Source organism: Rhizophagus irregularis, chromosome 22 (assembly GCF_026210795.1).
Source record: "Rhizophagus irregularis chromosome 22, complete sequence".
NCBI classification, from domain to species: domain Eukaryota; kingdom Fungi; phylum Glomeromycota; class Glomeromycetes; order Glomerales; family Glomeraceae; genus Rhizophagus; species Rhizophagus irregularis.
Window position 1 is genome coordinate 3,592,230 of NC_089450.1, and position 142,817 is coordinate 3,735,046.

At 29.0% G+C, this 142,817-nt stretch overlaps 32 protein-coding genes across 32 annotated transcripts; 15 read left to right on the forward strand and 17 right to left on the reverse strand.

The window, feature by feature from the left end:
• Positions 1 to 28,370: 28,370 nt before the first annotated feature.
• Positions 28,371 to 29,019, forward strand: OCT59_014941 (uncharacterized protein; the record flags this gene model as incomplete). Its single annotated transcript, XM_066150334.1, has 2 exons — positions 28,371 to 28,455; positions 28,733 to 29,019. The coding sequence occupies 2 exons, from the start codon at positions 28,371 to 28,373 to the stop codon at positions 29,017 to 29,019; spliced, it is 372 nt and encodes a 123-aa protein (XP_066002510.1).
• A 3,758-nt stretch (positions 29,020 to 32,777) lies between these two features.
• OCT59_014942 (uncharacterized protein) lies at positions 32,778 to 33,787 on the reverse strand (the record flags this gene model as incomplete). The annotated part of the gene is made up of 2 exons (XM_066150335.1): positions 32,778 to 33,383; positions 33,587 to 33,787. 2 exons carry the CDS (start codon positions 33,785 to 33,787, stop codon positions 32,778 to 32,780), a joined length of 807 nt encoding a protein of 268 aa, XP_066002511.1.
• Positions 33,788 to 40,508: 6,721 nt separating this feature from the next.
• OCT59_014943 (uncharacterized protein) lies at positions 40,509 to 40,911 on the reverse strand (the record flags this gene model as incomplete). Its single annotated transcript, XM_066150336.1, has 2 exons — positions 40,509 to 40,805; positions 40,909 to 40,911. The coding sequence occupies 2 exons, from the start codon at positions 40,909 to 40,911 to the stop codon at positions 40,509 to 40,511; spliced, it is 300 nt and encodes a 99-aa protein (XP_066002512.1).
• Positions 40,912 to 41,296: 385 nt separating this feature from the next.
• Positions 41,297 to 42,732, reverse strand: OCT59_014944 (uncharacterized protein; the record flags this gene model as incomplete). Its single annotated transcript, XM_025311460.2, has 3 exons — positions 41,297 to 41,877; positions 41,947 to 42,334; positions 42,412 to 42,732. 3 exons carry the CDS (start codon positions 42,730 to 42,732, stop codon positions 41,297 to 41,299), a joined length of 1,290 nt encoding a protein of 429 aa, XP_025171495.2.
• A 47-nt stretch (positions 42,733 to 42,779) lies between these two features.
• On the reverse strand, positions 42,780 to 43,130 carry OCT59_014945 (uncharacterized protein; the record flags this gene model as incomplete). Its single annotated transcript, XM_066150337.1, has 1 exon — positions 42,780 to 43,130. One exon carries the CDS (start codon positions 43,128 to 43,130, stop codon positions 42,780 to 42,782), a length of 351 nt encoding a protein of 116 aa, XP_066002513.1.
• A 435-nt stretch (positions 43,131 to 43,565) lies between these two features.
• Positions 43,566 to 44,660, reverse strand: OCT59_014946 (uncharacterized protein; the record flags this gene model as incomplete). The annotated part of the gene is made up of 3 exons (XM_066150338.1): positions 43,566 to 43,767; positions 44,154 to 44,283; positions 44,363 to 44,660. The coding sequence occupies 3 exons, from the start codon at positions 44,658 to 44,660 to the stop codon at positions 43,566 to 43,568; spliced, it is 630 nt and encodes a 209-aa protein (XP_066002514.1).
• A 1,040-nt stretch (positions 44,661 to 45,700) lies between these two features.
• On the forward strand, positions 45,701 to 47,318 carry OCT59_014947 (uncharacterized protein; the record flags this gene model as incomplete). The annotated part of the gene is made up of 4 exons (XM_025332472.2): positions 45,701 to 45,818; positions 45,891 to 46,501; positions 46,586 to 46,824; positions 46,895 to 47,318. 4 exons carry the CDS (start codon positions 45,701 to 45,703, stop codon positions 47,316 to 47,318), a joined length of 1,392 nt encoding a protein of 463 aa, XP_025171494.1.
• Positions 47,319 to 48,802: 1,484 nt separating this feature from the next.
• On the forward strand, positions 48,803 to 49,802 carry OCT59_014948 (uncharacterized protein; the record flags this gene model as incomplete). The annotated part of the gene is made up of 2 exons (XM_025329368.2): positions 48,803 to 49,427; positions 49,507 to 49,802. The coding sequence occupies 2 exons, from the start codon at positions 48,803 to 48,805 to the stop codon at positions 49,800 to 49,802; spliced, it is 921 nt and encodes a 306-aa protein (XP_025171493.2).
• An 821-nt stretch (positions 49,803 to 50,623) lies between these two features.
• Positions 50,624 to 51,766, reverse strand: OCT59_014949 (uncharacterized protein; the record flags this gene model as incomplete). The annotated part of the gene is made up of 5 exons (XM_066150339.1): positions 50,624 to 50,793; positions 50,859 to 51,068; positions 51,144 to 51,327; positions 51,403 to 51,644; positions 51,760 to 51,766. The coding sequence occupies 5 exons, from the start codon at positions 51,764 to 51,766 to the stop codon at positions 50,624 to 50,626; spliced, it is 813 nt and encodes a 270-aa protein (XP_066002515.1).
• Positions 51,767 to 53,955: 2,189 nt separating this feature from the next.
• Positions 53,956 to 55,715, reverse strand: OCT59_014950 (uncharacterized protein). Its single transcript, XM_025333535.2, has one exon. It carries the CDS (start codon positions 55,678 to 55,680, stop codon positions 54,655 to 54,657), a length of 1,026 nt encoding a protein of 341 aa, XP_025171491.1. The 5' UTR covers positions 55,681 to 55,715; the 3' UTR covers positions 53,956 to 54,654.
• Positions 55,716 to 56,844: 1,129 nt separating this feature from the next.
• Positions 56,845 to 57,069, forward strand: OCT59_014951 (uncharacterized protein; the record flags this gene model as incomplete). The annotated part of the gene is made up of 1 exon (XM_066150341.1): positions 56,845 to 57,069. One exon carries the CDS (start codon positions 56,845 to 56,847, stop codon positions 57,067 to 57,069), a length of 225 nt encoding a protein of 74 aa, XP_066002516.1.
• Positions 57,070 to 57,598: 529 nt separating this feature from the next.
• Positions 57,599 to 58,258, forward strand: OCT59_014952 (uncharacterized protein; the record flags this gene model as incomplete). The annotated part of the gene is made up of 2 exons (XM_066150342.1): positions 57,599 to 57,686; positions 57,765 to 58,258. The coding sequence occupies 2 exons, from the start codon at positions 57,599 to 57,601 to the stop codon at positions 58,256 to 58,258; spliced, it is 582 nt and encodes a 193-aa protein (XP_066002517.1).
• A 3,535-nt stretch (positions 58,259 to 61,793) lies between these two features.
• Positions 61,794 to 63,418, forward strand: OCT59_014953 (uncharacterized protein; the record flags this gene model as incomplete). Its single annotated transcript, XM_025320356.2, has 2 exons — positions 61,794 to 61,911; positions 61,998 to 63,418. The coding sequence occupies 2 exons, from the start codon at positions 61,794 to 61,796 to the stop codon at positions 63,119 to 63,121; spliced, it is 1,242 nt and encodes a 413-aa protein (XP_025171489.2). The 3' UTR covers positions 63,122 to 63,418.
• Positions 63,419 to 66,086: 2,668 nt separating this feature from the next.
• On the reverse strand, positions 66,087 to 66,890 carry OCT59_014954 (uncharacterized protein; the record flags this gene model as incomplete). Its single annotated transcript, XM_066150343.1, has 2 exons — positions 66,087 to 66,631; positions 66,839 to 66,890. 2 exons carry the CDS (start codon positions 66,888 to 66,890, stop codon positions 66,087 to 66,089), a joined length of 597 nt encoding a protein of 198 aa, XP_066002518.1.
• Positions 66,891 to 67,171: 281 nt separating this feature from the next.
• OCT59_014955 (uncharacterized protein) lies at positions 67,172 to 67,531 on the forward strand (the record flags this gene model as incomplete). Its single annotated transcript, XM_066150344.1, has 1 exon — positions 67,172 to 67,531. One exon carries the CDS (start codon positions 67,172 to 67,174, stop codon positions 67,529 to 67,531), a length of 360 nt encoding a protein of 119 aa, XP_066002519.1.
• A 300-nt stretch (positions 67,532 to 67,831) lies between these two features.
• OCT59_014956 (uncharacterized protein) lies at positions 67,832 to 68,600 on the reverse strand (the record flags this gene model as incomplete). The annotated part of the gene is made up of 2 exons (XM_066150345.1): positions 67,832 to 68,298; positions 68,374 to 68,600. The coding sequence occupies 2 exons, from the start codon at positions 68,598 to 68,600 to the stop codon at positions 68,067 to 68,069; spliced, it is 459 nt and encodes a 152-aa protein (XP_066002520.1). The 3' UTR covers positions 67,832 to 68,066.
• A 382-nt stretch (positions 68,601 to 68,982) lies between these two features.
• OCT59_014957 (uncharacterized protein) lies at positions 68,983 to 70,150 on the reverse strand (the record flags this gene model as incomplete). Its single annotated transcript, XM_066150346.1, has 4 exons — positions 68,983 to 69,530; positions 69,604 to 69,631; positions 69,769 to 69,809; positions 69,919 to 70,150. 4 exons carry the CDS (start codon positions 70,148 to 70,150, stop codon positions 68,983 to 68,985), a joined length of 849 nt encoding a protein of 282 aa, XP_066002521.1.
• Positions 70,151 to 70,568: 418 nt separating this feature from the next.
• On the forward strand, positions 70,569 to 71,168 carry OCT59_014958 (uncharacterized protein; the record flags this gene model as incomplete). Its single annotated transcript, XM_066150347.1, has 3 exons — positions 70,569 to 70,585; positions 70,668 to 70,742; positions 70,943 to 71,168. 3 exons carry the CDS (start codon positions 70,569 to 70,571, stop codon positions 71,166 to 71,168), a joined length of 318 nt encoding a protein of 105 aa, XP_066002522.1.
• A 4,097-nt stretch (positions 71,169 to 75,265) lies between these two features.
• OCT59_014959 (uncharacterized protein) lies at positions 75,266 to 78,597 on the forward strand (the record flags this gene model as incomplete). Its single annotated transcript, XM_066150348.1, has 13 exons — positions 75,266 to 75,869; positions 76,557 to 76,676; positions 76,967 to 76,983; positions 77,483 to 77,532; positions 77,619 to 77,657; positions 77,765 to 77,774; positions 77,852 to 77,899; positions 77,974 to 78,018; positions 78,098 to 78,141; positions 78,229 to 78,235; positions 78,372 to 78,406; positions 78,486 to 78,515; positions 78,587 to 78,597. Exons 1-13 carry the CDS (start codon positions 75,840 to 75,842, stop codon positions 78,595 to 78,597), a joined length of 486 nt encoding a protein of 161 aa, XP_066002523.1. The 5' UTR covers positions 75,266 to 75,839.
• Positions 78,598 to 85,974: 7,377 nt separating this feature from the next.
• On the forward strand, positions 85,975 to 87,762 carry OCT59_014960 (uncharacterized protein; the record flags this gene model as incomplete). The annotated part of the gene is made up of 7 exons (XM_066150349.1): positions 85,975 to 85,977; positions 86,073 to 86,256; positions 86,464 to 86,602; positions 86,855 to 86,931; positions 87,006 to 87,315; positions 87,377 to 87,618; positions 87,689 to 87,762. 7 exons carry the CDS (start codon positions 85,975 to 85,977, stop codon positions 87,760 to 87,762), a joined length of 1,029 nt encoding a protein of 342 aa, XP_066002524.1.
• A 189-nt stretch (positions 87,763 to 87,951) lies between these two features.
• On the forward strand, positions 87,952 to 88,446 carry OCT59_014961 (uncharacterized protein; the record flags this gene model as incomplete). Its single annotated transcript, XM_066150350.1, has 1 exon — positions 87,952 to 88,446. The coding sequence occupies one exon, from the start codon at positions 87,952 to 87,954 to the stop codon at positions 88,444 to 88,446; it is 495 nt and encodes a 164-aa protein (XP_066002525.1).
• A 13,072-nt stretch (positions 88,447 to 101,518) lies between these two features.
• OCT59_014962 (uncharacterized protein) lies at positions 101,519 to 101,842 on the forward strand (the record flags this gene model as incomplete). Its single annotated transcript, XM_066150351.1, has 1 exon — positions 101,519 to 101,842. The coding sequence occupies one exon, from the start codon at positions 101,519 to 101,521 to the stop codon at positions 101,840 to 101,842; it is 324 nt and encodes a 107-aa protein (XP_066002526.1).
• A 164-nt stretch (positions 101,843 to 102,006) lies between these two features.
• Positions 102,007 to 102,447, forward strand: OCT59_014963 (uncharacterized protein; the record flags this gene model as incomplete). Its single annotated transcript, XM_025312139.2, has 1 exon — positions 102,007 to 102,447. The coding sequence occupies one exon, from the start codon at positions 102,007 to 102,009 to the stop codon at positions 102,445 to 102,447; it is 441 nt and encodes a 146-aa protein (XP_025164956.2).
• Positions 102,448 to 105,519: 3,072 nt separating this feature from the next.
• OCT59_014964 (uncharacterized protein) lies at positions 105,520 to 106,069 on the reverse strand (the record flags this gene model as incomplete). The annotated part of the gene is made up of 2 exons (XM_066150352.1): positions 105,520 to 105,824; positions 105,910 to 106,069. 2 exons carry the CDS (start codon positions 106,067 to 106,069, stop codon positions 105,520 to 105,522), a joined length of 465 nt encoding a protein of 154 aa, XP_066002527.1.
• Positions 106,070 to 106,703: 634 nt separating this feature from the next.
• OCT59_014965 (uncharacterized protein) lies at positions 106,704 to 107,972 on the forward strand (the record flags this gene model as incomplete). The annotated part of the gene is made up of 7 exons (XM_066150353.1): positions 106,704 to 106,713; positions 106,894 to 106,915; positions 107,004 to 107,061; positions 107,336 to 107,368; positions 107,447 to 107,481; positions 107,692 to 107,757; positions 107,903 to 107,972. 7 exons carry the CDS (start codon positions 106,704 to 106,706, stop codon positions 107,970 to 107,972), a joined length of 294 nt encoding a protein of 97 aa, XP_066002528.1.
• A 1,985-nt stretch (positions 107,973 to 109,957) lies between these two features.
• OCT59_014966 (uncharacterized protein) lies at positions 109,958 to 113,418 on the reverse strand. Its single transcript, XM_025322935.2, has 3 exons — positions 112,272 to 113,418; positions 110,635 to 112,182; positions 109,958 to 110,570 (listed from the first exon to the last, which is right to left on the reverse strand). Exons 2-3 carry the CDS (start codon positions 110,822 to 110,824, stop codon positions 110,170 to 110,172), a joined length of 591 nt encoding a protein of 196 aa, XP_025164952.1. The 5' UTR covers positions 110,825 to 112,182; positions 112,272 to 113,418; the 3' UTR covers positions 109,958 to 110,169.
• Positions 113,419 to 124,768: 11,350 nt separating this feature from the next.
• OCT59_014967 (uncharacterized protein) lies at positions 124,769 to 125,316 on the reverse strand (the record flags this gene model as incomplete). The annotated part of the gene is made up of 2 exons (XM_066150354.1): positions 124,769 to 125,094; positions 125,175 to 125,316. 2 exons carry the CDS (start codon positions 125,314 to 125,316, stop codon positions 124,769 to 124,771), a joined length of 468 nt encoding a protein of 155 aa, XP_066002529.1.
• Positions 125,317 to 125,698: 382 nt separating this feature from the next.
• Positions 125,699 to 126,361, reverse strand: OCT59_014968 (uncharacterized protein; the record flags this gene model as incomplete). The annotated part of the gene is made up of 1 exon (XM_066150355.1): positions 125,699 to 126,361. One exon carries the CDS (start codon positions 126,359 to 126,361, stop codon positions 125,699 to 125,701), a length of 663 nt encoding a protein of 220 aa, XP_066002530.1.
• Positions 126,362 to 131,205: 4,844 nt separating this feature from the next.
• On the forward strand, positions 131,206 to 134,110 carry OCT59_014969 (uncharacterized protein; the record flags this gene model as incomplete). Its single annotated transcript, XM_066150356.1, has 7 exons — positions 131,206 to 131,468; positions 132,144 to 132,421; positions 132,503 to 132,858; positions 132,948 to 133,094; positions 133,292 to 133,474; positions 133,580 to 133,918; positions 134,006 to 134,110. 7 exons carry the CDS (start codon positions 131,206 to 131,208, stop codon positions 134,108 to 134,110), a joined length of 1,671 nt encoding a protein of 556 aa, XP_066002531.1.
• A 1,792-nt stretch (positions 134,111 to 135,902) lies between these two features.
• OCT59_014970 (uncharacterized protein) lies at positions 135,903 to 137,665 on the reverse strand (the record flags this gene model as incomplete). The annotated part of the gene is made up of 6 exons (XM_066150357.1): positions 135,903 to 135,954; positions 136,391 to 136,669; positions 136,743 to 136,800; positions 136,865 to 137,041; positions 137,201 to 137,305; positions 137,587 to 137,665. The coding sequence occupies 6 exons, from the start codon at positions 137,663 to 137,665 to the stop codon at positions 135,903 to 135,905; spliced, it is 750 nt and encodes a 249-aa protein (XP_066002532.1).
• Positions 137,666 to 137,965: 300 nt separating this feature from the next.
• Positions 137,966 to 138,424, reverse strand: OCT59_014971 (uncharacterized protein; the record flags this gene model as incomplete). Its single annotated transcript, XM_066150358.1, has 1 exon — positions 137,966 to 138,424. One exon carries the CDS (start codon positions 138,422 to 138,424, stop codon positions 137,966 to 137,968), a length of 459 nt encoding a protein of 152 aa, XP_066002533.1.
• Positions 138,425 to 139,105: 681 nt separating this feature from the next.
• OCT59_014972 (uncharacterized protein) lies at positions 139,106 to 139,435 on the reverse strand (the record flags this gene model as incomplete). The annotated part of the gene is made up of 2 exons (XM_066150359.1): positions 139,106 to 139,328; positions 139,389 to 139,435. 2 exons carry the CDS (start codon positions 139,433 to 139,435, stop codon positions 139,106 to 139,108), a joined length of 270 nt encoding a protein of 89 aa, XP_066002534.1.
• Between the last annotated feature and the right edge of the window lie 3,382 nt (positions 139,436 to 142,817).

Here is a 142,817-nt window from a genome sequence, read left to right on the forward strand (position 1 = left end):
AAACTAATCTTAAATAATTAAATTTTAAACAAAATACATTAAGAATATAAATTTACTTATAATTCAATGTAATACGCACAATTATAAAAAATTAATAACTCCACAAATATTAACTGTGCCTTCATTAAAATAAATATTCAAGTAAATTCTAAGCTGCTGAACAATTTTTAATTAATAAAAGAAGTCAATTTACTTTGGCTAAAGTGCTCAAAATACGCTCTGAAGTAATAAAATGGAAAAAATAAAATTCGTAAATGAGTACCGTTGTGAAAATCGTGAATAACTCATCAAGTATTAACTGTACCCTTGTAAAAATTAATACCCAAGTAGATTTTGACCTGCTGAACAACTTTCAATTAATAAAAAAAGTCGATTTACTTTGACTAGTAAATTGCTCAAAATACGCTCTGAAGTGACAAAACGGAAAAAAATAAAATTCGTAAATGAGTACCATTTTGAAAATCGTGAATAACTCATCAAGTATTAACTATACCTTCGTAAAAATTAATATCCAAGTAGATTTTGACCTGCTGAACAACTTTCAATTAATAAAAGAAGTCGATTTACTTTGACTAAAGTGCTCTAAATACGCTCTGAAGTGACAAAACGGAAAAAAATAAAATTCGTAAATGAGTACCATTGTGAAAATCGTGAATAACTCATCAAGTATTAACTGTACCTTCGTGAAAATTAATATTCAAGTAGATTTTGACATTCCAAACAACTTTCAATTAATAAAAGAAGTCGATTTACTTTGACTAAAGTGCTCAAAATACGCTCTGAAGTGACAAAACGGAAAAAAATAAAATTCGTAAATGAGTACTATTGTGAAAATCGTGAATAACTCATCAAGTATTAACTGTACCTTCGTGAAAATTAATATTCAAGTAGATTTTGACATGCTAAACAACTTTCAATTAATATACGAAGTTGGTTTACTTTGGATAAAGTGCTCAAAATACACTCTGAAGTAACAAAATGAAAAAAATAAAATTCGTGAATGAGTACTGTTGTGAAAATTGTAAATAACTCATCAAGTATTAACTGTACCTTCGTGAAAATTAATATTCAAGTAGATTTTAACCTGCCGAACAACTTACAATTAATATAAGAAGTTGATTTACTTTGGCTAAAGATCTTAAAATACGCTCTGAAGGTAAAAAAATTTGTAACTTAATACTACTGTATAATATAAAAAATGTAAATAATTCCAAAAATATTAACTGTACTTTTATGATCTTAACAGTTTTAAACTTACTAAACTACTTTTAATTAAAAGAATAAGATTTACTTCAGCCAAAATGCTCAAACCATACTTTGAAATATATGTAAAAAAAATATAATATTTGTTTATATTTTAAATTATGAGTTATTTAATTTAAATGTATTTATATTTAAGAAAAAAATATTTTAATTCTACTTTATAAAGTATTTAAAAAGTATTTTAGTAAAGTTTTTGAGGCAAAAAAATAATTATAACTGAAATAAAAAAAAATCTAAGTTAATAAATAAATATTAAACCGTAATACATAATCACATGTTATATATTAAAATCGAAAAATCCTATTACAAATAACCAAAAATCGGCAATTTCATGTTAAAAATCAGAAATATTATATTAAAATCAGAAATATTTATTAAAATCGGAAATATTATATTAAAATTGCCAAAAAAATCAGACAGCCATATTAAAAAAGGCAAAAATCTGATTTTTATTTATTTGACCTGTGTATATCTGTAGAAAATACGTTATAAACGTATGAATTTTAATATACTGTAGAATAATACGTATACCGTATCCTTTATTTACAATATTTTTGTGAACCGTATACAAAATACTGATATACAGTAGAAATGATATACGTTATAGACGTATGAATTTAATATACCGTATCACACAGTATGTTTACCGTATACTTTATTGTATTTTTTACTAAGCACATTTTGCGAACAGTATACATTATACTGATATGCCGTATATAAAAATGCAAACTGTATCAAAAATACGTATATACAGTGTAAAAACCGTATACATATTTTTTATAGGGAATGACTTTCAAGTCGAACTTTATGGCGAAATTTGGTTGTGTCGGAATGTTCTTTTCCATGCTTGGGAAGAGTCGCAGGGTATCTCGGCTGCTTCCAAACTCCGTGACCCATCTACAAATTCTCCTTCTATTGCTACTTCTTCACAAAAACACAACTCTTCTTTGGCGTCAGTTTCTCAGGATTTCTGGATTTCTTGGATATCCTCTTCTATAATTTGGGGTGGATCATGGATCTCGCACTTGGATTTTCTGTGCCGCTTAACAGTTCAACCTCTTAGGATTTCTTTCTGGTAACGGACTGGATTTTTGGATGTTGGATAGTTGACTCACACTGGCCTTCGGGTAAAGTTGGGGTATGCGATTCTGTAATAGTTTAGTTTTTCTTTGCTTTAATTTTATTTTAGTTTAGATTTCTTTACTTGTATGAGTCGTGAAGCTACTCTTTTTATTTTTTATTAGTTTATTTTCTTATTTTTGTAATATTGTTCGATTATATTTTCGAAGTTTAAAATATTAATAAAAGATATAGTCATAAGACTGTTTGCAAGGATAAAACTACCACCATTCGATTCGTCTCAGTGAGACGATTCTAACAAGCTATGATACATCTTTGTACGATTATTAGATGCCAAGTTATTTAATATATTCTTTATATCACTGTGATTATAAACAGTTCTTTTTAATATAAGATTTTTGAGGATAGGTGTGATAGTGACTATAGATAGATTGTGATTATATAGGATAGATTTTAATAATAAAGTGGTTTGAACATTCAACTGGTATAACTATATAGTAGAATGTGACTATAACGGGAGTAACTATAGAGGGAGTTGACTGTATATAGACATATATTCCACAAACTTTCATAGTTATTTACACAAAATTTTACGCCTTATAAATTAATTATCATTTATTTAGTTTTAATGAAAGAAGTAAAAATTACTAGTTAATCGATTATTATTTTTTTTTTTTTAATAGTTTATTATAGATGCGATCATATCCTATTATAATCACGCTTACTTATATATATAAACTTACAAATATAAGATAAACAAATACATATAAAAATTAAGCATTATGAAACAAAACTACTTTTCATAAAAAACAAGTCGATCTGTCACTTAAACGATCACATCATTGTTAAAAACCATGATGTGACCTTAAATTCAAAGGTGACTGTCATGATCTACCTAAAAATTTGCCCAGTGGCCACCTCGATGGAATGCCAAATCATTCCATTTATTCCAATTACTTTCTAACATATTACAGTCAACATCTTTAACATCCACTTCAGTGCGTTTACTATGTGACTTAGTTTTTTTATCTTTACTGCTAATACCGCATCACTTTTCTTCCTTTATTTGTAACTCGTTCCTTGGTTCCCAAATAAGCACTTTGAATTCTAATAAAACTCTCCCAGTTATTTGTTTCAGTACCTTATACAACAATTTTTCTTCAGTTATTTTATAACACTTTAATAATTCTATTAACTGACAACTAACTTGATTCTTCATTAAAAATGTAAAATCATATAAACATCCAATATCCCACATACCAAGCTCATTAATTTTACCTTTTAATTCTTGTGTATCTATATTATCTCTTGAATACTTCTGTATAATTTTAGCTAAAAAAATTTTTAATCGTTTGAGTATATCTTGCACAACATTTTGAATCTTACTACATTTCCAAAAATGATTAAAGGTTTCTTCTTCTATTTTACAAAAATTACATCTCCAATCTTCATCATATAGATCTGGTTTACGCTTTTTTAAATTAACACAAGTTGGTAATTCATTACAACAAATTTTAATCCTAAATAATTGTAAATAATGATCCTCAAACAATGTATCATATTGATTTATGTTATTTAACTTTAAAGATATTTTCCAATCTATCAACCTTAATAGATTTGATTGTCTATAAACTTTATTACGGTGTAGCATTAGAAATTCTTCTATAAATTAAGCGTCCTTTATTCCCTTTATCATAAGAATGAGGTTACGTTCTATAGGCATATCTCTTCAACAAATCGTACTATTGTGTAATAACAATTTATCCTCTATTATTAATACATTTTTCTCAGCACCAGATTTAGCGAGCTTATCTGCTTCCTTATTATAATCACAATCACTATGCGTTTAACTTTAATTATCTTTACTTTGAGACTATAAATCCTAATTATCTTGAATAAACATAACCATAAAATCTTATAATTAACTTTTGATCTTTCTATATCTTTAATCGTTAAAAAGTTTAAATCATCAAATGTATTAACTACCCATTGAGAATCACTATATATTTCAATATTTGCAACTTTAAGACAGATCATTAAACTTAATATCACTGCCATTAATTCAGCCTTATTAGAAGAAGAATTCACTGGTCAAAAACCAGGCAAACGTGGCATAGTAGCCTTTATCTTTATTAAATTTATTCGAACTTTACAATTTACAAAAAATTAAAAAGAAAAATATAAAAATAAAACTAACTAAAAACAAAGCTATATAGTCTCCTAAGAAAAAATAAAGTAAAAAATTAATCTAAAAAAGAAAAATCGCATTACACTAAATTTCCCCAGATCCCCCTTCCCCGATATATTCCAACCAAAGTAGAAGCAACTATGCTAACAAAATAACGAATAGCGCGCCCACTATAAAAATCGACACTCCATCCTGCGAAAGCTGTTATTAAGTAGCACCGTTAGACGACCCATAAAACCCGAAAAGTGATTAAACCAAGGCAAACCATATTTCATCGAGTTCTTCAACCAATCGGTTCCGGAGTCACGTGAATCATGTAGGGTCGGAGGTGGTAAAGATGAGTAAGGTATGTACGTTGACAATGGCAGATTAGATGGCTTTGGAGTAGTTTTCAACTTATAAGTAATGTTCATCGCATTTTCCCATCTACTTTTCTCATAAGAACGCGGATTCCAAATTCGTTTTCTGAATTTCTGAATAAAATTGTTGTGAATAGCAGCGATAACCTTTATCGCAAAGATTCTTGGAATGGATAAATCGACAAATAAGTCAATAAAGAGTTTAGGTAAACAACCACGGACAAGGGCGTAGGAGGACCAATTTGTAGAAGAAAAGGACCAACATGAAAGAGAAGTGAGTTTAGCTATAAACGGAGTAGGATCAATGTCAGCCAATTTTCCAGCTTCTTGAATTTTAGAAATCAAATGGTTTTGATAAGATTGGAGAATTTGTTGCATAGGTAGACGACGTCTTTTGCACATAAAAAGGTGCATCAGGTCTTCCATGCGGTCGATACAAGAACGGCAAGTTAATTCGTCCATGTATAAGTCAGGTCGAGTCCGCTTAAGTTTTTCCAATGTGGGTAAATCATCCAAGAAAAGTTTGAATTTAAATTAGGGGTCTTGCATCTTCAAAAGTAAAAGATCATCGTAGAAGGCAAGAATTCAAAGTAAACAAAGTAAGTTCCCAGTCGACAATATAATCTATATTAGATAATAATAAAGAGATAAAGTGGAATCGCGTTAAATTTAACAAATCACGCATTAACTGCGTTTGATAATATTGTTTGAGAAGGTGTCGCGGATTAGATTCACAAATGACGTCATTGTCATAAATCAAGACAAAATCATGGGCAGAAGTGAGGTCCATGTCAGAAATCAAAATACTGGATGACGCAGTGTGAGCAGTGTTGGCCAAGGAATCAGCAAAATCGTTTAAATAATTGCCAGAGTGAGCTTTAATTTTAACAGGAAAAACTGTTAAATTCTTGGAAAGGATGGTTCGTTCAATAATAGCCCAAAGCTCGAAATTTGTTGTTTTGTAGTAAAGACGGCTATTTGAGTAGACATGGGAAGAGCAACTTCGAAGACCATCAATAGCAGTTTGCGAGTCAGTATAAATAGTAACTTCTGAGTCGCGAGGGGAAATGGTTAAAACTGCGTAAATAGCGGCAGCTTCAGCACGAGAAGAAGAAGGATTATCTCGAATAAGGCCGTGAGCATAAGTGGCAATAGAGTTAGGAAAACCAGCATCTGGAACGATTTGCATCCAGGACCAGCCCATAGAAACATCAGAAGTGCCTAGATTAATAAGAGACCCATCAGTGAAAAAGATATAATGTGAATCTGAAGATACGACCAACGGGGAATTTGCAAAAACAGCAGCAGCTGAAGATTCAATAGTGATAGGAGGAGCGGGAACTTCAAAAATATCTGTAGAAGGAGAGTCAAAATCAAAATCCAATCGACTATAATAAAGACGGACACCATCTTCTATATCAGCCCAAGTAAAAGAAGAAGTCACTTCAGAAGTGTTACGTCTAATTCGCTCATTGGTGGTGGGCAGAATAAGCGAATGTTGTAAAGAAACCGTAGGCGTACAAAGGGTTAAATCAGCATTCCGTTTTTTGGAAGGAGGCAAAGGGATATGAGCAGCACAACCAGGGCACGGAGAAAGTCTAATGAGATCACCAGGCGAAGATTCACAATCAGGAGAAACCCAGTGAACAATAGAACAAGTACCACGACTTGCTTGGACCAAAAGCTGTTTGCCAAAGATGGGAGAGCCGTAATCATCTAACGTGACAATCCAATTTTTTGTAGTGGAAGGAGAGGATAGGCAAAAAGCCAATTCATAGAATGAAGAGTCAATCGTAGGCGTAGTAATAAACTGAGCCAGCAAACAATTATTGGTATCAGGAATAGTGGTAGCTTGCTGGATATCTTTATACCAATAAGGGATACGGCCAGGGCCACGTCGTCCAACTAAATTGTCATAGTAGGCTTTCCAGGAAATTAAATGAGTTCCTTGGGGAGTAACCAACTGAGATAGATAAAACAATTGTCGTTTTCGCAAAATAGGGAAATAGGCTTTAAAGGCTTTAGGTGTCATGCATTCAAATAGAGGAACGCATCCATTCAGCAGAGTTAGGTTCGGAAGCTTCGAAAGTTGAGTATGAAGCAAACAAAAAGGAGTAGAAGATAAGAGAGCAAGAGTGCATGCGATATAATCTTTCTTAAAAGAAAAAAGAGAAGACCATATAGACCAGTCCTTAATTAAAAGAGGAGAGATAGGAATTAAAAAATTATATTGAATCAAACTCAATCTATAAATAAAAAGAGATTGAATAAAGGAAAAAGAAGAATTAGCCATTAAAAATAAATTAGTAATATGACATTGTCGTTGATGAGCAAACAAATTAATCAAGCCTAAGGCTTGAGATAGAAATAAAATGGGATTGGGTAAAGAACGAGAAAAGTTTCCTTTGTGTTTTACAACAGATCGTATACTTCTCGTTATTAGGTGGCAGTCAGATTCAGACAAGTGAGTGACTTGCATCCGGTATTCGAGTTTCGGTATAAGGACAGCATTATGTAAGTACACAACTTGTTTGGAAGAGAGCTTTGCGGGGCGGATGGTTGCAGCGAACGAACAACATTCACGTTTGAGTTGTTTTTTGACAAAATCCCAGGAGCTTTTAATGTTAAACCAAACACCTAGAAAACGAAAAGAAGTTGTCATGGAAATTGGGGTAATAGTAATGGCGGGAATATTATTTAAAGAAGATAAATTCAAATTAAAAGTAATAGGAGATAAAATGGAATTCGAAGTCAAAGGCAACGAATTAGTAATTAACACATATTTGTTATGATTAGCAGAAGTGTTATTAATCTGGTAAAATTCTTCTGTAATGGATAACATAGATTCCATGCCAGCTTTCGACGAGGAAATAAGAGTAGAGTCATCCATGAATACTAAATTATTAATCTTCAAATCAAAAGAAGGATTTGGAGAATCAATTAAGGATGGTGTAGAAAGCACATAGGGATCCATCATTTCATTCTTCAAGACAGTCAATAAGGGATCAATATAAATAACCCATAAAAGAGGAGAGATGACTTCGCCTTGGTCAATACCAATGCGAACCCTATAAGCAGGCGTAGATCCATGAGCAGTGAAAACGCTATTAATGCGTTTGGTGAAAAGAGAAAGAATAAACTTAACAGCAGAAGCTGGAAGGCGTATACGTTCTAGGGCAAAGCGTAACATTGTCAGATCGACCGAGTCAAAAGCTTTAGATATGTCTTGGGAAAGAATCCAAAGTGGATTTTTGTTGACATCAGCATCATGGATAATAGATTCAAGAGTAATAATAGGGTCACGGCAAGAACCACCAGGAAGACCAGCGAAGTTACCCCCTTTAAGGACATCATGTGAGGCCATAATAGAAGAAAGGCGATTGTAAAACAATTTGACAAGAGATTTTCTAATCACTTCAAGTAAGGTAATAGGGCGAGTATTTTTTAATTGACATTTCCATTCGTGAGGTTTGGGAATGGGAAAAACCATTGCTTGTCGCCATAAGTCAGGAATATCAGCTTTGGAAAGACATGTTTGAATCAAAATAAGGAGTAGAGTGACGAAGTTCCAAGATGTTTGAGCATTTCATAGGTAATCAGCGGAAGGACTGGAGGCTTTCACCAATTAGGAGTGGAAAAAACAGTGGATAACCATTCGTCAAGGGTAGGGGGATTCATTAAAGAATCGTAGATGGAGGAGAACACATCATCCATAGGTTGGTAGGCAGAAGACCATCTTTCAGGTAATGTATCTATGGATACAGGAGGAGTGGACTTTATAGGTACAAAGTTTTGGAAATGGTTAACAACAGCATCATCTACGTCCTTGGGATCAGTTAACAACTGAGGGTGGGTAGGATGGTCGATGAAGACACGATCCAAAGTGATACGGCGGCGGGTGCGAGAGAGCGCTGAATCAATAAAGGAGGAAAGGTCAGTCTCGAAATTATTGTTTCTATCGTCCAAGTGAGCACGAATGGAGGAGTCTTGAAATTCTTTTTCTTGTAATAAATGAAGTCCTCGTAAGGATTTTGAGATATTAGATAAAATATCAAGAAGTGACATGAAATTATCTTGTCGACATGATGAAAGAGAAGAAAACAAGGTGGGAATAGAAATGAACACTTTCTTGTACAATTGAAGAATGTTCTGAAGCCTATGCAAATGAATAGACCATTTATAATTGTGAGCAGCAGAATAGGTTAAAGGATATTTGCGCAGTATACGTATTGAATGCATAAGGCGATTTAGAAACTGATAATGTTGAGTTAAAATTTCCAGATCTTTAGGGACCTTAGGAGTATAATTATTGCCAACGGTAGAAGAGGGTAAAGTAGTATTGGCGGCTTTAATGATTCGTGATTGGAGATATTCGCACATTTGATTGATATGCCAAGAGGAAAAGGTTGAAGGTGAGACATCACATATAACATCAGCCTTATCAGCAAATTCCGTCCATTGAAGATCAGTTACAGAATCAAATTTGAAGACACGACGGGTGTTGCGCTTAAGTTGTCGAGCGCGAGCCGGTTTAATGGAGGTAAAAAATAAAGACATATCATAATATGTGATGACAGGGTTATGATCAGATGTGCAAATGTCTTGAGCATCAAAGATGCAGGCAGTAAGGGCATATCCTTTAAGAAGAAGGCAGGACCATACATAATCAACACGAGTGATTAGGTCATTGCGATGAAAGGTACCTAAGGAGCTGGAAAGATTAATAGGAGTATAATCTTCATATCCATGAGTAAGGAGATGAAAAAACAATCGGTGAATATGCTTTGAAGCAATTTGGGATTGATTAAAGTAAATAGGTAATATTTATCTAAATGCATATTGAAATCGCCACAAACAGCATGGTAAAAACCAGCTTGTTTAGTAAGAGTAAGTTGTTGAATAAGCAAATCAATAGTATTAGTGCGTAAAACACTTTCAGCAGGAGGAGGGATATAAATAACAAATATACGCAATTTAACATTGCCTTTGAAATATAAATCAACAGAAAGTAATCGTGAAGAATGGGATTTAAAATCTTGAACATGTGAAGCAAGGGAGTTTTCAATAAAAAGAGAAACACCACCAGAAGAAAGAATTTGTTTAGAAGTATCCAAATTAGAAGAGAACACAGTATAATTAGAAATACGTTTGGATAAAAACTTCATTTGTTTAGGGTGAAGATGAGTATCAACGATACCACCAAAGGAAATATGTTTTAAAGAAAAGAAAGTAGAAATTTCTTCTAATTTAGTCTGACCATACATTTTAAGGCCATTAACATTAAAGGAAGAAATAATAAATGAATTGGGGATAGGGGAAGTATTGCTGGAAGAGGAAAATAACGATTCATGTGAAAGGATTTCAGTAACATTATTAGGGTTGGGAGGGTTTTGTACAAAGGTATCATAATTAAAATTATTGTCCGACATTAGAACACAATGATAAAAACAGTCGGGGAGTTAAAATTTGAAGAGGAAAATTAAACAGAAGAAGCTGAATCAGCTTGTTCCGAGGGGGCACCACCAAGGGAGCCAATGAATTGTTTAATATGACCAGTAAGTTGGTCCAATTTACTTTCAATAGCGACTCTACTATTTTTGAGATCATTAATTTCTTCTTGCGTGGAGGAGATAGGGGTAAAAGGAGGAGCATTTGGAGAAAGATGAGAAGAAGGAAGAGAAGTGTCAGGAATAATAGTAAAGGTAGGTGAAGGTCGCGCTAAAATACTTTTGGGGGCCAATGTAGATTTAGCAGAGGACCGAATATTAAGCGGAACGTGAGTTATAGGGGCATCTTCTTGCATGAGGTCCGGTTCAGGTTCATTGGGCATAGGGAGTGGATCAAGGCCCAGGTGTGATTCAATACGAGTCATCCGTTGGTCAGCAAGTTCAAGAGCGGAGATGCGTTTGTGAAAGTTAGCAACTTCACATTGTAATTCTCGCAAAAGGTTTAAAATGTTATTAGCATCATCAGGAGATAATGCAGAGTTAGGAGTTTGACGGGGTAAGGGACGTGCTGTAGAATGAGAGGAGGAAGAAAAGGAGACCGATCGTTCTTTGCTATTATGGCGGGCACGTTGGGAGGTATTGGGAGGGGGTTTGTTATGATTATTATCATTATTAGTGCGGTCGTGGGAAATGTTATTGGCACGTCCAGAATTGGAAGCAGAGCGATCTTTAGATTTGGAACGAGATCGAGAGTGAGAACGTGCGTTGTCAGTATGAGAATTGGAACGACGAGGTTGATTAACATTAAATCGTTCTTTGAGTTTTGCAACAGGGTCGCGAGTACGACTTCTACCTCTGGTTTGTTTGAGTGGGCAAAAATTGAGAGCACAACCTAATTTGCCACATCTGTGACAAAGTTTATTAGTATTATCGGGGGAGGACCAGAAAAGCACTTTGCCTTGGAAGCTGACAGTTTGTTCCATAGCAGCATCCATGGTCTCTTGAGAGTTGAAGGTGACATAAGCCCATCTTTTGGGTTTATAGGAATTTAAAGAAAGGGGAACATTGACAGCCTTTGCGCCAAGGTCGCGTGTAAGAGGAGCCAAGTTGATATCCTTAACATTGGGGGGAAGTTGAGTGAGGGTGGCAACGTATTGACGGCGCGCAGCCTTTTGATCCACAGTATAGGAACATGGAGTAATTCTGAGACAGGTGGAAAAACAGTATACAGCCCATTGATCGGTGAAACGAACAATTGAATCGGCATGATCATAAACTATACGGGCTTGCTGGACTTTGGCATTAGGCCTGGAGAAGAGGCGGCAAGAGGTAATATTACCAAATTTTTTGAAATAAGCCATGAGGTTATCTTTCTTGATAAAGAAAGGGATATCGGTAACTTGGATAGCCCGGAGATCTTCATTGGATCGGAGCTGGCGAGGGTCATGGGCATGAAAGATCAAGTCAGGGAACTCGGGATGAGAGGAACCAACGCACAAGTCGCGTGCTTCAGCGGTATGGAAGTGGATAACGAGGCGTTTAGCCTCACCAGAACCAGTCATACGAGCTTTTCCAGTGAATGACTCGTATGTTTCTAAAAAAAGGTTATTCACAGCCTCAATAAGGGCTTTATTGGTAGGGAATTTCTTGAGAGATTCAGGGGCAGCATTCGGCGCAGCCGCAGCCTGAAAATCATCTCTGGTTATGGCGAAGGTCACCACTGGATCTGGAGTTTGATCGCCATCAGGAGCACCATTAGTATCTAAATTGGGCGACGCGTTAGGGGTTGTTGCAAGTCTTTGTTTGAAGGTGCATGCATGGACGCGTCCACATTTCCAGAAGACGCGACGTGACTGGGTGCAGTAGGCGCAGCAGATTTGTTCGGGGAGGAGGTCAAAGTATTTTCGCCAGAGATATTTTGTTGAGGAGAAGAGGAAAGTCCATCTACTCCAACGTCAGCCGTCTGGTCATCGGCAACGTAGTCTTCTTCCATAGAATTTTCGGTAATCGTACGATTACGTTTCTGCTGGACAGTGTTTTCACCATCGGAGCTTGAGTTATCAGAGTTATTATTTTTTCGTTCTTGACGGGAAGCTTTCCTACTATTAGGGTTATGACTTCCACGGCCTCTCTTGGCATAGTTACCAGACATAGTAGAGGGCTTTGAGTTGGGAATATATAAAATATAAAATTTTATTAGTAGTTTGTATTATTTTTTAAAAATAATAAAAAATATTTTTCGTTGGAATTTTCGTTTTTGAAAAATTCAGGAGAGAGTTCACTACTGGTCAAAAACCAATATATCGGGTAGCAGATATGTATCAGATATGTACCCAATATGTGTAGTATTAATGCAGAAAATCGGGTACCCGATATGTGTAAAATATGTGTAAATATATATATCGTCTACATATCATTTACATATCATATACATATTGGTACCTTATATGTATATGATATATATATTTACATATATCTTACACATATCAGGTACCCGATTTTCTGCATTAATACTACACATATCGGGTACATATCTGATACATATCTGCTACCCGATATATTGGTTTTTGACCAGTTGCTCCTTCGCTGCAACCATCCGCCCTGCAAAGCTCTCATCCAAACAAGTTGTTTATTTACATAATGCTGTCCTTATACCGAAACTTGAATACCGGATGCAAGTTACTCACTTGTCTGAATCTGACTGCCACCTAATAACGAGAAGTATACGATCTGTTGTAAAGCACAAAGCAAATTTTTCTCGCTCTTTACCAAATCCCATTTTATTTTTATCTCAAGCCTTGGGCTTGATAAATTTATTTGCTCATCAACGACAATGTCATATTACTAATTTATTTTTAATGGCTAATTCTTCCTTTTCTTTTATTCAATCTCTTTTTATTTATAGATTGAGCTTGATTCAATATAATTTTTTAATTCCTATTTCTCCCCTTTTAATTAAGGATTGGTCTATATGGTCTTCTCTTTTTTCTTTCAAGAAAGATTATATCGCATGCACTATTGCTCTCTTATCCTCTACTCCTTTTCGTTTGCTTCATACTCAACTTTCGAAGCTTCCGAACCTGACTTTGATGGATGGACGCGTTCCTTATTTGAATGCATGACACCTAAAGCGTTTAAAGCCTATTTCCCTATTTTGCGAAAACGGCATTTGTTTTATCTATCTCAGCTTCGTTACTCCCCAAGGGACTCATTTAATTTCTTGGAAAGCCTACTATGACAATTTGGTTGGACGACGTGGCCCTGGCTGTATCCCTTATTGGTATAAAGATATCCAGCAAGCTACTACCATTCCTGACACCAACAATCGTTTGCTGAGCCAGTTCATTACTACGCCTACGATTGACTCTTCATTTTATGAATTGACTCCTTGCCTGTCCTCTCCTCCCACTACAAAAAATTGGATTGTCACGTTAGACGACTACGGCTCTCCCATCTTTGGCAAACAACTTTTAGTTCAAGCAAGTCGTGGTACTTGTTCTATTGTTCACTGGGTCTCTCCTGATTGTGAATCTTCGCCTGGTGATCTCATTAGACTCTCTCCTTGCCCTGGTTGTGCTGCTCATACTCCTTTGCCTCCTTCCAAAAACGGAATGCTGATTTAACCCTTTGTACGCCTACGGTTTCTCTACAACATTCGCTTATTCTGCCCACCATCAATGAGCGCATTAGACGTAATACTTCTGCAGTATCCTCTCCTTTTACCTGGGCTGATATCGAAGATGGTGTCCGTCTTTATTACAGTCGATTAGATTTTGATTTTGACTCTCCTCCTGATGATATTGTTGAAGTTTCCGCTCCTCTTATCACTATTGAATCCTCAGCTGCTGCTGTTTTTGCAAATTCGCCGTTGGTTGTGTCTTCAGACTCACGTTATATTTTTTTCACTGATGGGTCTCTTATTAATCTAGGCACTCCTAATGTTTCTATGGGCTGGTCTTGGATGCAAATCGTACCTGATGCTGGTTTTCCTAATTCCATTGCTACTTATGCACATGGCATCATTCGAGATAATCCTTCTTCTTCTCGTGCTGAAGCTGCCGCTATTTACGCAGTTTTAACCATTTCTCCTCGCGACTCAGAAGTTACTATTTATACTGACTCGCAAACTGCCATTGATGGCCTTCGAAGTTGCTCTTCCTATGTCTACTCAAATAGCCATCTTTACTACAAAACAACAAATTTTGAGCTTTGGGCCATTATTGAACGAACTATCCTTACCAAGAATTTGACAGTTCTTCCTGTTAAAGTTAAAGCTCATTCTGGCAATTATTTGAACGATTTTGCCGACTCCCCTGGCCAATACTGCCCATACCGCATCATCCAGTATTTTGATTTCTGGAATGGACCTTGCCTCTGCCCATGATTTCGTCTTGACTTACGACAATGACGCCGTTTGTGAATCTAATCCACGACACCTTCTTAAACAGTATTATCAAACGCAGTTAATGCGTGATTTGTTAAATTTAACGCGATTTCACTTTATTTCTTTATTATTATCTAATATAGAATATATTGTCGACTGGGAACTTACTTGGTTTACCTTGAATTTCAAGCCTTCTCATGATGCATCCTTTACTCTTGAGCATGCTTCAAGACACTTAACCTTTAAATTCAAACTTTTCTTGGACGACTTACCTACATTGGAAAAGCTTAAGCGGACTCGACCAGACTTATACATGGACGAATTAACTTGCCGTTCTTGTATCGATCGCATGGAAGACCTGATGCACCTTTTTATGTGCAAAAAACGTCGTCTACCTATGCAACAAATTCTCCAATCTTATCAAAATCATTTGATTTCTAAAATTCAAGAAGCTGGAAAATTGGCTGATATTGATCCCACTCCCTTTATTGCTAAACTCACTTCTCTTTCATGCTGGTCCTTTTCTTCTACAAATTGGTCCTCTTACGCCCTCGTCCGTGGCTGTTTACCTACACTTTTTACTGACATCTTAGTCGATTTGTCTATTCCAAGAATCTCTGCGATTAAGGTTATCGCTGCTATTCATAATAATTTTGTCCAAAAATTCAGAAAACGAATTTGGAATCCGCGTTCTTATGAGAAAAGTAGATGGGAAAACGCGATGAATATTACTTATAAGTTGAAAACTACTCCGAAGCCTTCTAATTTGCCATTGTCATCGTACATACCTTACTCATCTTTACCACCTCCGACCCTACACGATTTACGTGACTCCGGAACCGATTGGTTGAAGAACTCGATGAAATACGGTTTGCCTTGGTTTAATCATTTTTCGGGTTTTATGGGTCGTCTAACGGTGCTACTTAATAACAGCTTTTGCAGGATGGAGTGTCGATTTTTATAGTGGGCGCGCTATTCGTTATTTTGTTAGCATAGTTGCTTCTACTTTGGTTGGAATATATCAAGGGGGAAGATCTGGGGAAATTTAGTGTAATGCGATTTTTCTTTTTTTAGATTAATTTTTTTTTACTTTATTTTTTCTTAGGAGACTATATAGCTTTGTTTTTAGTTAGTTTTATTTTTATATTTTCTTTTTAATTTTTTTTGTAAATTGTAAAGTTCGAATAAATTTAATAAAGATAAAGGCTACTATGCCACGTTTGCCTGGTTTTTGACCAGTAATATATCAAGGGGGAAGATCTGGGGAAATTTAGTGTAATGCGATTTTTCTTTTTTAGATTAATTTTTTACTTTATTTTTTCTTAGGAGACTATATAGCTTTGTTTTTAGTTAGTTTTATTTTTATATTTTTCCTTTTTTATCTTTGTAAAACTGTAAAGTTCGAATAAATTTAATAAAAATAAAGGCTACTATGCCATGTTTGCCTGGTTTTTGACCAGTGATTATCTACAATTCCACAATTAAACCTTTTCTTTATAGGGGCGCTAATTACGAATGCACAACCCATCATTATTTCGTTAGTCGCTACATTTTTCATCGACCTATTTGTATAAATCTCTATATCAGCTTCTTGCGTTAAACTATTTGCAATTTCTATCAATGCATTATGATAATCACTTGGATGTATATATTTGAATAAGCCATTCACTTTTTCAATAATACATTCATTCATAGACATTTTTCCGTAGTATTTACATTCCGCTTGAGCTAACGCCTCATAAATAGCCATATTTGCTATATAACGATCATTTTGTATTGAATTTGCATTAATTTTAACACAATTCTCTATATTAATATCTGCTATACACTTTACTTTAGTGTTACTTCATCAGCAAGTTTGAAAAGTGTTGATTCACACCAGTATACGCGTTGATCAACACTAGCTAGTTGTTCAGCACGATTTACAATATTAATCAACACCCGTATACTAGAGTTTACCAACATATAATGTTAATATACGCGTTGTTCAACTCTAATGTATAGTTCAACACATTATGCATTGTTGTTCAACACGCTGTATATTAACACATACTATATATATATATACGACTATTTTAATTAAATTAAATTATATTTATTTTTACTCACCTTAGGAATCGAACCAAACATCTCCTTATACTATTAATTATCTCACTGTACTATTTAATTTAAGTATATATTATATATATTAAAATTAATATTTAAAAAAATATTATTTCGGCAATACTAAGCATTGTGTAATGTACTCTATATCACGAGTATCACGTGATAATAGATTATTAATAATTACCGCTGCGGACTGCGGTATGGCGAAAAAAAAAATTAAGCTTTTTTTAGCAAAGCTTAATTTCTTTTTTTTCGCTCTTTCTCTCCTTCTCTTTCTCTTTCATTATCTCCTTTCCTTTTCGCTCTCCCCTTCTCTTTCTCTTTCGTTATCCCCTTTTCTTTTTGCTCTTTCCTTCTCTTTCTCTTTCGTTATCCCTTTCCTTTTTGCTCTCCCCTTCTCTCTCTCTTTCGTTATCCCCTTCCCTTTTCGTTCCTCCTTTTCCCTTTCGTTCTGCCCTTCCAACTCCCATAAAATGAGCCTTTTCCGGATCCATTCACCAGAAATGTAGATAATTTGATAAATTCCGTAATATAAGGTTATTAATTCTGGAGATATAAGCCTTTTACGAAAAAAGTTGCTTTTTTTACAAACTTTTGGTGAGTTTCGCAACGAAACGTTGCGAAACTATTTTTCATTTTTTAACGAAACATTATTTAACGTTTCGAAATAGTTTTCTTTTAATCGGAATGTTTTTTAACGTTCCAAAATATATTTTTTTATTCTTTTTTAATCAGAACGTTGGTTAACGTTCCGATTTTTTATTTTTTTCATTTTTTAGCGAAATGTTTTTTAATGTTTCGTATTATTTTTTTCATTTTTTTAATCGGAACATTGGTTAACGTTCCGATTTTTTTATTTTTCATTTTTTTTAATCGGAACGTTTGCTAACATTCTGATTTTTTTATTTTTTTATTTTTTTAACGAAACGTTTTTTAACGTTTCGAAAATGCATTTTTTTTTTCATTTTTCTTAATCGGAACGTTAGCTAACGTTCCGATTTTTTTTGTATTTTATTTTTTTACAAAACGTTTTTTAACGTTTCAAAACTTTTTTTATTTATTTTTTTAATCAGAACGTTGACTAACGTTCCAATTTTTATTTTTTTCTTTAACGAAACATTTTTTAACATTTCGTAATATTATTTTTTTTCATATTTCTTTAATCGGAACGTTGGCTAACATTCTGATTTTTTTTTATTTCATTTTTTAACGAAATGTTTATTAACGTTTCGTAATATAATTTTTTTTCAATTTTTTTCAATCAGAACGTTGGCCTAACGTTCCAATTTTTTTATTACATTTTTTAACGAAACGCTTATTAACATTTCGTAATTTTTTTTCATTTTTTTTCCTTTCTTCTTTTAGGTCAGTGGGTGGGCTTCTGAGTTCCGAAGAACAGAAAACCAAGATTCGTGAGATAAGTATGAATCTTGGTTTAATTTTTTTTTCTTTTTTTTTAATATTATTAATAAACGGTTACTAATAACCGTTCTTTTCTTTTTTTTAGGTTTCGGGTGGGCTTCCAAAGATTGGAAAAACCCAAAGATTCATAAGTAAGAATCTTTATATATATATTTTTTTGTTTTTTTTTATTAATAAACGGTTACTAATAACCGATCTTCTTTTTATTTTTTTTAGATTCGGTGGGCTTCTAAAGAATGAAAACCCAAAGATTCGTAAGTACGAATCTTTATATTATTTTTTGTTTTTTTAATTTTATTAATGAATGGTTACTAATAACCGTTCTTTTCATTTTTTTAGGTTCGGGTAGCTTATGATCTTTGGAAAAAGTGGAACCAAGATTTGTATTACGAATCTTGGTTTTATTTATTTTTTTTTTAATATTATTATGAATGGTTACTAATAACCATTTTTTTTTTGTTTAGGTTCGGGTGGTTTTCCAAAAATCAGAGGAACCAAGATTCGTAAGTATTCTGAATCTTGGTTTTAATCTTTTTCTTTTTTTAAAAAAAATACTATGAACAGTTACTAATAACTGTTCTTTTCTTTGATTTTTATAGGTTCGGATGATTTCCGACGAATGGATGAACCAAGATTCGTAAGGTATAAATACGAATCTTGGTTTTATTATTTATTTTTTATTATTATTTTAGAACGGTTTACTAACCGTTCTTGTATTTTTTTTATAAGTTCAGGTGGGCTTCGGACAAACGAAGGAATCAAGATTCGTAAGTACGAGTACGAATCTTGGTTTTTGTTTTTTTATTATTATTTTGGAACGGTTTACTAACCGTTCTTTCTTTTTTTTATAGGTTCGGGTGGGCTTCCGAGTTCCAAATAATGGAAAAAAAACCCAAGATTCGTAATATGATACGAATCTTGAGTTTTTTTTTAATTTGTTTTTTTTATCTTTTTTTTATAGGTATCCGGTTCCTTCAGCGTTGGACTTTTAATTAGATTTCTCAACATTAAACGCGGCGTTGCTGTAGATTAGCATTTTGGAATGAATTGGTAAGTTTTGAATAAAACTTACATTTTTTTATTTTATTTTTTTTATTTTTTTTTTAAATTTCTCTTTTCTTTTTGTAGTCCTCGGTCAGATTTTTAGAATAAGATTGTGTAAGTTTCGTTAACGAAACTTAATTTTTGTGTTTTTTTTTATTTGAAACTTCATCTTGTTATGGTTGTGTTACAAGGGGCGCTTTGTCAACAGAAATTTAGTACGTTAATCACTTAAAAATCCGCGGTAATCCAATTATAACAAGAGGAATTGATTTTTCATTAGATAATTTGATAATTTAATGTAATTTGTATTGTAACTGTATTTATAAATAAATTTACAATTAATGAAATGTTAATAATATACAATAATATATATATTAATAAATTAATATTATTAAATTAACTACATTGCTATACGTGTTTTTAATATCAATATACGCGTTTTTATACATTATATACACATTATTAAACTAGTGTTATTTTACTGTATGTTGTTTTACACATAAAGCACTGTTGCACTACGTGTTTTTCAACATTTTTAAGTGGTATTGATTGACAAAGAGTTCGTATCTCTACACTTTTTGGTGTTGAGCAACACATGGCGTTTTTCAACACTTTATACGCCTGTTTAAAACTTGCTGATATTCTTTTATTTCTGATCTGATTCGTTTTCACTTCACATCCTCCACATTTTTTAAAAATTGGTAACTGTACTGATGGTGATATTTGATCATTTTCTAGGTCTTGTATCCAATGTTCTATATACGAATTTTGTCCTTATTTGGATTATCTAAAACACGTCCTATTATAGGTTTACCTATTTGATCATGAAAGGTTGTTATCCAATTTTTTGTTTTTAAATTATCAATTTTTGTATCTACACTATGTATATTATATCTTAATTGATAATCAGTTTTCACTTTCTTAGATTTTAAAGGATCTTCAATAAGTTTAGTTTCTATAAACTTGAACCAACTAGAGATTCTATCCTGTGTATTTATCTTAGTTCTGTGTTTCAAATCTTTATATCTCAGAAGACGTGTACTATCTGACGACATTAACTGACTAGTGAAATAAACATTTTTCCCTTTCAGTCCCTTACTAATTCCATTTGTAAATATTTCTTTATGTATACATATTTCTACTATTGGTATTAATCCCTCTTGAATCTGATTAACTTTCACACCACTTGATTTTATGGTTAACATATTGTCGTATAAAAGTGCTAAAATACGAGCTAACAAACAGTGTTTTACTTGTAAGTCTTTCAAACTGATATTCCATGTTGCTAATGGAAATTTATTAGATAATAATTCACTTTGCAATTGTTTACAATCTACTTCAAAAATATCTTTCATCACACCTTTGATATCACTTGATTGTATAATCTACTTAACTGTCTTTAAGCTTGAATCGTATTAATGTCTTTAATAGCGTAGCCCAATGATGAATGTATAATACTATTAGGAGTAGTAAGTGGCAATGACGCTTTTCTTTTAAACATATATCTACAGGTAGAATTTAATTTTTCTGTTTGAGAATTTGTCCAAACTAACAATTATGCTTTATAGTCAACACGAGGAATGATCATGTGATTATATATATATTTCATCTGCAAATTTGTTATTTGTTTGAAGCTAATTGTTTTATTATATCTTTTAATAATATCCTTGTACTGATTAAAGACATAATTAGTTCTTAAATTTAAATTAATCCAAACACCTAAAATTTTCACAGATTCTTTTGATGTTAATGGTTTAACCATTCTTTTGATGATCTGAAATTAACTTCAACAATATCTTTGTCTAACTTTTTATTCGTTATCATTTCAAATTTATCATAATTTGTTTGTATATTATTATTCATAATGTTGAATTTATCTGCAATTTTCAAGATCTGCTCTAACTGAGCTTTATTTTTAGTAATTCACGTGACGTCATTCATGTATGACTGTGATGATATATTGATCCTGAGTTTTTTTTTTTGCTCAAATTGTACATTACTTTTAAAGCAATACTCAATTTCATATCCCATTTTTAATAAATTAATTTCTGCAAGCAATGGATCATAATAAATTGTCCATAGCAGCGGTGAAATAACCTCACCTTGATCTATTCCTATGATAGACGTATATTGTTTCGTTATTCCTTTTTCTTTTATAACACTTTTTTTACTATTCGTAAATAAGTTAATCATTAAACAGATCAAAACCTCTGGGATCTTAATTCTTTGCAATGCTAATTTAAGCATCTTAATATCTACCCTATCATAAGCTTTAGAGAGGTCCTGAAAAGTCAACCATACCTCTTTATTATTCTTCTTTGCGTTTTCGATACAAGTATTAATGATTCTTAGAGGTGCCTCTGTAGATCCACCAGGTAATCCTGCGTGATTACCTCCTTTTAATATATTACGCTCTACAATAACTTTAAATAATCTTTTTGTAATAATTTTCACTAACACTTTTCAGGAGTATTATTGGTCTAGTTTTTGTTAATGAGTATTCCCAATCCATTATCTTTGGGATAGGATACAATAACGCATGTCTCTATTCTTCAGAAATATCACCAACTTGTAAACATAAATTTGCTAATTTTAACGTGACACTTTTCATTGAAGTTCCCATATGTTTGAGCATTTCATTCGATATTTGGGAGATTCCTGGCGCTTTATCATTTGCTAGCTGTCTAATCATATGTTTCCATTCACTTTCACTAATAGGTTGAATAACTTCGTTATACCAACATTCATTTATATCTTGTTTAGGGTTATATTGATGAATCCATCTTTCTTTTAACTTTTCATTTGAATTCAACTTTTTTCCCGCAAATGATCTGAAATGTTCGATCAACTCATTTTCTATCAATTCCTCATCTGAAATTAATTGTTTTACTGAATTTTTTTTTATCACTATTTTATCCAGGACAATTTTACTTCTTTTTCTATTCAACGTAGAATCTAGGAACCTCTTTTTATTATCTTGTAGATCCTCATACTGTCATTGGATATAAAACTTCATTTTCTCTTCTTTATATATTGTTAATATCAGTTCTTGTATTATTTATTAATATAAACAAAAGATTATTTAGGGTAAGCAGAAGGTATATAGATATAAATAATATGACAATAGTTAATGCAAAGTTAATAAACAAAATAATATCAATTGACCAAATTTACTTCAAATCTGATTAGATGTGAATAAAGTATTGCACTCCCAAATGGCAAATACGATCAGACACAAATAAAGGATTATGACAATAAATGACAATAAAAATCAATAGGTTAGGTGTATATGATAACAAATAACAATGAGATAACCAAAGATATTTATAACAATAAAATATTTTATTTAATATCAATAAATTATCACTTAATATCTTAGTGACTTGGGTACCTATCTCAAATACATTGAAAAATAACGCATCTATTTATATGTAAAAACACTAAGCTAAAAATGTTTAAAATGTTTGATATGTTTAATATGTGCGATATATTTAATATGTGCAATATATCTAATATATTTGATATATTTGATATATCAAACATTTTGAACATTGATCCTCCCGTTATATGATGTTAATCATCCAACGGTAATATTAATCATCCCGATAAATTACCATCGATCAATGGTTATATCACGTGATTTCGTCACATCATTTTTTATTGTAACAATATTTTACTTTCTTTAGTAAAATTCACCTGAACTAATTTAAAAGCTATCTTGACTATTTCTTTAAACTCTTTTATATTTTTATCAAGCAGTCCATCTATGTCTATTGCAAATTTAAAACATATTTCTGATATTGTTTCATAATACTTTTCTATAAATTTTTTACACTCCCTATAATTAGTTAAATTTAAACTCATGATCTTTTTTTCTGTTAAATTTGTTAAGATATATGATAATTTATGTAAAAATCTCTTATAAAACACAATTGTTTTTGGTATCACTTCTTTGTTCGGGTTACCTTTCTTTTTTGGCAATTCACTATTAGCTTTTTTAAACGTATCTCGAATTGTATTCCATATTCTATTTATATTATTGATCAAAATTTCTACGCTATCAATTATATCTTTTTCTTTATCCAATAACTTTTCTATTTTTTCTGCATATGCTTCCCATAATTAACTATCTATTTTCTTATAATCCACTTTCAAATTGTTATTATTATGTTTTTTCTAGAGCTCTGAATGGATCAGGTCAGGTCAGGTTAATTGATAAACCTGACCTGAAATTTTTTTTCAGGTCAGGTCAGGTCAGATTATATTAGGTTTTCTGTTTGACCTGACCTGACCTGAAACCTGAAAAATTTCAGGACTATTTTTATTAAAGTATTGAAAAAAAATGGTACAAAACTTTTTTTTTTAATATAATATTATGAAAAAAAACGTTTTTGCAACGTTTTTTATTAAAATATTAAAAAAAAATATTGCAAAACGTTTTTTTAATATAACATTATGAAAAAAATGTTTTCGCAACGTTATTATTGAAATATCAAAAAAAAACATTACGAAACATTTTTTTAATATAATATTATGAAAAAACATTTTCGCAACGTTTTTTCTTGAAATATTGCGATTCAACATTTTTATATTAAAATCATATAAAAAAGTGAATCCCAATACTGCAATTCACTTTTTTTTATATAGAATTAATATAAAAAAAGTGAGTTGCGGTATTGCGATTCACTTTTTTATATAGAATTAATATAAAAAAGTGAATCGCAATACCGCAACTCACTTTTTTATATAAAATCAATATAAAAAAGTGAATCGCAATACCGCAACTCACTTTTATTATATAAAATCAATATAAAAAAGTGAATCGCAATACTGCAACTCACTTTTATTATATAGTAAAATCAATAGTTTCAGGTCAACAGGTCAATCAGATCAGGTCAATCTTCATACCTGACCTGAATTTCAGGTCAGGTCAGGTCAGGTTACCTGAATTTGGCTGACCTGTTCAGAGCTCTAGTTTTTTCTTTTTAAATAATTGTTTTGTATAAAACAGGTCATCTATTTGGAAATATACCGTTACGGCTAAATAATCAGTTTCAAATATATGGACTTTATTTGTAGACGTGTAGATAGTATCTGGTACTAAATCTTCTGTGACCCACATATAATCGATTCTAGATTTTTTATCTGATCTATTCCATGTATTCAACGGTTTATCAGGACCCCGGATATCTAATATAAAGGTCATAATGGACTTTTGGCCAAAAACACCCCTTTTTGCTGAAACTCAAAAAATCGTTTTTTATAAATATCTCAGCATCCAGTAATTCAATTTTAATGAACTTTTTTTTATTTTGTAGCCCTCATTTAGCTCTACAATTTAAAAAAAAGTTCATCAAAATTGGACCACTGGATGCCGAGATATTTACAAAAAACGATTTTTTGAGCCCTGAAAAATGGGCCAATCTGCCGAAAGTGTGACTTATGACCTGTTTTGGAGATATCCGGGGTCCTGGTTTATCATGGTAAATTAAATTAATATCAACTATAACATTCTTTTTTAATATCTGAAAAATACGATCTTTCCAAAAAATTTTTCGATTTGCTCTTTGTTGAGCTATCGCTGTATCATAACTTGCATTAAAATCTCCAATACAAACTATTTTATCTTGTAATTTTTTCTCAGCTGTTAAAATTTCTTCTAATTTCATATAAAATTCCAAAATTTCATCTTTATGACTATTATTCGAAAAGTTATAAATTGCGATTATTGTGAAACGAATTTTTTCTTTCAACAGTAACGTAAGTTTTAAAGCTTGATTTTCAATGATATCTTTTTTGATAACATATTTTGCATAATCGTTATTCATTATAATCCTGACTCCAGTCAAAAAATGGTTATCATCGTCGCATGACCACCAAGTCGTTATATCCTTATAATCTTTATAAATCATTTTCGCACTAGCAGTTTGAAGTTTTGTTTCTGTGACTATTAAACAACTAATTTTATTAATTTTCATATAATTTAAAACTTGTTCTTGCTTAAGTGTTGTATTTAATCCTGACACATTAATTGTTGTTATCTTAAATGTATTATTAATGTTTATAATACCATCAATAAATGGTTGAATATCTATAGGTTGTACTATTATTGTTGATTATATTGGGGGTGGTAATTCCGTTATTAAATTTACTAGCCCTGTCTTCATTGACATATGGTATTTGATTGTTCATTAAATGGTCAAATTTTCCAGACATATCTGTCAAAATACTAAACGTCTGATCCATTCTGGCTTCAAAATTATCTAATCGTTATGTATTTCCTTCTTGACTATTTGGGGACGAAGGTGATGTACCCAACACGGTTAATGGTTCATATATGAACTTTTCTGTCTCAACTGTTTTATTTACTTTACTATCTTCTTCCATAGGAGATAATGTACGAATTTGTACATTTGGCGAAACATTTTTATCGATATATACATCATGTGTTTGTTGAAATTCTTTTACCCTTTTATTATTATTATTCATGAACGTATTATCATCTTTAACAAACATTAATTCTACTTTTCTATTACTCAAAATCTCAGCTTGATTAATATGATTAATTTCTAAATTTGAAATCCTCTCATTCAATCTTTGTATCATATTTATGAATTTTTCCATCTGTCGTTCCAATCTATCCAACCTATCACTTTCATTATTAACTGGTGTAGGATTAATATTCTGTTGATTCCAAGGTTTTCTTACTGGTTCTTGTGTCTCTTGTTGTTTTCCTTTTCCTTTGTAAGATTGAGATGGACTTTGACTTGATGTTAAAACATTTGCTCTTACATTGGGTACTGTCTTAATTTTCTTTGCAGCCTCAGCATAACTTGAAGCACCTTGTGATGGCATTTCTTATTCGTCTTTTTCATCCCAATTGTACATACCTTCTGACTTATCAGGTTGATATTGTGAATTTCTAGGGAATAATGGTCTGAATCCCATACTTGGTCTGGGTGCTTTTACTCCATATCTACTATAAATCTGTTGATATACTTCATGTGTTGATGACATGTTTCTTTTCCTTTGATTTTCTGGACATGTTCGACTCGATGATAAAGAGAACCACATACGTGGCACGTGACTGCATCATAATTAACGAAAACTAAGCCTCGATTGTTAAAAGAGAATTTCTTTTCTAGGGCATTATTAAAGTCATTCTCATTATCAAAAAAGACAAATGCAAACCTTTCTTTCTCATAATTTTTTGAAAACCTATTCTTAGGTACAAAACATGATTTCGCCTTCATTTGTATAATAATATCTTTCAAATCTGCAGCGTATGTACCTATGGGTAAATTAGCTAATTTCAACTCATATTTAAAACGTAAATTCCTTTCATCCTTGGTTAAGTTAGATGGAAAAATCCTAAACGCATATTTGCAAAATCTCAATGACCATAAGTCTTTAAATTTTTCTTCCACTTATTTACCGTTGAATCTAACTACTACTTTATAGTATAAATTTTTAACATTAAATTTGAGGGTTTTAATTGGTCCAAAACTTTTTAAATATACTTCTAACATCTGCTTGTCCACATCTAGTGGAACATCCCAGATTTTAATTTCATAATCGTTAAAATTATCATATTGCTGATTGTTAATTACTTCCAATTTAGCAAATCTTACATCATTATTAAGGTTGCTTGTCTAAACCTCTTCAAAATCCTACGATTAGTTTCATCAAAATTTTACTATAGATTTATTATAGTTTCGGCAGAGTTTCAGCAGTTTCGGCATTTATAATAAGTTTCGGCAGTTTCGCCTTTCTCCAAAGTTTCGCCAGTTTTTTAATATAACTTTAATATAGTTTCGGCAGAATTCACTTTTCGGCGAAACGCCATCTTGCCTAAACCCCTAGGTTTCAGCAAGCAACCTTAATCATTATTATCTGCAATTTTCTTGGCACAAATTTCAGCCGCTCGTACTTCCGTTTCATATATTGCTCGAATTACCTTAATACCTTTAATGGAAATTGATGCCAATGAAATCAGCCCAAGCACATCCAAAATTTTCCTATATACAAAATTTTTTTTAGCAATAATATTATCACCTGGAAGACTATCTTGCGGGATGAAAATACTAAAACGTTGAGTCTTCTTAATAATAGTCCAACCATCATCTTTCTTTGCTTCTTTAGAAGTTGTATTCTGACTAAGGTGACTTGTGTTAGTTTGAGTATGCATAGAGGCATCCAGCCCTATGTTAGTATTACTATTCATCTGTATAGGTTGCTGAACTATCAAAGAGCTCATCGAAGCAGCTGAAGTGCTACTTCCTGAAGGTTGGATAAATTCTACCCCTTCTACAGTGCTGGCAAAAAGTAATCGGAATTACATTTTTGTTCATTAATTGATGAATAATTATGATAAATACACAAACGTTTGTACACACATCCTTCATAACCTGACGAACAAATTTACTTAAGGATACTTTATAGGTTATCTTATTGACATCACCTCTAATTTCGCGTCTAACCGGTAATTGTGATGAAATTAAAAATAACTTAAAATTTGGTTAATTAATTAATAAAAGTCTACTCTAAGTAAACTTTTTTTTTTACTAATTAACTCACTTTTTGTTATTTAAGTAAACATGTGCATCAGAATAAATTGCACATATTTTTGAAAGTTTTATTGATTTTAGATAAATATTGAATGATTTATTGTAAGTTATCACTTAAAATTTTACTTTTTTTTGAAAAATACGTTTAGTTATAATTAAACGTTATAATTTTCAACCACTACATGCTCCATATGGAAGTAAATTTGTTTATTATAGTCTAAATTATATAATTCTAAAGTTTTATCAAAATTGAATTAATATTTGCCGAAGTAACTCATCCAATTAAGATTACAAAATTATGCAGATCATTTTTTACAAATTTTATGATATTTAAAAAGATGGATAATACCTAGAATTTTGAGTATTTTAAAAAAATTTTCTTTGATACATTCTAATTTTAAGAGAAATATTATTTTTGGAAATTAAAAAAAATGAAAAGAATATTTAAGTTGACTCAATAATTGCTCATAATTGTATTTTCTTATTACTAAATTCGTTAAATAAATTAGAATGATAATAATGATAATTGAAAGTAATATTAATAAGATACCATATGAAATGTCATTAAGCAAATTTTTTCGCCAGGTTACAAAGGGTATATATACAAATTTTTGTGTATTTATGACATTTATTCATTGTTTAATGGACAAAAATGAAATTCTGATTACTTTTTGCCAGCACTGTATATTACTCTTCCCAAATTCTATAATGAAAAAACAATATTTTCTATGACTTAAATGATAATAAACGAAAAATATTTCTTTAAACTACTAGTGCAAAATTTGTGATCGAACGATCGGTGGGAAGAGTTTTTTTATTTTTACTAGTTAATTGATTATAAATCTTCCTTCCTTTATATTTCTTTCAAATAGGTTACCATTTTGACTATAATATCAGAAATATTAATCCAAGCAAGTTAGCAAAATTATGTGCTTGGCCATCAGATAAGGATATTACTTCAGCTATTAAACATTCTTATAAATTGGCATCTGAACTTGCTAAAGCACTTGATATGGACCCTACTTCAAATATGAATCATTCATTATTACTGCTATTTGTAATGATAGAACATCAAAATTTGGAAGTATCAACCGAAATTAAGTCAATTTTGGAACTTAAAAATGATTTAAACGATGAAATCGAAATTTCTGAATTCTGATGCAATTAGTCAAGCATCCAAGTATACTACCGAAAGAATTGATGATGTTCTTGATTTATCAAATATTGAAAATATCAATTATCAAATTCGTCAAGCTTAAGTTATTTCATCTTTAGATAATATAAGAATAATAATGTTAATAATGATACTTACTCATAGTATGAAATTTTATTTAATTATATTATTACATTATCAAAACAGAATAGTAACATTATTAACATAATTAAAGATTTTACTATTAGATATATTTTATCAAAAGGAAAGCTGAATTATTTAGGTATAATTAAATTACGAAGAGATCATGAAGTATATAATTCAAGACCAATTGAAAGACAAAATCGTATACATATGATTGGCCATGAAATAACAAATACTATTAATCCAAATAAGGCTAGTCATATAATTTCATATTTTACAAATAATGATGATCTAGCGATGCAATTTATAAAATAACATAAAAGTGATGGAAAGAAATTGGAAGGCAATGACAGCTAATCTTGCAAGTTTACATAAATTTGAATTATCAAGGTAAAAACAAACTGATAAAATTACAAATAAAAGTAAATATAATATTAATTATGTAACTTATTATGTAATTTTTAATATTAATAATTGTTATTTAATTTAATTGTACAGTTAACCCTTGTTAGAGCTCTGAATGGGTCAGGTCAGATTAGGTTAATTGATAAACCTGACCTGAAATTTTTTTTCAAGTCAGGTCAGGTCAGCATAGCGGACATCCCTATTTTATCACAATACTGACTGATCATTTGTCGATCATTTGCTGATCATTTATTCAATTATCACATAATATAAATACCGTTGCTAAAAAAATTTACATAATAATATATGCTCAAATTTCACAAATAACTTAAATTTAGTTTTAATTTATTGTGTATTAAATTTTATTAGCTTTTATTATTATTTGGCATATATTTATTCATTTTACGAAATTATTCACTAATTATGTTACTAATAAAAAACCTGCATTATGAATCAGATCACTGCATTATTTTTTTTATAGATTCTACATAATATAAAGAATATTTGTGCAAATTCTTAAGTTTCGCACTCGCAAATTCATCTTCGCACTTCAATTTTTGTCTGATGATCGGCAATAATTAGTGAATTATCATATACAAATAATATATTTATGATATTATTAAAAATTGTGCTAATAATTACATAATTAAAGTCATATGATAATTTAGTGTTTTTACTTAGATTTCCATTATTTTTTTGCCACATTATTTGAAAAATATTTGTGATTTTGCAATAAGTTTTTAAAATCTGGAATTAGTGATCAGCAAATGATCGGCAAGGTGATATGAGCATGTCCGCTATGCTGGTCAGGTCAGGTTATATCAGGTTGTCTGTTTGACCTGACCTGACCTGAAACCTGAAAAATTTTTATTAAAGTATTGAAAAAAAACGGTACAAAACTTTTTTTTTTTAATATAATATTATGAAAAAACGTTTTCGCAACGTTTTTTCTCAAAATATTGCGATTCAACATTTTTATATTAAAATCATATAAAAAAGTGAATCCCAATACTGCAATTCACTTTTTTATATTGATTTTGTATAAAAAAAGTGAGTTGCGGTATTGCGATTCACTTTTCTATATTGATTTTATATAAAAAAAGTGAATCGCAATACCGCAACTCACTTTTTACATATAGAATCTATATAGAAAAGTGAATCGCAATACCGCAACTCACTTTTTTTATATAGAATCTATATAAAAAAGTGAATCGCAATACCGCAACTTACTTTTTTTATACAAAATCAATATAAAAAAAGTGAATTGCAGTATTGGGATTCACTTTTTTATATGATTTTAATATAAAAATGTTGAATCGCAATATTTTGAGAAAAAAAGTTGCGAAAACGTTTTTTCATAATATTATATTAAAAAAATGTTTCGTAATGTTTTTTTTGATATTTCAATAATAACGTTGCGAAAACATTTTTTTCATAATGTTATATTAAAAAAAACGTTTTGCAATATTTTTTGTCAATATTTTAATAAAAAATGTTGCAAAAACGTTTTTTTTTCATAATATTACAGTATATTAAAAAAAAAAAGTTTTGTACCGTTTTTTTTCAATACTTTAATAAAAATTTTTCAGGTTTCAGGTCAGGTCAGGTCAAACAGACAACCTGATATAACCTGACCTGACCTGACCTGAAAAAAAATTTCAGGTCAGGTTTATCAATTAACCTGACCTGACCTGACCCATTTGGAACTCTAGTCAGGTTACCTGAATTTGGCTGACCTGTTCGGAGCTTTAATCCTTGTTATAGGGTCCAGACTTCAACTTCGCTATAAGGTTATAGAGAAGATTTTAAGAGATTTGATTGGTTAATTCATTATAGCGAGGGGAAATTTATTATAGTTGTCTGAAAAATTCACTATATCAAGGGTTCGCTATATCAAGGTTTGACTGTATGTGTTGAATGGCAAATATTACTTAAGATTTTCCATTTCGACAAAGTGATTATATAATTGTATTATATGAAACAAAAATTTGTATTGCTAAAATAATAGCAATGTATTATGAAAGTTATGATAACCATTGTTATAGCCAAGATGCAGTAACTCAAATTGAAGATTCGTCTTATATTTCATTACAAGTATATTTACCCATTCATTTCAATATTTTTGCAAGTCAAACTGTAGAAGGTTATACGCTATTTACTTATCATTATCCTCAAAATATTATATATCATATTAATTCAAATGGAGTAATAATTGGTGATAGTTCACTAACTTTAACAGGAGTAGCATATGAAATTTTTAATTATTTTAACCATAATGCTATTAAAAATAGCATTATTAATATAATACAATAATATCAATTTGTCAAGAAATTTTTTTTCATTTTATAATTACAAAATAAATTGCTTGGTAGTGCAAAAAATTTTAATATTACAATTTGAGTTTGCTTAGCAGAATGAAAATAATTTGCTTATTGATCTTAGTAAATTTTGAAATTTTTATCTGACCTATATATATATTGTTTGGGGTTCTGGCAGTATTAATATAACTCAAAAAAAAAAAATATATATAATAACAATCTCTATTTTTACAGATATATATTTCAGTAATAATATTTCAGCAATATTAATAACATTTCTATTTAAGCATTTAGACACATTGACATTGGCCAATCTGACCAATCAAAAATAATAATTATTGTTATCAAGTGATCACATGATCACATGATTTATGATTATATTATTATTTGTTTTTTTTTTCAAAACTTTTTGCAGTTTCACCTTTTTATATAAATTATAGAGTAATTTTATTCACCATTCCCGATGATTTCTTAAAATACCATCCTCGTTTGGCGCAGTATATAAATCATGTATTCATATATATTTTTATTAAAATATCGCAAATAATTATTACAATCAATTAATTAATATTAATTTACAAGAAATTTGTACATGATTAATAAAAATATGATTAACAATGTAACTAATTAATAAAGAATTTTTGCAGTAATAATACAAGTTAATTATACATTCTTCTTGTTTAGACAACGTAAATAATTATGTCCAGATTCCTTATAAATTTTACATGGTGCACTGCAGCTTCGTGAATTATGGCCATCTTTAAGATAATTGCGGCATGTATATCCATTACCAGAACGATTAATAGATCTATTGCCTATAGAATTTTCTCCAGAAGATTTCAATCTTTTAGCAGACTTTCCTTTTGCATTAATTTGCAATGAATTACGAATCATTTCTTAATCTTGCTTATTAACAGGATTATTAGATAGTTCCACTTTTTGAATTAAATCTCGTAATGTAGCTGCAATATATGCTAAGTTGAATTCAGATGCTAAGGATGCTAACTTTTGTCCTAATACTGCACATTCTCCATAAATCTGACGTTTATTGATAAAATGTTTAACTTCAGAATTATTGCTTAAGTGATTTTCTTCATTAATATGAATTTCACACATAAAAGTTACTGAACTTTCACTCCCAATATCAATCACAAAGTTAGCAGATTTATTTAAAGCATTAATTTTCTGTAAATCAACATCTTTTTTATACCACCGACTCTTTAATAAATTAAATGTAAATTGTGCTTTTTGTGTTTGTAACATTACTTGAAAAAAGTGGCGGGAAACCAAACCTTTACTAGTTAAAAGTAAACATGTACAAATATGAGAATGATCTTGAAATAATGCCATATAATTTACTGACGTTGTATTAACTGCCATATGTTTAACTTCCCAAATTTTTATAACATTAGTAAGATTTACACCACTAATTAGAGATTTAAGTGCAATTTGACATTTATTTGTGCAATTTTCAAGACAAACAGAAGTATCAAAATTATTAATCTTTAATTAAAAAAAATTCAATATTAATACCAAATGGATAATAAAAATATTTTACTAAACAAATAAAAATATAAACTTACATTATTACACGTATGGTATTAATCAGAAGGAATTAATTTTGAATAGTATTCAAAACAAACATCAATTTAAGCCTTTTGGATAAAAAAAACTTCATCAGTTAAAATACTTTTTAAATTCTCAACCAATTTTGGAAAGACATGAATTGCTGAAGAAGAAGCAATACTAAAAGGCAAATTGGCTAAATAATCTCGATATTCAGCTTTTTGAAGTTCTGAAGCTAACATTTCCTGTAATCCATTAAAGCATCTTAATAAAATTGAATGTGAATTCATAAATTTATGAATAATAGCATTGATAGATTCTACGCATTGAATAGAAGACATTCTAGCATTAAACTCCTACAAATATTGGTAAAAAATTCAATTAATACTATTTTTTGACCTAAACTAACTAACTCTAACCTAACTCTAACCCTAATCTGAACCTAATCTAACCCTAACTCTAATATAACCTTAACCCTATCTTAAAAGTAAAACATTTAGCCCAGCGTTTCTTAATTAGATATAAAACATTTTTCAAATATGGTGCAACTTCTGGAAAGTTCATACATAAAGAAATAAATCATGTTTCAAAAATTTCTTCAAATAATGTATTGCGGCAAATAAAAAAATCATTTTTAAATGCAGTAAATTGGAAACCTAAAGCTATATGAAAGATATAATGTAAATATCATGTTGTTGGAAAAACAGATTCTATAGCCGCTGGTTCTAATCCAGTATCACAATTGGAAAAAATTGTTCTTGGTGCTAGATAATTTGTTGCTGCTAAAAAATTATTAAGAACTCACATATACACTACCCTCCCAAAAGTATCCGGTCAACCAATAAAAATCATATTTTATTAATAATAATTAATATTTAGTTGGCTATCCATTGTTTTTAATGCATGCTTCAATTCAGCGTAGTATGCTCTCAATTAAATTAATGTAAGTTTCAGATGGAATTCTTTCCACTCTTCTTTTAGCTGTTAATCCAGTCGTGTCCTAAAATTTCCAAAAAGTACCATTACTAAGGTTGCTTGCCAAAACCTCTCTAAAATCCTGCGATAAATTTCGGCAAGATTTTACTATATGTTTACTATAGTTTCGGCAGGGTTTCGGCAGTTTCGGCAAATGGGGGTTTCAGCATTTCGGTAAAGTTTTGGCAGGATTTTTAATATGATTTAATATAGTTTTGGCATTTTCCGTATAGGTTTCGGCAGTTATTAAGAAGGTTTCGGCAAGCAACCTTAACCATTACAGACACAATTGTTCGATACAAGAATTTTAATCCTGATAGTTTCATATCCTTTCCAAAGGCCAATAATTTGCCCACACTCACTCAATTTACTAGTTTTTCCCATTTTAAAAGTAGCTGAATGGCGTAGTAACAAAAAAAAAGCAAAGTTCAGCGTTGGCAAAAATTGAGGCGTTATTATTTTTTTATTGCCAAATCTGGTACAAGTATCATAACACAATAAAAATACATTCATTTTAATCATTAGAACCAGGGGAATTATTTTTTTTTAAAAAAAAATAATACTTTATATATTCAATCTTGAGAAAATCAAGTTGAGCTTGACCAGATACTTTTTGGAGGGTAGTGTATGATGAAGTAGTTTCATCAGACATTAATGCCTGAGCTATCACTCTTGAATAATGATGTTTATCAACACCTACAAACAAACACAATGATAAATGCTTTACAGAAACTTACCATTTTTAATCAATATAGAATCGATATCGTTAAGTTTATCTTAACGGTATCATTTTGATATCATTTCAATATCATTTCAATATCGATTTAATATCGATACGATATTGAAATAAAGTATTATCACTTCGATATCATTTTGATATTAAATCGATATTGAAATGATATCGAAATGATAATTAAAATGATATCGAAATGATATCTTTAAATTAAACTTAAAGATGTTGTTTCGATATCATTTCTATTATCATTTTGATATCATTTCAATATCGATTTAATATCAAAATGATATCGAAGTGATAATACTTTATTTCAATATCGTATCGATATTAAATCGATATTGAAATGATATTGAAATGATATTGAAATGATATCACTTGAAAACTTAAAGTTTCTGTAAAGTGATACTTATTAGTTCGTGACTTCGTGCTGTATTATCTGTCAAAATAACGTCATGATGCCTTAGATAAAGAATTTGTTGATGAGGGCTCATCCAGAATAGATGAAAAAGACAATTTTTGACACAATGATAAGTTATGAACCATGTAGGATCATCTTCCTTCATTTTTTGTAACTCTTTAAGAAGATTAGAAGTATCATTTTTAGGATTCTGTTCAGAATTTATATGATTTCTTCAGAATTGTTAAATAGCATTGGCCAAATCTTTATCAAGAAAAAGGTGATCCTTAAATTCACCTTAAAGAAGTTGCCTTAATGTGTGTTAATTAATCCCATGAATTGTATTCACATAAAATTCAATTTTATTCATTACATCTTGAGGAATTTGTCAATAAACATTAGCAAATTGAATTATTTCTGGATTAAGTGAATGTCCATCATATGTGAGATTCATCTTGGTAATCGAAGGACATTGTGACTTAAGTGGCCAGCACATATATATAAAACAAGTACAGCCAGTTTTGATTGATTCCCTATTGCGTTATTTTGAAGGATCTGTTGCTATTTTTTTTTGATTTGAATATTCCTACGTGTCTATATTCAAATATATACTTATATACACCTCCATTTTTATCTAAGTATTTATCTTGAATCCTCCATACGAAGCCAATCTGTTGTCCATAAGCCAATAATACTAAATTAGCATAGTTCCAGTTTTCAAATTGCATTCCAATACTTAATTTAGAAGCCTAGTCAAAAGTACTATTAGGTATAATCAATTTTTCAAGTGATCGTCCCTTAGAAATTCCAACACGAGAAGGGGAATTTGTTGGACAGATGACTCTTCGGAAGACTCATTCTAGTTATTAAAATAATTGTATTCGATGTTGATTTCATATTCATTATTAAAATCACACATTTTTCATATAAAAATAATTAAACATTTAGACTAAAAAATTTATCAGAAATGTTAGAAACATTAATATTTATAAAATAATAAAAAAAAAAATTAAAGAAACAAATCAGCTTTACTTACTTATTTTAATGTTATTAAAGACAAAAAGAGTTATTAAAAAAAAAATATTTGAAACAAAAGGGAAAAGGAAAACCAATCGTGAGAAAAAATTATGAAAGTCTAATAAAAGTTTATGCAAATCACATGATTATTACATTATTAGAATGACGTTTAATGAAATCATCAGGGGTGATCTGAACAAAATCTCTAAATTATATTTAAAACAAATTCTTATATTTACTATAATTTTTACTTATTATGAAATATTTATAATTAACATATATCTTTTTATCAGAAATAAATAAAAGTATATTTTACTAATATTACATTTCTCTTTTCATATTGTAAACATTTTTTTATTAATACTCCTAACATTTTCTTTCACGTTTCTTTCTTTTTCTTCTACTAACACTTCTATTAACATATTTCTACTATTTCTTTTTTCCCACTGAATGTTATTCTCTTACTAATATACATTTTTATTAACATTCACCTTCTACTAACATTTTTTCTTTCTTTTCTTCTATTAATACTCCTTACTAACATATTTTTACCATTTCTTTTCTTCAACTAACATTATCCTCTTACTAACATACATTTTTATTAACGTTTGCTTTCTACTAACATTTTTTCTTTCTTTTCTTCTATTAACACTCTTTACTATAGTTGTATTAGTAATTGTTTTTTAAATTTCGTATTCTGAAATTACGTTACGTAAATATAATTACAAATTACTTAATTAGTTACGAGTTACTTAATTAATTACAGGTTACTTAATTAATTACAGGTTACTTAATTAATTACGAGTTACTTAATTAATTATGAGTTACTTAATTAATTACGGGTATAGTTGTTTCTGAAATTCAATTGGCAAATCCGAAATCCAAAATTACGAAATTGTAATTAACATAATTCCATAATTATATTAAAATTCGTGTAACAGTGCGAAATTACGAATTTCTCGAGATCTAGTTATTGGATTTGAATAAATTTACTATCATTCGATTCATCGCACTGAGACGAATCTAATGGTATGTGTTTCATCTCTCTAGCATTAATATTAACGGAGCTAAGTCACTATAAATGTTTATTGGTTATTGACATCAGAGAACGATCTAGTGATTGAATTTGAACGAATTTACCACCATTAGATTCGCCTCACTGAGACGAATCCAATGGTAAGTATTTCATCTCTATAGCATTAATATTGACGGAGCTAAGTTACTATAAAATTTTAATGATTATTGATATCAAAGCACGATCTAGTGATTGGATTTGAAATTTGAATGAATTTACTACCAATCGATTCGTCTCATCATGACGAATCGAATGGTGGTAAAATCATCCAAAATGGATCACTAAATGCCGAGTTATTATTTATTAAAGTTTTTAAATATAATTCGGCTAAAATTAAGAGTAATACTAGCCAAATATTTTCGTAATACAAAATTAATTACAGAATTCGAAATTAATTACGGAATACAGAGTTTTTCTAATGAATTACTTAATAATTACAGAATTACGTAATTACGTATTTCCGTAATACTAAAATAATTTTGGATACAAGTATACTCTTTATTAACATATTTTTATCATTTCTTTCCTTCTACTAACATTATTCTCCTACTTACTAATATTTATTTTTATTAACATTTACCTTCTACTAACATTTTTTCTTCTTTTCTATCATTTCTTTTCTCCTACTGAAATTCTTACTAACGTTTCTACTAAACATTTTCTATTAATGTTATTCTTCTACTAATATATTATATTTTCATTAACGTTATTCTACTAATAGTATTTTCTATTCTATTATTTTTCTTTTTTCTTACTAATGTTTCTACTAATATTTTTCTACTACTAACTTTTTTATTAATGATCCTTTTCTCTTACTAGCACACTAACATTTTTTACTAATTTTTCTTTATAAATTAAACAGATATAATGAAAATAAGCAAACAGGTGACTTCATTATCATGCTACTTCGACTATAAAGTATTTCATTTATAGTATTCAACTTTAATTGATTTTACATAGAATATGATTTCTTTTTTATACATTTTAATTGAATAAATAAATAATATAAATTTTAATAAAGTTTTAGTATAATTAAATTTTATTTTAGCCTGAATTATAATTAATATTTAATCATAAATTATGATTCCATTTTATAATTTTTGCCTGAATTATATTATAAATCTACTAGTATTAATACAAAATCCAATATTTATACGATATCTATATAATATGTATCATAATACTTTACTATCAAGCTCAATTTTTTTGACATTATTTTACAACCATTATACTATACATATAATTAGGATGTGAATATAAACATGCATATTACCATATATGTTAACATAAATTTTATGGGGTTAGAATTGCAACATCTATATAATATATATTACAAAAGGATAATTGTCAAGCATTACACAATTAATTTTTTACTCTTTCATATTAATATGTAAATTAATATAAATAAGCTTATTGCATAAATATTATTACGCTAGACATATTAAAATTCATTACATATAAATTTACTATATAAATAAAAATATGCATTACACCAAGTATGTTAAAAAAAATAAAACATGTCCTTTATCTGCATGATACAATATCTTTCTTTGTACTGTTAATATTAAAAATATTGCATAAATATTATGCTAAGCATATTGAAATTCATTACATATAAATTTACTATATAAATAAAAATATGCATTACACCTAAGATGTTAAAAAAATAAAATATGTCCTTTATTTGCATGATACAATGCCTTTCTTTGTACTGTTAATATTAAAAAAAAAAAATAACCTTTTATCTGCGTGTTCTACATATATGATGTTTTCGAATTGCCCTTGATATGTTAATTTGATTAGAAGTATTTTTGTGAGTCAAATTTGAAATTATCAAACCATTAGTCAGATGATCTAATTTCTTTACTTATTGTAAAGTGTAATAATTATCCATATTTGAATTGTTTGAATGAGTTATTTCATATTTTAAATGTAGCAAAAATGCTTCTTTTAAAAACTTCTTTAAAGGGTTAATAATCGTTGGAGTTTCAAATAATTCTTCTTGCTTGATAATGGCTAATTGTGTAAAGAATATATCTTTGAAAAAATCATTTGTAATATATAAGGATATCTGATATCTCATCCTTACTTGGTACTGAATCAATGCTAAAAAATACATTTTAAATTAATTAATTACTGATCATTCTTGGATATTTATTTACAACTAAAAAAAGCTTATCTATTGATTTTTATATAACCCTCAGCATAGCAACTAAGATCACTATTAAAGCGAGATCGGTGTTGTGACATATATTCTAAACCACGTCCTTTTAGAAATTTGATAGTTTCTGTATTTTTCTATTGTTCAGGTAGTAAAATTTTGGCAACATCAGTAATTGCATCTGAACTAGGGTTTTGACTTTGCATAAACATTACTTTCATTTTATCACACATGTTAGAGACATGCTCACTGGTAATCTATATTAAATTAAATATTAATATTAAATAATAGTTATAAGAAAAAAATTCATCAAATAAAATCTTACCCCAATAACTTCTTTATTATTGGATAGATGTTCTCTTATTAATCCTATTGTTGGAGTTTCAGATGAGAGATGACAATCCTTATTTTTCTGCCATGAAATATCTTTACAAACATCATCATCATTATTATAATGTTTGCCATTTTTATTTAATTATATATACTTGTTGATCATTAATATTTCCTTGAGTGGTTTTAAATTTATCTATTTGCACTTGATTATTGATAATAATTTCTTGAAATCTAGTTTTTTTATTGACTTTATTTTTGGTAATTAAATCTTTATGTAATATTTTTGGATGTTCATTTTCATCACTATCCAAATTATAATAATTCTTAGAGAATTGATTAATAGTTGGTGATAACCAGTTCAAGCCAAGCTATTCATCTTCATAAGATCTAATAGATGATAAATCTAAACGGAAGAGTCCCTGTTTATTTAATGATGATCGATCAATTGAATTAAAATTATCATGACGTTCATTTTTATTTGATAAGTAACTCATTAAGTTAAGATCATCCTCATGATCTCTTTTAATTTTTTTTTTTGATAATAATTTGAGAACATGTTCTAAATCACCACTCTTAATTTTTTCAGAAAGTAGTGAAATAAAACTGGATTCAAGTTTGTTATTATCATTATCATTTGATTTTGATAAAGATTCACTTTCTAAATTCTACTTGATTACACAAGTAACCTAATTAAAAATTACTTTGCTAACAACCTAAAATTTTTTAAATATATTGTAAAATTATTGACACAATACATTGTGTACAAACCATGATAAGATACTTGTTATTGGGTTTGTAGAGCCATTTCAACGTTTGATTGTAATATTAATTTATCAATATATAGTAAAATTAATAATAAAAATAAATTGTATATTAAATAGAAAAAATAAATTGTGCATTCAATTTTAAATATCACTCGTATATAATCATTTTTATTTATATATAGAAAAATTAATAGTACATTGTATTTTTAACATATATAGCGAACATTATTGTACGAACCATATTACTAATAATACGTATTGCATTATGAAAAAGATACCAATAAATATCCCGAAATTCTGATAAAGTCATCAAAATGAAAATTAATGATTAATAAATATATTAATTTGTAACATGTAACGAAATAGAAGAGCAAAATTAATCATAATTTACGTTATACAGCCAAATAGAAAAACTCATTGCGCAAATATTCCAAATTATTTGTCTTATGCTCGTTTGTACAATTTGCTTTACAGTTATGTACAAAATGTACATGCGGATTTCGATCAACAATATGAAAAGAATGAATATGAGGCCATAAGACGTCCTTTGATTCTTGAAGACCATAGATTTTACATCCAGTAAGGTCATCTATTCGGCCGGTATCATAATACCAATCTAAAATAAAAAATGCGTATTTTTTATAATCATTTGCTTGGTGCGTAAAAATTCCTCTAATAATAGCATATTCCCGATTTTTTGTTCCATCATCTTCTATATCAATGACCTCTCCTACGTGAATATTAATATCAACATTATCCTCTTTTATAATTGTATATGAGATTGCATCGTAGTATTCCAAAGTTTTGAAGCTAATTGCTGTTTCCTTATTAAGATAGTGACGATAGGCTTCATAAAGATTCTTTTGTATTTCGTTGCTGATCTTCTTTACAAACCCTTCCTTTTCTATCCTTTTAGTATTCCATTTCTTATGTACACGAATATTGAAAAAGCATTCTTGAGGTGGTTCAATTACTAAATTATAAAAAAAAATTAACATTAACATTAAGTAAGAGTATCTGAATCAATTTTATTGACGCCAACCATTTTCCTGTTCTTGTTCAACCGTGTTGTATTCTTCCAATCTTGTAATGTGGTGAGCTGGAACGGATATATACCATCCTTCTAATAAGCATATTAGTTGTTCATCTTTTAAAATTGATCTTATACAATTACCACCACCTTCAGGAATTCTGGCGTTATAACCATTATCTATCACATAACGAAGTCCTTGCAATATATTATCTCGCTTAATAAGATCAAATTCTACATTTTTTTTGTTAGTATGTGGAATCATCCTTTTATACACACCATGCATCATCTCTTTAAGTGAAACGGAAACATTCTGTAATGTTCCATAAGTAGCTGCAATCAATGGTAAATGTTGTAAAACATGGATATTTGGTAGAGTGGTTATCATATCCGGATAGATCTAAATTAAATTAAATAGTTACGCATGTACTAATTATTAAAAATAAGGCAAAATATATATATTTTATTAATAAATACCTTATTCAAAATCCTGGTCAATTTTATTACTAATTGATCTAACGCTTGATAGTCAGATTTGTGAAATACATTGGCAAATACCTTTGCATATAATCTGGCAAATAAACTCCAAGTTTTAACTATTACAGCTTTTACTTGCCTTGAATTTGTTAGTTCAAAATTATTCTTAACAGTTATAACAAAACATTGTTTCAATTGTGTGGTATTTAAGCATCGTGACAGAATAAAAGGCATGATCATAACTAATCTTAATGAATCACTCATCCAATACGAATCAAGATGAGTAATTGGACTTTGGATACGTTTCCAGTTTCTTGGCATTTCAAAAATTAACCATGTGCTATGTAAAGCATCCAATCCGGATTTCTCTAACTCATGGTTAAATAAATGATCAAGTAATGTGCTAATCCAGCTAAGCAATGAAATGGATCTTGTGGCGTTTGTAAGTGATGATCACGTGCTAAATCATCTAATATATTTGGATTTAGACATAATCCATATTCTTGTGCAATATTCTTCTTTGTTGTACTATTCCTAGCAGTTTTAATCTCATCATAAATCCTACTTGTTAAATGATGGTATCGACCATTTTGAAATATGTCAAAATCTGCATCTGATAGTTGACTTTGTGAAACTTTACAAGTGCGACATCCATATTCGGCATTATGCCTTTTGATTCCAGCTATGTCATTACCTTGAGGGAGATCCGCCGTGCCCATTCCAAACCCTGCACTTATTCAAACTTGTTCATCTTTTATCATCATAGGAATTCCATTTTGTAACTCTTTCATATCTGAGTTAAATTCTTCAATAGTATTTTCAAATTCCCCACCGAATGGAACAAAACCAATAAGGAAGTGATTTCTAAGTTTTTTTCGCAACTCTCTACTCATATTACCAAGTTGTATATAGATCCCTCCAAGTGTATGATATGCTTTGTTAAAAGCACCAAAATCATCAAAATACAAATCTATAAAAAATTTGTAATGTTTTATATTTTGACCTGATGGTAATTGAGGAACACTTATATACTCTATGGGTAATTTATGTCGTAAAGAAACATGACGAATTTTTTGACGGCCATTAAAAGTATAAATAATCTCTTGAATTGAAAATTCAAAAGTTGGTAGGCGTGGAGTATTGTCATCTTTGATCTAAACATTAACATGACGAATCAGATCTTGAATCTTAATTGTGCTTCGTATCTCTTCTAACCATAGCTCATTATGTAACTGTAATCTTTGGTATCTTTCTTTGCTTTTCAATGTACCAGGTAATTCATAAAAAGTTCTTGTAGTTTGTATACGAAAAAATTGATCAGGTAAAGATTCATCTATCATTACTATACCGGTAATTCTACCTACACGATTTAACGTATGTTGATCATGAAATTCTTTATATTCTATCCATTCTCCAGCCTTGAATGTAACTTTATTTTGTAATAAAAAAAATAAATAAATATTTTTAATATTATAATATACATAAGATTAAAATAAATTACTTTTTCCTTACCATCATTTATAACAATTGATGTTTCACCAAATAATGGTGATTCTTTTCATAAATCCCCATGCCATATCTCAATCCTTTCTTTTTTTTCGACACCAGGCCCAAAATACATTTTTGGCATCAACGTTGGATTATTAATTATTCGAGAAATATGATTTTTAATTGAAAAATTATATGTCTCTTTTAGCGGCAAAGTCTTTGAAGGAGTATTTTTTAAATCAATCAGAACAAACTTTCCTGTAAATGGTAATAAGGGCAACCCTTTATGGATTTTCTTAAGAGTTGTAACACTATAAGGAACTTCATCAGCTTTAAATTTTGGATGGCATATAATTTTGACTAGCTCGTGATAAGCATGCGTACCTATAATATCAATATAATAAGTTTATTATAAACTTTTAATTGCAAAACAAAGATTTAAACGAATAATATAATATATTACCTATACTGTTTTTCGTAAACCATATGAACATCCACATAGCTGTAAGACTCGGAAAATAAGGACCACTATCATCTGTATATCCAGGTAATATAGAATCAACATCATAATACTTTTTACTGTCAGATGTAATTTGCGTAAAGTTAACTCCATCTGTATTATCATCATCACTATTAGATGAATTATCACTCATCGTTGGTGAATTTGGTCTTATCAAAGGAAAAGAAAAATCATCTGATAATAATGTGTTATTATTATTAAAATCAAAATTTTGAAAATTATCTTCTATTCTTTCTGTCATGTCTCTGCTAGGTCTGTTTAAGATATTTTGATTGTCAATATCGTCAATATTATTTTTGCGTAAAGCTCTAGTATTAACATTATGTGAAGAAATATATTTTGGAAGTAGATTTTCCTGATTATTAATAATATTATTATTAAGCGTATTTAAAGGAATTTCGTTTGATATTAATAAAGAAGATATGTTAGATATATTAGTTCTTTCTCGCAATGTTATAGTGAACTTCTCATTTTTTTGTTGACTGAGTGGTTTACGAAGTGTTGGATATTTATTTCAATTATATGTTGCTTGGCATTTTTTTTTTATTTTTTTTTAAAAAAAAGAAAAAAAAATGACGTGAAAAAAAACTAATTTATTTTTTACAAAAAAAAAGAAAAAAAAAATGACGAGCTAATTTATTTTTTACAAAAAAAAAAAATGAAAAAAAAAAATGACGTGGGAAAAAAACTAATTGTTTATGTAGTTTGTGTGGTTTGTGTAATTTGAAAATCAAATGACTAAATTTATAAACAATTATAAACAATTATATTTATTAACAATTATATATATTATTAATATGATTGGTTGTTAAAGTGACTGCAGATTTATTTTTTACAAAAAAAAAAAGAAAAAAAAATGACGAACTAATTTATTTTTTTACAAAAAAAAAATGAAAAAAAAAATGACGTGGAAAAAAAACTAATTGTTTATGTAGTTTGTGTGGTTTGTGTAATTTGAAAATCAAATGACTAAATTTATAAACAATTATAAACAATTATATTTATTAACAATTATATATATTATTAATACAATTGGTTGTTAAAGTGTCTGCGGTATAAAAATAGACTAAATTAGTTTAATAATTTTATTTATAAAGTCATTTATTAACAATTATATATATTATTAATACGATTGGTTGTTAAAGTGACTACGGTATAAAAATAGACTAAATTAGTTTAATAATTTTATTTATAAAGTCTATTAAAATTTTTCCTCGTTAAAAATTTTTTTATTTTTTTTTTTACTCCCTACTTTTACAACTTTGCATTTGTTTTCTAACAATGATAAGAAAAACTCGTTCAAAATCGTACAGCAGTAACAAAACAAATAATACTACGAGCAAAAATAAAATCACGCATAAGCGTCAAAGAACATCAAACAGTACTATTGAGGAATCCAGTAAGATATCAATTTATTTATTTCTTTTTCATAATTTTATAAGAAGAAATGATCTAACTTTAATAACTTGAGCAGGGGAAAAAAAAGGAAATTCGTCCAACCCATCTGGTGAAAGTTTTGATGCAGATGATGCATGCAAAGATCTACTTGATGATCTACTAGTTGTTCCTCTTGATGAATTTAATACTCCTCATAATAGTACCTCTTTTAATAATGAATCTCTTGAGGAATCGGACAAATCACCTATTAAAAAATCAAATTCAAATGTAACTGACAAATCAGAAAAATGCCTTTTGCATTACAAACCTAATATTAACTTAAGAGCTGGATTATCTGAAAACAATACTGATACCATTTCTACTGGTGATCCTGCATCACATAATAAAAATTCAGAATACTACATATATAAAAGAACTGATGATAATACTTCCCCTAATACTTCCTCTGATGAAGATACTACCACTCGTGATAATTTTCAAGATGAGCCTCTTTCTGATGGTCCTTCTAACAATAGTGATATGTCTGTTAAGGATTCAAACAAACATAAACCAAAATACACATTATGTTATACACCTGAGAATACTGATAATTTAAGAGGACAAGAAGCTGCGCCACAGCCCCGTACAGCTGGACAAGATTTATCATCGAGACATTTTATTAATTTGGATCCTTCAATTAATCATGTACTGTATAATTTACTGTTTATTTATTGTATTTACTATAAAATGATTTATAATTTAATTACAAATTTATGTTATATTATATAGGCAACTTCGGATATGCTTGCAACTCTAGTTAACAAGACAAAAATCATGTTTTTAAGAGCTCGGAACCCACCACCAGCTGCATATATGGAACTAGCAAAGTCAGTAGCTCCAGGGTATACTGAGACTAGTAAAACAATTTCTTTTCTTAAGACAAAAATAAACGCATACTATGCAGATCATCGTTTACACTTGAATTCTGGTGCCAGAGCATATGGCGAAGAATATATTGACATCAATGGGTAAATATTTTGTTAATCGTATTTTCTTATTTTTTTATAATTAATTAACAAATTTATTTTTCTATTCCAGAATCACTCTCGAAAATATGCCAAATGTAGAGAGTTTAGGATCATTTGTAAATGATACTGTAATTTATCAATGTCTTAAAAATCCATTTGCACAAGTTTCTGATGAGTGGTGGGACAATGATAAGGATGCTGTCAATGCATTTAGATTGTTAATTGCCAAATGCATCAAAATTCATATGATCAACATTTTAAAATGTATAGATGAACCACTTCTTACAAATGCTTCAGCTTTAAATGAGGTCAAGACACTTGATTATATTACACGTGATCTCACACTTCCTCACCATAATCAAACTAATTTCGTCAATGAAATAAATTTTAATGCACTGGAAGCTTCTACAAGCTATAGGAATAGACGTGGATGTGGACGCGAACGTGGACGTTTTTATGGTCGTGGACGTGAAGGATTTGGCAGAAGACATTGAAGTAACTCGTATTCTATGTACTTCATGATGTAATTCATGATGTAATACTATCATTTAACACTTGATATTTAATGCTACTGCATACTGTGCATAATAATTTGAATTTAATTACAAATCAAACATTGTATTAAAAAATTTTATACTATTGTTATGAAAAATAAGAAAGAGTACGTGAAAAATTAGTAAGGAATTTTAGTCTGACCGCTAGCGGATAAGTGAATGAAACACTAACATTATGTTAGGAACCTCCTTAATGAGCCAAATTAAAGAGAAGTAATTCATCATCTTAAAGTGCGTGGTTAATCAGGTTAAAATACTTACTAATTAGTTGTTAATGAAAAATAACAACATAGTAGTTATGTGCTTATATGTATGACAAACCATTGTAATATATATTGTGTAATATATAAGTAAAAAAAATTGTTTAAAATCGTAAGATGATTTATTAAAATATAATTGTGGCTATATAAATTACAAGTGTTTGTGTATTAATATATACTTGACAATTTACAATCCAAAACTATTGTACAATTCATTATAAAATTTAAATATATGATTGTACAATACTTGTTCAAGTATCGTACAATACATTACGTAAAATTTTAGTTGTTAGCAAAGTAGTTAAACAGGTTAATTATATAATTCTTTATTTATGTTAAATTGAATTCAAAATTTTACTTACATTGTTATCTTTTTCTTGGATAGATATACTATCATTATTATTAAAAATCTCCTGCGTTTTCAAACCTTCTTCAGATAATTGAATATTACTATCTTGTAGTTTAGTAGCTTTTGATAGTTAAATATATATTTTTTTAATTAATATTTTTCATTTATCAGTTATAATTTCATTTAATTATAAATAAAAACAATACCAACTTTCTTTTTTTTGTGCTTCGAGTATTTCATTTGCTAGTTGGATTATTTGCTTTAACTTATTTTCTTCTTAGCGGCATATTTTAAGAAGTTCGTTAAAGAATTAAAGGTCATTTATTTTGAAAGTATAATATTTTAGGAAGTTCGTTAAAGAATTAAAAGTCATTTAATTTTGAAAATATAAATTTATGTTGAAAAACTTCATTAGTAATATTGGATTATTAATTAAAATGTCTTGTATTACAAATTAGGTTAAAAAATGAAATTATGTGATTGTTGTACGTAAAATTTATATAATTTATAGTAATATTGGATTATTAATTAAAAATTGAAGACTGAGAAGATCGTGTTGTATTGTAAATTAGGTTATATAGAAGTTTATGCAATTCTTTTTCAAATAGTCACATAGAAATTTATGTAAATAATAGTAAAATTAGGTAAACAAGCTAATTTAAACTATTATTATTTTTATTATCATATGATCTGATATGATTTTATTGCAATTTTTGTTTTCCTTTTATAAAAAATATCCTAAATGGCCATAATAAAATAAAAATAAAAATAAAATAAAAAATATCCTAAACATATTTTTATTGACATTTTTTGATATGGTTAAAATTACACGCAAAATATTAACACAAAAAGCAAGTTTGCGACAAGCAGTACGTTCAAATATTGGCAAAAGTATAAATCTTCATAAAATTATACCACATAATGAAAAATCTAATTTAGCATTACATAGCAATTCTAATATGTCAAATTTTTCAGAATACAATATCCAAAATATTATTCCAAATGAAAATTCATCCATAAATAGAGATAGTTTATCTAGAAATAACAATTCTTTTCTTTCCCAATCAATTAATAATAATAAAAGTGAATATAATATTAATAATAATGATCAAGAAAAATATTTTCAGAAATTGAATGGATATGAAAATAGAAATATAATTCAAGAGGAAAATGCATCTACAAGTGAAAATAAAGAAAGAGACTATTACTTTCATAATTTGATTGATGATGAAAGTAATGATATTGGTAATAATGATCAAGAAAACTATAACCAAAGATTGGATAAATGTGAAGATAGTGACGAAGAAGATATATCTTTCATATTTAAAAACAAATATGATGGATTTCAAAATGCATCATTTTATCATGGTAAAGCTAAACCTTACTTTCCAAATAAATCTGTGATGTTGATGTTTATTTGGTATACAAAATACATGATAGGTATTAGCATTAAATTTAATTAATTATTTAATCAATTAATTATTTATTTTTAACACTAAATTATTTATTTAATTAATAGGAACTTGTGCTTACCAAGATTTAGTAAAAATTTTGCAACATCCAGATTTTTGTGCATCAGATCTTCCTCAAAGTATCACAACATTAAAACAAATGCGTCACAATCTTCCATTAATAACTTTAAATAGTCATAATGTTAAGATTAATCCAATGGATATTCCATCTACATCAGTTTCTGTTAAGAAAGACTATACATCTTCCATTTTTGATTATATTCAACGTATTCTTAATAATCCATCAATTTTTCCAAAATTATATTTTGGCCCTCCCAAACATCGGCATCTTAAAAAAATTTGAATTGCGGCAGACAAGTATGGAAGGAATCACCACTATTTGGTAAAACATCACATATGATTAAAAATGGTAATATTTATATTTTAAAATTTCTAATCTTAACTGGGGAGAAAATTCCTTCCTTGTCATGTGATTAGCACATATGTAACTCTACTGATATAGTCTGATAGTGGCTTTTACCTGAATAAGAAAGTAGAATACAATAATAAAGTTAGTAAAGACATTCAAAAAAAAAAATTTACACGTCTCTAATCCTAACCTTAAGCCTAACTATAATCCCTAACCATAATCCCTAATCCTAACTCTAATCCCAATCCTAACCTAACCCTAACCTAACTCTAACCCTAACCCTAACCCTAATTCTAACCCTAACTAATCCTAACAATCCTAACCTCTGGTAATCTAATTACAATCTTAATCATGGAAGTTTATATTCTACAAATGTAAATTAGCCTTTGAAATGTTATCGGCATAGTTTTAGACACTTTCAATATGAAAAAACTGATACAATCAAAATGCAAAGCAAATATTTTCATTTTATTAATACAGTCAACATACAATTTGTAATGCATACAATAGATAGCAATTTACATGATCTAATTAATGAATAAATAGCATTTCATCCCATTTGCTAATGTACAATCAACAATACATATACTTGAAATAATTTACACATTCTGACTAATGAACTTACACATTGCCCTATTATGCCCTTTTTCTCCACAATTTTGACAAGTCTTTCGCTTGTCTTTTTCATTATTATTACTTCCACTTGCATTGTTATTTGACATTTGATTATTATTATCTAATGGTTGTAAATGTCGTCATTTTCTAGTATGCTGGTCTTGAATCTCAACACAACTCTTTGCTCTTCCAGCTGGCCTTCCTTTTCTTGTAGTAATTATAGGATTTTTAATGTTAAAATTGATTTCTTCCATATTCTGACCTGATTCTAGAATTGCTTGTTTATCTGATATAAATCCATGGCAAATACCTATAAATTCATCATAAGAATTAGTGGCAATTGCAACGTGTGCTTTGCCATATTTCGTCGTGTACAGTTAATTTCTCTTAAATTTTGATTGTAGAATTCAGCACCACGAATTTGTTTAATATAATCAAACTTATACACTGAGTATTGATCATTATTCTGTTCTTGATTTGAATTTATACATAGAGTTATAGGTGATTGCTGCCAAATATCATTATTTCCATCAATTATATCATCCTTATACCAACATGATGCAATAAGACCTATATGCCATTTAGCTTAAGTTGAACATCGTAAAATCTTGTAAAAATGGCGACATGGATATCCATGTGTTATAAGAAGATTACACGTACAATGATGTGATCCATCCACTAACAAAATAACATAATGAGTTTTGGTTCCACAAGATATAACCAATTGCCAAATTTCTAAAATTTGATCCAAACCAATTTTAGAAATGATATCAGTGAGGTGTACTTTAACAACTTCATAGTTTTCTTCCCTCATTCCTTCATTATAATCAGTATTTATTTGTTCCTATTAAAAAGGCAAATGTGTTAATTAATATGAAATATGAATAAACAAACAATTCTCTAAAGAAATAATAATTACCTGTATTATAGAATCAATAATTGCAACATTCATCTTAAAACTATCATAATAAAAACACTCTTGCATTTGCTTACAAACTAAAAATACCATTGCAGGCATAAGAAATTCCGAAACAACTTTTTTAATGGATTTAAAATATGCTTTAGGAATAGTTGCAAGACCAACTATAGGTATTTGGTCTTTGTATTCTTCTACCCTTGCGTATTCTGATTCCTTGTCAAGTACATATTGGATCTCTTTTACTAATGTTAAAAGAGATGAATTTGAACGAACACAATCATGAATTTTGTGATTCAAACTTTCAACTCGTTGAGTGCTATTTGCACCAGCTGTAAATTGATTATTTGTATAACATACAGCTCATTTGTATTTTAAAGGATCCAATTGTTTTCTTATATAATTACCAGCTGATGGATATTTTAATTTCAAATGCTCCCAACGATTTTCAAAAAGTGTTGAAATCAATGTATTCCTACAATGAAAAAATTCTTCTCGAAATGCTTTAAATTCATCTGATTTCAACTTATTCCAAAGATTTTTCTTCAAATTAAGGTCAATATGAAATATACATAAACAATGGATAGTATCTGGAAATTCTAAACTTATTGCATTGGCCATTGCTGGGTCAGAATCAGTAAATACAACTTTTGGTATAAGATCATTAGTACTTTTTTTAATCATATTTAATGCCCAAATGAAACTTTCTTCTGTTTCATCTTCAAGTAATGCAGTTGCAACAAGTCGTGTACGATTACAATTGTCAATAACTGCAAAAAAACAAGCCATCATATTATATTTGTTAGTTCGAGACGTAGTGTCAAAAAATAGAACATCATGATAACGCGTTCATAAAAATTGTTGATCCGGTGTCATCCATAATAATCCACACAATCGTCATTCAATTCCATCAAATTTAGTTTCTATAAACCAACGTGAGTCATCTGTTTGTTGTGAATATAAAAATTTCATTAAATCTGAAGCATCAAATTCAATTCTTGATGCTAATTTCTTTTTTGAAGCTTGGATGGCATTATATAAATTTTTCTGGTAGATTTTTCTTCCAGGAAACTTTCCTCTTAAGAGCTGACCGATAGTTTATGTGCCAGTTGTTCCATTTTGTACACAAAAATCTATAAATTAAATCATATCTTCACCAAGCTTACGATATTTAGCAATATTGGTTGAAGAAGAAGGTATCATTTAATGATTGTGTTCATCAACAACAGTAGTGAACGAAATTCTTAAAGAGTTTTTTGGAAGATTTCCATTAACTCTCCACTTACATCCTGTAGCTTTAGACTGGCGATTTCTTTGATCATTTGGATTCAATATCTTTTTTGGTTGATAGTTACCTGCACAACAACATTCCCAACTAATTTTTCGTAGGATTTTATTATCATCATTTTCAGTTCTTTTCCGCCGAATACTGAAACCTTTTTCCAACGCGTAATCATTTAAAAATTTTTCAGCTTCATCCCAAGTTTGAAAAGTTTGTCCTAAAGTCAGGTTTGAAGTTGGATTTTCAATATCATCTTTAGATGAAGAATCGATAATTAGAAAATTTTGATGTTATTTGTCGTATAACAATTCAACATTTGGGGACTGGTCTAGCAAAAGCTGGGTTTGTCCGATAACGTGTTTTCGAGAAAATCGAGGTTGAAGTTACGTAATCAATTTTGATGATCATTGCGACAAAAATTGGATTTTTTCGAAAACGGTCTTAATAACTTTGATCGAAATTTTCACAGAAAATTAATTGAAGCCTTAGGCTTCAATATATTATATTTATTTAATTTATATCATAAAATTTGTATAATACATATTTCAATAAATTTAATGCAATATTTTCTAATAAAAACAACAAACTAGTTCACCAAAATAAACTTTATTTTATTGAGATTCCAAATTTTCAAAGTATAAAAAAAAATAATAATAACATACTGGCTACATCAACAACAGTAAGTAAACAAAAAATAAGCTTAATTCATTTGGTAATATCACAAAATTTTGAATCTATTTACAATAAATTTAGTCTAATCTGTTATGTGTTCGTTTGGATTAGGACAAGTAATATTGCGAAATGGTAAATCAACATAAGGTGTGATCTCCTTGTATAATTCCTCTTGCCTTTTCAAAGAAAGTGGCCTAATGTTAATTATAGAAGGTTGGGTATTGAAATTAAAAGAAAAATTTCGAACTGTGGTCTCTTTATAACTGTCTTCGAGTTTATCCTTATAGAAAACAACCCCAGAGTGTTGTGAAGTAAAGTAAAAATGATGATATTTTTGAATATTAGGAATTTTTTTAAACTTTTGAAAATAATCTTTAAAGTTGTAATACTGGAACCCTTCTCCCTTTAGAAAGTGCTGGGAAGCATTAAGATGGACTGTAGTGGAATTATCGACAATAGAAGCCACATCATCCACAGTATTGACTTTACTTTTCCGATAAAAAATCTTGATTAGGCCAAAACAACTGTCACAAATAAACTTTGTGTGGCCAGGTATCATAAAATTCATCTCAACTTCTTCATATACATCACGATCAATTAATCAAGAATAAAAAAATAAAAAGTAATTATTTTTATTTTGACCTACGCAGTTATTACATGTGATAATTAATTTTTTTTCTCCACAATTATATTTTTTAATTGCATGCCAAACCAGACTAATTGTACAATTTACTCCCTTCCCCAGTTTTCCATCATCAGGCATTTCACCTTCGTCAATAACATAATTTGTTTGTTCTGTGTAAGGTTGCTTGTCTAAACCTCTTCAAAATCCTACGATTAGTTTTGTCAAAACTTTACTATAGATTTATTATAGTTTCAGCAGAGTTTCGGCAGTTTCGGCATTTATAATAAGTTTCGGCAGTTTCGCTTTTCTCCAAAGTTTCGCCAGTTTTTTAATATAACTTTAATATAGTTTCGGCAGAATTTCGCTTTTCGGCAAAACGCCATCTTGTCTAAACCCCTAGGTTTCAGCAAGCAACCTTAGTTTTGTGTGAGGAAAGTTTCCAGTATTACAAACTCCAAATAAATGAACTTTTCGAGGACTTTTAAAAAATAAAGATCCTACTTGTTGTGGGAAGTAAGGAACATGTACATTCTGAGCCCAATCATATGTGATATGAGCGCTCTCTTCAAAACTTTTAAATAATATCTGAGTTTTAGTTTTATTTGGGTTTCTTTTTCCATCTTCAACTGCGAGTGTAATATTGTTATTATAATATTACGTTCTTCTTTTGCACGACTCAAATGAGCCAAATAATTCCCAGTGACTGATATTTTTTTTCATGTTCTGTAATATATTGAATCTCCAATTTCATTGCTTCGCATGTATCGCACAAATCAGACTTTGGGGACATGAACTGGAGTGATGGCATTAAGGATTTCCAGGTCCTTCTAAAAGTTCTTTCAGATAAAATACGTTTTTCTTCTCCATATTGTTCTTTATAAGCTTGAGTATAATCACGATATACTGATGCATAACTAAAATTCGTTGGAAGAAATACTACTGGCATAGTTATTTTGTTTAATTTTCGCCCAGGTGAAGGTAAACCATGTATATCAGAGTAATTTTTTAAAAAGTTATAAATTTCACACACCATATCATAATTTACTTCAACATGTATCATATTTTTTGGGACATTTCCAGTATTACCATGTATACGTTCCTCAAAACCAAATTCTCGTAAATGTTTTATTACATTATCTAAATAAGAATGACCAACACCAACAAGAGCCTGATATGTGCTATGACAAATAGGAGTGCTGTTATTAAAACAATATTTGAAATGGAAAAATTTTCTATTATTGGCAGTTACTTTTTTTGTATTTTCGTCATGTTGAAATGCCATTAGTTGGCCTTTGATAACCATATTCCGCATATCTTTGTTTAAAGCTTCAAATTCTATTCGACGTGTAAGAAACCTCTCATATCCAATTTTCTCAAAACACTTAAAATTACATGTGCATTTTCCTTTATCAAAAAATTCTTTTACTTTTAATTTTATATCAACATAAACCTTGTCTTCAATATAGCTATCAGAATTTTCCATAAATTCAAAGTTGTTTAAATGCATTTTATTAAAATTTTCTACAAGACTTTGAGTATCATCCTCAATATCGTTAACATTAGGAATAATTTCATTGTCTGATATACTTTTTTCATCAGAACTTGAATCATTTTCAATAAAAAAAGTGTTATTCAGTTCTGCTAAAGCAGATAAAATATTTTCGTTTGCATTATCATTATCAAAGTTAATACCGTATTCCATATAATTTATTAAAAATAAATATTAAAAAAGTGCGTTTTTTTTAAAAAATAATTAAATAAAAGACTGCAAAAGTGTAAATATTTACGCCTTTTTTACTATTATATTATGAATGGAAAAACTTTTTTTCCAAATGGTTAGACCTATAGGCATATGATAATTAAAAAATCTTGAAATCACGTGACCGGACCCAACCTCGGCTTTTGCTAGACCGGGCCCCATTTGTCAAAGTTTCATTTAAAGAAAAATTAGAAATTTTTTCGGTCATCTCTATAATGAGGAGTTGTATAATGAGTAACAAGAAAAGTTTACAAAAAAGTTTATTGTAACACGTAAGGCAAGGTTGAGTCGTACAACGAGTAATAAGGAAAGAAGTTTATTGTAACACGTAAGGTAAGGTTTTTATATGATTACAAATCATACAAATCACATGAAATCAGTATCACGTGAAGGGAGGAAATTTACCTCCGGTGAAATGTAGTTATTTTCTTTATATTTAACTTAATAATATATAATTGCATATTTTTTAATTTTTACATATTTTTCAGAATTTTATCAAGCTGGTAATTTTATACTTTATAATAGTCAAGAAGAAGCAGGTGATAATCAACGGCTAAGACAAATTAATGGTATCGTAATACCAAAAGAAAATAGCTTTGAAAAATTATTATATGTTCAAAAAATTATGTATTATTCAGATCTTCCAAATCTTCTGATCGGTATATTCAATCAAAAAATAAAGCTGTTTGGTTAACTGAAAATCGTGAAGCAATTAATGTGGATTGTGTAGTAGTACACCATGTTAAAGTTTGGCTTGAAAATTTACCAGAATCTGAAAATTATGATTATCGAATTAGAGAAATTTTATATATCCATAATAATCGATCAAAAATAAGGCAAATTCACCAACAACATCAATTACCAAATCAGCATAACTTTCAAAGATTATCTTTTCCGCTTAATTTACAACATTTAAAATTTTTTATTGATTTATACTATAATGATTTTGATGCATTTGGTAAATCTTATTACAAACTTGGTGGAATTTATATACAGTTTGGCAATATGCCACTTTCAATGAGACAGTGTTTTAAAAACTACTTTTTAATTGGTTTAATACCATTTGATGCAAAATTTGCAGATTTTATTAAGCCATTTATTCAACAAATGCAAATATTGCAAAATGGTATTATTATGACTAATTATAATGGAGATAAAGTAATTATTTCTGGAGGTCTTGGTATGTGTATACCACAAGGTAACAATTTAGCAGGAATTAGAAGACATAATACTGATCATGGATGTCGTACATGTGAAGTAACTCAAGAAGATCTTAATAATACTTATTTTGATATTCAATTAAATGGAAGATATTGTCATATTATGGATTGAACACAAGTTTCAAGTATTATTGTAGATTGTTGGGTAAAAATCGCTAAGACTTGTAAGGCTGTATTTAAATCAACATACATTTTAGTTGATGAATATAATGATTATATCCTTTTGAAAAAAAGACTTGAACAAGTTACTGAGGCATTATTAAAGGTAGAGACAATTTTGAAAATAATGCACTTTTATTCTTTAAAGTTATTTTTTATGATAAATTATTATTTTACAATACATTGAATTATATTTTTTTAATAGGTTTTTAGAGAAACATTTTCAAATTTACCAAACCTCCATGCTCTTCACCATTTACCCGAAATTGCAAGAAATTTTGGAATGTTAGTTAATACTTCAGTTTCGTTAAAGGAAGCAGTACATGGATTATATAAAAGAACTGTCTTGCATACAAATAAAAAAGATCTATCAATGGACCTTTCAAAACGTGATAATACTCTTCAAACTTTAAGATACTTATTGGATGGTGGATTAGACACAAGATATGATGAAATTAATAATTTTTTTACTAATTTTGCAAATGATACAATCTTACATAAATTATTGGATGATTGGTATATTACAGAGAATGGATGAGAATGGATATATTACTACTAAAAATAATTCTGGTATTTAATATTAAATGTGACTTTTATTGTAATTTGTTACAAATTAAATTTACTATATTTTGACTTTTTTAAATATAGAAATTTTTTCTATTCATCCTGACTTTCAAAATATTCAGGTTTATGGACTATGGAAACAATTTAAAATTCAAGAGCAAGGTTTATCAACAACTCTTTCTACAGAAAATTTATTAACTGAAATTACAAAAATTTATAAGGATGTATATAAAAATTTCAGTGCCATTATTCAGCGTCGTGTTAACTACTATGATTCTATTCAATTTACTGTACATTTAGAATCTGACGTTTATGTTAATATCACATTACGAGTTGGTGAAGCAATTGATGTAGAAGTTGCTGATAGTCATGGTGAACAATCCTATGCACTAATTAGGGTAATTATGATTCATCAAGACGACTCTGGTAATAATAATCCATTTTTATTAATTGACTGGTTTTATAGAAATGGAAATGTTGATTCCGTAACTGGATTTCCAATTTATGGACTTCAAAAGAAGAGATGTCGATTCATGGTATCACCTTCAACCTCTAACAATAGTAGATCGACAACTTAGAGTACATTTTGTACACAAATGTACAAATCTGTGTTCAGAGGGTTTTCATGATAAAGATAATGAAGAGTATATTTTAAACAGGTAGTAGGATAATCGGTACGGTACGAATTTGCAAACCTGTACGGTACGGTTGATCACCCCATACAAAATTACAAAATTTGATCAACATGACCGTACCGTACCGTACTGACACTATAATAAACAGAAAATCAGTATGGTACATTTAGCATATAATTAATTGGACACCAGTGTCCATTTTAATAATTTGGACACCAATGTCCAAAATGTTCATTTTAATAATTTGGACACTAATGTCCAAAATGTCCATTTAAAATAATAACCGTACTGTACTGTACTGGTTCTATATATAGAGAGATTATTATAGAGCCAGTACGGTACGGTACAGTTGGTTAAATTTTATGGTTGATCATTTCGTGCCGTACCGTACTGGTTCTATAATAATCTCTTTATTTATATATAGAACCAGTACGGTACGGTACGGAATGATTATCACAAAAATTGATCAACCGTACCGTACAGGTTTGCAAATTCGTACCGTACTGGATAAATATATATTCATTTTAAACGAATTTTATTATACGATTGTGTAACTATAATGATATTATTAATATTGACATACATTTTGTAATAAGGATAAAACTGTATTAATACGTATATCAAAACTATATTAATATGCGTGTTAAAATTATCTTGACGTGTATTTTGACATTATATAAAATTATATTGTGCAATAATATTAAAACTATACCACTGTATATATTGATATATATATTGAAATAATAATAAAATTATATTAATAAGCTTGTTGCAATATATATCAAATTAATGTTGTAATTATTTATGATATGATGTTTAAATATTTGTAAAATAATAATAGTAGGCATATCGTTAAAAATATAAAATATGGTTATAACAAGGTTATTATATGGTTGTCAAAAAAACCAATATTGTTAGTAGAGTATATCGGGTACATAATAAATAGATGATATGTGACTGACATTTCACTATCTGATATATGTATAATATATGCACGATACTTGTAAGATGTATGACCGAATTTCCGCATAAATAATACACATATTGGGTACCTGCAAAACGTTTTTTTTTAAATATTTTAATATAAAGAAATGTTTTGCAACATTTTTTATATTATTATTGGTGCAACATTTTTCACAACATTTTTATATTAAACACTTAAAAAAAAATCAAATATTGCAAATTGCAAAATGTTTTTTTTATATTAAATCACTTAAAAAATGACATTTTAATTAGAAATATGTGTTTATTATTGAGGACTTCATCACGGTACATTATTTTATTATTATTAGAAAAAAAAAGCTAAAAAAAATTTCCAAAAGATTTTGTTATTTCTATAGTGATCTATTTGCATTATTAAAAAAAAATCAGAAAATTTTGTTTGTTTATATAATATCTGTCTTATGTATATCGATCTATTGTTATGATTGGAAAAAAAATTTGGTAAAAAAAAAATTTCTAAAAGTTTTATAGAAAATTTTATTTATACAATAGTTGCCTTATGTAGGTAATTATACACATATCGAAAATCCTTAGAAAAAATGGTTCGCAACATTTTTTATTAATAATAATATAAAAAAAATGTAGTGTTCTATTAGTATTATTAAAAAATAAATTGGAAAATTTTGTTTATACAATATCTGTCTTATGTATATTGTTCTATTGTTGCGATTAGAAAAAAAATTTTAAAAAAATTTCTGAAAAATCTATAACGATCGATCTATTGGCATTATTAAAATAAAAATCAGAAAATGTTATTTATACAATATCTGTCATATGTATTATACCAATCTATTGTTATTATTAGAAAAAAAATTAAAAAAAAATTCTGAAAGATTTTGTTAGATTTATAACAATCTATAAATAAAATTGGATTTATACAATATTTGTCATATATATTATACTAATCTATTGTTATTATTAGAAAAAAAAATTTAGAAAAGATATATTGGCATTATTTAAAAAAATAATCGGAAAATTTTATTTATACAATATCTGTCTTACATATTATACCTATTATTAGAAAAAAAAATTCCGAAAGATTTTATTATATCTATAATGATCTATTGGCGTTATTAAAAATGCTTCGCTATATTTTTTAATATAAAAAAAATATTGCGAAACATTTTTTTTTTTGCAAATGTGATATATCACGTGACCGATAATATGGTGTAGAAATTCACTGAAATTCTTTACTTGCAAATGTTTAATTTTTGAGGAAACTAGTTATAATTGAATCGATCTTACTTTTTTTTACTCAAGATTAATTAAATGCTGAAACAAATTTAAATTAAATTGACGGTTTAAACTTTTATATGAGAAGATCCAGGGTAATGTTTGCATCCAGGACTACGCTTTATTAATTAAGCTTAGGTCGATCGTAATCTTCCACCCCACGTGATTTGAGTGGCGCGGTGGCACAATCAGTATCGTTCCTTTTCTCCGCTTTTTTCACGTTAAAATATTTTTTAAAAAAATCCATTAAACTGAAAAGCTAGAGTGTAGAATATTGTTATAAAACTATAGTTAATTTTTATTTACAATAGACGCGTTTTTTTTTTAGATTTTGTGATATTAATCTGAATATTTTAACTAAATAAAACAAGGTTTTAGCGCTTGAAGAAAGTTATTTAACAAGTATGTATATTATTTTTGTGAAAATATTGTTGTTTTTTAAAAGAAATTACTGAGTTGTATTTGTTTTTTTTTATTTTGTAGTGTAATTTCGGGACTTTAGTTAAATGTAATGGGTTTAGGTAGCTTAGACTAAGCTGTTTAGCAGGTATGGAACCACTCAAATATTAATTTTATCAAGATATCTTGTGCCGCACACGGTTGATTTTTTTCACTCTACAGCGTAATTTTGGTACTTCTGTTAAATGAAACAAACCTTTAGAGATTAAGTAAGTTATTAACAGGTGTAGGATTACTTATATTGATTTTTATTAAATTAGCTTTAATATTTATGGAATAATTAGCATTTTTACAATAGTGTACTTGACTCTACTAAATATCAATAAATATTTATTTGTTTAAGTGAGAAGAATTATTTTTCAAATGTATTTATTGTAAAAGTAATAAAATGATTAATATGTTAAACAGTTTTCCTTTTTTGATTTTTTTTTTCCTAAGATAAACATGCGAAATAAACATTGCGCCAATTAAAATTCAGACGCCACAAAATCATGTGGGGTGAAAACCACTCTGCGTTCCATTTAGTCCGAATTGGTATAATGTGGCGTAATATTTTCAATTGTATAGTTGGTTACAAAACAAATGTCATTTTTGGGTAGTTGTCGATCGTATGACCACTCATGGGATATAGTGTAGCACAAAACAATTTGAACGTAATTACATAAATAATCATCATTTACTCCTTTTTCTTACTCATAAATCTTATAACTCATTAAATTTTTTTTGAAAAGAAAAAAAAAATCTTATTACTCATTATATTTTGATATTTATTAATAACGGAAAAATGGATGCAAAAATGGATAACGTTAACTTTGACTCTACTAGCTCTATTTTCGATAACCTAAATCTTCATGTCAAACCAATGGACTCCTCCACTAAGAACGCAATGGACACGAGACGAGGTAATTTTTAGCTGTTTATAAAATTATAAAAAATTATAAAAAAAAACAGATAAAAAGAAAAAATTCTTAAGTAATTCTCACCCTAGATCTGGGAGAGCATCAGAGAAATGGCGGAGGTGAGCAGAAGGGGACGGACAGTATACAACAAAATTCTTCTTCCGTACAAGAAAGACAACATTATTTTCAAAGATCCCAATCAACGTCCAAAACCAATAGTATTGAGGGCAAATGGAGCTTTGATTACTATAGCAACTCCATCAGACGCCCTCTGCTACTTGTACACGATCAATCTAAGCTTCCCAATGAAGAAAGGAACAAAGAAACATCGCGAAAGATATCTAAGTCAGGTGGAGTTGATTTTTCAGCACCAAAACCAAATTTGCAAATGGATATCAATGATAGAACACGATCGCAGCAAGCAACCATACACAATCAACGTTTCCTGGAAAGCAAACCAGAAAAATGTTATCAACCTTGCATTTGGTGCATCAATTCCAGTTCCCAACCGGAACTGGGACGACAGGAAAAGATTGTGCCTAATCCGACAAAAGAACGACAAATACCTTCTCCCTCGGGATCAATCTGGAAATGTGATTCCAAAATTGGAAAAGTGGGAGTTCGGGAACTGCTCGGAAATGAATGCATGGACCTGTTTATGCCGGTGGAGACCAGATCTCCAAATCAAGTCCCGAACAATAACAGCACACAGCAGAGAAATAAAGGATCCATGCAAAAATTGAAAAGCTATCCAGAACTGGTTGACAGGTTAAAGAATGATTATAAGTTTCATGAATTCCATGGATCTACAGATAAATCATTAATTGACAAAAAGAATAGGGAATTCTTCAATAAGGAATTTGGTATCACTTCTATTCACCCACTGTTTGTAGATCATTCTCGAACTGTTCTTCTGTTTGTAGATAATCGTGGAATCATGTTTATGTGGAGTGAAAGGGAATATGGCATGCGTATTCTGGGAATTAATAAATTGGAAGGTCTTGCGAACTATCTTTACCATCCAGGTAAGATATGTGTTGTTATGGAAGATACTGGTGAGCTGGTACCTGAAGTGGAACTTGTACGTCGTGTAACGGAAAAGTTGGAAAATGAAGAGTTGGAATTGGCAGAGAAAAATAGAAAAAAAAGGTTGGCAAAGAAAAAAAGGTTGGCAGAAGAAAAAAGGTTGGCAGAAGAAAAAAGGTTGGCATAGGAAAAAAGGTTGGAGGAAAAAAGGATTGCGAAGGAAAAGAGTACACGTTTTGCCATTAACCTTTCTGATTGGTGAGATTATGATTTTTAGAATCGAATTTATTCCGGTTGGTTATTATTATTATCACGTAATCTTTTACCTTTATTTTTTTACATTGTCTCGGAATTTTTTTTTGCTGAACATTATTGTAAATAGTGAGTTTCTGTATATGTGAGATGTGCTTTGCGATTTTATTATACTGAATAACAATATTAAAAATAAATTAGCTAAAAAAACCTTACATTTTTTTATTTTCCGATATACAGTTAAAAAAGCCCGATATGGGTGAAAAACTTTATTCAATGCTTTTTATGCGTAAATAATAAAATCGCATTACAGCCATTTTCTAAAATCATGCGACCACATGAAAAAAATTCATGCACTTTTTGTCAAGAAAATCAAGAAAACTTTTCATTAATACAGAAATAAAAGATTCGGGACTTTTGTTTGTAGTACATGAAATTTCTATGCTAATGCTCTATCCTATTTATCCGTTCTGTTAAGAAATTTGCGTGAGGGCCGTCACAGAAAAATGCAAAGAAAAAAAGTAGATACCAGATTTCCGGGACCACGCAGTGCCAAGAAAAAATTTTTATTGATACATGCAAAAATAATACAAAGCTAGGGACGTAGCCTGTAGTACATTTTATTTTTTGATAAATTTTTTGATCCTAGCCCTCTTGCTAGATGGAGAACTATCTACACTAACATTATCCTTCAGCAATTCAACAATAATACCATTTTTACGTTGCTTCGAAGTAATTCGGGATTTTTCTTAATGGCGGACTTAGTAAGATTAATCTGATCCTCACTATCGCTTGTGGAGTAAATACAGTGTAAATACTTCGATTCCTGAGAAGTTTCCACTGGCTTCTGCGCCTCTTCCAACAACCAAATAATATGGCCAAGAACCTTCTCTGCCTTGTCATCTTCATACGCAACAAATAAGGGTTTTGATAACTTGAAAATGGTTTTCTTTCACTATATAGCGTACATCATAGTCGTCGTCTAGTTCATTCGCTTTGCGTTTACAGATAATGAAGATTCCATTTGTACAGTAGCCTGCGCAAATCCCTGCTTAAAACCATCTTTTTTAAACCTCAATCAAGCCAATCGTTCTCCCAGTTGTCCGTGATTCAAATCCATAGTCAAGATTTCTACGACCATTTTTTCCTTTGACCAGCTTCTCAGGCACTATCTTTATTTGACTTTTAAACAGGAAAGTTGCCGAGGCGAGATAGGTGTAGGAACAGATACTTTTTGTGGGCTCGTACGATATGTCGATGGGATTGTCGCAATGCGCGTTTCCAATTCATCTAAAAGTTTACGCAATGCTTTTTAAATATTTTTCATTATTAGTGTCGACACAACCACATGAAAAAATAGGGTACACGTCAATACTAGGATTCGGGTCTTCGCTAAGCCCATAGAGCTCACACACTTTAGGGAAAGTCCAGGAGTTAAATGGTTTTGATGGCGTCTCGATGAATACTGTGAACTTGGGGTTATTTTTTGATATGAATAACCGGCACCTCTCTGGGTGAATATCTCCCTTCATCACTCATAAAGTTTAGTACTGCTCCATCATTTCCAAGCGCTGGTGGCTTATACAATTCACGAATATAATTTTTGAGGTCTTTGAGGCTTGCTTGTGCAACAAGAGATATAGGAGATTACTGGACCGAGAAATCACCTAAAAAGCATAAAGCATATTCATGTCTTTAGTCGATCCACCTTTGTCAACCGTCACCTCGAGCCGTGAACAGGAATTACTTGACCGCATCGCATCGTTGGAAGCATCGCTTAACAAGCCCGTCTACGTAATATGTTTAGATAAGATCTTTAGGTTATGAAAAACGAGGTAATACCTCACCAACTACTGTTCGAAAAAAGATTTTACTAACCAAGCTCTTGCATTGCAGAGTTCGACGTCATCGTTAGACCGAAACAGAACGCAAACAAGTGGACTGTAAATATCGAGAGAAGTTCGAATTGGTCCTGGAGTGAGAGATTGCCTAAAGAGATCGTTGCGATCGTCAGGGATTTTCACTTTCCAAAGCTTGAGTTTGCACCAGCAAAGTCATTTTGTTTTTTTGCCTTTATAGCATCCTTGAGCTCGCTTCTCTACTTATTAGAGAAAGCGTTCGCGGTCATATTACCTTTGATAAGTTGCATATCTTCGATGCAGTATCATCCTTCTCAATAATGTGGATTCCTTTGATTCAGAAAGAACGATCCAGATAATATCACTAAATACTAGATATTGTGTTTGTTAGTTAATTATCGATAGAGTAATTATAACGAAAAATCTTGATATAAAAATTACCCTGTATATTATTTTAGCTATTTCGATTGTGGGAATAGATCTTTTTGGTTCCTGTCCGGGAACATGCGTTCTTTCATTCTTTACGAAATCTACTCACCGGAGGGAATTCATTTATAGCTGAAATAAGAAATCCATGTGTATTTTTTTATGTAGAATATTTGGAATAAATATTTCGAGTGTTAGTTCGCTAAGACACGATGTTTGCTAGAATGATCATCGCGATGATTGTATGCAGTAATCCCGCACCCGTGATAAGTATTAGGATGATGACCCATTTATATACTAAACTAGATCAGTAAATAACTTTTTTATCATCCTAGATATACTAATTGGTCCGCCAGTTTATAACTGGCGGAAAAAATCCTATTTTTTTGTGTGACAAACCAAAAAATTTTTTCGAACTTAGACAATTTTTTTACGTTCGAACTAATTTTTTTTAAATTTTTTACGCGTTTTTTTACTTAATTACAAGTAGGTGAAGTTTATGTATGTAAAAAATTATGTTTTAAATGTTTAGCAACATACTTTTTTACATTATTTTATAGTTTTTTGATATAAAAATTTATAATATTAAATTTTATTTATTTTATTATCCTTTAGTTATAATGTAGAATATGAAGTATGGCGGGATTGTTTCTTATTAGGAGAGAGAGGGATTAAATTAGAAGAAGAAGGATTTTTTTTGATATTTTTAGTTGCATTATTTTGTTTTTGTAACTTTAAACTTTGAAATGCAAAATAAATTTTTTCCAAAGAATCATTTTGAATTAGTTCATTTAATGCACTTTTTCCTAATTCAAATTGTTCACTAGTTTCATTATTTTGAATAACATTTTTTGAATCAAAATTATTAAAAAAATTTGCTATTTCTTTTAGGCTATTTAAATGGTTTAAGACTGTATGGCAGTTAGTGTGAAATTCCTGTTCCTGAAGAGCCAAAGAATTTGTATTTTGAAAATCAAAAAACCAAGTTGATGAAAAATCATTATCATTTGACTTAAAACTTTCAAAATTTTTGTTACCATCACTTTCATCATCACTACTTTCATCACTTTTGCTGCTTTGATTTTGAATATTTTCTTCAGTATTATAAACTTCATTTTGAATAGTTTCTTCAGCATTCTCATCAACCTGCAACCTGTAATCTATCTAATTCTTCTATAGTTGGAACAGATTTGATCTTAAAAGTATGATTTTTTTTTGCCATTACCTTTGCAAATTATGATTTTGTATATAATCTTATGGTATTAGATTTTTCCTTCCATTTCACGACTTCCTAATTTTCATATAATTTGCCATTTTAATATACACATTCAAAATTTTGGACCTCTTGTAAATACAGCAGTAATTACTAAAGAAATTAAAGAAATGCGGCACCATATTTTTAAGTCTATAATCCCACATTCTAATAAAAAAATATTGAATCAGACTTTTTCCATTATTACAATTCATTACAAACTCTTCGATACTTATTGGATGGGGAAGTTGATTCAGGATATAATAATACAACTCAATTTAATTTTAAAGAATTACTAAAAGATCAATGTGTACAAAACTTTTTAGATAATTGGTATATTTCACCATTACAATTTGATTTAGAAAGTGGTAAGTAATCTTTATTATACATCATTTTAAATATTTTTAATATTTATTTACTTTGATTTACGGATTTATCTTTAATTTGTATGACCGAAAATTATATTAATTTATGTGTTCAATCACCACTTAAAAAATGTGATTTAAAGAAAGATGATCTTGAAACCTTTCTAAATGATAATTTATTTGCAGAGTTGGGACAAGCTTACGAAGAGGATTTAAATAATATAGAACACCTAACATCTCATAAAGTTAAATACTATAAAAGTATTTCCTATACAATTGTAGATAAAGATGAGCAAGTTAACATAAAATTAAATGTAGGAGATGTTGTAAATGTATTAGAAGATATTACACCACTTGGAAATATATCTCAAGATGCTACTGATATGGTTACAAGAGTATCTTATGCACGAATTAGAGCAATAATTTTACATCAAAAAGCATAACTTCAAGTACCATTTCTTTTCTTAGATTGGTTTATTTCTCAAGATACTAATGATCAAAAATAAAGTGTCCTTTATATAGATTACAGCGGCAATCAGGTTATACATGAAGACAATAAAATGGATCGATCAGCCATATCTAAAAATGTTGTTACTGTGTGAACGAACTATATATTGATTTGGTACAAAAACAAGGATATACTGTAATCATCTCAGGAAAGCACAAGAAAATCTATAGTGGATGGCAACTTCCACATGTATCAGATAACTGAAACTTATGATAAAACATTTTGACTGAATCATACTTCCTCCCTTTAAATATTCACTACTCATTTATTTTACAAAAATAATAAAAATAATAAAGATGCGATTTTCATTGCATATTAATTTTTTGTTTGTCAAGCAATTGTCATATTACATCATTTTGATACCCCAAAAGCTTAGTTATTTTTTTCTTTACTTTTTTTCTTTTACAATAATCTTATATTACGTAGCTAGGTCCATTGCTTACCAAATATAGCATGGAGAAATACTGTCTTTACATATCGCTAAACCGGTCGTCATCAATGGCATCTGCTGCAGATGGTCTTTCATCATGATTTTGTTGTGTCAATCTATCCCGAAAATTTCTAGCTCTTACAGAAAGCTGAATTTGAAGAATTCTTAAATCGTTCAAAAGGTTTCCAATCATCCAGATATCACCTGCTGCTCGGCATGGATCGGATTCCATACCTCTATATTCCGGAGCCGCAATATTTAATATAGGTGTCCTATAACAAAATAGTAAAAATTAGTTAATAATATTTGATACACGCCAAATAAGCCCATTAATCTATCATTATTACCTTCGGTTACCTCTTCCAATTGGAGCAGCTTCTTCAAAGTCAATTAAAACCCAACTATTATCTGTAAGTCTCATGACGTTTTCCCAACGAATGTCCCGATGAACAATCTCATTTGCGTGAAGGATCATTACACTTTTAAATACACTCCATATAGCATATCGCAGCTCATCTTCATCTTTAGGAATTTCCATATATCTCCAACTGGTGCAAATTCTAAATATATCCATCTTGCATGATATTTTGATTCAAGTAACTTATAATTATCTAATTTTGGAAAAATATTTTCGTAAAAAAACTTAAGGAACGTTTTATAGGCGGGCTCTCGTTTCTCTATATGTAATTTTTTAATTACTTTTTTGGGGTTTATTGTGACGGTGGTTCCATTTCTTCGTTGGATCACTTCATATAACTTTATCTCCGGACGTCGTATATACTGCTTGAGATCCCAAGTCCGAATAATCCGAATAGCATTGATTGTATGTTGAAGTGCCTTAAAGTTATTCATTCGATTTGTAGTTCCAAGGTTTATAGTGTTACCAATTCTCACACGTACTGGTACATTGTTGTTGTTCGAATAATAATAGTAAAATTGCAATTTTATACCGGCTGCTACAAAAGCCATAACAAATGGCAATCTACCAAAGGCAAGTGGATTCCAAAAGTCAAATATCCATCTAATTGTCTTTCTGCAGCTTCCAATCTATCATCAAGGTCTTTCTCCTCACCCATCATAAAAAGCACGTTCTTATAATAGATTGTCATATCTGGTCGACTTCTCGGATGCTCTGTGGTAGTGGTTGTAGAATTAATTGTCTTGCTACGATCCAAATCTAAATCACTACAATTCTCTACATATTCTTGGGCAAGTTCAATAATTTTCCTAATATGAACATCAATATTTCCCAAAGTTCTTGCCTCCCCACCAGAAATTTGTTTAAATGATGCGCTCATAACTTCACCAACAATCAAACTTAATCTAGAAGAATAAATAGAGCTTGAAAATGTGTCTTCAATTACGTCAGTATAGCCCATAACTAAACCAGGAAAACATGGCAATTTAAGTGGTAGTTTTGCCGAAAGGAACTGCTCAACATTAGTACAATCAATTTCAGTATCAAAGGGACACAAGAGCAAATTTAAAAAATCTGATGTTCTATCTAAGATAGAGATAGTTAAAATGTGAGTTAGCTGTTAACATTAAAGTTCAAGCCTAGATCTAAAACATCAAACCTTCGAGTTTTGTTTGGAAAGTCAGAGGCTAAAAACAATAAAAAAAGAAGATCAATTTCATAAGCATCAAGAAAATAAAGGAACACAATATTTTGTTACTGCAAATTTCTTGTTAGAGAGGTAAAAAATTGGGAGACACTTACCGTCGGGGATGATGGAACTTACAGGTATATAATCTTCATCACCATCTAATTTATCCAATTCATCTTGAAAATATATACTAAAGAGTTCATCGTTCATCAAGTTCCATTTCTTTTCCTTTAAGTTTTTGTACGCCTTCTTCGGTAAAAATATTTTGCTCTTTAATATCTTTACTCTTAACACCAATAACTTTCCAAAGTTTCAAATTGCTTTTGTCGGAATCATCAACCCCTTTAATACTACAGACATGGTCCCTGAGGTGCTCAATGTAGAGTTGATTTAAGGAGGTCTTTGCATTATTAAAATCGACGTATCTTTTTTTATCCTTATCGTCTTTATAAATTTTAACCGTAAGAAAGTCACAACTGTTGCTTTGAAGTACGTAAAGTTTGAATGACGTTTCCATCGCTATAAAAAGTATAAAAGGAATAATGAGGTATATATATATACTTTTCTGAATACATCGCGACATATTGCATAAACTTTTTGTGGCTTATTGATGTAATACAGCAAATAATATAGATATTCCGACAGAATTAATAATAAACATAGTAAAAAATCAGTAAAGAAAAAAAAAATGATTAATAGTTTAACCCTCCGACGAATTCTCGGGGTATTTATTAAAAAAAGGTGAATTAATGTTACGTAATTTTAGGTCGCACGAATGCACGATTGACCGTATTTGACTAATTAGTGTGGCTTTTTTAATAAAGCGCCTGTGATGTAACTACTGTGATGTCACCAAGCCGTTTGATTATTTTCTCTGAGCCTTCCTCTTCCTCCTCTCCGGCAATATCTTCAATTTCATAATAAATACTCATGATATGATGAATAATTCGAAGTACCTATATTGTCATTATAAGCCTTAAACTTTTTCAAAATTTTTCTCTCTCTAAAAAACACTTTTTTCTTTTTTATCACAGCTCAACAAGGATTCGACCCTGCCAAACTAAATTTTGCATGAAAGTATTGGTAAAACAAGATTTGGCTCATGAAAAGTCAAAATAATATGGCCAAACAAATTAGTAAAATTGGTAATGTCATTAAATTGTTTACTTCTAGGCGAGATTTCTTGCAAATCTTTCTCTGGAATCATTTAATTGACCGTAAAAAAGTATCTGTTACCGCAGATGCTAAAAATGACAAGGTAGAAGATGTAGATGACAAAACAGGTCATTTTATCATATTGGTTCTATAGGCGTAGTGGGTTGTCTGACTCACTAACACCACATGCAGAAGAGCAGTATAAATTCAGTTCTGCTATTGAATCAGGGTTTCCTGTCCATGAAACGACTACAGGAAAGTTTACATTGGAAGATTTTGAAAATGAATTAGAGAAGGCTACTAAGGGTTGTGAATGCTTTGTAGTGATGACTGTAAAGCGGTTTTTTGGTAAAGTTAATGAGCTTCCTCAAGAGTCTTAAGAACTGGCATTGTGTTTGGAGATCAGTTTCTGGAATTTAGGATAAAGTAAAGTATCGGAAATGATGATAGATGAGGATAAGGAAGAATCAGAAATGAAAATTGACAATTAAGTATCGTAATTGCATAGTGTGCATGCGAAGGAAAAAATATTTTCTTGTACGATAATTATCACATGATTTTCAAATTATTATAATGTAGTTTAGTAAAATTTTATGATTATAAGTTGTGAAATGGCTGAAATAAATTAAGGAAGTAATCATTTTAGCTTCTTTTATTTTTGTTTACTTGTATAAGATGAATAAGAGAGTTATCAGTTTAATCTGTATAGAACTTTTCTAAAAAAAACTCTATACACTGTGGATATTACAGCTGATGTCATGTGGTAAATGTGAAGCTCAACATGATACCAATAAGTTTTAGTTTATGAAAACAGTGACATTTTGTCACGATCGGTAAAATTTTTTATTATACAATGGTAGCGTGATGTACTATGCAAAAAATAAATACAAAATCGGGACTTTCTATGCTAATACTATATCATAGTATTTCATCTAGTTTTACCCACTTCAATGATTCCTGTGATTTGATCTGGCAATCAAATACCCACTTGATTTGCCTAAGCAAAAGACTTTTGTTGAATATACTCTCGTTAATAGAAAAGTAAATGGTGTTCAAACCTAATAATACCTTGACATTTCCATTATCATTGTCATTGCATTCACCAGTAGTAATTAACTTAATTATGAGTAATACAGAAACCAGTAGTGTAGGGTTAACCAGGATCCTGGATAATTATAATACTGTAATAGAGGTCACATTTTCCTTACCCTAACCCTAAGATACTCCAATGTCAATATTATCTTCAAAGATAAGTATTTCAGCCTAAACTAACTTCCTTATCCTAAGATACTTCACTCCAAAGATGATTGCTTAAGAATTTAATGAAATTTTATAGATATTAATTCATAAGAGTAAAACAAATTCTTTTAAATTAATCAATTTATTAAAATACATTAATTTAAAATAAATTATTGTAAATAATAAGTGCTATCAGTATACCTTACTTGGTATTTCTACAGGTTTCATATTTTTTGCGAATTTTGTTTTAAAAGATTTATAGTTATTGTAAAGAAAATAAGTCAACTTTTTATTTTATAACGTAGACATGAAAAGAAAGCTTAATAGTTTAAATAATACACGATAAATACAGTCAGACCTCTATAATTGCACTCTCCATAATTGCACCCACTATGTATACCCTCTCTAAATGCACCTTCTGGTTCGGTCCCAAGCTTATATGATCTCTAATTATTTTACCTCTATAAATGCACACCCTCTTTAAATGCACTATTTTGAAAATTATGCATATGGTCCCAAGGGGTGTGCAATTATGGAGGTCTGACTGTATTTAAATAGCCACAAACTGTGCCATATGTAATAAAATCACATGCTCAAAAATTACATGTCTGAACTTTTTTTGATGGTGTTACTAGGGAAAATTGTGAAGAATCTTTACAGTTTTTAAGATTACATGTTAATTTGGATGCATTAACTTGCAGTTGCTTTGATAAGATGCAAGATGCTAATCTTATGTTTTCAGAACTAGCCTTATAAAATTGTAATAAGTCTTGCTCGTCTTGCTTTGAAGTTAACATGTCTGTGACCTCAGAAATTTTAGTTACATCTTAAGAAATTACAAGTACTTTTTAATCTTTTTGCTTTCTTCTCTCTCTAATCTCATTGCTAATACTTTTCTTATATGTCTTATCTAAGAAGTTGACCATTTCCTTATCATTACTATCAAGACCACTAGGTGTTCATCTTACTTCATTATTGAGCTAGTCTATTACAGAATCGAGTACATCAACAGTTGGTACTGTCATCACTGGCATCGCTTTTTTACAATTTTGTATTTATACAAATGGTAATGCCATTATTCTATATACTGCTGTTTTCTAATAATGCAAATTTAGTCTTAAGTTCTCCAATTTTAAACTTGAGTTCAGTATAAAGATACGATTCAAATTCTAAAAGACCATTCAGATTGAATTCAGATGTTCATTAGCACATCTGAATTCAATCTAAATCATCAAACTAATCTTAATTCTGGCTGAAATTGTAATTTTAGGCAGAATTGAAGTTTTAATAATGAGAGTTAGCTTTGCCTAAACTTTTAGTACTGGCCCAAGCTAACTATAATGCTAGTCAAAATTAAAAATTGGATCAATCTGTAAAAAGTAATCAGATACAGATATCCGATTTCAATTCAGATAAACGGATTAATCTGAATTGACCAGATTACAGATTGTAGTATTAATTCAGTATTCTCAGCATCATGCCTTGCATTATTTTCAATAATTTGCTTTAGCCTCATATTCTCAGCCTCACCTCAACTTTAGTAACTTCTTGAGAATCTCAGCATTCTACTTTCTAAGCTTTGCAATTTCAGCTAAGAGTTTGATGTTTAATTTTCTTAATGAATCAATAGATTGCATGTTCAATAATAATTTTTTTATATAAAATAGAATAATTTAAAAGTTCATTAGTATAGATAAAAAAAATGAGATAATATTCTTATCAGAATTACTGATTTATTGATATAAAAAATAAATTACAAGATTTGATAATACATAAACAAAGAAAAATAAAGTTTCTATACTAATGCCTACCAGTATTTCTTTTATCTAACTATCTATATACTAACATATCTCAACATTTAACTTTAATCTGATTTTATTTGTTTTTAACATTGATATTTTGAATAGAATAAATGGTCATCAGACATCAGTTATACATAGAATATATAGAGTTAAAAATAAATTAACAATATTGACCTTAGTAAACACAGGTTGGATGATGAGGTATTGGTCTGATATCATATACTTGATATCTGTATGATATGTTATATATTGCGATCTGATATATTAATGATCTGCAATTCCGATATCTAACCAATTTTTGGCAGAGATAGTTAGAAATAAGTTACATATAGGATTATCACATATCATATTCATATCATATTTAATATCATTGACATTACGAAATTCTGATATGTTAATGAAAATTATATGTTACGTATACTATATTTTATTGATTGTATCCAGATACCTCATGTCATATTACCAATATCCCAATGATACTTTTATAGTTTTTAATATTATACCAGTTATAAATTCAATATACAAAATAAATTATTTATATTATTTATTATTTCAAATAAAGCATTATTAAATATATTTATTATCATTTTCGCTATTAATACATTTTATTATTTACATACATAATATGGATTACTATACATGATATTTTTATTAATAATAAAACTTTACAGACCTTTCAATAATAATTTAGCGTCTTACTTTAGCTCTTGACTTCCCTTTGCCTCCTCTGTTATTCTTTTTCAGTCTTGCATTTTTCTGCTGTTCTATATTAACTCCTCTAATTGATTCATCTTCCGCCTTTCATCTTTGTTCCATTTCTTTTCTTATATTTTTAACTCTACCTCCTTATTTCGTATTTGCCCTTCATACTCTCGTATTTGTTCTACCTCCTTTATTCTATTTGAATCATCTTCTACACTTAGTCTTTCCATTTCTCTTCAGTTTTGCTCTTCCTCTACACTAGTCAAAAAAGGAATATTCGGCCTTAGTAAAATTCGGCCTATATTTGACTAAAATCAAAAATTCGACCATGATCTATGATTAGACATTGGTCAAATAGCCACGTTACATGTTATGTGCATCAAAAGTTTAAAAAAGGATCATCTTTTTTAAACTTTCCTTTTCCTTCCACTTCATCCCTTCTTTCCCTTCCCTTTTCCTTTTCCTTTCGTTTTCCCCTTTTCTCACACCTTCTTCTGCCTCTTTTTCTTAGAAGTAATGTAAGTTTTGTTTTGAAATTTACATATTTTTTTTTAAAATTTTTTTATTTTATCTTTTTTCTTTAAATTTAAGAAACGAATTAACGTTTCTTTATCATTTTTTTTGTAGGACGCCGGCTTGTTCACGAAACTGAGCTTTAAGGTAAAAAACGGGAAAGGGGAAGGAGGATGGGGATTTAGAACCATGATTCTTAAGAATCTTGGTTTTTATTTTTTTTAATATTATGGAACAGTTACTAATAACCATTCCTTTCTTTTTTATAGGTTTCAGGCAAGCTTCCTGGTTCTGAAAAACAGAAAAGAACCAAAATTTGTAAGTAAACGAATCTTGGTCTAATTTTTTTTTTTTTTTGTAATATTAACAAACGATTACTAATAACCATTTTTTTCTTTATTATTTTAGAATCGGGTTGGCTTTCAAGTTCCAAAGAACAGAAAGAACCAAGTTTTGTAAGTACAAGTACAAAACTTGGTTATTTTTTATTTTATTTTTTTTCTATTATATGAACAGTTACTAACCGTTCCTTTCTTTTTCTTATAGGTTTAGCCGTTTGTGTAAGTTTCCGAAGAATAGAAAAAAAACTAAGATTCTGTACTACAAATCTTAGTTTTTTTTTTCTTTTTTTAATATTTGGAACAGTTATTACTAACCGTTCTTTTCTTTTTTTATAGGTTCAGTGTCTCAGGAGGACCCCGCTTACTTCTAATAGAGGTCTCCGAAAATATAAGGTAAAATTTATATTAAAAAAAAATTTTAGGTCTCTTAATAGATAAAGGTAAAATTATATATATGACAAATAAAGGTCTCCGGATATGTAAGGTAAAGTTAAAATAAGTTTCCGGTTTTATAAGGTAAAATCAAATATAAGTTTACAAATGTTTCGGTAAATAATAAGGTAAAATTGTATATAAAATTTAATATTTACCTTATATATACTAATTTGAAATATTGTACAACAATTATTACAATATTTGGTAATATACGTTTTATAATTTTTTTCTCAAAATAAAAAATTTATTCTCTTCTTTATACTTGTAAAAACCATTTTATATTTTTAATTTTATTTGCATTAGCACTATCTTTTTGAAAATTATTACAAAAATTAGCTTTTAAAATATAAAAATTCGTGCAGCAATTAGCAACTTCAGAATTTAATTTCATTACTTTGGTTAAATCAAATCATATTTTACTATCTAAGAAAGTTGTTTAGTAAGGTCGGACTACTTATATTTGAATTTTTATAGCAGTTGGAGTAATATTTATTGCATACGAGCATTTTTTTATTTTAATATTAACTTAAAATTTACGTTTTTTGTTTATTAAATTCGGAGCGTAATTTGGGCATTTTAGTCAAATGAAATCACCTTTTTAAGCTTAAGTAATATTGTTTGGCGAGATCGAAACTACCTGAATATTAATTTTCATAAGAATCAGTTTAATATTTACGGAATACGAGCAATTTTCGCACTTTTAATTTTTTTTTATTTTCCCGATCAGTGATTATAGGGCGTAATTTGGGCACTTTGGTCAAATGAAATCACTTTTTCATGCTTAAGTAAAGTTGTTCGGCAAGGTCGAAAATATTTAGATAAATATTTTCATAGCAGTTGGATTAATACTTATGGGGTACGAGCATTTTTTCATAATAATACCAATTACGAATTTATTTTTTTTAAAAAAAATTAATTAGATTTTTTTAAAGAAAGTAAGTGAATAATAGTTTCGAAGTAAAGTTAAAGATGTGTGTCCTTAAGATTTTTTTTATAGTATTTTTGTAATTCAAAGTACTTTTTTTACTAATAAAAGTTATTTATCTTTAAAGAATAAAAATTAAACTTGCTAAAAATAAAAAATTTTTAAAATTTATTGTAATGATTATAAAATATTTTGTTTATTTAATATTTAAAAAAATTTAGGTCTCTGAAAATCTAAGGTAAAATTTAATATAATTTTAAAAGGTCACTATATATATATGGTAAAATTATGAGATAAGAAAGGTTGGTAAAATTACTAGTAAATCTGAAATTTTGCCCAGAGACCTTTATTAGAAGTAAGCGGGGTCCTGTCTCAGGTGAGCTTCCGAAGAATAGAGGAACCAAGATTCGTAAATAAGTACAAATCTTGGTTCTATTTTTTTATTATTATTATTATTACGAACGGTTTACTAACCGTTCTTGTATATTTTTTTATAGGTTCGGTGGGCTTCTGAAGAATAAAAACCCAAAGATTCACATATGAATCTTTATTTTTTTTATTTTTTTAATATTATGAACGGTTATTAATAACCGTTCTTTTCTTTTTTTTTAGGATTGGGTGGGCTTCTGAGTTCTGAAAAACAGAAAACTAAGATTCATAAGAATTTTGGTTTTTTTTTTGTATTTTTTGTAATATTAACGAACGGTTACTAATAACTATTCTTTCTTTTTTTTTAGATTTGGGTGGAGTGGGATTCTGACCTTCAGAAAAAGAGGAACTAAGATTCGTAAGTACGAATCTTGGTTTATTTTTTTTATATTTTTTTTTTAATATTACGAACGGTTACTAATAACCGTTCTTTCTTTTTTTTAGGTTTGAGCGGGCTTTCGAAGAATGAAAACCTAAAGATTCGTAAGTACGAATCTTTAATTTTTTTTATTTGTTATTACAAATGGTTTACTAACCATTCTTTCTTTTTTTTATAGGTTTGTGGGCTTCTGAAGAATGAAAATCCAAAGATAAAGATTCGTAAGTACGAATCTTTTAATTTATTTTTTATTTATTATTATTACGAATAGTTTACTAACCATTCTTTCTTTTTTTAGATTCGGGTGGGCTTTCGAAGAACAAAAACCTAAGATAAAGATTTATAAGTACAAATCTTTTAATTTATTTTTTATTTATTATTATTACGAATGGTTTACTAACCATTCTTTCTTTTTTTTAGGTTCGGATGGGCTTCCGAAGAACGAAAACCCAAAGATAAAGATTTGTAAATACGAATCTTTTAATTTATTTTTCATTTATTATTATTACAAATGGTTTACTAACCATTCTTTCTTTTTTTTTAGATTCTGGTATGCTTCTGAAGAACAAAAACCCAAGATAATGATTCGTAAGTACGAATCTTTTATAAATTTTTTTTTTGTTTTTTTTTTATTACAAACGGTTACTAATAACTGTTCTTTTCTTTATTTTTTAGGCTTTGGGTGAGCTTCTGACCTTTGGGAAAACAGGAACCAAGATTCGTAAGTAAGAATCTTGGTTTATTTTATTATTATTTTATTATTATGAACAGTTACTAACCGTTCTTTTCTTTTCTTTTTTATAGGTTTGATGTCTCAGATGGGCTTCTGAAGAACAGAAAAAAACAAAGATTCGTAAGTAGAATCTTGATTTTTTTCTGCTTTTTTTAATATTATGAAATGGTTACTAACTGTTCTTTTCTTTTTTTTATAGTTTCAGTGGATTTCCAAAAGATCAAGATTTGTAAGTATATATGAATACATGAATCATGTGATTGTGAAATTGTAGATTAGCAATAATTATTTGTAATTTAGATAGATGCTAATAATAATAATATAATTAAGCATTTAATAAATACTTTAATAAATTTGATATATGATAAAATTAAAATAAATTTGGAAATAAATAGGTGGTTGTTAAACTATAATTTGACTTAAGTTTTAATGTTAAATATAAGTCTAATTTTAGCCAAATATCCTTTCCGAATTTGAGACGATTGGCACTCTAAATGCGTCCAAAAATTCAATCTCAATTTGACACAGGTTAGATCATCATTCGACCTATATTCGACCTGGTCAAATTTAGGCTGAATTGTTCTTTTTCGACTAGTGCTATTCTTCGTCTTATTTCCACCTCTACTTTTCTACCCAATTTCTCTTCTACTCTTCTATTCAATTCGTTCTTTTCATCTTCTTTATCCTCTTCATCCTCCCCATCTTCTCCACTTTCCTTATCAAATTCATCTTTTATTGCTTTTCTTCTTTGTTCCACAACTCCTTCATTTCCTTTTCCACATTATAATTAGACGATACTGTCCACTTTGGCGCATTATCAGGTGGCTTCAAATCGTCTTTGTAAATACTATCGTCATACTATCTCTTTCATTGAACTTTAATGTGTTAAATTTCAGAGCTAATAGTATTGGCCCGTCAGAGTATTTTCTTGATCTATTATAATAAATAATTATGGTAGAGTAATTTAAAGATTATGTAATTAATATATATCATATATTTTTCCTACTCTTTTTGATCTCCAACTTTTATCGTATACGCGAATAACGTGATTATAAACATCAAACAATATAAAATAAAATTTAACTTCTCTAAATTTTCCCCAAATTATATCCACTTTTACCTTTAATTTCAAATTTCGATAGCTCTTGCTACGAATTATTACTTTTCAGAATATATATTTAATTCATCTTAAAATTTCCATTTTATTCAATTAAAATTAATTAAGCAAACATTAATTAAAGTTTAGGGCGAACCTATTACCTTTAATTAACATTAAACTTTACTAACAAATAATTAAATGAAACTTATATTTTTATTGAGTTCTGTGGATGAAAACCATGGAATTATTTTGAATTCCACTCTCTATTTATACAAATTTTATAATACTTTCTATTCTAATATATGCTATCTATATACTATCTTTTATGTTCTTTTTACATATTATCTTTGAACTATCTTTCTAATATACTATCTATATTTTAAATACGCTATTTTAATATGCTATCTTTAATATGCTATCTTTTAATACGTTTCTATATTATCTTTTATGTTCCATCTTTTTTAATATATGTTATATCATCTTTTATATTATCTTTTATATTATCTTTTTATATTATCTTTTTATATTATCTTTGTATTATCTTTTCTTGCCGTTTAATATGTTATTCTTCCATCTTTCGTATTATTTTATATTCTTTAATCTTTCTGATATTATTTTATATGTTCTTTTAATTCGCTATCTTCCCACTTTATATGTTTTACTTATAATCTATCTTTTGTGGCTTATAATTATCCCTTCTAATTGTTCCTATTGTTAGAGATTGCTAAGCTGCAATTGATCGACTCTAATTATTCTATTGGTTCTTTGTTAATCATTCGATAAATATTACATTATGTAGATTATTACTCTTCCTAAATGTTTATCCTTTTCGGCTAATTATTTATCCATCTACGCCAATTCATAATTAATTTGTTCGTTCTTAATATTTGGTAATTATATTCGGTGATTGAATTTTATCATCTTTTCATGCTTGATATTTGACCGTTTACATCACTATTGAAATGATATCATAACGATACCAATTTGATATCTTTTCAAATAAACATTTTTATGATATCAATTTGATATACTGTGTTATTATCAAAACGATATTACAGTAATATCATAATGATATTGTCCCGTAAATTGATATCGCCGTGATATGAATTTAACATCGTGATTATCACAGGTCGAAAAGTGAAAAATCAGGCACCAATCGATCACCAATCAGGTAGCTGATTGGTGCCTGATTGGTGACCGATTGGTGACTGATTGATGTCTGATTTTTCACTTTTCAACCTGTGTATATCAATTCGGCATAGTCTAAAAATTTAAGGTTTCTGTAAAGTATTACTGAAATAACGGCAGATAACAAGAAAAAGCTTATTATTTATTTAGTAATAGACTTAGTCTGGCAGCATTTATCCTTATGCAAAAATGGATTTTTAATGAAAAATGTGGACAACGACATGCATGAGTTGATAAACCAATAGGATTTTTGGATAATTTATCATATATTTCTATTGAGGTTTATATACAAGTATTACATTGCTTTTTTATGTGAAAATTCAGAAGAAGGAAAAATTACAATTCATATTACTCCTTGTGAAGTTTAGTATTCTTGAGTATACGTAAAGTACATAATGATTTAATTTCGATAGATAATGAAATTATTTCAATTTATAATTATTTTAATATGCCTTCTTCATACGAAATCCTTTAAAAATTTTTGATTAATAAATAAAGTGATCGCTGAATTATGATTCACATAATTAGTAATTTCAAAAAAGTGTTTGTAAAACTGATTTGCAGAAATAAAATCAGGTAACTGCTGTGGTCTCCAGTAACACCACAAAAAATTTCCATCCTACGTGATTTTTGGCCGGCATTATATGTCTCAGCCGGCATTAAGAAATTAAGTATATCACAAATAAGACGTGATTTTACACACTGAAAAAAATCCATATATAGAGATCATCTAAAGCGGAGGCAAATCACGTGATATGATTTTGGGATTAGTCAGAAATGTCAATTTAATTCATATTACCATTACAACATCATGCATTTATTTATTTTTTTTTTTTCAAAAAAAAACATTTTTTCAAATTTTTTCACTAGCCATGTCTGTCCCTTCTTCACAATCAACTGTCCTCCAGCTTCTTCTCCTTTAATAATAACGTTAGCATCAAACCTTATACTAGACGAAAAGCGGGATCTTTTTTTTGATGTAAACCGTGCTTTAGAAATTCCAATGGAGGTTTTTAACGAAGAGTGGTGGCTGTTAGTTTTGAATATTTGGATGAAATGGGACTTGTATGAATATGTAAATGGTGATATTTGGAAAACCTTCGCCTGTCATTTTATGAAGCACCGCGAGTCAAGTACCCGACAAAAAGAAAATGTTCCAAATGAAAAATGCTGAATAACCAGAATACGGCCATCTAACATATGTTCTGCGATTATTAAAGTTTTTTGGATAGCTTCTTCAAATGTAGTTCAAGTAGAAAGATATAAAAATTCCCCCAACTACACTCATTCTTTATCAGAAATCAATAGGTTAAAATGGCCAAAAGCTATTAGAAGCTTAGTTGAAATAGAAGCGGCTAAAAATTATTTAGCTTCAACAATCACATCTGCTATCAAGGAATACGCAATGTTGGAGTTAGATCTTGGTGAATCTGTGAAGTACAAAATAGCAAACATCAAATATAAAGTTCGTGGGCCTGCAGAAACTTATCTTATTGGAAATTCAAACTTAAAATTAGATATTTCAGATTCTATTTCTTATTTAACAGAGCAGGGATATCATATCAAAAAGTACCGCATCTCTCAACGGTCTACCAGAGGTATTGTGTTTGCGCATCCAGAGCAATTAAAGAAGCTTGAGCGTCATAGATGGCTGATGCTTATAAATTCAACACATAAAACAAACTGGTACGATTGGTGTCTATTTACTCTTTATGTCTGGGATACCTATGGATGTTGAAATATAGGCGCCCATTTTTTCGTAAGCAGTGAGGATGCAGATATAGTTGCAGAAGCTTTAATAATAATCTGCAATGAGTATTGTCATTAGTCTCCCTGTTACATACTTTCAGATTATAGTAATATTGAAGTCAAGAGCATTAAAAAGATATTTTCTGGTATGACCGCTGGTGAACAAGAATGCCAAGTTCTTCTTTGCATTGTCCATGTTATGAGAACATGAATGCAAAAAATTCATGAAAAAAAAAACCTGAGACATCATGATCACGGTGATGCATAAAAGAACAAAGATTGGATGCAAAAGCCTTGTTTAAGATGCTATTAATTCTTGTCCTGTTTCTTCTATACAAAGTTATATTAAAAGGAACTATACGAAAAATACTGAGAAATGGGGCTTATGGGCTTGGCAACATTTCCCCTGCTTTTACAAGTCACTTCAACGAATTCGCTAGAATCTTTTCATAGTGAATTAAAGAAAACAACATCATCATCACATGGATTGATCAGTACATGATGATTTTTATTTGCTGCATGCCCAACTCAAAACTTATATATTTTAGATGCCGCTCACAAAGTCATCAATGTTGATTGCAAAAAAAGATCTGAAGCCGAAAGTGCATCTTTTGATTTTTGTATCAAAAAAATATTCACGTATGGTGTTAATGTTGATATTCTTGAAGAAATCTAAAAGTTCCCATTCCTATTTCAACAATTAATCATTAGAAAAGCCTGTGCTATGATGAATAGACTTGAAAAAGGAAAAAGTATGCCAGGTCTTACTTCTCTCAATTGTTTCTGCTTGTTTCGCCATCGATATTTATTGCCCTGCAAGCATATTTTTCATGAACACATGTACAGCAATAAATTGTTAACTACCAACGTATGGCAAATGTTTTACAAAATTTTTGAAGAAAGCAGGTTTGAAGTATATGAAAGTTGAGAATCATTTATAGAATATGTTCAGACAGAACAACAGAAAAACGCTGAGAATCAAAGAATTGCTGTGAGCGAATTAACCGAAAGAATACGTGATAGGTATTGGCGTATTGAAGAGATGGGTGATGTTGAGAAGACGCAATCTTTTATTTCTATGTTAGAAGTCTCTGTAAATCTGATTATTTTGCAATTTGATAATAATTCAAGCAGAAAAATGTAGAAATTAGAATTACTTATTAGTATTTTAATACTAATAAATGTACAAGATTGTATTGGGTTTTGATTATTATGCAGGCTTAGTTTCTTAAATTATTACGAATTTTTTTTATGTAAAAAAATTTTATGAATTTTTTTTTATGTAGATAAAAGCTTTACGAATTTTTTTTTATGTAGATAAAACTATAAATTTTTTTTTACGAATTTTTTATAAGAAAAATTACATTTTAAATTCAAATAAAACAATAAAATCAATAAATAGTGTGGGACTTTTTTATTTTAATTAATTTTTTAAAAATTTTTAATTTTTTTATTAATGATTATTAATATTTTTAAGAAATTTTACTTCGCTGAAATTAAAGCTTTAACCGGTCCAGGTCTAATCTGGCAATCCAGACTGAAAATTAGGATTGGTCCAGTCTGGGTTAATGCTTCAACCCAGACTAAAATATTTGGTCTGGTCTGGTCCGATCCAGGATTATAAATTTAACCCTGAACTGAATTAAATGAGTTGGAACCAGACTGGACTGAAAATTTGCCAAAATTATAACTGTATTCTAATTCTATAATTCTGGCTCCATAGCGATCTTCCTGACATGTGTAATTTCGCTTTAAGCCTATGTTTACTTTGTGTAACATTAGTGCATAAAGATGCATAATTTTCTTATATAGTATATATATTATATAAAGCGAATATAGGCTTAAATCGAAGCTACACATGTCAGGTAGATCGCTACAGAACCAGAATTATGGAATTAGAATATAGTTATAATTTTGGTAAAAATTTTAATTTTAGTCACGTGATATTATAACAGCCAATCAGAATTTCAGATTTTTTATTATAGGACTGAACCGAACCGAATTAAATAACTGGTCTGGTTTGGTCCAGTCCTGGATTATCTTTCTAACATAATTCAGATCAAACTGAAATGAAGCAATTTTTTTGGTCTGGTCTATAGTTGTATCAGTAATTGTTTTTTAAATTTCGTATTCTGAAATTACGTTACGTAAATATAATTACGAATTACTTAATTAGTTACGAGTTACTTAATTAATTACAGGTTACTTAATTGTCCGTAACGTAGCAAAGGACTATTTATTGCACGAACTACGATAAATTTGCAGACAGTTTAACCCTACGTATTTTTCCTTCCTTTCATCTACGTTACTATAATTTAGCCCTGCTTATTTCCTTTTATGTTTGTATCACATTTTTTGTAACGCTTTATTTTTAGCAACACATTTTGTGTAACCATTTATATATGTATATAAATGTATTAAGCAACAGGCCTCAACAGGTTTTCCATTTTTAGTTAATTACGGGTTACTTAATTAATTACGGGTATAGTTGTTTCCGAAATTCAATTGGCAAATCTGAAATCCAAAATTACGAAATCGTAATTAACGTAATTCCGTAATTATATTAAAATTCGTGTAACAGTGCGGAATTACGAATTTCTCGAGATCTAGTGATTGGATTTGAATGAATTTACTACCATTCGATTCATCGCACTGAGATGTATTTAATGGTATGTGTTTCATCTCTCTAGCATTAATATTAACGGAGCTAAGTCACTATAAATGTTTATTGGTTATTGATATCGGAGCACGATCTAGTGATTGAATTTGAACGAATTTATCACTATTAGATTCGTCTCACTAAGACGAATCCAATGGTAAGTATTTCATCTCTATAGCATTAATATTGACAGAGCTAAGTTACTATAAAATTTTAATGATTATTGATATCGGAGCATGATCTAGTGAATGAATTTATTACCAATCGATTCGTCTCATTATGACGAATCGAATGGTGGTAAAATCATCCAAAACGGATCACTGGATGCCGAGTTATTATTTATTAAAGTTTTTAAATATAATTCGGCCAAAATTAAGAGTAATTCTGGCCAAATATTTTCGTAATACGAAATTAATTACGGAATTCGAAATTAATTACGGAATACGGAGTTTTTCTAATGAATTACTTAATAATTACAGAATTACGTAATTACGTATTTCCGTAATACTAAAATAATTTCAGATACAAGTATAGTCTGGTTCTGGATTACTTCTCAACCTGGATCAATCCAGACCATTTAGAGCTTTAGCCGAAATACATTTTTTTAGCCAGTTATCGTTTAGTATTCTAACGAAAATCACGTGACCCTTTTGGTTAATCGCATCTTTTCCAGTATTGCCTAAGTGTTAAATAAATAAACGGGAGGGCCAACTCAAATGTTATACGGGCTGATCATTACCCGACAGAACTGTCAGCATATAGAATTTTATATGTAGCCATATTAAAATGTAACAATGCCTATATTTTAACATGATAGATTAACCAATAATTAATATTAATCATAAAAAAAAAATTAAAATGCGGTAATAACAAAATGCGAAACTATATGAATATATGGTTTTTTTTGAAATATCGTCGCTATATCTTTTTAAAAAATGGATCAGCTGTTTTATTATCCCAAAATTTTAGAAAATTTTGTCAAATACTTTAAGTATGGTGGGTTGCAAAAGAAAAAAACACTATTTTTAATGGTTTTAATAAAATTTTAACAACTCTTTCTATTAAAAGTTTAAAAAAAAAATGCACATAAGGATAATGCTGATTTATCACCACTAAAGCGACAAAAAAAGGTAGAATCATTACAAGAACTTGTGCATGTTAGACCTGATCTCAAAGGAAAACCAGTATATTTTTTCCCAGCATTGGATAAATATTATGAAGGAGTACTTATGTATGACGTAAAAATAAAGAAAGCTTATGTGTATAGTGTTAAAGGTGATTGCAAGTTTGATACATTTTCAAAATGGATAAGTTATTTGCAAAATCAAGGATACTTTAAAGGATATAGGTCAGCCATTGCAACTATTTTTTTGCAAGCAAATCCCACCACTCCATCAATTGCATCTATTCTATCTACATCAAAATATATGTCATATTGAAAAGTAACATCATTAATAAATATTGAAGATATTCTTTTATCAGTTCAAGAAAAAGTTTTGCCAGAAGGAGAGTTTGCCAGAACTGCAATACAAAAAATTGGTGAGGGGCTTGAATTTCATTTTTTTAAAGAAGAACAACTGGAAAAAAAATTACTAATTTTAACTAAAAGTGGTTTGTATAGGTATGAAGTTTATGTGTTTGATAAAATAATACAAGAACAGTATCTTCCTTTTCCAATTAAAGAAATGAAAAGAACTCTTGATGAAATAATTAATCTCGTTAGATATATTTTTTCTGTTAATATTTGTTATGGGCAGAGTACTACTGATAATTTGGTTTATTTAATTTGTTTTGTTTAATTTAATTTTTTTTAATAATAACTTATTTAAGGTTATGAAGATGTGATACGTATTTGAGGTATCCAACTTATTAGCAATAATAAAGATCATATACCTTTTGCCTTATTGGAAAGAAGAGGTCAATCTGATAAAGCATATCGAAGAATAGATTGTACATTTGTGGTAACAAAAAAGAGTATATGTGAAAATTGTGCAAAATTACAAAACACTATGCATAAAATTCAGATAAGAATTTTGGCTGGGATAAATTCCACAAAAGTGATGCATGCATCAAAAGAAATTCTTATAAAAAAGTTAATCAACAACAAAAGATTATTAAAGAACAAAATGAAACAATTATTGATTTAAAAGACCGTCTACAAGAAAAAATTGGAAAGGAAGAAAAACAAGTATCAGATAAAATTGCAGATATTGTTCATACTGTTGCTAGAGATGTTACTAGTAAAAATGTAGATATTTCTGCTTTTCATCCTATCTTTCAAGAACTTATTCGCATTCAATCTGGAAAACCAAATGGAACAAGATATCATCCAATGTAAGATTAATTAATGAATATTATATTAAATATAAAAAAGCTTATATATTTTTTAATTTAGGTTTATACGTTGGGCTATATCTGTATATAGTAGATCTGATCATGCAGCTTATGATGCAATGAAAGTAATTATACGCTTACCATCAATTTCAACACTCAAAAGCTACATTAATGAATGTGAACAAAGATCAGGATGGCAAGATAATATTGCTTGTCAAATGTTAGCTAGTTTAACAGCAAATAAAATCTGGAGTTATAGACGAATGGGATTCTTTTCACATGACTCCTTTAAAGTTCAGAAAGGTAAGAAATTATTGTTATATTTTATAAACAAAATTTAAATAATTTAACTTAAAAAATCTATTTTTTTTAGGACTTCTTTGGAATCAATGCAAAAATTGTTATGTTGGTTATTTGGACTTTGAAAATGAAATGCAAGATTATTAGGCATTTGCTATATAATGTCAACAAGAAATATTAACAGAAAATAATTTTTCATCTAATTTTTCATCTGATGAACAAAAATTTGGACTTGCAACTCAAGTCCACCAAATTGTTTGGCACTCAATGACACATAACTTTACATTTCCTATATCTTATTATGGTATTAATAATATAACAGCACATAGCTTAAATATGTTACTTTTTAGTCTTGCAGCAAAATTAAAATGTATAGGTGTACATACATATGGTTCAATTTGTGATGGTGCAGGGGAAAATAGAGTTTATATTAAAAGTTTTGATTGGTATGCATCAAAATGGTCTTTTAGTGATTTGGTAGAAGTTAATTTTAATAAAGATAAAAAATCTTTTTATGCAGCAAAAATTATAAAAAGTAATTTTGAAAGAACAAAATTTATTGTATGTCAACTTGATTGTGATGATTCTAAAGAAATTGAGATTGAACGAAATTATATTCATCTACCAATATCCTTAAAATTAGAGTGGAATATTAATGAATCATGTGAATTTAAGAATCCAAGAGATAATCAATGGTATTTAGGAAAAATTACAGATTCTGATCCAGTTGAATCAACATTATCTGTGGAAATTAAAAGTACTAAAGAAGGATGGAAAGTTTTTAGTTATCATATTAGTAGATTTCTTCATCCTGTTTATAATAATAGTTAAGAACTTTTAGCAAATCATAAAACAATCAATCCTATTACTGGGGAAGATTGGTTTTTTATTAGTGATCCAACCCATGTTTTTAAAAAGCTTAGAAATAATTTATCAAAAAGTCATATAGATGAGAAAAATACTAGAGAAATAATGCTTAATGGTAAGGAAATCAGCTGGAAACACATAAAAGGTGTTTATGAACATACATGTCAACATGCAACAGCAAAAGCTACAAAGCTTACTAAACGACACATATAGCTTACTTCATGAAGCAAGATGCGAGTTGATCTTGCTGAACATACATTATCTGAAGAAGTTGAAAATGCATTGGCATCTATTGAAAGCTTAAAAATATATCAGAAGGAACAAGAGTAAGTAATTATTAAAATGGAATTACTTTAAATTTATTTTAAAATAAGAACTAATAATATTTTTTTTTTTTAAAGGATTATATTAAGTATTCTCGAAAGTATCGCCAGATAATGCATAGTAAAATTAGTTTTCAATCTTTAGAAGATCCATGTATTAATACTTTAAAAAATATCCGTAATTGGTTTATTTATGATGATAAACAAAAAACAGAATCTAAAGAGTGGATTTTATCACAATGTCAATTTAATCTGATTTTATCCATTGATAGTTTTCTTGAAATACTCACATTTTTTTTAAATAAATATCCAAACTCAATGATTCAACCAAAACGTATATCACAAGATATGTTAGAAGGACTTTTTGGTACAATTCGTGAACTTGGTGGTGACACAGGTAAAACGCTGACCAATCGGGTACCTACCCGATTGGTAATTTTTTTTTTGATCGGTCACCTGATTTATTCAATAGTTAGAAATTGGTGTACACTTCAATCGGGTATCAATCAGGTTAATACCCGATTGATAACTATCGTTCAGTTTAAATTTACCGATTGATTTCTATTGTTTCAATTAGACTATTGATAAACTATTTTTTTTTAACTAAAATTAAACTATTTTATACTATTGAAATTTACACTAACATTTTTTTCGAACATTTACTTTTGAAACTTAAAAAAAAGTTTAAACTATTTCATACTATCTTTAACATTTTTTTTCAAACATTTACTTTTGAAACTTTTAAAAAAATTTTTTTTTTTAGGAAATTGGTTCCGATTTGGATACCGGAATCCCACAAAAGTTTCAAACATTTTACTTTCGAAACTTTATTAAACTGAAAAAACCATTTATTTGAAGATATTAATAAACGATTTTTAACATTTTTTTTTAACATTTTATTGTAGGGAATCGGTTATAACGAATCCCATAGATGAGTTTTGAAAAATAATTTTTTGAAACTCACTTTTTTTTTTAATATTCAATTGTAGGGAATCGGTTATAACGAATCCCATAGGTGAGTTTCGAAAAATAATTTTTCGAAACTCACTTTTTTTTTAATATTTAATTATAGGGAATCGGTTATAACGAATCCCATAGGTGAGTTTTGAAAAATAATTTTTCGAAACTCACTTTTTTTTTAATATTTAATTATAGGGAATCGGTTATAACAAATCCCATAGGTGAATTTCGAAAAAAAATTTCGAAACTCTTTTTTTTTAATATACAATTATAGGGAATCGGTTATAACGAATCCCATAGGTGAGTTTTGAAAAATAATTTTTTGAAACTCATTTTTTTTTGTAGGGAATCGGTTATAACGAATCCCATAGGTGAGTTTTAAAAAATTCTTTTTCAAAACTCACTTTTTTTTTAATATTTAATTATAGGGAATTGGTTATAACGAATCCCATAGGTGAGTTTTAAAAAAATTTTTCAAAACTCTTTTTTTTTAATATACAATTATAGGGAATCGGTTATAACGAATCCCATAGGTGAGTTTTGAAAAATAATTTTTCGAAACTCATTTTTTTTTATTATTAAATTGTAGGGAATCGGTTATAACGAATCCCAGGTGAGTTTCGAAAAATAATTTTTTGAAACTCACTTTTTTTTTTAATATTCAATTGTAGGGAATCGGTTATAACGAATCCCATAGGTGAGTTTTGAAAAATAATTTTTCGAAACTCACTTTTTTTTTAATATTTAATTATAGGGAATCGGTTATAACGAATCCTATAGGTGAATTTCGAAAAAAAATTTCGAAACTCTTTTTTTAATATACAATTATAGGGAATCGGTTATAACGAATCCCATAGGTGAGTTTTGAAAAATAATTTTTCGAAACTCATTTTTTTTTATTATTCAATTGTAGGGAATCCGGTTATAACGGAATCCCATAAAAAAAGGTCGTCAAGCTTTTAAAAAATTCTTTTTCGAAACTCACTTTTTTTTTAATATTTAATTATAGGAAATCGGTTATAACGAATCCCATAGGTGAGTTTTAAAAAAATTTTTCGAAACTCTTTTTTTTAATATACAATTATAGAGAATCGGTTATAACGAATCCCATAGGTGAGTTTTGAAAAATAATTTTTCGAAACTCATTTTTTTTTATTATTCAATTGTAGGGAATCGGTTATAACGAATTCCAGGTGAGTTTCAAAAAATTCTTTTTCGAAACTATTAAAAAACGTTTTTAACGTTTTTTTTCTAATACACTATTATAGAGAATCGGTTATAACGAATCCCATAGGTGAGTTTCAAAAAAATTTTTTGAAACTCTTTTTTAATATACAATTATAGGGAATCGGTTATAATGAATCCCATAGATTAGTTTCGAAAAATAATTTTTTGAAACTATTAAAAAAACGTTTTTAACGTTTTTTTTTTATTATTCAAATATAGGGAATCAGTTACAACGAATCCCATAGGTTAGTTTCGAAAAATAATTTTTCGAAACTATTAAAAACCGTTTTAACGTTTTTTTAAAACATTTTTTTTTAATATTCAATTATAGGGACGAATCCCATAGGCAAGTTTCGAAAAATAATTTTTCGAAACTATTAAAAAACGTTTTTAACGTTTTTTTTTCTAATACACTATTATAGGGAATCGGTTACAACGAATCCCATAGCCCTATAAAAAATATGTATACGGTTTTTATACTGTATATACGTATTTTTGATACAGTTTGCATTTTTACATACGGCATATCAGTATAATGTATACTGTTCGCAAAATGTACTTAGTAAAAAATACAATAAAGTATACGGTAAACATACTGTGTGATACGGTATATTAAATTCATACGTCTATAACGTATATTATTTCTACTGTATATCAGTATTTTGTATACGGTTCACAAAAATATTGTAATTAAAGGATACGGTATACGTATTATTCTACAGTATATTAAAATTCATACGTTTATAACGTATTTTCTACAGATATACACAGGTCAAATAAATAAAAATCAGATTTTTGCCCTTTTTAATATTAATATGGCTGTCTGATTTTTTGGCAATTTTAATATAATATTTCCGATTTTAATAAATATTTCTGATTTTAATATAATATTTCTGATTTTTAACATGAAATTGCCGATTTTTGGTTATTTGTAATAGGATTTTTCGATTTTAATATATAACATGTGATTATGCATTACGGTTTAATATTTATTTATTAACTTAGATTTTTTTTTATTTCAGTTATAATTATTTTTTTGCCTTAAAAACTTTACTAAAATACTTTTTAAATACTTTATAAAATAGAATTAAAATATTTTTTTTCTTAAATATAAATACATTTAAATTAAATAACTCATAATTTAAAATATAAACAAATATTATATTTTTTTTACATATATTTCAAAGTATGGTTTGAGCATTTTGGCTGAAGTAAATCTTATTCTTTTAATTAAAAGTAGTTTAGTAAGTTTAAAACTGTTAAGATCATAAAAGTACAGTTAATATTTTTGGAATTATTTACATTTTTTATATTATACAGTAGTATTAAGTTACAAATTTTTTTACCTTCAAAGCGTATTTTGAGATCTTTAGCCAAAGTAAATCAACTTCTTATATTAATAGTAAGTTGTTCGGCAGGTTAAAATCTACTTGGATATTAATTTTCACGAAGGTACAGTTAATACTTGATGAGTTATTCATGATTTTCACAATGGTACTCATTTACGAATTTTATTTTTTTCCATTTTGTCACTTCAGAGCGTATTTTGAGCACTTTAGTCAAAGTAAATCGACTTCTTATATTAATTGAAAGTTGTTTAGCATGTCAAAATCTACTTGAATATTAATTTTCACGAAGGTATAGTTAATACATGATGAGATATTCACGATTTTCACAATGGTACTCATTTACGAATTTTATTTTTTTCCGTTTTGTCACTTCAGAACGTATTTTGAGCACTTTAGTCAAAGTAAATCGACTTCTTTTATTAATTGAAAGTTGTTTAGCATGTCAAAATCTACTTGAATATTAATTTTCACGAAGGTACAGTTAATACTTGATGAGTTATTCACGATTTTCACAATGGTACTCATTTACGAATTTTATTTTTTTCCGGTTTGTCACTTCAGAGCGTATTTTGAGCACTTTAGTCAAAGTAAATTGACTTCTTTTATTAATTGAAAGTTGTTTAGCATGTCAAAATCGACTTGGATATTAATTCTTACGAAGGTACAGTTAATACTTGATGAGTTATTCACGATTTTCACAATAGTACTCATTTATGAATTTTATTTTTTCCATTTTGTTACTTCAGAGCGTATTTTAAGCACTTTAGCCAAAGTAAATCGACTTCTTTTATTAATTAAAAATTGTTCAGCAGCTTAGAATCTACTTGAATATTTATTTTAATGAAGGCACAGTTAATATTTGTGAAGTTATTAATTTTTTATAATTGTACGTATTACATTAAATTACAAGTAAATTTATATTCTTAATGTATTTTGTTTAAAATTTAATTATTTAAGATTAGTTTTTTATTTAATATTGCTTAATAAAATATTTTTTAAATTTTAATTCAATATTACAATATAATTTTTTATAAAAATATATATTTCATAATGTATATACAATTTTTTTGTATAGTGAAAAAACTGAAAAATGTGGTTAAGAATTGGTAATACGGCTGTAAAAAGTCACAAATCGGACAAATATAGCTAAAATCAGCTAATTTTTATTTATTTGACGTGTGATAGAGTAAGTTTTTCTACACTTTAAAGCATCAAACAATACTAGTATCTGCTAATATGTACTACCCAAAAACTCACTGATGTAAAATCACAATTATTAAAAAATTCACAAGAATTTTTGTTAATACTGTTTAATTTTTAAGTTTAAAGTCCGATTGATAATACTAAATTCAAAACTCAATTATAAATCATTTTTATAAATTATAATTTAAAAATTAAGCAGTATTAAGGAAAATTTTCATGAATTTTTCTTAATACTACTTAATTCTAATTTAACTAATTTAGTATTAAGGTTTTAATTTAAAAATTAAGCAGTATCAAGGAAAATTCTTGCGAATTTTCTTAATACTGCTTAATTCTAATTTAACTAATTTAGTATTAAGGTTTTAATTTAAAAAATTAAGCAGTATCAAGGAAAATTCTTGCGAATTTTTCTTAATACTGCTTAATTCTAATTTAACTAATTTAGTATTAAGGCTTTAATTTAAAAATTAAGCAGTATCAAGGAAAATTCTTGCGAATTTTTCTTAATACTGCTTATATCTGCCAATTCGTGAAATTAGCCAAAACATAAAGATTTGCACATTTTAACAAGAATTATGTTTCACAAGCTTAAATTGTATGTGTTACATAATCAGATGATCTAAATCTATTAAAAAATAAAAAAAATTTTTTAACGTTTATTCAAAAATAACAATGGCAACTACTTTCTTTTTCAATCACTTTTCAATCACTTTTCAATCAGATTTTTGTTAGATGACTTAGAAAAGTTTATAGGTATATATAGCAGGTTTTTTTTAATCAGTAAGTAAGAAAACAAATATTAATAATTTTTATTAATAAGAAAAATCTTTTTTCATTTATTTTTAACCTTATTTCCTTCTTTTTTTAGTAAAAATATATACAAAATAAAAATGTGAGTTATGATTTAGAGTTTTTGAGATGTTTTTTTTTGTTTTTTACTATACTAATTTTATTCTACTTGTTAATTACTTTTTAAAATTGATTTTATTAATTTATTCAATTTAAAACAGAAATGGCAAATAAAAACTTGTTAAGTAAAGTAAAAAGAGCCCAATAATACCTGTAAAGATCATCTTTTGATAAGAATTATAATTTTAAAAATTTTTGTGTCAGAGTTTTATTCAATTAACAAAATCGTTAATATCTCGGCGTACATGTATGCTAAACACATATATTTATATTCATACGAAAGCCCAGAATCTACTCTACCTGAACGAAAAAAGATTATTCAAATCGAATTACTAGATGTGAAGATATTAACGATCAAAGTCAAAGGTTAAAAATAAATATATTGAACGTAATTATTCAGCAACTTGTGATCCAATTCATGTGATATTTGGTTTATGGATAGCTCTTGATTACCTCTTTCTAATGAATATAAATTCATTTGTCTAGCACACATACACGTTAAGTTATTCAATATTTTGTCATGACAATTATATTTAAATTTTTTAATTTAATGATATTATTAAAAAAATCAAAAAATAATATAATCAAATCAATTTTATTTATATCAGCAGTGTGAATCTATCATTTTCATGTAAATTGTATTAGCATTTTCTTAATAAAGTTAGTTTTTTGAATATAAAAACTTAATTCCATAAATCAGTCTATATGTTAATTCTAATTTAACTAATTTAGTAGTATTAAGGCTTTAATTTAAAAATTAAACAGTATCAAGGAAAATTCTTGCGAATTTTTCTTAATACTGCTTAATTCTAATTTAACTAATTTAATATTAAAGCTTTAATTTAAAAATTAAGCAGTATCAAAGAAAATTCTCACAAATTTTTCTTAATTCTAATTTAGCTAATTTAGTATTAAAGCTTTAATTTAAAAATTAAGCAGTATTAAGAAAAATTTTTACAAATTTTCTTATTAAAAAAAAGAACTTTTAAATTACTAATTAAACTTTAAAAACAATCTGTATGATTTAAATTTTAAAAAAAATACTTCTGCTTTTTAATTTTCGCATTTCTACATTTAACCAATTAAAATTCAGCTGATCACCGATCACATGCATTAATAACACGTTATTGTTTATTTTTTGTTTATTTTTTCAAAAATATTCTTTTCTCTTCTTTTTTTTTAGAAAAAAAAGACAATAAAAATGAATACCAAAATTATTTTAACATATAATAATAAAAATTAAATAAAAAACTTATTTTAATAATATATAATATATATATTTGTACCAAACTACTAATTATACAAAAAGTGATATGCACGTATATCAATTAACAATTACTTTCACTAATATCTCTCTGGAATTGTAATGGTGAATTTTAACAATATTAATTAAACAACTATATGTACACCGTTTTATGTTTTTATTTTTATATTAATATTATATGTTAACATATATTAATTATATTTTTTTTACTTTTATGTATTTTATTTAATTTTTTTAATATATTACTAACATTACTACTATCGTTTTATTACTTTTTTATATCTAACTAATATATTAATAATATTACTAACTTTTTATTATTTCTTTTTTATATTTAAAATAATGACAATATTACTAATTAAATTTCTTTTTTTACTAACCTTTTATTATTCCTTTTTTATATTTAAAATAATGATAATATTACTAATTAAATTTTTTTTTTTTTGTTTATATTTTGCTAATATTATTTTTTTTTACAAATAGTATATTATTTTATACTAGTTTTTTATTTATATTATTTATAAAAAAATATTTGTATATTTAATATTAGAAAATTTCTAAGTTTACACGGGGTGTTTGTACACGGGTCATATAAATATAATTTTTAATAGACTAATTTTTTGTTTTTTAATTTGAAATTGAATGCTACCGACATTATACTCTTTTACTTTTTATTCTTATTATATTACAGATAAATATATGTATTTTCACCTGCTTTGCAAGTTTACTTAAGGAATTAAAGAAGGTTTTGAATGCCGTTTTTAATCTACTAATATGACCCGTGTTTAAACACCCCGTGTACAAATAGAAATTGCCTTAATATTATTTAATAAAAATTTTATTGATTATAAATGCATTTTAAATTCTGTTTGCAAATATAAAATATACGATTTAATTGAATAATATATACTATTTATCAGTACAAAATATGCAGTTTAAACTGGAAAAAAGTACTGTTTATCAGTATAAAATATACGGTTTATCCTGGAAAAGTATACTGTTCGCAATATAAAATATAAAACAATATACTGTTTATTGGTATAAAACATACGGTTCTTCTTATCACGTTTACAAGTATAAAACATACGGGTGAAACTGGAAAAATATACTGTATGCAAACCGTATATATGATATGGTGTGCAGAATACCGAATATATACAGTATGTGAAAATACTGTAATTATACGGTAATAATACTATAAATATACTATTCGCAAAATACGAAAATACAGTATACTAACCGTATATATATTTTTTATAGGGTAGGTGAGTTTCAAAAAAAATTTTCAAAACTCTTTTTTTTAATATACAATTATAGGGAATCGGTTATAACGAATCCCATAGATTAGTTTCAAAAAATAATTTTTTGAAACTATTAAAAAAACGTTTTTAACATTTTTTTTTTATTATTCAAATATAGGGAATTGGTTACAACAAATCCTATAGGTTAGTTTTGAAAAATAATTTTTCGAAACTATTAAAAAACGTTTTAACGTTTTTTTAAAACGTTTTTTTTTAATATTCAATTATAGGGACGAATCCCATAGGTAAGTTTCAAAAAATAATTTTTCGAAACTATTAAAAAACGTTTTAACGTTTTTTTAAAACGTTTTTTTTAATATTCAATTATAGGGACGAATCCCATAGGTTAGTTTCGAAAAATTATTTTTCAAAACTATTAAAAAACGTTTTAACGTTTTTTTAAAACATTTTTTTTTAATATTCAATTATAAGGACGAATCCCATAGATAAGTTTCGAAAAATAATTTTTCGAAACTATTAAAAAAACGTTAACTAACGTTTTTTTATTATTCTATTATAGGGAATCGGTTATAACGAATCCCATAGATAAGTTTCGAAAATATTTTTCGAAACTTTTAAAAAAACGTTAACTAACGTTTTTTTTTAATTCTATTATAGGGAATCGGTATAACGAATCCCATAGGTAAGTTTCGAAAAATATTTTTTCGAAACTATTAAAAAAACGTTAATGTTTTTTTTTTAATTCTTTTATAGGGAATCAGTATAACGAATTTCATAGGTAAGTTTCAAAAAATATTTTTTCGAAACTATTAAAAAAACGTTAACGTTTTTTTTTTAATTCTTTTATAGGGAATCGGTATAACGAATCCCATAGGTAAGTTTCAAAAAATATTTTTTTGAAACTATTAAAAAAACGGTTTTAACGTTTTTTTTTAAATGTTCTATTATAGGGAATCGGTATAACGAATCCTATAGAATCCTATAAATAATAAGTTTCGGAAATTTTTTTTTGAAACTATTAAAAAAATGGTAATAAACATTTTTTTATTATTCTATTATAGGAAATCGGCTCTGATAGATGTATATACCAGAATTTCATAAGTAAGTTTTAACTTTTGAAACTTTTTTTAAAAAACTTTCTTTAATGTTTTTTTATTTCTTTTGTAGGGAATTTGCTCCAACCTGGATACCGGATTTCAGATAAAATTTCAGTATTAGTAGTATTTCTGATTTTGTATTTTTAATAATTAATAAATTTAAATTATTAAATGTAATTATTGTAAAATATCAAATAAATTTAAATAAAAATGTATGCAATCGGCAGATTTCTTATTGTTATAAATTTATCAAAAAGTTATCAATCGGTATACTGATATGTCAAATAGTAAATATCCAGTAAATATCCTATTGGTAACTATTAATACTCGATTATACTCTATTGAATATCCCGATTGGTACCCAAGTATCCTCCTTTTGCGCCATCTTTTGGCAGCAATCAGGTTTACCGATTGATGAAAATTTTTAAAAAAATAGGGACCAATCAGGTGGAATTCGGTCACCAATAGTAGCTGATTGGTGACTGATTGGTGACTGATTGGTGACTGATTGATGCCTGATTTTTCATTTTTCGACCTGTGTATATTTATACATAAAATAGGATTAATTTTATATTCACCAGTGGTTAATTTAAAATTAATTCACCAGGGGTGAATTTACCTCTGGTGAAATTCACCAGTAATATGATAATTTTAGTTTTATATTAATTTTGTTTGTATTACGTTTTACAATTTCATACACGTAAATAAAAATTTTTTTATGAATTTTTTTAAACTGTAACTTTTTTTTCCAAACATACTATTAAACCTATACAACTTAATTTCATAAATTAGAAATGAAATTTATAGAGAAATTTGTGTTTTTATAATACTATTAACTTCTAAAGTTTTATATTTTTTATTTAATAACTTTAGAGTGTAATTTCACTACTTGAGTCAAATAAAATCAATTTTTTTTATTAATTAAAAGTTGTTCAACAGAGCTAAAACTACTTGTATATTATTTTTATAAGTGTAGGTATAATACATATAAAGAAACCCATATTTTTCATAATGGTACTAACTTTCAAAATTGTTTTTTCATTTATTAACTTTAGAGCGTAATTTCACCACTTTAGTCAAATGAAATCGACTTTCTAAATTAATTGAAAATTGTTCAGCAAGGTCGAAACTACTTTTATATTAATTTTCATGGGTGTAGGTATAATACATATGGAGAAATCTATATTTTTCATAACGGTACTAACTTTTGAATTTTTTTTCTGTTTATTAACTTCCGCGCGTAATTTCACCACTTTAGTCAAATGAAATCGACTTACTAAATTAATTGAAAATTGTTCAGCAAGGTCGAAACTACTTGTATATTAATTTTCATGGGTGTAGGTATAATACATATGGAGAAATCTACATTTTTCATAATGGTACTAACTTTCGAATTTTTTTTTTTCTGTTTATTAACTTCAGCACGTAATTTCACCACTTTAGTCAAATGAAATCGACTTTCTAACTTAATTGAAAATTGTTCAGCAAGGTTGAAACTACTTATATATTAATTTTATGGGTATAGGTATAATACATATGGAGAAATCTACGTTTTTCATCATGGTACTAACTTTCGAATTTTTCTTTTTTTCATTTACTAACTTTAGAGTGTAATTTCACCACTTTAGTCAAATGAAATTTACTTCCTTTATTAATTGAAAGTTGTTTAGCAGTATAAAATCTACTTAATACTTATAGGATTTATCCATTTTTTATAATAATACTAAATTATAAATTATTGTATAATATATTATTATATTTAAACTATATATTTTATATAAATATTTTTATTAATAAAATTATTATTTTTTTCAAAACAAAACAATTTAAATTTTAATAAATTATGTAATATAGGTGAACTTTACCTTGGGTAAATTTCACCACTGGTGAGCGTTAAAATGATCCCATAAAATATTAATGTAATTTTATTTAAAATATTTCTTACAATTAGGGATTATCGAAAGGATAAAAAAAAATCAACAAACAACGAAAAAAATAATTATATTCAAAAACATTTTACTCATTTAGAACAATTATCATCTCTTTTTCACAATGTAATGGAAAGTCTTTTTTAGAGCTCCGAATGGGTCAGGTCAGGTCAGGTTAATTGATAAACCTGACCTGAAATTTTTTTTCAGGTCAGGTCAGGTCAGGTTATATCAGGTTGTCTATTTGACCTGACCTGACCTGAAACCTGAAAAATTTCAGGACTATTTTTATTAAAGTATTGAAAAAAAACGGTACAAAACTTTTTTTTTAATATAATATTATGAAAAAAAACGTTTTTGCAACGTTTTTTATTAAGATATTGAAAAAAAATATTGCAAAACGTTTTTTTTAATATAACATTATGAAAAAAATGTTTTCGCAACGTTATTATTGAAATATCAAAAAAAAAATGTTACGAAACATTTTTTTATGAAAAACGTTTTCGCAACGTTTTTTCTCGAAATATTGCGATTCAACATTTTTATATTAAAATCATATAAAAAAGTTAATCTCCAATACTGCAATTCACTTTTTTATATTGATTTTGTATAAAAAAAGTGAGTTGCGGTATTGCGATTCACTTTTTTATATATATTTTATATAAAAAAAGTGAGTTGCGGTATTGCGATTCACTTTTTTATATATATTTTATATAAAAAAAGTGAGTTGCGGTATTGCGATTCACTTTTTTATATATATTTTATATAAAAAAAGTGAGTTGCGGTATTGCGATTCACTTTTTTATATATATTTTATATAAAAAAAGTGAGTTGCGGTATTGCGATTCACTTTTTTATATATATTTTATATAAAAAAAGTGAGTTGCGGTATTGCGATTCACTTTTTTATATATATTTTATATAAAAAAAGTGAGTTGCGGTATTGCGATTCACTTTTTTTATATAGAATCAATATAAAAAAGTGAATCGCAATATCGCAACTCACTTTTATTATATAAAATCAATATAAAAAAGTGAATCGCAATACCGCAACTCACTTTTTTTATATAGAATCTATATAAAAAAGTGAATCGCAATACCGCAACTCACTTTTATTATATAAAATCAATATAAAAAAGTGAATCGCAATACTGCAACTCACTTTTATTATATAGTAGAATCAATAGTTTCAGGTCAACAGGTCAATCAGGTCAGGTCAATCTTCATACCTGACCTGAATTTTTTTTAAAAATCTCATACCTGACCTGAATTTCAGGTCAGGTCAGGTCAGGTTACCTGAATTTGGCTGACCTGTTCGGAGCTCTAGTCTTTTTGCTGATGATTTAATTATAGGAAAAATCAGGATTACATTAAATGCAAATAACGAAAATGTTAATGAAGAAAATCACAGGATTTGTCAACTTCAAAATGAACGACAAAATCTTATAGAAACCATACTTTATCAAGATTCTGTTGATAAATTGTTGCAAAATTGGCAGGATATTATTAAAAAAATGGCTCGTGAAGCAATTCCAAAAAAAATAGGAATTCAATGGTTATCTAATTGGAGTTCTTACCTTAAAATTTGCCTCAATAATTATCAATGCTCAGGAATTTGGTATCAAGACTTTCTTGCTGCAACTAATTCAAATAATTCTTCAATTACAAGACTTGTTGCATATTTACTTTTGTATAGAGTAATTATATTTACATTTAGAAGAACGACAATATCAAATGATTTTCCAGATCATTTTTCAGCCGACCATCACTTAACACCTAAAAAAATTATTGTTCTAGAACCAGAAGAAGCGTCAAAATTCTCTTACGTAGTTGGATAGATTATTTATAAGTTAACCAAAATGATAATGTAACAAAATGTCATTCTGAATTTAAAATAATTTATAATCACCTCAATATATTAAGTTCAGAGTAGGTTGTTTATGAGAAGGATGTCCGATCTCAAACAACAAATGTGATTCTGGGTCATGAATTTCTAGAATTTATGTATAGAGTAGAATCATTAATATTATTATTGTTTGAAAAGCATAGGGAATTTGGGCCTAATATTCTTCATTATATATATAATAGTTTATTAAGTAACTTACCATTAATAGAATCTTTTAACACACTTCTCAACATTTCCAGCCAACTACTCTCCAATTGTGAATCTATTAATGTTGAAAAACAACAAGAATTAAAAGATGATGTTAAAAAATTTCTTTATGAACGGATTATTTCTATTTATATGAAGAGCAGGCAAAAGTCATGGCAAAGATTTAATGACCTTATTCCTGAGAAAGGTACCTCAAGCCTTAAAGAAAATCTTAAATCAATGCGCAATGATACTCAAAATTCTGAAAATAAAAATATATCAATGAAGAAATCCTATATTAGTCACTGGACATTTCCGGCAACAGGGGTGTCAAATGGATTTACTAATTAAATATGCAGATTGTCGATCACTTTTTTTACTATGATTTATTAGTAAATATTCAAAATTCTGGTTTTTTCGTCACATGTGAACTTTAATTTTTATCCAATAAATATGCGTAAAAAATTTTTTTTTCTTACTCTCTAAGTTCTAACTGACACGTCGATATAATTTTCCAAGGGTTGTTTATTAATAACAAGTTAGAAGAATCTCTACTTGAAGTTGGCTATTTTTTCGTTAAAATACTACAAAGTTACAAACATATAGAATATTTTTCAAACTATAAAAGCCAATTTAGCCTTCAAAATTATACTACTTCTATTTAAGATCTCATTTTTAAATGAAACTAATATTATTTTAATTGATGGCCGTCATATAGTTCACCCTCTCCATAGTGAATTTTTTTATAGTGAATAACGCTATAATGAAGAAAAGTTTAGGTACAGATTTTTTTTATATATAATAAATTGACCCTCAGTATAGTGAATTTCTCACTATAATGAATTTTAATCTCCAGCCCATAGGATTCACTATAGTGAGGGTGAACTGTATAAATCTGATGTGAAAAATGGATAATAGAAAAAGTTGTTGATTAGTGAATATTATTCTGAAACATGTAATTAAAAATTTATTTAAATTATTGATATTTTTTTAATAAAATTATATAAAAAAGTTGAATGTGAAGTTTAGAAGTGTCTGTAAACTAAACATTTTTTGGTTCTGACGCTTACTGTATAATAAGGAATTTACCTTCTCAGCTATTTATCAACAACGCACATATAAACTTTCAACCAAATTTTACAACAATAAAACTATACTAATAGTTGGTTTGTCATGTAAAAATCTTTTTGAAAGAACTAATATTGGCGGAAGGATCTCAGTTTAAAGGTCAAAAAGTCATAGAAAAACCTTATATAGTGAAATATTTAAGGAAGTGAGGTATTTTGATAAAATTAGTGTCATTTGAAAGTTCATATATGATACTTTTAATGTATTGTAAAAAAAGTGATATTTTGTTAAATCTTTGTCCCGTTCGAACTAAATGAAGATAGGCTAATTTATGTAGTACAAAATTTTTAATTAGTGATTGGCACTGCGCTGGAAATGTCCAGTGACTGATATACCAAAAAATCCCTTACTTGGATTAGTACAGCTTCAAATCTGTGCACAATTGGATAATGCAGAAGAATTATTTTCAAAAGTGTTTCTAGTAACAGAGTTACAATGGTTACTTTGGGCATTTGGAAATAATGTAAACAACAAAAGAAAAAAGAATTTAATACCTTTAATTTTAGAACACTTGAAAAATAGAACTCCTTTTTCTAATGAAGCTATGTCAAAAGGAGAATTATTTGCAGTCTGAGACTCTGAGTAGTTATAGAATATATTAATGAAGTCTTTTATATGAAATATTTTGGCATAATAAAGATAACTAAAACACAAAATGGTGTCCAGAAAATACGTTAAATATAATTCCAAAAAGAAACAATATTTACAGAAGCTACAGTTGTCCAATTTGTGTAAAAGCACTTCGCTTATATAAAGCTAATATAAATGAGCTTAACTTTGAGATCGGCTGTCTCGTTATTTACATTTGTCGAGAAAATTAAAAATTTTGTACAATTTAATATAAAATTTTGCTTGTATAACCAATTTTATGAGCTGACAGTTCTGTCGGGTAATGATCAGCCTGTGTAACATTTGAGTTGGCCCTCCCGTTTATTTATCTAACCCCTAGGTATCGCCATAAAATTTTTTCATTCCCACGTGACTTGAGTGGCGCGGTGGCACAATCAGTTTATATTTATTTATTGTTTATTCGTTACAACAAAACTATTTCTCTCTCCCTTTTTTCTTTTTTTTCTCCCCACTTTTTTCACGTTAAAATATTCTTTAAAAAATCTATTAAACAATAAAAAATTTAAATATTTTTGAAAAGCTAGAGTGTAGAATATTGTTATAAAGCTATAGTTAATTTTTATTTACAATAGATGCGTTTTTTTGTAGATTTTGTGAATATTTTGGTTTTAGTGCTTGAAGAAAGTTATTTAACAAGTATGTATATTATTTTTGTAAAAATATTGGTGTTTTTTAAAAGAAATTACTGAGTTGTATTTGTTTTTTATTTTGTAATGTAATTTCAGGACTTTAGTTAAATGTTATAGGTTTAGGTAGCTTAGACTAAGTTGTTTAGCAGGTATGGAACTACTCAAATATAATATTTGCAACAATATGAATATTTTTTGTATGGAAACTACTGTGCCGCACGCGGTTGATTTTTTTCACTTTACAGCGTAATTTTGGTACTTCTGTTATATGAAACAAGCCTTTAGAGATTAAGTAAAGTATTAGCAGGTGTAGGATTACTTAAATATTGATTTTTATTAAATTAGCTTTAATATTTATGGAATAATGTACTTGACTCTAAATACCAATAAATATTTATTTGTTTATTAAAATTAAATTTAATAAAGTGAGAAGAATTATTTTCAAATTTATTTATTGTAAAAGTAATAAAATGATTAATATGTTAGAGGGAAAATATCAGTTTTTCTTTTTTTTTGAATTTTTCAACTTTTTTTTCGATTTTTTTTTTCCTATGATAAACGTAATAATACATGCAAAATAAACATTGCGCCAATTAAAATTCAGACGCCACAAAATCACGTGGGGGTGGAAAAATTTTATGGCGATACTGGGGTAGTTGGTTAATCGCAATCATGTCACGTGATTTGCCCCCGCTTTAGACGACCTCCATATATAGTAAAAATGGAAAACAGGAAGGATGTGACACTGGTGACAAATTTTTAAGGTCATGTGGAAGGTGGAAAATTTTTGTGGCAATACTAAATAAAGTTGATCAATGTTATTTGCTTTTCTTTTATTCCTTCCTTTATTATTACCATAAACTGTAAGCTAAGATAAACTGTAAATTAATAATCTATATAATATAATATATATAATTTAATTGATAAAATTATTTTTACTTTGTTCTTTTTCATCTGGAATTAAAGATGAAATTAAATAATCAGGATTTACATTTTCTTGACTACTAAATAAGCTATCCATTTTTTTTAAATAAGATCATGTTGAAGTTGCTTTACCAGTCACTTCTTTTTTATCATTAGTATATCTTGTTCTATTAAGGTTAAACAGCTTGGCCTTTACTTGTTTTCCCCTTTTAGCATTTGTACAGAACTTTGTCTTATTATTTTTATACAATTCCCAATTTACAGCCAATATGTCAAGAAGTTTATTAATATCAGAATATGTCCAAAGTTCAGTAATACAGCTGGAATCCTCTTCATCATCAATCACATTTATTATTTTATCAATTATTTCATCATCAATTGTTTCATTGGTAGCCTCATCAATTTCTTTAACTTCTTCTAACTCATTAATAAATATATATTTATAGTTATTTGCTTCTTTATTAAAGCAATTTTTTGTGGACTAATTGTTTTGTGATATAACTGACTGAATGTTTAAAATCTGAGTGGTTAATTTTTTTAATTTTTGAAGGTAGTTGGATTGAAGGATAACGTAAAGAATCAATTTGCGTTGCCTGATAAAGCCAATAATTTTGTGAATAGTAATTTACAAAGTGATTAAAATGTAGATTGTTATCACTCATTTTAAATTATGAGAAATAAAAAAAAAAGAAATAAAAATTATTATTTTTATTATTTTCTTTGTTTCAAAAAAAAAATATCTTCCTCCATTTTGCATATTTACAGTAAGACTTTTACTCTACCATCGTACTACCGAAAATCCACTGAATCTTTAATGTTAATCCATAAGCCACATCAACCACTTATTTATATTATTTTTTATTTATTTCCAAAACTAGTACTAAAATGGTAAAGTCAAACAATCACTTTGAAAAGGCCCAATATTTAATTTTGATTAAGTCTAGTTTTGTTTCCTTTACAATGGTACCATCCTAAATGGGTCTGGTTCACATTACCAACAATCATTTTACCAACAATCATTTTACCAACAATCATTTTACCGACAAAATAATAATATAGTACTTACTATGTAATAAAATAAAGTAATATAGAAATAGTTATTTATTTATTTTGTTATTGTTTATTTATTATTGTTTAAAATAAAACTTTATTAGTTTATTATTTATTATTATTAATTGAAATAATATACAGTACATTATTATATTCAATTAGCATTTTGAAATACAGTGTTGATGGTAAAATGAGTGTCGGTAAAATGAGTGTCGGTAAAATGTACCTGTCGGTAGTGTCGGTAAAATGATTGTCGGTAATATGATTGTCGGTAATGTGAACGGCTCCCGTTAAAACATGATTGCTAACTTCAATTTCAAGATTTCCATTTTGACTCATCTTTTTCTAAAATAAAGTCAAGAAAATATGATAATCCAATATCAAGATTCAAGACCAAAATTCAACTCCACATTTTCACTTTCATAATGTTCATTAGTATCATTTAGAGAAATTAAATGGTTAAACGAACAATTTTAAGTTTATCTCAGCACTGCAAACATTTTTTTAAAGCAACACCTTTATCATTTAGAAAATTTTTAACATTAGTGAAATAAGAAAGATAAGAAAAGGGTTTATAGTGACATGTCTGACGAGATATAGAAAGGTAATTAATGTAACCGGATTGTATACAAAAGTAACGTTTCCCTAGATTACTCTCATAGTTCGATATAGTCTTGGGCTCAAAAGTCCATAACAACTTAGAACCAAATAAATTCTCCAAGTTATTACTGAAATCTTTTTAATTTTCAGTATCCAATGGAAAAGTACAAAAAACTTTGCAGTTTCCATATTAAACAATGAACATACACTACATGTTATCATAACACCCAAATACAAACACGTTTTTTTTTAAAAAAAAATTTTTTTATTTCTTTTAGGTTGCTGGACGCCTAGAAACTTGGAAGAACCCGGTAAAGTATATGGAGGTGGGTATGGTGTCTAATTGTGTTAAAGAGACATACTAATATTTCTTTTTTTCATTTTTTTAGGTTACCGGACTAGTACCAGACTCCGAAGAACCCGAGTAAAGTATATGGGAGAGGGTAAGCATTTAGTTATATTAAAGAAACGTATTAACGTTTCTTTTTTTTGATTTTTTACACGATAATTGGAAGGTCCACCTTGAATCCTTGAGACCAGATTATTCATGCCAAATCCTCATGTGAACGGTCGAATATTCCATTCCACTGCCACTCACACGATTAATAACGATATGTTCATCCTCAGACCTCAGTTCCGTCCGGAAAAGTGAAACAAGTACGAAGCCTCTTCTTCAAAGCCGTTCTTCAAAGCCGACAAGGTAAGTTCCTCGCCACTTAATATTAATATTAATTTTTGTATTGACAAGGTTGTTTTCATTTTCTTCAAGGAAATGTCGACCTTCCATAACTTAAGTTTGTCTGTAGCGAAATTATCAAACTCATATGCTTTTTCCTTCTTGATAGCTTTCTTGAGTCTGTTTACAGTAACATTTTCAAGATTATTTCCAAAAACGACTTTAAAGACGTTTCATAAGGGTTTTCGTAACAATAGCGCTTTTATAGGGGATATTTGGGCTCGGATAAAAAAATGTGTTACGTTCCGGAGTGAGAAAAAATGTTTTTATGTCGCACAGGCATTGCATCATTACACGTGACTTTTACGAGGAGGAATTATTTATATTATTTATGAAATAAAACGTTGCCGAAACAACTGATACATCGCGTTATATGATATGATGTGAATAAAAATACTAAGTATATGAGAACATGTACTTGAGTAATGTCGGGAAATAATCATATGTTCTTTTTACGTCTTTAGCAAACCCGTTCCTGTAGAGATCAAAATTGTTGTAACACTTTGTGTTATTTGAGTATGAAAAATCATTACTGTCATCATCATCTTTAAAGCGAAAGCGGAGGGAAACGTTATTTTCCATTTCCTACATAGAAACGTAGTTCAGTGAAAGTGCATGTAAAGAAAGGTCATTATCCCCGTATGATGCCGTGAATACGATTTCTCATACCTTTTCACACGTAGATCTACCCTGCAAGACGCAAAGATAGTTAATTCTTGTAGATCTCGAAATTATAAAGTCCTCAGCCCTTCATAGCATATGGTTTTGTCGTCACTATTTACTTATAGGGAAGGTCCTGTATTGCATCAAAGCATTCTTTCACATTTTTCTCTCATTGTTCGGGGAAAAAAATAGTTCTATTCATCTGTAGCACTAACCTATATTTATTTTGTCGCACAATTTGTGGCACAGGAAAATTTTCCGATCAACACTATCTTATTTCACAATGAATACTAGATGAATTTTATTGCGTCATTAATTGCTATCACTATATTAGTACCCCAAAATATACATAAAAGGTGGCCAAAAAAAAATCATGACTTTCCTTTTAATAGAAATTTTGATAAACTCATTTTTTTTTTTTTACTACGAGTCAATTTAATCAAAAATATTATCTCTTTGAAGACAAACGTCAAACATTTAACGGTTTATCTATCAAGACTTTTTCATTTTTTATCTTTTGATGAGGGTACCATGTCTGAAAGTGTCGCTTCAATAACACCATTTGTCTGCAAATGGTTTGGTTGTCATTCAAAGCGCTTTAGTACTCAGGTGGATCTTGAATATCACGTCTACACTGATCACCAGGATTTAAACAAATTAAAGTAACTATTACTTGAAAAGAGTCTTTTGACTTTTAAACTTTCTAATCTGTTCTTATGCAGAACCCTTTATCGAGGATTACCAATTTATAACTGTCCGTGGGAAGGTTGCAAATATCGATTGAGGGATATTTCTAAATTTAGAGGTATAAAAAATATGCCAAGTACTTCTGACGCTTTAGTAATTATAATAAGCTATTATTGATTTCTTGCAGAACATTTGTTGAAGCACACCCAACAAAGGCCATTTAAGGTAGGTTCATAAACTGGTTTTGCCTGCTACTTTAAAACGATCGTATTGACCTTATTTCTTTCGTGTTTAGTGCCCATTGTGCCCAATTTGCAATGATTCGCGTCAATTTGAAACTCTTGAAGAACTAAATCAACATCTAATTTTAAACCATAATGATAGCGTTGTGGATCATTCAGGCGCAGTCGATAATACGAATCATGAAAAACTGGAAAAAGGTAACGATACTGCTTCTATCTCATAATAAACTATTTTATTGTTTATTGAATCATGTAATCGTACTTATCATGAATTCTCTAAAACGTGTTTTATCTTGTTTTTTTTACGATAAGGAACTATTGCCAAATCCACTGAATATGAAGAAGATTATCTTATATGTAAAGCACTTGCTAAAAATTATGATCGTGAGTCTTATGAAAAACTCTTAGTGCAGTACGGACTTACTGATGTCATTGATTTGGATGATTTTTTTTGAGGCTTCACCTAACTTAAGGATTTGCTCACGGAAAAATTTATCAGATCCTGATTTTATTTTTTTCATAAAAGTGAGATTATAATGAAAGATTTAAATGTAGGTTACTTATATAATTTTTCTTAGCGATAGCTTTTCTATATAATATTTTATTTTGCAAATATATAATTTTTTTTACTATGTATATGGTTACGCTATAAGCATGTCACAACTCACAAGAAATTATGCTACAATTTGCCTTACCATGGTAGCATTTGGGTGACAAATACATTTTTTTAAGTCTCTCTAAATAAAGTATTACTGTACGCGTATAAATACATGGATCCGCCGTATCAAGTTTTATAGACGATTTTTATGCATTTGTCAATTGCTTGTTTGCAATCTTTTGACATTTTAATACTTGCTATGTCCAACCGGTTCAAAGCATTATCTTGCGTTGACCACTTCATTTTATGAACTCTCTCATTCCTCCTTAATTTATAACATCCAATCGCAATTAATTCGTTAAAAGTTATTCCACCTAAAAATTCGCAAACTTTTTCAATTCTTCCACGTGTATTTAGATCGACGCTCCTGTCCATTAACTCTTTGATTGTATTTACTCGATCAACTTCATATAATATTACATTGTAATGATATAAAAAGTGGCTATACCATTGAGAAATTATCTCACACACGTCGTCGATAGCATCCCGAAGATTCTCGTTTCGACACATCATTTCAGTTTCATTTCCTTTAAAAAAATAAAGTCATACAAAAGTATTGAAAGTACTTTGAGTGGATTGAGGAATACTTACCTCTGTTAAGGATGATTATATTACTATAATCATTAACAACCTCATTCCAATTTGCAATTTCACCCCGAGGCTTCTCCTGTATATTTAGTTTGTATAATGTGACTTTATCATCTGGCTGAACTCCGCCTGGATTTACATTCACGTCATTCCAGCATTGGCCGACCTTCTCTAATATTTTTGCTTTTTCCATTCTGTTTATAAATCAGAAAAATCTTTGAAATAAAATTTATTTTTTTTAAATCAATAATAATATATTTTCAGGTGATCGATCTCACGTGACTGTTTCAGCAACACATAAGAAAATTGAAATTATTTTGTCCCGGCAAGTCCAATCACCCACATGTATACCCCGATGCGTGTGAACACACTCCGGTCAGAATTAGTATATTCAAAAGCATCTCGATACCGTGATATGATACCATGTAATTGATTTAGTCCATGATAAGAAAGGGAACGTTTCTATACAGCATATTTCGATCTTCAGATATCTTGATGACCTGCCCTCTCGCATTTGCTCAAAGCCAGAATAACACTATTCTGCCCATTTCCTGAAATCACTTCTTCAGAAATAATCTCTGATTGAAGGAAGGTTTGCTGTCTGTTCTCATCTCAATATCACGCCTGACATTCTCAACAGCAATATCCGCTCTACTTTTCTTCCAACTCCTTGATTCTGCTCTTAAGCTCGGCTCTTAGCTTCGTATTTTGACTTTAACCTCGAAATTCTCGGCCTCAAGCTCAGTGATCTTAAGCCACAAGTCTGGCATTTCTTCTCTGAGCAAGATAATATCCTCGGACTGCATACTCGATAATTAATTTTATGCACTATATATCTGATATTATTATTCAAACTCGAAAAAAAATACGCGCACTTCGTTGCGGACTGTAACCAGATCACTTTTGCCAAAGAAAAAATTTTTTATTAATACAGTGATACATAGTTTGAAACGTATCCCGTTTCTATGTTAATGTTTGCGGAATATTGTACATAAATTATTTTTTCGAACGATACGCTTCTATTCTAACCTTTTTTTACTCTCTGGAGATTCATCCGCACACGCCCTATACTTTATACTCAAAATCTTCTTCATTACGCAATGCTTGATATTCCTCGGATCTTTATCTTCGATGGTATGGGAATTTCACTCGAATGACTAATCTCACTTGGACTGTAAAGAAGAAAATGCCAATCTCTGGCCGAAGTCACGATACCATAGAGTAGTCGAAATCATCCATCTACCCTCTTTCGTTTCCTCTTGTTCGTTTCATACAAGCTTTTGAATTGCTTGATGTTTGGGCGAAGCCTTCGAGTAATCTACGCTGGACCTTGTCTTCTGTAACACAAACAAGGTTCTCTGCCTCCCGGTAGAGTGTATAACATTAGTATATTCTCAGTTGAGCGAAGTAAAAATGCCAAGCGACGGGTCGTCGTCCAAATTTGCCAAGAAAAAATTCACATACCTTGATTTCATAATCAGCTCGTCCGGAACTTTCTTCTCAATTATTTCGAGTTCAGTCCTCATGCTAAATTCCTTCTTCGTGAAGTTCCTGTGATATGAAGTTTTTTTTTTGAAAAATTTGAATTTTATTATCAACATTTATTATCAAGCATTTACTATCAAACATATAACATTTACTATCGGAGGTATGAAGTATGGTGGAGACATATTCATTGCACAGATTCCAAACTATCCACGGCCAATTGTCCGTAATTTTTCATTCGGAATAAAAATATCGTTTATGCAATGTTCGAAATATTTATTACTGTCCTGAATTTCGTGGATCTGAAGGGAAAAATAATGAAATGTTTTGTGCCATTGGAATCAATGCCGTATTTCTCCAACACCTTCAAACTGCGGTAGGTTTAAAATGAACACTTCTTTTTTCCTTGCGAAGTCCGCTAACCACGAACAATTTTCAAATCTTTGTTAAGTCCCAAGTTCTTATGCAAAAAATTGATAAGTTCTATTTTTTATTTCGTCTGCTAACATGAGACAGAGACACTCATTTACAGGTATAATAGCGGAAGTGGAGGTAGGGGCAGGTGTGTTACTTTGACTATTTTTTTTTTCTGAGAAAAAATGTGAAAGTTAGCATACAATCGCTGTAATGTTGTATGATCTATTTTTCTTTTGTAACACAAAAATGGAATGTGGCTCGGCAAAAAAATCTTCCAATCACCGTTGCATAATATAATTGCATTATAGATATTCTAGAGAAGAAAAAAAAATCTTCCGAGGTGATCACTGCTCCGGACTGGCCTTAGAAAAAATATGTTAATGCTACATCACTCACTATCTGAATCTGACCAATCATACCATTCTACCTCAATATTTCGATCAAGCCTTTTCATTACTTTGCTACTAATGTCTCTACAGAGCTCTAAGCCAAGGTATTAGATTAGGACATGAACAAGCAATTTCCACAATAGATTAATTACCAATCTTACACTGACCAAGGTCAAGATGTTTGAATTTTTGGGCAAATACCCAAATCTGTAACATTCCCACAGTTATATATATTGAGATGCTCGAATCTATGACATGATTTTGCTATTACTTTTATGGCAGTATCAGTAATATAATATAACTACATTCATAGGGATCTAATCTTTTCATAGATTTGAATAATTGCAGTAGAATTCGATATGCTTCCATAGTATCTGAATAATGTTCATGTTTTTTACAAATAAATAAAAATTACCCTAACAATTTTAATGTAATTAAGTGTAATGCTACGTTACATATCGGCGGATTTGATTCATAGGTCAAATATGCAAATTTTGTTAAACAAATATAATATATAAGTTAAAAATGGTTGATCTAACGATCCAAAAAAGGGGTATGTAATTTTAAAAATGCGGTTTGCCGCAATCCTAATTTCGGCCAGAATTATGCGTAATTCTGGCTAATTTAATAAATTTGAAATTTATAACATTATAATTAAAACATCGTGCAAATCGGATTCTATTAATTTTATTTTTAAGTAAACATGTTGTTAATAAATACTTTCAACTGTCAAATGGTACACATACATATATCATAGTAAAGTAATCTAAAAAATTTTTATATAAAATATATATAATAATGTAATAAAAAAAAAGGAAATAAAATTTGTGCACACCCGCGCATGTGCGCACCCCTCCATTTTTGGTAATTTTTATATAGTAAATTTGTCGATCATTAATTATCACATGATTTTAGTAAAATCCTAATTTTTTTAAATATTCATGCCGCAACTCTCATGTACATATTATAGAGCCTTAAAAATTTATTTACTATGCGTAATTTTGCCTATTCTACAACTTTACTTAATGAGCCATGAAGGGTTTAGAATGTCATTTTTGACTTTTATATATAATATATCCATGGGGATACGTACATGCGCAGGTGCGCACAAATTTTAAACCCAAAAAAAAATTCATTATTATTTTAATTTTTAAAGAATTGCCACAATTAACTTTGATGTTGTATTATTAAATTTCTCTTTCATCTTCAAAGGATGCAAAAAATGCTTCTTTCTAACAATTAATTGATTAAAATAAAATTATATATACAAAGTATTAATGAATACTATATGATCTGGGCTTTTTAAAGAAATTTGGAGTATTATTTGAAGAAAAATATAATTGACGATTTTCATGTTCCAGAATTTCTAAAATTGCAGATTTTTGCAAATTTTCACATCCTCTGTCCTTTAGTGTATTTTGAAAATAAAGACAAATCTGCATATGATTCTTTTCTTTTCACTGCTGAACACGAAAATGCAATCTATCCAAATGTACGATGAATTTCAAAAAAATTCTGCAACATGATTGACTAATACGATGCATGTAAGTGCGTAATATCCTGAATACGGTATTATTCCTCCTTCCGATAAAACTACTTTTTATTAGTATGACCTATAGAAGGAGCCAAAAATGCATCTAGCCAAACTTGAGCTTTACCATTGGTCGAAATAAAAACTTTCGGTCATGTGACAAATCGGCTGATCTGTCACACATTTCGGCCAAATTTTGGAAATTATTAAAAATCGGCCAAATTTTGACATATATGATTTATAGTCGATTTATTGAATTATTTAATCAAACGTTACGCATTACGCATTACGCGTATTAAAAGTTTAAAAAAGGATCATCCTTTTTTAAACTTTTTTTAATTTTTCTTCCCCTTCCCTTTCCTTTCCTTCGTTCCCTTCCCCTGTTTCCTTTTCTTCCCCTTTCCCTTCCTTCGTTCCTTTCCTTTCTTCCTTCCCTTTTTCTTCCTTCCCTTCCCCCTTTCACTTTTTTTACTTTTTTTTTATAGGTTCAGCTTTCGGGTGGGCTTCTGAAGTACAGAAACTCCAAAAATTCGTAAGTACGAATACTTTGGAGTTTATTTTATTTTTTTTTAATACGAACGGTTACTAACTGTTCTTTTTTCTTTCTTTTTTTTTTAGGTTCGGCCGTTCAGGTGGACTTCTGAAGTACAGAAACTCCAAAAATTCGTAAGTACGAATACTTTGGAGTTTATTTTATTTTTTTAATATGAACGGTTACTAACCGTTCTTTTTTCTTTCTTTTTTTTAGGTTCGGCCGTTCAGATGACTTCCGAAGAATGGAAAAAACCAAGTTTTGTAAGTTCAGAACTTGGTTTATTTTTTTAATATTATGAACGGTTATTAACCGTTCTTTTTCTTTATTTTTTATAGGTTCGGCGTCCGGGTAGAGGGCTTCCGAGTTCGAAGAACGAAAAAAACCAAGATTCGTAAGTATATATGAATCTTGGTTTTAATTTTTTTGTTTTTTTTAATTTTATTAATGAACGGTTACTAATAACCGTTCCTTTCTTTATTTTTTAGGTTCGGGTGGGCTTCCGAAGAACGAAAACCCAAAGATAAAGATTCGTAAGTACGAATCTTTTCTTTATAATTTTTTTTTTGTTTTTTCTTTATTTTTTAGGTTCGGGTGGACTTCTAAAAAACGAAAACCCAAAGGTAAAGATTCGTAAGTACGAATCTTTACTTTATAATTTTTTTTTTTGTTTTTCTTTATTACGAACGGTTACTAAAACCGTTTTTTTCTTTATTTTTTAGGTTCGGGTGGGCTTCTGAAAAACAAAAACCCAAAGGTAAAGATTCGTAAGTACGAATCTTTACTTTTTTTCTTTTTTTTGTTTTTTTCTTTATTACGAACGGTTACTAATAACCGTTCTTTTCTTTATTTTTTTAGGTGCGGTGGGCTTCCAAAAAATGAAAACCCAAAGATAAAGATTTGTAAATACGAATCTTTACTTTATAATTTTTTTTTTGTTTTTTCTTTATTACAAACGGTTACTAATAACTGTTTTTTTCTTTATTTTTTTAGATTCGGGTGGGCTTCCGACGAACGAAAACCCAAAGGTAAAGATTCGTAAATACGAATCTTTACTTTATATTTTTTTTTTAATTTTATTAATGAACGGTTACTAATAACCGTTCTTTTCTTTTTTTATAGGTTCAGGTGGACTTCTGAAGAACGGAAAAAGGAGAACCTTTAAGATTCATAAGTAATATACTTACGAATCTTTTTTTTAATATTATGGAACGGTTACTACCTGTTCTTTTGATTTTTTTTTATAGATTCGGGTGGATTTCCGTCTTTCCAAGGAACGGAAAAAACTAAAGATTCAGTATGAATCTTTATTTTTTTATTTTTGTTTATTATTACGAACGGTTTCTAACCGTTCTTTTTCTTTTTTTTTAGGTTAGTGTCTTCCGAAGAATGGAAAAAACCAAGATTCGTAAGTACGAATCTTGGTTTTATTTTTTATTTTTTTTTATAATATTAATGGACGGTTACTGATAACCGTTCTTATTTTATTTTTTTAGTTCAGTGGGCTTCTGAAGAACAACGGAAAACCAAGATTCGTAAGTAAATACGAATCTTGGTTCTTTTTTTATTTTTTATTTTTATTTTTTATTACTACGAACGGTTTACTAATAACTGTTCTTTTCTTTTTGTAGGTTTTTTGGGATCTTTGAAAAAGTGGGAACCAAGATTCGTAAGTACGAATCTTGGTTTATTTTTTATTTTTTTTAATATTATTATGAACGGTTATTAATAACTGCTCTTTTTTTTCTTTTTATAGGTTTGGTGTCTCGAGTGGATTCCGATAAACAGAAAAAACCAAAGATTCGTAAGTAGAATCTTGGGTTTTTTTGCTTTTTTTTAATATTATGGAACGGTTACTAACCGTTCTTTTCTTTTTTTTATAGTTTTGGTGGGTTTCCAAAAGATCAAGATTCGTAAGTATATACGAATACATGAATTATGTGATTGTGGAATTGTAGATTAGTAATACTTATTTGTAATATGCATTTATAAATAAAGTTGTGATTTTATTGCGAATATCAATTAAAATGAGTTGTGGCTGAATATTAGTAAATAAATTTAGTACAAATTTGCAATATAAATTAAGTAACATTCGGAAAACTATTCACCAAAATTTGCTATCTGAAATTGTTTCGAATGTTAACTGAATTTTGGCTGAAATTTCAAGCCGAACTTTAGGCGAGTGGTAGCGAATTGCAGCCAAAAAATCTGCTAAAGTTCGACCAGCATTAGACCATAAATCAGCCTAAAATTGGCTGGCTGAATTTTGGCCGATTTGGACTATTTTGACCAGTGTACGTTGAAAAATTTTACCTGTAGTTTGCCTGTCTTAAATTAGATAATACAATTCATTAAATTGATCCATAATACATGAATTTGCATAGCTCGTGTTCTTGATTGAAAAATAGCGGTAAGATCCAATTCTCTTAAAATTTTTAACTTATCTAGGCCCATAAGCGAAGTGTGTAATAAATTATTACTATTTCTTCATATCAAAATTGAAATAGTATTTTAAGTCACTTCATTTCCAATAAAATTTTTTCTTTCCAAATTTCTTCATTTACATTTTCATGATAAAGATTAGAGAGCATTAATTCCCATAATTTATCAGTTATTCACAAAAGAATATGCAATTCATCAAACATCCAATTGTATAAAGGTATCATATGAAATAATGGTTCCTTTATATGGCCATTAATTTTATGATAATTTACTTTAATATTATCCATAGATTTGTTTATTTTTTTGGATGTAATATTCATTTCATTTTTACTGCAGTCACACCATAGACAAAAATGGAGTGCATTTGCAGATTTCATTCCTAAACAGATTGCTAAAAATTTTCAATCTGAGCTGAAATACAATTCAACTGACCAATAATATTCACCAATTTGATTAAAACCTCTTTCTTTTAAAATACAGTTAACCCTTGTTATAACGAATCCTAGGGTCCAGACAGGACCTGAAAAACTTCTAATAGGGGTTACCGCCAAACATGATTCGAGGCTATAATTAATTTTCAAAAATGTCACCGCCAAATTAATTAGTAAAAGTCACGTGTTGGTTCGCAACAATAAGAATTTTTTTGTAAAAATCTTTCCTTTCTTGGCCCTATTACTATATTTGAAATAGATACATGTGAGTAAACAGCAAAACAACCAATCATATTATGGTTCGCACTCCTATTTTTTTTTGATTTTTTGGCGGTAACCTTTATATATAGTTTTCCAGGTCCTGTCCAGACCTCAACTTCACTATAAGGTTATAGTGAAGATTTTAAGAGATTTGATTGGTTAATTTATTATAACGAGGGAAATTTATTATAAATGTCTGAAAAATTCACTATATCAAGGGTTTGCTATATCAAGGTTTAACTGTAATTAAATCAGAAATCAAGGGAACCAAAGCATTTTTAAGTGATTTATAGGTTTCAGCATCTGGATATAAGACTATTAGTGTATAATGATTATCAGGTTTTTGCAATCCATCTATATTATTTAAAAGGGCCATTGTCAACATTATGTATTTGACCTTCCATCTAATGTTACAGCTATTATCATAAATTCGAATATGTAACGTTAATTTTTCTGAAATTAAAATTTCCTGTTTAATGTAAAATGGAATAATATAATTTAAAAATGTTTGTTATATGTTGTTGTCTATCTTTTCCTACTGATTCCAACATGTTAACGACAATGGTATTATCTATAATATCTGGTTTTCTATAATTGATACAAAATCAGTTAGTTGTAGCAAATCAACAAGTATTAATGGAATCATTTTTTTCATTTTACTATTTATTTTTTGTCAAATATTATATACATTTTCTTCACATGGAATATTTGGTTCAATTTTTGCTATAGATCGATATGCTTCTCTAGAAATATGTCTCTTATCCAATGATTTAACTACTTCTTCAATTCTTTTTGTTTTTCAACTTTATCTAATTACCCAAAATTAACACTATATATATCATCATTGCAAGTTTGAAATGTTACTTGCTTAAGTTTTATTTTGTCTGTCTTATGAAATGTATTTTCTTTTTCTGATTCAACAATATTTAATATACGTTGTGATTAGAGATGTGCCGTGTTATATAATAAAATGTTATATAACATATATAACGGTTATATAACGGTTATATAACCAAGAGGTATTTTAAGGTATATAATTATTTTGTATAATATCTTACTATCTAATAATTATGAAAGAATAAAATATATATTATTAGATTTGTCTTATTAAGATGAATTAAATGGCAACAATTTTATACCTCTAATATCAATATAAAATAAGTTATTATAATTTAAAAATTTTAAAACATTTAAAGATATCTTAAAATTTATTAGTACTAGAAGTATAAAATAATTACATTTAATGTATATTTGTGAATTAAATCTAATGTGATGTGTTTTAGATTTTTATAATTATTAGATGTCAAAATATATATCAAATAAACTTATTATTTAAAAAAATTGTTTTTTGCAATTATCTTGTTATTTACTAATCCTATTTCAATGACCTTTTTTTTGTTTTGAAGGGGGCATTAAGAGCTATAAAATAAAAAAAAGATTTTTAAAATCTGATCACTAAATCATAAGATAATATCTTAAATTGATTTTTTTAATATTAACTTTCATTTTATATAATAATTTAATGCTAATATCTCGTGATTTACAAATCCTATTTCAATGATCTTTTTTTACCTCTAAGAGTGCATTGAGAGCTATAAAATAAAAAAAAGATCTTTAAAATCTGATCATTAGATCACAAGATAATATCTTAAATTGATTTTTTTTTATTAATTTTTATTTTATATAATAAATTAATGCTGATCTTAAATGTATCACCACTTAAATTTGGAAATTGATTATCAAATGCTTTAACTTAATATAAAATTAAACTTTTACACAAATTTTCCATATATATATATGTGCATTTTTTTTACCCACGGCTTGTAAAAAAATTTTTTTTTATTTTTTTTTTAATTTTTTTATAAAATTTTTATTATGACACGTACTCTTGACCCTGTTTGGATTATTTTAAAAAATCAACTGAAAGAAAAACAGATCAAGCTGGAACAAAGCAGCATTATACAGCAACATGTAATTTTTGTGATACTATAATAACTGGACAACCTAAAAGAATGAAAATTCATTTAAATAAAAATTGTCTAAATGTACTACCACTTAAAATTAAAAATCAATATAAAAATAAAGACAAAGAACAAGAATCTTCTGATGTTGATAATGATAATACTGAAGATAATGTTAGTAATGAAAAAGAAGAAATTGATACTGCAATTGCACGTGCATTTTACGTTAGTGGAATTTCATTAGCAACTATTGAAAATCCTTTTATTATTCAAGCATTACATAAAATTAATCCAGAATATTATCCTCCTTCACAAAAATCATTGTCAACAACTTTACTTGAGAAAGAATATAAACAAGTTTCTGCTGATATGAAAAAACAAATAAAAAATTCTAATTATATTTGTCTTACAAGCGATGATTGGACAAATATACATCAACAACTTATAATTAATTTTATGATTACTACACTACAACCAATTTTCTGGAAAGCATTAGAATCTAAAGAAAATTCACATACTGGTAAATATATTGCTGAGCAGTTTGATATTATTATTAAAGAAATTGGTATATCAAAAATTGCAGCAGTAATTACTGATAATGTAAGTAATATGAAAAAAGCACATAGTATTCTTCAAAAAGATTATCCAAATATAATATTTTTAGGTAATAATTTTTATTTAATTTAATTTTTTAAAATTATTTCTAAAATTTTTTAATTTTTTTTTAAGGTTGTTTTGCACATAATATCAATCTTCTTATTAAATCCGTTATTGAATTGACTTTAATTAAAGAAATTACACCAGTACAGGAAATTATCAAGTTTTTTAAAAGGCATCATATTGAAAATACTTGTTTAAAACGATTGCAAATTGAAAAAATAGGAAAAACAATTAAATTTAATTTGCCAGTAATTACAAGATGAGGTTTACATCACATTTGTTTACAATCTTTTCTTGCTAATAAAAAAGCATTACAGGTAAAATCTATATATTATTTTTAAAAAATTTGAAAGTTTAAAAATTATTTATTTATTATATATTTATATCCCTATAAAAAATATATATACAGTTAGTATACTGTATTTTCGTATTTTGCGAACAGTATATTTATAGTATTATTACCATATAATTACAGTATTTTCACATACTGTATATATTCGGTATTCTGCATACTGTATCATATATACGGTTTGCATACAGTATATTTTTTTAGTTTTACCCGTATGTTTTATACTTGTAAACAGTAGAAAAACTGTATGTTTTATACCAATAAACAGTATATTGTTTTATATTTTATATTGCGAACAGTATACTTTTTCAGGATAAACCGTATATTTTATATTGATAACACAGGTCGAAAAGTGAAAAATCAGGCATCAATCAGGCACCGATTGGTGCCTGATTTTTTACTTTTTGACCTGTGTAAACAGTACTTTTTTCCAGTTTAAACTGCATATTTTGTACTGATAAATAGTATATATTATTCAATTAAATCGTATATTTTATATTTGCAAACAGAATTTAAAATGCATTTATAATCAATAAAATTTTTATTAAATAATATTAAATATACAAATATTTTTTATAAATAACACTAGTCGAAATAGGAATATTCAACCTCTAAAAAATTCAGCCTAAATTCGGCCAATTTTAAAAAAAATCGACCTAAATTAGTAATGATATACAATTCAATTTATATTCGACTCTGATTCGATCCTGCAGAATGATGGTCGAAATGCGTATAATAAAATTAAACTATATTCAACCTAACAGAATAATGGTCGAACTATAACTTTTTTTTACAAAAAATATAAAAAATAATGGCCGAATTGCATGCTTTTTTTATTCACTTTTCTAGATAAAATAGTGGTTATACTATTAATAATACTAAATATAATAAAAAAATAATTTGTTAAAAAATGTTTTGAAATTCGAATTGGTGTAAATACCAGTTCGAATGTTATATTAAATCAACGCAAATGGAACTTTCTATTTATAGGAATAACGGCTAAATATTCCCTGGCATTAGATCGATCTGATTTTTTGTATTTTACAGGTATAAACCGACCTAAAATGTTGTGTATCGGGATTATATTGTCTCTACTGCTTGGGTAAACTATCTTCCCATAATTCGACGTTGCAAGTTTCGACATCATCGTCAATACTGAAATGGAATCGAGATGTCAAATTTGCCGGTTTGTACCATTTGATGTAAGCCAATTTATGTGTCAAATTACGGGAAGATAAATGAACGCTATGTTCGAAAAAAAATTGGATTTAACATAGGTAAGTATCAACGCTATTACATCAACGATTAATAAATTTAGTTTAAGACGAATGAGCTCTTAATATGTCGTGTTGCAGCAGCAGATCCAAAAGTTTCTGCACAGATTTGACATCTTCCATATCGATTCGCTCTGTTGATAATGATCGTTGAATTGGGTAAATTTTCCGTGAACGGTTTTCTGAATATAGAATCTACATATGTATCCTCGTAATATTCGATAAGTAAATCGTAGATTTGTTCCTCAAGATGAATATCTTTGGATTGCGGTGCTAAAAATTTACCCGGAAATTCCTCGCAACCAGTAATTGGTGACTCCAATATATTTCTGGAATTCATCAAAAATCGATACATTTCATCTGTTGGAAATTCGGAAAGAGAACCGACAGAAGGTCGTTTATCGAGTAATTTGAGTCCTATTACTTCTGAACTTGAACTATTAATAATGTCATTTATTTGCGCTTCGGTCATCAATCAACGCATTAGTTCAGGTTCGATTTGGCGGTGGCTATTAGGCAAAGATCCTAATAAATAATTTATTATTAATCTTTGCTAAATGAAATAATATAATTCGAAAAATCGACGCAATTAAATTTGAATTACCTAATAAGCCATTCGTTCGTTCAAAGCTAAAGCACCAGAACGAATACAGAGGTCCGTAATCGTAAGAGCACTCGCATAGATGTAATGATAGGTGGAGGTTTGGCGTTATTTTTTCTTCGCCATAGCATTCTTCGATCAATTTAATTATCTTTATCAAAAGTTCATGGGCTTCTTTCATATCGTTAATCTCCACAATTTGTCTAACCAAAATCGTACAAACTCTTACGAAATACGTAAGAATTTTGCGATCTTTACCCGGAAGATGATTCCATAAAGCAACAGTGGCATATATTAGGAAAAAGTTATGCCATTGGTCAGCGGTAAAGTTAGAAAACCCTTCACCACAATGGATTTTACCAGGAATTCGTCCCAAATCTGATGGTACTTTAAATTCGTCCATTTTCTTTTGAATTGATTGAAGATCTTTTTCTGTTAATACACCTTCGTCAATCCATATTCGTTTTGTTATCCATTTAGCGATTCCTAGAAAAAGACAATGCATCGGATCTACAACAACAAAACGAATCAGATCAAAATACGGCAGTCTTAATATTTCAGACCACCTTACGCCATTCTCCTTGACGAATCTCTCCTTCTGCGTTAGATTTGTATCGTCGCCATTCTAAAGCCTTTTGACGATGCTCGACTGGATCTTTCATGATAAACCAGTCGCTCATATCCGCCATACCACCAAAATTGCGATTATTGGCCTTTTTTTCGCATTGATAGCATGATGCAAGGGCAGAGATGTGCCCGCATAATTTTCGAGCTCCAGGAATATCGCACGAAGCAATTATTAATGCAGCTCGAATATCTTTGCCATTTGGACATTCATAAGTGCGATTAAGAATCACGCCTTCCAAAGTGATTCTAATTCCGTGATTATTGGTGAAAGGTAATGATTTACTCTATGTAATTTAACCTCATTGGGCCCCGGTAACATGCCGAGTATAAGCATATTTTCAGGCTTAAATCGAACATCCCGAGGTAGATTACATATTATTGCGTATATTACACCTGTACTGTAAATCGTTCCTTCGTACGGCTGGAACCAATCCAAATTTATCATTAATCCTACATAGATCAGCCTCGTCCTGGCAGAAAAAGTTATTTGACCCTTCGTTCGTTCGATTCCTTAGATTTTGCCAAATTTGCCCGTGCCGTATACGTTCGATAAAACATTATCAATTACTGAACGACGAGTCCAATGCCGCAATAATTCTTCAAATCCCGGTCGCTCGAACATACTAAAGTTCTGCAGTTGATACTGAGACGGATAAATTAATTCAGAACAATTGATATACTATTATTTAAAGAAATTTTCTTTCCTAAAGGAGTTTGACATTGCTTTAATCTCTTTGTCCGAATTTGGAAATTCGACATGGCTGCATTTCATAATAGTATTATCATCATTTGATATTATATCCTCTTTTTTGTATAATTTGTGGCATTTTTGGCAAGCTGCAAATTGCGTAAATCGATCGATAAGTCCTAACACTTTTCTTAACATATATAATGAATTTGGAAATGATTCGGGATTGATATTTTTACACACTTTCAATATTATTTTAATAAATTGTATTAATTCTTCAATTGCGGTATTTGGTATGTTATGACTTGACCTGAACTTCATAATCCATATCAAAATCCCCTTAATTAGTTCATCTGTTGGTAATTCTGAAATATTCGGTGTGTCTGAAATATCTGGTATGTCGAACATAGGATGAGAATAATTCTCAAAATTACTTGAAAATTCGTTATCATCATTATTAGGAGGTAATCTTCTTGCGCCGAAGATTCACTATAAGTAGATATCATCCGTGTCATATTCAGTTGATTCAGCGACTTGCTCAACTTCAGTAATATGACGAAGTGTGCCTGTTTTTGACCTTTTTTTACGTGGAAGAAATACATATTGTTGTTCCTCATATGTATCATTATCAGAATATGTATCAATAGATATTGTCGTATCTTGTGGTTCTACTAACGGTATTGTCGTATCTTGTGGTTCTACTAACGGTATTGTCGTATCTTGTGGTTCTACTAACGATATTGTCGTATCTTGTGGTTCTTCTAACGATATTATCGAATCAATCAGTTCTACTAACTCTTGAGACGTTGGAGCGCCTTATCGGAATTTAATGGTTCTAAAGAATTCGTTTGCTCGTGTCTCTCCTTTGTGCGCGGATCAATCATTTTCCCATTACAATTGCTGCAATAGCACGGAACCTTCGATCTTGGTTTTCTGGTCGTAAATTTGGCATAAGTTCGTTCAGAGGTTGAAGAACTCAGATTATTATATTCGTCCAAGATATTAGCAGCAATGCGTTTTCTTCTCCTTTTATTCATTTTTTGATAAAAGTCAGATATGATAAAGTTGTAATATGTTTTTACGTTGAATAAAATTGTAATTATTAATATCAAATTTTTAGTGATGTCGAATTTTTAGTAATATTGTGATTTTTTATATTCCGTTTTTAAAGTGATATTGATGGTATAATTAAAAAAACCATACGAAAATTGGACGAAATAGACAAAAAATTGAACGAAAATTGAATAAGTATAGGAATTTAAAAATAAAACATATGTATCACCATACTATTTAATTTGATTTAACAGTTTCATTAATTGAAAGTCTAATTTGATGCGAAAGTTTAAGTCTGATTGATGAAAAAGTTTAAGTCTGATTTGATCTGTTTAATTAATTGAAAGTCTAATTTGATGCGAAAGTTTAAGTGTAATTGATCGTTGATTGTTGAGAGTCTAATTTGATACAAATGTTTAAGTGTAATTGATCGTTGATTGTTGAGAGTCTAATTTGATAGTAAAAAATAGATATAAAAGGTGGACCAATTTCCTCGTTCGTACAAAAAATCTCTTTCTTTTTCTTTTGAAAAAAAAAACCAATAATGACTCGTAAGAAACTATCGAAACCAAATACTCCTCCACCAAATATTGCTGAGCCGTCAACACCAGCACTACAAAATATTGCCACTTCGTCAACACCAACATCTTTAAATATTGCCACTTCAACACCGGTATCACGATCGTCAGCATCAGCATCACGAAATATTGCCATTTCGTCAACACCAACACCTCCAAATATTGCCACTTCAACACCGGCATCACAATCGTCAGCATCAGCATCACGAAATATTGCTTCTTCAACACCGGCATCACGATCGTCAACATCAGCATCACGAAATATTACCACTTCGTCAACACTAACACCACAAAATATTGCTTCTTCAACAGCAACAGCTCCAAATATTGCCACTTCGTCAACACCAACACCTCCAAATATTGCCACTTCAACACCGGCATCACGATCGTCAGCATCAGCATCACGAAATATTGCTTCTTCAACACGTAATACTTTACAGAAACTTACCATTTTTAATCAATATAGAATCGATATCGTTAAGTTTATCTTAATGATATCGTATCGATATCATTTCGATATCATTTCAATATCAATTTAATATCGATACGATATCGAAATAAAGTATTATCACTTCGATATCATTTCGATATTAAATCGATAATGAAATGATATCGAAATGATAAATAAAATGATATCGAAATGATATCTTTAAATTTAGAGTTCCAATCCGTCAACTGATTATCCGTTCCAAATTCGGATATCCGTCATCCGTCGGATAAATTAGATAGATCGGATGGGCATTTTATTGACGGATCGGATGACAATCCGACTCGGATGAAATCGGATCATCCGTCAAATCCGATCGTCTTAAATAGGTTTTTAAAAAAATTTTTTTTTTTTTTAAAACCTTTTTTTTTTTTGTAACGGAACAACTAGGGAACAGCGGCTTATACCACCGTTAGAGGTTAAATTTTTCTTTTTTTTTTGGTATTTCTTTTTTTATGAACGATATTAACTGTTCTCTTTTAATTTTTAGAAACGGTAACGACATGTATATATATAGAAAGTTTTCCTTTTTTCTAGTTTCTAGAAACAGAATTAACTATTCCTTTCTTTTTATTAGGAATAGTTTCGGCTAGGTTAGAATGACTTTAGGTAGGTTTTTGTTTTTTTTTTAAGTTTTTTTTTTCTTTACAGGAATGGCATTAACCGTTCCTTCTTACTTTTTTAGGAATGGGTTCTTCAGCTTGACGGCTTAGGCTTCTTGGAGTAAGTGTTGGAGAGATTTCGTGTTTCTTTTTTTTGTTTTTCTTCACTTTTTTAAGGCGTAGGGCGAATTTAAGTGTCAGGACAGAGATTTTTCTTGGAACGAAATTAACCAATTCTTCTTTCTTTTTTTAAGGAATGGATTTGGTCTAACGATCTTAGGATTTTTCTTTTTTCTTTAGGAACGGGTTAGGCTTGAACTTCTTAACCGAACGTCTTAGGTAAGTTTTTTGCTTCTTTTATTTTTTTTTTCTTTCTGAGATGGCATTAACCGCTCCTTTCTTTTTTTTAGGAATGAATTCAACTATTCCTTTCTTTTTGTTGAAAATAGTTTGGCCACCTTTGTTTTGTCTTAGATGATCTAGTAAGTCCAGAGACTCTTTTGATGACTTTTCTTTGGGTGTTAAGTATTAACCATGTCGTCTTTTTTCTTTTAAAAATTGGTTCAGCTTAGGTTCCTTTGGCTGGTTTAGCAATTTAGGTATTGTTTTTCTTTTTTTTCGAAGTTCTTTCATTTTAAGAATGATCAATAATATTAACTACTCTTACATTCTAGGACTTGCTTTGTTAAATCAAACACAAAAAAATTAAAATAAATTACTTTAATTGTAAATAATATATAAAGAAAATTGAACTGTTCTATTTAAGAATAAAGATCAAATCAGCAAAAGATAAATTATCTTTATTGTCGTTACTATCATGTGATATTTTTGTATCGTCTTTAACAAGAAAAGATCATACTTTAGGTCATGTGAACTATCTTATAAATGATAATCATCTAAATCAAACTTCGACGAAATACTTTTAGCCAAAATGAATATACCACCACCTAACGAAACTGAAAGTCCCAATAATGCACCATTACTTAATGATGATGAGACCGACTCTAAGACAGGCAAAAAAAACTAGCTGGGTTTGGACTTATTGGGATGAGGAGACACAAGAAATAAAAGGCGTATCAGCGTCAAGTAATTATCTGTAAAGTTATTGATGCTTCCAATCAAACACCATGTAGAAAAATATATATCAAGAGTAGTGGGTCTACTGGTAATGCAATAAATCATTTAAGAAATAAGCATGATATCACTAAAGATGGTAAAAACAATAAGGTTTGTTAAATATTTCTCATCTGTTATTGCAATAATAAATTCTTTATTTAATAACATATTTTCAAATAATTATTAAAAATTTAGCCAAAAGATCCAGATAATCAAGTTACAAAGAGTCATAAACATTATTCAGCAAAAAATCAAGAGGAATCCCGGCAATATCTTGTTGATTGGATAGTTGATGATATCCAACCGATTAGCGTTGTTGCAAATCTAAAATTCCGCCAATTGATTAATCAACTAAATCCTACCTTTGTTATCTTGTCCAGAAACTGTAAAGGGTATTATTCATGATGCTTTTAATTTTTCCTTTCCAAAATTGCAACAAACTATTAGAGATCAAGCCAAATCGGTATCCATGACTTTGGATCTTTGGACTGCTAAGAACCGCCAAGGCTTTCTTGGAATTACTTGTTCATTTATTAATAATTCATTTGAATTGCACGAATATACTTTGGATATAGCCTACGTAAGGTATCCACATACCTCTCAACATATTCTTGAAACGCTTGAGGAAGTATTGAAGGAATGGAAAATTCGTGAATTGGTATTTACTGCAACAACAGATAATGGTTCTAATGTCAAAAAAGCAATTCTAGATATGAAAAATGTTAATTGGCTAAGATGCACAGCTCATACTTGCTACAGTTGGTTGTTGGGAAGGGTATGAAATCCGCAGAGGTATTAATAGCACGTGCAAAATGTCTTATCGATTTTTTTTTACGTCAAAGCAGAGTGAGCGTTTAGAAGATATCCAGAAAAAATTTCCAGATTTAAATAATGATCTTAGAAAGGAAAATATTGTAAGTATTTTGCCATAATTTTATTATTATTTTTTTTAATATTCAAAAAATTATATTAAAATTTTGTATATAATGTAGAATCCTGAAAAGACATCTGAATATCTTCTTCATGTTATATCTGATTCACCAACACGATGGAATTCATCGTATTTAGCTTGGCAGCGGCTTTTGAAACTTAAAAATCATATTATTATGTTGATTAATACTCTTGCTACAAAAAATGATTTAGATTCGAAAAAAGATTATAAAAGGTTAAATAGTATTATGTTAACTTCAGATGAATGGGATTTAATTCAGGATTTGATTCCAGTATTAAAACCTTATGCAGAAGCTACAGAACTTCTAGGAGGAAGTAGTTATTGTACCCATTCAATGATGAATCCTATATTAATTAACATCAAAAAGAGGTTTCATCCTTCAACATCACGTGGTGTTGCAGCAGCTGAAAAAATTAATATTAATTTTGGTGATAATGATACAGCATTTAATGAAGATATGGCAATAGAAGAAAATGAACAACTGCAAGCTGGAATAGAGGATAATGAACGACAATTGTTGACTAATAATAAAAGAACTCAGATTAATAATCCTGTTAATTGTTATGGTCTAATTGATCAAATTAAACTCAGTCTTTTCACAGCGATGAATTATTATTGGAATGATCTTACATCACCTGATAAACTTCTTCCCACTTTACTTGACCCAAGAATGAAAGATCTTAGCTTTGTTTCTGATTCAGAACGTTATGCAGCTAAAGATTTGTTGGAAAAGAAATATAAAGAATTAAAGTTTCAAGGTTCAAATGATGATTTATTATTACCTATAAATGTAGATGATAATAGGAAAAAAAACAAAAAAGCATATACTATTTTTGCAGACTTAAAGAAGAAAATTATTCCGGCCGATGATGAGATTGGTAATTATTTACAATTAGAGGAAATTGATTTAGAAGGTGATCCATTTGCATGGTGGTATGAGCGAAAAGAAAAGTTTCCAATCTTGACTTGTCTTGCTAAGAAATACTTAGCAGTTTATGCATGTTCAACTGCAAGCGAAAGACTGTTCTCCGATGCTGGCAATATATTAACTGCAAAAAGAGCTAGGACGTGTCCTAATTTTTTCAAAAAGTTAATATTTTTGAAACGAAATGGTAAACACTTAGATTCAATTCATGGTGAATCTAGTCAAGAATCTTAATAATCTTGATATTCAAATAAAAAAATAAAAAATTTTATGCATTATTGAAATCAGAGTCTAAATCAAAGAAATTTTTTATGATGTTGTTTATAAATTTTTAAGTTTATTAATAAATAATTAATACTGATCTAAAACTATCTGTCATAAGCTTGTAGATAACGCTCCATCTGTAGGAAATTAATTGATAAACCATATGCCAATGAGTTAAGAATGGTCAAGCCTGTTCAAAAAAATAAAGAACTGAAAAAAACAAAAAAAGACCCAAAACTTACGTAAGATTATTCCAAGAAGGTCAAAGTCAAAGTCACAAGATAGAAGGGATATTTAATGCCATTCCTAGAAAAAAAATTAAAGAAGGAACGGTCAATACCATTCCTGGAAAGAAAAAGATTAAAAAAAACCCTTCCAATATTACCTAAGGCCATTCTAAGAAGCCCGAGCTGAACCCGCTCCTAAAAAAGGGAAGGAACAGTCAATGCCGTTCCTAGAAAGAAAAAAAATTAAGAAGAAACAAGAAATCCCTCTAATACTTACCTAAATTGTTTCAGTCTAGACAGAATCCATTCCTTTTAAAAAAAAGAAAGGAGGAATGTTATTGTCATTCCTGAAAAGAGAAACACGAAACCTCTCCAGTATCATCGACACACCGAGATCAAGTTGAAAAACCGTTCCTAAAAAAGAAAAGAAAAGAAAGGTTCAAATGTTATTCCTAAATAACTTGCTTATTATAAGTGAAATGTAGTTGTTCTCACAGCAAACGGCTTAGTTAGAAGGTCCTGGGTAATTAGGCTTGCAAATCAGGGAAGAAAACAACTACAAAATTCGTAAATAAAATAAAGAATATGGGAAAAGTTCTAATAAAATAATCAAATTTTCATTTTCGGCTCTTAAGTCTTCATTGGTTGCTTTAAGAGTTTTGTGTAGCGATTAGTCTCATTATTAAAAGGAGCGTTAAAATTAAAATTATATATTTGAAAAAATGACTCCAGTTGAGATGCACGAATACAATAATGTAAACGCTTCTTGCTCAAAGAGACTGACGCCTGGAAAAAAAAGTATTTATCCTTTTGTGCTCTCTAATACTAATCCTTTCGTGGTCTCATCATCTGAAGGAGAAGAAATAAAAGAAGGTAAAAAGCGGATTATGGGTAAGCAGGGCGAGAGGAGTGAATCAGAAAAAGAAGAGAGTGATAGCGAAGGGTGGACAGTAAGTGTCAATAAAAAAAGAGGGAGGCAAACCCGGTAGCTATAGTAAAGGTAGAGGGGGTAGACGTAGACATGTCAAAAAGTAGTTTCGTTATAGTACATTAAATTATATAGATTGTAGTTGTGTAGTAGTTTGAGGTGGTCGTGTGTTGACCGAACGGTAGGCTGAAGCGCCCGGTATGGAGTGATTGTCAATGCTTGACGTTGGCAATTTCAATGTATCTCTTTTAAATTTTATTGAAAAATGGTGCGCTTTTTCTCGATTTAATAATAAAGTGATGCGTTTACGCGAGTTGTTAAAAAAAAAAAAAATATATATATTTGAAAAAAAATTTATTTTAAATTTCGATCATAGTAACTAAATTTAGTTAGACGGATCATCCGTCGGATCACTCATCGGATGAACCGAATTTATCCGTTCGGATTCAGATCACAGTTGACGGATGACGGATCAGATGGATCACATGATCTTCGGATGACGGATGACGGATGATCCACGGATTGGAACACTATTTAAATTAAACTTAAAGATGTTGTTTCGATATCATTTCTATTATCATTTTGATATCATTTCAATATCGATTTAATATCAAAATGATATCGAAGTGATAATACTTTATTTCGATATCGTATCGATATTAAATCGATATTGAAATAATATTGAAATGATATTGAAATGATATCACTTGAAAATTTAAAGTTTCTGTAAAGTATTACCACTTCGTCAACACTATCAACACGTAATATTACCACTTCGTCAACACTAACACCACAAAATACTAATACTACAGTTTCTTTATCTCCCTTTAAACTTGTTATTCCGCCAGATATTTCAGCCTCAATAGGTCGAACTCAATCTCAATCTCAACGAAATTTAACGGCTTCGGATATTATTAAAAAATATCCTAATATTAATGTACCAAAAAGTTATCGTTCACATCACGAAGAAGGAGCACCAAGAAGTGATCGACCAAGTAATGAAGAAGCGGGTAAATCGAATTTGTTATTTTTATATTTTGATATTTATTATATTACATCTGTTTGTTACATATCCTTATAATTTAAAATAGGTAATTTTGAGTTAGGAAATTTAAAAAAAGAAACCCTTCGACTACAGAACGAATTAAAACAAGAAAAGTCCAAAGTAGCCGGAATGAAACGAAAAATAGATAATTTAGAAGACCATGTTCGTAGGATCGAGGAGGAGAACTCCATGTTACGGGATTTTAATGAAATTTTTAGTAACGAATTGAATGAATTATGTGAAGAAAATAAAGCTCTCCGAGAAGAACTTCAACAATCCAAACAACTTCACATACCTCGAAAGATTATTAATCCTCCGCAGCAATATTCACCAAAACGTCCTAATAAAAGATTAAAATCGAGAGAGGAATCTCCTGATGAAGTTGCCGCTACAGATGCAAGAGTAAGAATTTTACAAGACTATTTGCAGCCGAATTGTGTTAATGTATATATACAGCTTTTATTATTTTATTATTTCCTCTTATTGTTTAGGCTGAAATGAAGAACCTCTTGAAAGGTCAAATACCTGAAGAATATCGGTTAGATTATGGTAAGACTTTCAGTGAACAGACAGCAAAGATATACGAAAAATTGATACCTGAATTAAAGAAGTTGATGAGTGGACATTATAATCCGTCGGTAACCCAATTGTCAGACTGGTTACGATCGATGCACAAGCATAAAAGAGATAGACAACGGAAATGACAATCAGGCCAATTAGACAAAGTAGATCGAAGAATGCACGTAAATGCGCGATTGTCTGAAGTGAGGAGTATTTTATTTTAATACACTTCTTTTTTTTAGTCATTTGAAATTAATCTTTATATATTCGACAGAAAAAAAATAGACGAGTAAAGGCCGCAATAAAATTATACGAAAGAAATGATGCCAACATACAGGAATTCGATAAAGATGAATTATTGCCAATGCTCCTACAGAATGATTGTCATTCGATTGAGCAATTGGATTCCGAAGACGAATCAAGACAGAAATTGCCTAATAACAAGCGGTTCCTGCATGTATACGATCGGGAATGGCGTTCGAACAAGATATTAAAGTGATTATTGCTATTAACCTATTTTAATATTTATTCGATATATAAAGTTTATCTTTGTTTTAAATAGTTAAAACACCTATTACGAAACGTATTGGACCCTGAAGCAGAATATATTCAACACGCAAAAAAGCAAAGAGAGAGAATTTATGATGATGACATGTATTTTACGTCTAGTGAACCTCTCAAGAATGCGCCCGAATGGGCGCTCGATAAAGCGAAAATGTACGAAACTGATGAAACTAACGAAACAAATGACGTTAGCGAATATGACGTGGCTGATGATGTGATTGATGATTTGATTCAATCTTACGAAAATTGTGAGCCAATGGAGCTGAATTTAACGGAGCCATATTCGGATTTCTTGTTAAATTCAGCGGAAATGAATTCGAAGATTTGGATGAGATTGGTGAAAGTTCGACGACAGTAAGTTGAATTGTTTTTAATATTTTTACATCGCAAATATCGCTAATTAATTTTGTTTATATCATATTAGCAACAAAGAGCCGAAAGGAGTCGAAAAGGCAAAGAAAAAGCCACAAAAGAAGCAAAAGAAGACGAGGAAATTTATGAAATCTTTGAAGCCGACGAATATTATTAGTATATTTTATATTTCTTTTTTTTGGTTGGTTTATTGGGTTTATTTTTTATTATATGGTATTATTAGTATATTTTATATTTCTTTTTTTGGCTTAATATGGTTGGTTTATTGAGGTTTATATATTATTATGTACATGGGTTGATTTATATAATTATATTACTATACGTCAATATATATAAAATATAAAATAAACGGGTTTTATTTGCTTATACTATGCTTTATTATTCGTCCTTGAAAACTCTATTTATCAATAATATTCGGGTTACATATAGTAGTCGAATATGGTTTTTTTAGGGTCGAACAAATATGTAATAACGTCCTAATATAGGTCTAATTTTAGCCGAATATCCTTTCCGAATTTGAGTCTAATTTTAGCCAAATATCCTTTCCGAATTTGAGACGATTGGCACCCTAAATGCGCCCGAAAATTTGACCTTAATTTGACACAGGTTAGATCGTCATTCGACCTATATTCGACCTGGTCAAATTTAGGTCGAATTGTTCTATTTCGACCAGTGTAATATAAATAAAAAACTAGTATAAAATAATATACTATTTGTAAAAAAAAATAATATTAGCAAAATATAAACAAAAAAAAAAGAAATTTAATTAGTAATATTATCATTATTTTAAATATAAAAAAGGAATAATAAAAGGTTAGTAAAAAAAAAGAAATTTAATTAGTAATATTATTATTATTTTAATATATGAGGAGAAAAAGTTTTTTTTTTAGCCGGTCTAAACAAAAAACAACGAAGGTTACATAAGATGATAAACGAAGTTACACGCGTAATAAGAATAGAAGGGAGGGAAAAATGCCAAAATCTGGGCAATCCCCACAAGAATAATCAGGACAACAACGCATCCTCAACACAACACACAAGTGACGGATGGTGTATGAACAATCATATCAGGCAAGTTTTAAAAGTGTTGCTTTACATAATTTTAGTGTTAATTAATATTAAGAAGTTGTTTAATACAATATATCCTATTGTTTAATACTGTATACTGTAATGATTAACACTGAATGCTGTTATATATGTATAATTTTACAAGTTTTTTTATGTTGTTTGATATATAATATAGTTCAATATGATATGCAATGTAGTTTAATGCTATCAATCAATGTAAACAAATACAAAATGTTGTTTCATTAAAATTTAGTATAAAAATACACTGGTTGTTATCGCTATTTATTAACACTATACATATTTTTTAATACAAAATGTAGTTTAACATATTGTTAAATGCCAATAAGCGACATATATAAATACGAAGTTTGTTATACTGCAATTTAGTATAGAAATACACCCATTTTTATTAGTGTTTTTTAACATTATACATATTTTTTAATATTAATTCGAGATCCGGCTATAAATCAGTGAAATTTACTATCTAAAAATGGGGTGAATTTTGTCGATCATCTAATAAAATTCATTTAATCGGCATTTTCGTGGATAGGGTAACACTGCATTTAGTACAACTAAATGAAACTATTGCGTCTTATTTTATAACAGAAAAACTACAGCTTTCAAATGCACTATTTATTTCCTTTCCGGTAATAATAAAAAAGTGACTTGTCTTTGCGGCGACAGCAGATTCTTGGAATAAAGCTATTATGAGCTTTCTTAATTGCTAGTTATAAAATATTTATTTTATGAATTATTATGACACAAAAGACAATATACACTAAATAAACCTATTTTTATTCCATTTTTTTACAATTTTATGAACTTTTCAATCGTTGGTAATTAACGACTTTTGAGGCAATATCCTATTATTAGTTCTAATTTTATTGATTATTATAATTCAAAACTCTAGTTGCTGCTTCTTCACGATGCTCTCTATAAGGTTGCTTGCCAAAATCAAGTAGTTTAGGCCAAGGCCGAAACTTTTTTAAAACCGAAAGTTTAGGCAATTAAAAGTAAATTTGTTGAAATTATACAATGCCAAAACTTTTACCGAAAGGCCGAAATTTGGCCGAAATTATTGGCCAACATTAATACTATAATTCTGGCCGGAATAATGATCGACACGGAAATTTCCTTTTATGGATATTTGTGTAACCTTTGTGAAACCGATTTCTCCGATTTTACTGGGAAATAAAATTTCCTTTTTTGGAAATTTGTGTAACGTCACGTGATACAATATCATAATTTCGGCCGAATTTTAATTTTGGCCAAAATTAAGACCGAGTTTCGGCCTAATTTCGGCATTTTCGGCATTTGATTTGATTGGCCGAAACCTTTCGGAATTTCCTTTTTAGTTTCGGCAGGCAACCTTAGCTCTCTAGTAGTTTTTGATATCCAATTTTGGATCGTGGTAACTTTTGGAACATCTTCTTTATTGATTTCGCCCTCCTGCGCACACTTTTCCAACTCACATTGCATATCTTGAGCAGTATAACGATTACTTTTGTCTGCATTACCTGCCATAAAATATCCTTCTAGTAATGTTCTCACTTGATTTGTCATTCTTTTTCCTGCTCCCTTTTTACCAAATTTTTGGTTCTCCTTTAAGGCCCAGCCAGCTTTCAGTGGATATACTTTTTTGATATCACTAATAATAAATAAAATAAATAGGTAAGTAATCTCCATTGTTTTTGGTATAGCAAACTGAGTATAGAATATACCATTGTATAGTTTGGCCGTTTGTTACGTCTAATAATACGCCAACTATTCTTTCTTGTTCTATATCATATTTGTCAGAATATATAATTCAAATATCAAAACTAGTTATTACAATTAATCTCACCTGATTTTTTGCGTTCCATTTCTTTGTTTAATTCTTTCTCTAGATTAATTACTAACTCGTCTTTATTTTCCTTTCCATTCAGCACTATTCTTCTAGATTGTAATTTTTTTACAAGAACTTGTTTTGTAAGACGTTCTGGTCGGATATCTGTTGCAATAGTAATCACATTAATTACTGCTATCTTAGTATACATGCAAGTAGTATTTTATAATGCTGAAGAAAGAATATGAAAAGGATAAAGCTAGTAATAAAATTGGAGGATGAAGGAACAACTAACGAAATGTGAAATTTTGCGAATCAGTAAGAAATCAGAATAATTTTCTTTATGGTACGTACATTCTGAATTAGGTAGCGGAACTTCCCAATTAGAATGTGAAATAGTAGGAGTGGATATATTCGGATTAGGTTTTTCAATTTCACGCTTTTGCAATTTTTCTAATTCTGTAGGAGTAAATATAGTCAGGTCCAAGATTAGGTATAGGTAGTGCCAATATACTCAAAATCAAAATCTCCAGAGGTTGGCCATTGCCATTCAAACCAATTTGAATTTCCTGGCAATATATTGCTTCCACTTCCTTTATTGATAATGTAATTTATTATAATTTTGATGGTTGTAATTAATAGAAATAAAATAAAGAAATTATTTATTTTCCACATTACATTATAATAATTCATACAATTATGAAAATACATGATTCTAATTATATAATTATGTAATATACCACGATCTCTATTAGGCACCAACTGTGCTACAGAAGTTCCCCAAATATCTTGAATTGCATTTTCAATATCTTTTCCCATTTGAATATCAAATCCCAACCGAACGTAACGATTTATTGCATGTGAGATCTATTTTTAACAACTAAATTAGCTTAGTATACATATACAAAGTATAAATAATTGATTTTGATTTACCTGCACGTGGTGTGAGTCTATAGCTGTTTTTGCTTCACCTGCTTCAAGAAAAACCCATTTTTTAACTTTTACATTATACTATTTTGGCCAGAAAGCCATAATCATCATTAAATCCGCATTATGATAATGACCACCATTATCAGACATTATAATAACAGATTCTGGTCGTGAATCTAATGTTTCGTTTCAGTGACGTAGGAAGAAGGCTGTAAACCAAGAATCTTGTCGGGTATCTGGAGACCAGTTGTCGAATGCTTGAACTTGAAGTTTGGTTGAATTAGGTATTGTTGTATATACTAAAACAGAATGTAATGACCAGCCCTTTTTGCTAAACCAGTCACTTTTTGTCTCCTGAGCAGTTTTTGGCAAAATTTTCATTTTGTAATCAACAAGAATAAGAGCAGTCTTTTCGTTTAATGCTAACAAATTGGCATTAAATTGGGCATTCAAATAAACTTTTCTTGTTTGATGTGCGAGATAATATAACAAATGTTCCTTCATATCTTGAAGATCGTTATAGTTTGTTTCATTACTATGAGCTTCAATATCGGCAAAAAAGTTGAAGAATTCTTGGCATTCATTACGTGTAAATGTGTGAGATTCTGTGCGTTGGTTAAAACGTAAAGTAAACAATGGTTTATACATGGATCATCGTAAAGCTATGCCATTCGAAGTTACGTGAAAATGTTGCTCATAATCGCGTTTCAGGGAATCTTTTCGATTTTCGCAACGTCTAATAGTTGTTTAATGTTAAAAAGATAGAGATTAGTTTTACTTATAATTTAGTATTTCGTATTTAAAGTTCAATAAATCAAATAAATAAATACCTGTATAAAAGATTGCGTAACATACTTGTTAATATATTCAATAAGATCTGAAAAAATTTCATATCCATATTTTTGACAAGTTAAACACAATCCACCTAAATTTTCACGATAAATATACTTATTTCCTGCTTAGTGAAAAATGTAGTTCGTTGAACTCCATCAAGGGATATTGTTCATGATATTTTTTCCAAAGTGCAGTTTTGTTTGCTTGAGATAATGCACGGGTTCATTAGTTGTTACGTCTGTTTTATATGAAGCTCATTACCAACATTCTTTTTATCCATTAAAAAAGCCTGCAATTGTTAACTTTGCATTTCAGTTGATAGTTTTCACGCGTTATTACAGGTTTATCAAAACTTGGCCACCAGCACCATGTACATGAGCATGATTTTGCGCATAACGAATTGCATCATTTGATACCTAAAAATTGATATTAGAAATTATTAACAATCAACTAGCCAGATAACGTAATTTCAAGCACATTCATTGACTTTTAATTTCAATCGTAAGAAAATTTTTTAGCGATAATTGATAAAATACGAGATTTTCCATCAAATCCATTTTTGTTAATATGCATTGCCTCCTGAAATGAATCCCAAAAGATCTGAGTTTTATTTTGAAAATGAATGGGGATTGGATTAATAAATCCTTGTTTGTATAGTATTTTCAGATTTTCTCGATCAATTGTAGGAGTAGAAGATCTAGACCAAAGAAAGCTCGCACTAAAATAAAACAAACATTAATTAATGTTCACTAATTATTCAATTGTTTTTACAATTTACTAACTTTCGACTGTTCTATTAAAAGGAGTAACCGTCGGCATCCACATTTTTTAATATTGATTTCCATGCGTGCTTCTCGATCATTGATATCGTGGTTAGATGGGTACAATTTTTTTAAATTTTGTTCGCAATTCTATTATAGTAAGATGCTTGAACGCCAATCTTCTGAAATAATAATTGCCAGTTGATTATTGCTAGAATTCGTCGCATTAGATGATGTAAATACATTCTTCCCGTCAACGTCATCGATTATTCCATTCTTAACGTACAACTAGGTGTTAAAAGAACCATTTGTTGTATTTTATTATTTTCTAGCCCAAACAATTCTTTTCTTTTTATATTGTTCGTAAAATTTCAATTTTTTTCCAAACCAATTCCTCGGATTATTATCAGCAATAAATATTAAACATATCTCATTTTACGAATATATTGTAACCTGACAATCATCTTCTAATTCTGGAAAACGCATACTTTGTTTTTGATATGTATATATAAAAGAAGTTTTATATCCTGTTCCAGCAAAATTCCATTTATTTTTATTAGATTTTCCAATTCCCAATACCCATATATTTAATTTTCCTAAAGAAAATATAAAAGCACGAAATGGTAAATCTTTTAGCAGTACTTCAGAAATAACTGGTATATAACCACAGTACTGCAAGGTCCTGAATATTTGGCATTTGTGTGAAAAATTTTTTTGTATACGCTATTATTGCAGCAGTAAAGTGATTCACAAAGTTCACCCTGAATACCATCACATTTGCAAATATATCCAGGTATTTGACCATAATTTGAAAAGATTTTAACAGCACTCAATAATAAAATCTTGGCCTTTTAAAGTAAAGAGTTTTATTTAATCTAATAGGTGGAGAAATATCAGATTTTCGCATTTTCAGAAGGAATGCAGAAATCCATAAACACATGACGAAGATTAAATATGTAAAAGCGTCCTTTATTAGACCTGGAGAAATAAGTGTAACTACGTATTCCTTATGTTTAGGCATAAAGTTGAGAAATATAACAGAGAAGTGAAAGATTCTGAAACGCGCTATATTGTATAAGCTCAATTATCCCCAAATGTATATTGATTATCTATGGATTTTCACTGATCGACATCTGGATCACGAATTAAGTGTAGTTTATTGTGTTGTTCAATATTAATAATTAATGTGTATAAATACTAAGGTTGCTTGCTGAAACCCAGGGGTTTAGGCAAGATGGCGTTTCGCCAAAAAGCTTGCCGAAACTATATTAAAGTTATATTAAAAAACTGGCGAAATTTTGGAGAAAAGCGAAACTGCCAAAACTTATTATAAATACCGAAACTGCCAAAATTTTACCGAAACTATAATAAATCTATAGTAAAATTTTAACGAAACTAATACGTAGGATTTTGAAAGAGGTTTAAGCAATGCCTTAATAAATACGCGTGAAATCTTTACTACGAAAATTTCTCTTTTTTATCGCTATAAAATAGGCGAAAGGAGCAGCAATAAGTATACCTATAGGTATTTTATAACTTCTATATTTATAGAGGAGGGACTTTTCGTAAAGTATTAAGAGTTAATAGATATATATATATGTATATATAAACGCGTATATTTCTTCTGATTAAAAAATTATAAAAGAAAATTTCGAAGTTCGGGGAAAGGCACCTATTTATAAATTTTTATACGTCACGTGTATCACGTGATACTGAATTAATAATTACCGCATGGCTTCAAGCTGCGCCTGCTGTGGTATAGAAAAAAAAGAAAAAAAAAATTAAAGCTTTTTTTTAAGCAAGCTTTATTTTTTTTAACTTTATGGCTATTTTTCTTTACTTTTTTTTGCTCACATTTCTTTTTTAAACTTTTTTCCTTTTTTTGCCTTTTTCTTTTTCCTTTTACTTTTGTTTTATCTTTTTTGTTTTGCTTTCTTATTAGAAACTTTTCATTTTCCTATTTTCTATTTTGTTTTCCTATTTCGTTTTCCTATTTTTTTTGCTGCCTCTTCGCTTTTTCGTTTTCTAACTCGTAAATGGTAAGTTTTGAAGTGTTTGTTTTGAAACTTTTTTATAAAATTTAATTTCTTTTTTATGTGAAATGTTTAACGTTCGCTGTTTTTTTTGTAGGATATTTGTTATTGTACTTTCGGAGCGAAATTGTAAGTTTTGATGTGAAAGTTTTTGAAGCTTTTTTAAAGATTATTTTTTTTAATTAGGAAATATTACTAATGTTTCCTATATTTTTTTTGTGTAGGATTTTTGGTTTGTTTTAGTTTAGAATATTGAAAATGGTAAGTTTTGAAGTGTTTATTTTGAAATTTTAAATTTATTTATTTTTTTTATTTTAGGATTAGGGTTAGGATTAGGGTTAGGGTTAAGATTAGGGTTAGGGTTAGGTTAAGATTAGGGTTAGGGTTAGGGTTAGGGTTAGGGTTAGGGTTAGGGTTAGGGTTAGGGTTAGGGTTAGGGTTAGGGTTAGGGTTAGGGTTAGGGTTAGGGTTAGGGTTAGGGTTAGGGTTAGGGTTAGGGTTAGGGTTAGGGTTAGGGTTAGGGTTAGGGGGTTAGGGTTAGGGTTAGGGTTAGGGGTTAGGGTTAGGGTTAGGGTTAGGGTTAGGGTTAGGGTTAGGGTTAGGGTTAGGGTTAGGGTTAGGGTTAGGGGTTAGGGTTAGGGTTAGGGTTAGGGTTAGGGTTAGGGTTAGGGTTAGGGTTAGGGTTAGGGTTAGGGTTAGGGTTAGGGTTAGGGTTAGGGTTAGGGTTAGGGTTAGGGTTAGGGTTAGGGTTAGGGTTAGGGTTAGGGAGTTGGGTTAGGGTTAGGGGTTAGGGTTAGGGTTAGGGTTAGGGTTAGGGTTAGGGAGTTAGGGAGTTAGGGTTAGGGTTAGGGTTAGGGTTAGGGTTAGGGTTAGGGTTAGGGTTAGGGTTAGGGTTAGGGTTAGGGTTAGGGTTAGGGTTAGGGTTAGGGTTAGGGTTAGGAGTTAGGGTTAGGGTTAGGGTTAGGGTTAGGGTTAGGGTTAGGGTTAGGGTTAGGGTTAGGGTTAGGGTTAGGGTTAGGGTTAGGGTTAGGGTTAGGGTTAGGGTTAGGGTTAGGGTTAGGGTTAGGGTTAGGGTTAGGGTTAGGGTTAGGGTTAGGGTTAGGGTTAGGGTTAGGGTTAGGGTTAGGGTTAGGGTTAGGGTTAGGGTTAGGGTTAGGGTTAGGGTTAGGGTTAGGGTTAGGGTTAGGGTTAGGGTTAGGGTTAGGGTTAGGGTTAGGGTTAGGGTTAGGGTTAGGGTTAGGGTTAGGGTTAGGGTTAGGGTTAGGGTTAGGGTTAGGGTTAGGGTTAGGGTTAGGGTTAGGGTTAGGGTTAGGGTTAGGGTTAGGGTTAGGGTTAGGGTTAGGGTTAGGGTTAGGGTTAGGGTTAGGGTTAGGGTTAGGGTTAGGGTTAGGGTTAGGGTTAGGGTTAGGGTTA

Coding starts and splice junctions, on each gene's coding strand:
- OCT59_014950 (XM_025333535.2), bottom strand. CDS start 55,680: ATGGAATACGGTATTAACTTTGATAATGATAATGCAAACGAAAATATT.
- OCT59_014966 (XM_025322935.2), bottom strand. CDS start 110,824: ATGGAAAAAGCAAAAATATTAGAGAAGGTCGGCCAATGCTGGAATGAC. Junction 110,571..110,634: donor TATAATCATCCTTAACAGAG/GTAAGTATTCCT, acceptor ATTTTTTTAAAG/GAAATGAAACTGAAATGATG.